General features: G+C 34.0%; 3 protein-coding genes and 1 long non-coding RNA gene across 4 annotated transcripts; 2 read left to right on the forward strand and 2 right to left on the reverse strand.

Annotated features, from left to right (window-relative positions):
- Positions 1 to 13,709: 13,709 nt before the first annotated feature.
- LOC123663841 (alpha-soluble NSF attachment protein) lies at positions 13,710 to 28,541 on the reverse strand. The gene is made up of 6 exons (XM_045598474.1): positions 28,335 to 28,541; positions 27,200 to 27,396; positions 17,792 to 17,871; positions 16,350 to 16,535; positions 14,483 to 14,656; positions 13,710 to 14,061 (listed from the first exon to the last, which is right to left on the reverse strand). The coding sequence occupies exons 1-6, from the start codon at positions 28,424 to 28,426 to the stop codon at positions 13,912 to 13,914; spliced, it is 879 nt and encodes a 292-aa protein (XP_045454430.1). The 5' UTR covers positions 28,427 to 28,541; the 3' UTR covers positions 13,710 to 13,911.
- Positions 28,542 to 50,910: 22,369 nt separating this feature from the next.
- LOC123663813 (phosphatidylinositol-binding clathrin assembly protein LAP) lies at positions 50,911 to 121,383 on the reverse strand. Its single transcript, XM_045598452.1, has 14 exons — positions 121,090 to 121,383; positions 93,087 to 93,229; positions 80,935 to 81,010; positions 71,161 to 71,263; positions 69,926 to 70,093; positions 68,125 to 68,263; positions 62,939 to 63,084; positions 60,891 to 61,059; positions 58,513 to 58,717; positions 56,446 to 56,595; positions 54,378 to 54,489; positions 52,591 to 52,690; positions 52,109 to 52,180; positions 50,911 to 51,566 (listed from the first exon to the last, which is right to left on the reverse strand). Exons 1-14 carry the CDS (start codon positions 121,238 to 121,240, stop codon positions 51,456 to 51,458), a joined length of 1,845 nt encoding a protein of 614 aa, XP_045454408.1. The 5' UTR covers positions 121,241 to 121,383; the 3' UTR covers positions 50,911 to 51,455.
- LOC123663814 lies at positions 54,408 to 59,366 on the forward strand. The gene is made up of 2 exons (XR_006744706.1): positions 54,408 to 54,511; positions 59,179 to 59,366. It is a non-coding gene; the product is annotated as an uncharacterized LOC123663814 (long non-coding RNA).
- A 4,349-nt stretch (positions 121,384 to 125,732) lies between the features above and the next one.
- On the forward strand, positions 125,733 to 130,089 carry LOC123664058. The gene is made up of 2 exons (XM_045598677.1): positions 125,733 to 126,137; positions 127,985 to 130,089. Exons 1-2 carry the CDS (start codon positions 125,901 to 125,903, stop codon positions 129,905 to 129,907), a joined length of 2,160 nt encoding a protein of 719 aa, XP_045454633.1. The 5' UTR covers positions 125,733 to 125,900; the 3' UTR covers positions 129,908 to 130,089.
- Positions 130,090 to 135,575: the final 5,486 nt, after the last annotated feature.

Raw genomic sequence — 135,575 nt, forward strand, 5'->3', positions numbered from 1 at the left:
CGATTTAACAACAACAAACCTCCTCCTCTTATACGCTCAAACCTAGTATGTTTTAAATAATAACACAAGATTTATTGTTTTGTTTCAGTCGGAAAACAGCAGTAACAACATCACGACAGCTACAGTTGATTGGGTGGTGAAAAAATATCTTCCCTTCTCATTTTTCGATGACGAAGCTACACAAGTATATTTTCGATGTATTTGCCCTAATATGGTGTTTCCTAAAAGGTCTACACTTAGAAGAAAAGTCAAAGAGTGATTTGAAGAGCTCCAATTGAATCTCAAGGAACGACTTCAACAATTATCATCTAAAATGTCTTTTACCATTGATGGGTGGACGTCAATTGCTGGTAGGAGTTACTACGGGGTTACTATTCATTATATAGACAACGAATGGAAGTATCAATCTGTAGTTCTTGATTTTATACCATCACGCGGTCGACATACTGGGGAAGATATTGCAACGATTTTCCATGAATGTTTATTGGAATATGGCATAATTGATAAAATACAAGGTATCACGGTCGACAACGCAACTGCAAATACCAAATTTATGTATGAACTGGGCAAACAGCTGCCGCCACACTTTGATTCAGACAATCAACATTTCCGGTGCTTTGCTCACATTTTAAACCTTGGTGTACAAGATTTATTAAAGACCTTAGCATTACACTGTGAGTCTGACACTAACGCGCAAGATCAGCAGTACGAAGACTATGCAGACGAAACTGAGGATGAGGAAGATGAAGAATCTGCACCAAATATTGCTGACTCGCGTACATCTGTAACAAAGTTACGCAGTATTTCCAGTAAAATAAAAAGAAGTGAGATAGTGAAGAAGAAGTTTCAGTCTACTTGTGAAGCAGCTGGCGTGCCATCAAATCTAAATGCCATTCTTGACTGTCCAACGAGATGGAATTCCACACATGATATGATTGGATTTGGTTTAAAAGTGAGAGCGGGCATTGACATATTGTGCAGTTCTGTCACCGAATTAAATGATTTTCAAATCACAGCTAATGAATGGCAGGTACTCGAAAAATTACATAAATTTCTAATAAACTTTAAACTTTTAAGTACAAAACTTGGTGGAGACAAATATGTTACATTACCGCTAGTCATTGTATCATTCAATCTCTTGCTAGATAAAATTGAATCCATGGTAAAACAGTTAGATGAGAAACCTAATCGATCTGAAGTGAATGAAAGGCTCATTCTAGCTTTCCAAGCAGCTCGAGACAAAATGCTTAAACATTACAAGAAGAGCAACTGGATTTATTGTACTTCTTTAATTTTAGACCCAAGGCATAAGGCTCAGACTTTTGACCTGACAATGTGGGGGAAGCAACTTAAAACAGAAAGTCTGCGCAAGTTCAATGAACTTTATGAAGAATATAAAAGTCTACACTCACTGAACAAATCTCTGGAATTACCAGAAAAAGAAAATAAAGTATGTGATGAAGATGAAGACGTAATAGACTTTGATAAACTCTATGAATGTCCCTCGACGTCATCTGGATCTTGTCTTCAAGGCTTAGTGATAGACGAGTTGGAGGAGTACCTGAGAAAACCAAGAACTGCCAGCTCGGAAGACATTTTAGATTGGTGGAGGACGCATGAGACAGAGTATCCGATTTTATCGAAAATGGCCCGTGATTTTCTCTCAATACCTGCAACTTCAGTACCTGCTGAGAGGTTATTTTCTAAAGCATCATTAGTAATTAGAAAACATAGAAATAGGTTAAGTGATGAGTCAGCCAGATGGTTACTTTGTATTAATTCTTGGTCAAAAAAATTGATATAAAGTATCATAACCTAATGATAAAGCTGTTGATTTGTGTTGTATTTTATTTTTTATTCAAATAAATGATAAATCGTAAAACTCTTTTATTAAATTTCTTATAAGTTGAGGGTTCAATCTCTTTCTAGACAGATAAGTATTGTTCTTTAAAATACAGTCGAGTTATTGTAATTAATTTGTTTTTTTACATGTTTTAGCAAATGTAAGCTTATAAATCATAAATGTTTATTAAGAAACAGTTACTTCCATGGAAAACGACATATAGGTCAGTTGATTTTTCGAATTTCTTATCAAATCTTCAGTTATTTATTAATCTGCTTGATCTTTACTATGGCTATGTTAATTCAAGCTCACAATGTTCCAATTCTAATACGTTTTTCTAAGATTTAAAGTAAACTTTAATAAATAGTAATAGACTAATAGGTAATTGCAAGACTTGCAAGACTCTTGCTGCAAGACCAAGACCAAGACCAAAACTGGGAGCGCAAGACCAAGACCAAGACCAAGACCAGGTGTATTGGCGCAAGACCAAGACCAAGACTGGCTAAGTCTCGTCTTGTTCTTGCATTTGGGCAACACTAACTAGGTATATAAATATTAACGTCGCGAAAGTGTAAAAGATAGGTATATGTTTTATATACCTATCTATACTAACATTATAGATCCGATAAGTTTGTTTGTGTGTGACGCCGCGTTGGCGCAACGGTCACAGCCATGGATTGTACCTGTTGCGCTGGCGGTTGCGGGTTCGATCCCCGCACATGACAAACATTTGTATTGGCCATACAGGTGTTTGCCGTGGTCTGGGTGTTTGTGCAGTCCTTGTGGGGTCTCCCCAACATGCCTCGGAGAGCACGTTACGCCGTCGGTCCTGGTTGTTATCATGTACACCTGATAGCGATCGTTACTCATAGTGGGGAATATATCCGCCAACCTGCATTGGAGCAGCTTGGTGGATTTAGCTCTGATCCTTCTCCTACATGGGGAAAGAGGCCTATGCCCAGTAGTGGGATATTACAGGCTGAAGGGAAGTTTGTTTGTTTAGACGCGCTAATCTCAGGAACTACTGGTTCGAATTGAAAAATTCCTCTGACTTGGATAGATCATTTACAGAGGTAGACTATGATTTAAGAAGAAAGGCTATTTTTCCCCTCAAATTAACGCGGGTAAAGCCGCGGGGCACAGCTGGTTTAAATAAAAAGCTATGCTAAAAACCTTTCGAATTAATAACTTTTATATTTACATGTTAATAAAATTATATCGTTTTTTTTTATGACACCAATCTAATAAGTATTTCTGTTTCATGCTAGCACGTTTTAATTAATTTTTATCGTCTGCTCATTAATAGCGAATGTGACACAATGTTGTGTTTTATATTGTTGTGTGAGTTTCCTTTTTTGCAATTATTTTATACTAGCTGCCCGGATAAACTTCGTTTTGTCAACAGTTTATTAATTGTCATTGTTTATTAATATTAAAACCCTCCGTGACCCTTAAGGAACATTAAAAAAAAATAGCCGAATTAGTCGAGCAATTCTCGAGTTATGCGCCTAGCAACATTCATTTTTATTTTATATAGGTAAAAACGTTTGTCTCTAGATATTTTTCAAAAAAAAAAAAAATTAAAATATGTCTGTATTGTGGTACTTTAACTGCGTGCTTTGCATATTTTTACGTTGAAATAAAATTTAAATTGGTAAAACAGTGATTTTATTAGTATACATTAAATTGAGGCCACAGTTTAAAATTTTGAATTACAGACAGATCAATGTTTGGTTATAAAATTTGTCAATGTTTGGTTAATTAAAAATACAGATAAGAAAGTGATATAGTCAAACATACAGAATTCTTTTTTAATATACAAGGTATACAACAAGGCGCAACGGTAACAGCCATGGATTGTGTCTATTGCGCTGGCGGTTGCTGGTTCGATCCCCGCACATGACAAACATTTGTATTGGCCATACAGATGTTTGCCGTAGCTGGGTGTTTGTGCAGTCCTTGTAGGGGTCCCCATCGTGCCTCAGAGCGCACGTTAAACCGTTTGTCCTGGTTGATATCATGTACACCTGATAGCGATCGTTACTCATATTAAAGAATATAATCTACCTGGAAAAGAGGCCTATGCCCAGCAGTGGGATTTTATAGGTTGAAGCATAGCATAGGGGGTAGAGCTAGTATTGTAAAAGTCGTTCAACCTCCAGGCATATATAGTTGTGTGCTAGTGTATTTGTTAACAAATAAATTAATTTGCATGCCATTGTCCTAACACCGAAAAAAAATTAAAAGGTCATTGAATTAAAACTATAGTGATAAGATGCAAACTTTATGAAAAACTAAATACCTAATTTTAATACACATTCTATATCTTTCATGATATTAACTAATAGCAATCTGACAGTGTTGCCAGGAATAACATTCCAATACAAGATAAGGATTAATGGAAAAGTTGAAATGGGTGAACAAGTTTCAAATTTCTTGAAGACGATTTACAGCAAAGTTTCGGGCAACACGTATACAAATCTGGAATTATCTGATATAGAACATAAGCTATCTAAAGACGTCTTAGAAGCGCCATTTATTCATGAAATAATGAGCAAGGACCAAATGACTCATATATACGGTACGCATGATGAAGAAAATGAAATACACGAAAAACACAATAATATTAAAGTATGATGTACCACAAATAGTAGAACGTGTTGGAAAATTCTGGAAGAAAATGTTATATACTGTGACGTAACATACAAACTTCGATAAGGTTCTCGTGATTTTATTAATTACCCCAAACACAATAAATACTTTAAATTATATTCGAATATCAAGCAAGTATAGTTCGAGCTGAATTCATATGTCGTAACAAATAAAATGCTATATTATTCAAAACAATCTTCACATAAAACAAAAAGAAACGAATTTTAGGTTCCTAAGTGAACGCTATATGCAAATAAATAATGAATGTAATGAATACAAAATAGTTCAATATCTTATATACTGGTAAAACTGTTGAATCATCACTGCAATACTTTATTTAAACACTAGTGTTTGACTATTATTTAAACACTAGTACTGACTCGTGCACGCTTCGGTGGATGTTGTTTTTTTTGTTTTTACTGTACATACATACATACATATAATCACGCCTCTTTCCCGTAGGGGTAGGCAGAGGCCAGAGACCACTTCTTTCCACTTGCTACGATCCTTACATACTTCTTTCGCTTCGTCCACTTTCATTATTTACTTCATACATGCTCTTCGGTTTAATGTACTCTTGACCTGGCCTTTTTTCAAGACGTCCCTTATTTGGTTTCGGAACGTCCGCCTAGGTCTACCCCTTCCAACCCTTCTATCCAAACTTGTTTTATTGTAGGTATACCTATTTTAAGTTAGCCATACTGTTTTTTCCGCCCAGTATAATCCAATATACGAGTATGTAGGCTTGCCGTCTATTGTTCATCTTCTTTTTAATACTACAAAACTAGCAAACAAGCATAGTTATGGGCCGCCTGGTCGTAAACAGATACCGTAACTTATGAATGCCTGCAACACCAGGAGGATCTTAAGATCCTAACCTTTAACCTCCCGCCCCCAGGAGCTCTGCCGGCCTAGCATGCATACAACGAGATATCTCTTGACGAGAGAGAGAGATAATGTCTACATCGAGTATTTTCTCGATTACCCTAACATGCGCACTACGAGAGACAAAATTCTCTTCCGAAGACTTCGCCTTGTCGAGTAGAGAAACATTATTAACCATAATCACAACTGAATATCATTCTTATTTCTTATGTCGTAAAGTTGAATTTACAAGGTTATTGACCAATCGTGCCGAACCGGGATGAGCCAACGTTTGTATAATTTCAAACGAGTGACACATGTTTTATTTAACAATGTTCTCGGCCTTTTGGCTAAGATAAAAAGTGTATATCTAATTTAAAAAATCTAATATGGAAAATAAAACGGCGTAAGTAAATGAATTTAATTATATATGTAAAACAATATGCTCGTGTTGTGCTTTATATCTTGTTGCACATTAGATAATTGTAATTCTATCACGCATTGTTTTTTTTTTTTTAATTTTGAAAATTTTTTGAATTTTTGAATTTTTTTTTTTTTTGATTATTGATTTTACTTTTATTCTATTTAATTTTATTTTTACTTATTGATTTTTTTAATATAATTTTGCTTTGTTTTTTATTCTGAATGTTGTCTTGTCTTGTTGTACTAACCCAATATGGACTTATACTTTGGTCTGAAATAAAGTATTATTATTATTATTATTTAGAATAAGAAGCAACAGACTTTTCGCATTTCCCGCTCTTCGTATACCGAAATTATATAATTACTAGCTGTACCCGCGGCTTCGCCCGCGTTGAAATTAGTGTGTCACAAAGTTTTCCCGGCAAACTTCCAGTGAAACTCTCATCAAAATCGGCTTAGCCGTTCCGTAAACCTTCCTCTTGCCAATGGTGGAGCCCTCTCTCCAATGGTGTAACCGCATGAAAATCCGTTCAGTAGATTTTGAGCGAATCGATCACATACACTTTTGGGGACTTTGTTTTATAATACACTAACTGTTGCCCGTGATTACGTCCGCGTGGTTATGAAGACATGCATTACTATTAAGATGTTTAACGCAAATTATTTTTTTATTTCAGTCACTTGAAATGCTTATCAAACTGAGTAACTTTTTAAAAGGCACAATTTAGTATAATTTAATAGTTATTTTTATAAAACCTCTGTATACACCACATTTTTAGTTTTATTTTCAGGCTGTATATGTTCCATACAAACTATCAAGCCCAATTAAACCCCCTTAGCGATGGAATATCGTAAAATCCGTTCTCAGTGGGCGTCTGCTAACTATAATCTACCTCCCTGCCAAATTTTATCTTTGTCCAACTTGGATGGATAGACCATCCAGCGGTTTTTGAGTTCTCGTGATGAGTGAGTTAGTGACCTTTCTCTTTTATATATATAGATTACAATGCATTATTTGAACACCTCCTCACCATCTATAGAGCATATATTTTAAATTTCAAGTCTCTTACTTCAAAAACATAAGACTTTCATACAAACTTCCAACCCCCGTTTTACCCCCTTAAGGGTCGAGTTTAGTAAAACTCGTTCTTAGCAAATGTCTACGCCCTATAAGGAGCCTATCTGCCTAATTTCAAGTTTGTAGCTGTTATAGTTTCGGAGATTTCGTGATGAGTGAGTCAATCTACCATCCCCCGTTTTTACCCCAAAAGGGAGTTGCTTTCTAAAGATATGTTATTTGGACACCTTCTCATCATCTATAGAGCATAAATTTTAAATTTCAAGTCTCTTACTTCAAAAACATAGGACTTTCATACAAACTTCCAACCCCCGTTTTACCCCCTTAAGGGTCGAGTTTCGTAAAATTCGTTCTTAGCAAATGTCTACGCTTTATAAGGAGCCTATCTGCCTAATTTCAAGTTTGTAGGTGTTATAGTTTCGGAGATTTTGTGATCTGTGAGTCAACCTACCATCCCCCGTTTTAACCCCAAAAGGGAGTTGATTTCTAAAGATACATTATTTGGACACCTTCTCACCATCTATAGACCATACATTTTAAATTTCAAGTCTCTTACTTCAAAAACATAAGACTTTCATACAAACTTCCAACCCCCGTTTTACCCCCTTAAGGGTAGAGTTTAGTAAAACTCGTTCTTAGCAAATGTCTACGCCCTATAAGGAGCCTATCTGCCTAATTTCAAGTTTGTAGCTGTTATAGTTTCGTAGATTTCGTGATGAGTGAGTCAATCTACCATCCCCCGTTTTAACCCCAAAAGGGAGTTGTTTTCTAAAGATACATTATTTGGACACCTTCTCACCATCTATAGAGCATAAATTTTAAATTTCAAGTCTCTTACTACAAAAACATGGAACTTTCACACAAACTTCCAACCCCCGTTTTACCCCCTTAGGGGTCGAATTTCCTAAAATTCGTTCTTAACGGATGTCTACGGCCTATAAGGAGCCTTTCTGCCAAATTTCAAGTTTGTAGGTGTTATAGTTTCGGAGATTTTGTGATCTGTGAGTCAACCTACCATCCCCCGTTTTAACCCCAAAAGGGAGTTGATTTCTAAAGATACATTATGTGGACATATCCTCATCATCTATAGAGCATACATTTTAAATTTCAAGTCTCTTACTTCAAAAACATAGGACTTTCATACAAACTTCCAACCCCCGTTTTACCCCCTTAGGGGTCGAGTTTCGTAAAATCCGTTCTTAGCGGATACCTACGTCTTATAAGGAACCTACCTGCCAAATTTCAAGTTTGTAGGTGTTATAGTTTCGGAGATTTCGTGATGAGTGAGTGACCTTTCGCTTTTATATATATTATATATTATAGATTATAGATAATAGGGAAACGCCATGGTATACAAAAAATAGGCACCCGGTTTTATTTATTTTTTTTTTTTATCGTCTTTCTCGTCGATAATATTGAAAACGAGAAGTTTCTCTTCCTAAAACGACAAAATTCGACAAAATTACGATGTCATGTTAGCTTCCGTAGAGATAAATATCACAGATCACTAAAATTTAATGATTATCTCTTCTATTGACGTAACGAGAAGAGTATCGCGTGCACGCATGTTAGCTACTGTAGACATAGAGAGATAATACGAGAAAAGGGGTAGACAAAATTTTGTCGTGGCGCGCATGCTAGGCCTGCTGGTCACCTTACTAACCACAGGAACACAATAATGCTTGAGAGCTGTATCATTTAGCTGTGATCTTCTGTAACATTAAGAGACTTCCCCAGTCGGCTGCTCCAAAAATCTTACTGTTGTTGAAGTGACTTTTAATCATTAGGATTAATGTCATGCTTATTATAATTCTCTTTAATCACTTTTCAAATTATATCAATTATTTTTCATAAAATGTCATATTGTCACCTTCCTACCAGAAATCGATATACGGTGTAAACTACATTTGTTTAAGCCTTAATGAAGTTGGTAAAGAATGGATTTTACTATAAAATAAACTCTTTTCAGTTAAGTTTAAGATTATAAACAAATTATTATTTACAAAGATGGATAAAAAACGTCGGGTTTATAAAAATCCATTTTACTTAGGTATAGAACGAATAAAAAAATCTTGATATTTTATCTTCCTGACTTCTAGAATTGCTCTCCTTCAGAGCCTTTTGTTAAAATGGGTATGTTTAAAATTATTTAATTTTCATTTACAGAGGTAAACCCAAAACAATCGAAGATTGAAACCGAAATTTGACAAGTTAAAATATTTATCAATTGTCGTACCTAAAATATTGTTACACAATGAATGTTCAATGTCAGTGACCGCAAACAAAGTTAATTTGATACAATATAAACAAAACTAATTTTTCCATTGGAAAAATAAATCATGAATATTTTCTACTTATTTCTGAAGTAGACTCGATTAAATACTTATTCAAACGCATATCAGGTACATAAAGTACTTGACATTTTTAAAAAATTGCAATTTACCTTTTGCTTTTACAAAAGCATGTAAAGTCCACAATTACGAGTTACCTTAGTTTGGTTGTAATACAAAATGATGTGATACAACTGAGCGTATCCAGAAAATAATGCATGTATTAATGGCTTTTAATTTAAAACTTAATGCAAGTAGGTATTGTGGTAGTAACAAAATAGCTACGACAATATATCCCTACATACTTGGTTTTTTTTTTTTCAAATAATGTTAACATACATTCGATTTATGTTTTGTATGTAGTTTGTAGACGAGATTTTTTCTAGAGAATTTCGTACTGCCATTGTTTTTTGTACTTACACAACCATTTTTATATAAACCTTTTCTTGACAATAAGTCAATAACAAACACCAAAAAAAAACGACCCAACTTCCGTTCGCCTCACCCGATCACACTTTTCGTGACGCTTTCGTCACGCACTCACCAGCTTACTCTCCACGTCAAGCGTGTGTCTTTACGCACAGCTTCTTTAAATTTTATTTCAAAAAGGAAACGAAAACATTAATAAGTTTATTAAACTATAAAGTGGAGGTAACTTTCCAGTCTGAATTATTCAAATTTTGAGTGGGATATTTCCTTCTATGCCTTATTTCATAAAATGTAGGTACTATTTGACAACCCACGCGGCGGACGGAGTGGGCGGGTTCGCTCGCCCGCTCTAAGGCGCGCAAGCGCATGCTTCCGGGTAGCGCTGGGCGCCCTGCAGTTTCTGCGGGGCTGCCAGGTGCGGCCTGGTGTCGGGGCAGTTCCTGGACCTCGTCTCCCACCTGCAGATGGCGGTGGAATTGACTTGGAACGGTTGAGCGTCCCTTCCGACGGGGCCGAAAGGCCATCACCGGGGGCGTGGTGGTAATATGCGCAAGCGGTCACACTGCGTCCCCACTAAGGTGCCGGCGGATAAAAGATGTGGGTTTTAGTGGATAGTCTGGCATTGCACCACACGCCGGGAGCTCCACACTCCCGTCACTCTCGGGTGGCGGGGTCAGTGCGTAAATAGCATTTCCCCATCTATAAAAAAAAAAAAAAAAAAAAAGGTACTATTTGACAAATCCGTTCTGATGTATTATCGGAACAGTTTGGTGAACGCCTACGTCGTCAGTTGTAAGTCCCGATTGGTTAATTTCTAGAAATTCGATCCCTTTGCAGAATCATATAAAATTTCCTGCAATCAATTGGATCTATTTCTACACATTTGTAATCCTAGAGCTCTACCTAAAAATTTGGTGTAAAGTTCATCTTGATACAAAGAGTAATTATTAACATTTATAGCACATTGTTACAAAATTCGTTTCGTACGTAACTTTTTATAATACTGACTAGGTATCTTACCGTCTTTATTATGTGCATTGAAAAATTCAATTCACAACTGTATAAAAATTTTGTCTATCTCTATGAATAGGGCAGAGCTGGAATACAATAGTTAACATGTGTCTCACAGAGGTAGGTAATAAATAGGGCAATATTGAAGTCAACCCGGGAGACACAAACGACTTGATGCGGCCCTGCGTAACAATTTTAAAAGGTAAACTAGGTGTCCCAGCGGTTTCACCCGCGTTATATTGACAAAAAAAAAGTACTTAAACATTCTATTGACCATAACCTTTCTTTGGGAAATGGGCTATCCAACACAAAAATACATTTTTTTTTTTAATTTAAACATTAGTTTCTGAGATAAGCGCGTTTAATAAAACAAACTTTTCAGTTTTATAATATTAGTACAGACTGGATAAAATTTAATAAAGTTAAAAATATAAGTAACCGCTGACACAAGACATAGTGTCATAAGGATTGTCAATTAATACGTGCTTTGAAATGTTAACGTTTTCTGAAAGGTTCTAATTTTCTGCGTCGTTTTTTAACCGACTTTAAAAAAAGACGTTCCTATTTTGTGTGTTACTTCAGATTTTTAATGAGTGTACCGGATTTCGATGATTTTTTTTAATCGAAAGCCGTACTTATATGGAAGTACTTATATGGTCCCATATTAATTTGATTAAGATTTGACGAGTAACTTGAGTTACTCTCATAATGCGTATATAATGGATTATTTTTTCGACTACCCGCGTAATACATTACGTATCGATGTGAATTGAAGCCGGTTTTACGTATGCGAACAAAAAATTATTTCATTTTTTTTTATTTGGCATTAACAGGACAATGTATACGTTTTTTTTTTAAAGTTCAGATGTAAAAAAATGAATTTATGACGCACATAAAGACCTTTGATGCGATAAGAATCTTGTCGAAGAATAAATAATTATTAACTTACAGATACGACGATAAAATCTCCACAGAGATATAATATAAATATATTTACTTTACTATTTTTATTTATTATAATAAAATTAAGAAAAATAAACAAAAAAATTATTAACGAAAAATCGTATTTAATAATATAATAATTAACAGATATTTACAACAACAAAATATAAATTGAATCATACAAAGACATACAAATGAGACTAGGCCACGTGTATTGAACATATCTTTGAGAGAAAATAAACGTTACAATTTAATAAATTTTAAGCCATAGGTTCTCAAACTTTTGAATATCATTTCCAGGGGAGTTTTCGACTTCTATAGGTTTAGCTAAATTAGTGCATAACCGTATTATTTCTATATTTGACAAGTTTCTGAACCTTTGTTTAACATTCTGTTAAAGAAACTAAGAACCTACTCCTAAGTCCAGTAAAATTTTTAAACTTTTATGAGAAAATTTGCATTTTAACATTGTCCTTTTAAGTGATATCAGGGTATGTTTTTTTTTGTCATTTGAATTAACTTTATTTCAAATTTGTTACACTTCAAAACTAAAGTAGACATTAGAGGTATATATTTAGTTACATTTGAAATACTATAAACAAACAGAATTAGTCTGGGTACAATAATGATTATCTTTATGAATTTAATATTTATAAACTGTCTATTTTATTTATTATTTAAACGAAATGCTTTATCATATAAAATTTTCCACTAAAAAGCGTCAAATTTAATTTTAGCGACACACGAGTAATCGATCTATTTTCACTGCGGTAAACTTTTTCGAATAAATACAAACTAGCATTGCGATATATCTAATGTACTTATTATATGGAATAGTTGGCGGTGCATCGCTTACAACACGAATCTTAGAAAAAACCCGACTTAAAATACTACTTAACTAAATAACCGACGCTAAAATCGATCTGAGAAACACATATTGATGAGATTTTATTATTTATTTTAAACTTAACTAATTTTCGTCGAAAACATTTAAGTAAATGATAAAAATTTAATACGATAAGTACTTTTTACGTTTCAATAATACAATGACACTTAATAATGCACGCATATTTTATGATGCATATATTATTTCTTATCGCCATTGAAGTTGAATAAAATATTTTATTCAACGGTGAATATAAAACTATGCTATCACGTTATTCATTTAAAAATAAATATTACTATGGTTTAACCAAACAACTAAATTACAGCCTTCTTTGAAATTATTTTTTCACATAATTTCATCAATTTGTGTGGAAATGAAATTATGATAACTAATACGTGACATACAATAACAATCATTTAATTTACATACAATTTAATTCTATCCGACTGATGTCAACTGTTTGTGTGAGATATATTGAAGAAGTAATAATACTATTTCTATAATTTAGTACAAAACAAATATTTTGATGATTGTTTACGAACTCCATATTGCAAATATTAATGAAGTATTAAAATTCAACTTAGTAAAAATAAATCTACGCAAATATATAATACACGTAAAAAAATGTAAGGAACCCTTAACATGTGGCGCCATCTTTTGACGGTTATCTGAACTACACATGTAGTTGTTAACGCATAATCTTAAAAAATACATTTTATAATATAACGTTTCTCAGACCGACAATTGAATGACCTAACCTATATCAAATATAATGGGATAGGTAATAAATATGCTATAAGATTTAAGAGAAATTAATAATCCACGCCGTCTCTACAATACTTTGAGCTTTTTAAATTTGTATTGTAATGCTCAATGCCTTATTTTCTAAACAAGTAACATCCAGTGAAATATCGACTTCATAACTATGACAAAATATTGATATATTTCCATATTAATTGATTAAATGCAGTTATAAATAAGTTTTTTTTTATGAATAAAAGGCATTGATTCACATTTTTTGGCTCAGAAAACATTCTTTATTTCATATTCAATCTACATATTAGAGTTTAAAAAAACCAACATGTAATAAATAGTATAAATTACACACGTATAACAAGTGGTGGCTATAATCAACACACATGAGTTCACGCCATTTTTAGCGCGAACTTGTGGAGGCCTATGTCCAGCAGTGGACTGCGGAAGGCTGAAGTGATGATGATGATGATACAAGTGGTCATAGTACTAAAACAATAATAATTTAAGATATCTTTTAACTTTTGAAATTTCAAATCGGGGCCTATAAACTACTTAGAATGAGGATGGCATTATATCGTTTCGACAGTTGAACATTTAAAATGATAGAATTTTTATTGGAAAATTTAAACTAATATGTAGATTTATATTACCATCAATAGATACATAACTCAGAGACGGGTGGCAGGGCGTGTTTAATTCAACGGAGGTCAGGATTGTCGTTGATTTGTTTCTTGATGCGAACAAGCATAGTTGTATACCACTGGTCGAGGCGAGATATACTGTCGTAGGTTTTCACCGCTTCGGTGAACGCGTCTATGTTCTGTTCTTCGAGATGTTCGATTAGCTCCTGAAAGAGATTTATATAGACTAATCAAATAATATAACGCAAATATTATTTAAAAAAAATACTTCTTGTATTTCTTTTTGTGATATACAATTTACAAGATGAAACTGGATGATAACTTTAAATCGATTTATATTGAAATATATTTAAAACAGTAATTATTGATGTGTTGCTAGAAAAATTTTAAAATCTTTGTGCATGGGGGTAAAAATTGATTTTTTTGGCAAGTGTAAATCAATAATTATAGCAGCCAGCAACACAGAAAAGGATCGAGTTTGAATAAATAAATATTTTGCTGCTTCGTCTTTGTCATTTCTAATGGAACCATATCTTTAACCATACCTATTATAAAATAAAATTTCTGTGCGAAAATTATCTTTGTGTGAAAAGAGCGTTATAGTACTAGTATAACTTTTTTTCTCACCTTGACGAGTTTACACTCCCTAGTATCAGCGAAGGCGGGATAAAGTCCACAGTATTTATCCAAGGCGTGTTGAGCGTTCAATATATCAACGCAGAGGTGACAAAGCGCGGCGCGGAACATATACTCCTTAGCACTGTATTTAAGCAGGCTGTTGTCGAGAGAAGACTTGGCAATCTGTAAATAATTATTAAAAATCAATTGCATATAAAAAAAGAAACTATGTAGAATCTTTAAAAAACTATATAAAGACATAAGGATGTAAAGGCGGCCCATTCCATTTCCAATCATCATAAAATTGAGAGGTATTATCCAAAACGTTTCTTAATAAATATTAATTTATAATAACTTGCACACCTATAGCCTACATTAGATTATTTTCTCTGCCCAAAGGTTGCCTCGAAGAAAACGCTTTTTGGCGATAAGGCCACCTTTTGTACCTTATAATACTTTACTATGTTCTTATATCTAATATTTTTTGTTTTGGTGTACAATAAAGTGTATTAGTATTAAGGGGATTGGGGTATTACAGTTTAAGAGGCAGTGTCCAACGTTTCTGTTGGAAATTCGCTACCACAAGCGTCGAAAACGTAGGGGATTGGGATTACACAATTTGAATTTTATTAGGTTTCGTGACAGTCTTTAGGCAGTGATACCTACCTACTCGTATAGCTTGAAATGAGAGCGTCATAAAACGTTTCCTAAGTGGTCTGGGGTACTAGCCTTAGGGCGGAGTTCACCGACTATCATTTAACCAATGTTTGAGTAATCAGCCGATGAAGTCCTAAATATCGGTTATGCACCCGGTCAAGTATTCCCTGTTCACCACGAATATTTTAAACCATGGTTACTAAATTAGGCAATCACCATACGCTCAGAGTGAATGAACCACTAATGAACGAATGCTATAAGTCTACTCATTAGGGAAGTCACGTAGTTTTATTTAGTCGACACGAGTTTTGGTGCCATCTATAGTTAGTAGCATAAAATAAAACGCTTTCAATTTGAGAAGTTCGAGAACGCATTGGAAACTGTTACGTTAGCATGTAATGTCCAATTTGGATGGGGAATAACGTCACGGCGCTGTCATTGTCAAATTTTTTTTTTATTATTTCTTTACACATGTTAACACTATCTGTGTTGATTATTATTTTGTTCTGTTGTGAGTGTTTAATTTTTAAATTACGGTTTACTTGAAAAATTGCAGCTTTAAAAAAGAGAACAAACAATTTTTCAAGCGATGAGAAGCGTATTTTGACAAACGGAAACTAGTTTTAAATCATTCCTCATTGTATTCTTCGTAATAATTACAACGTATTTGAAATACTCTAGGTCGCCTTGTTTTGGTCTCTATATTTTCTAGATTTTCAAGAAGGCCTAAAGTCTTATAGTTATCAATTAATACATTGAAATTGGACACTGACTGCGTGTTTATCTCCAAAAACTTTCAACTAATAACGTAATGTTGCAACTGTTGTAAAGTCACAGCGGAATCTGTTGAGAAGATGTCCGAATATGACATTAATGGACGGTTAAACAATGCTGTAGAGCTCTGTTATAGTAATCGGCTGTTTAAGGGCTGTAAACATTGGTTATCGTATGGTGAACATTAAAAATGATTTAATGAGTTGTTTGAACTCCGCCCTTAAACATTTTTTAAGATTATACCACTTGTTATTTGTATATGTATTACAATTTGAGATATAGTGCAAAAAAAAAAAAAAACGTTTTGAAGGGATTTGGATATCACAGTATAAGATGCAGTTTCTAAAACGTTTCTTTAGGAATTGGGATAACGAAGTTTGAGAAGCAATGTCCAACATTTTTATTGGAAATTGGGTACAACATATTATTATATTTATTGTATTACCTGCTCGTAGATCTGTATGGCCTTGTCATAGTGCTCGAGTTGCGCGGCATACTGCGCTAGTTTCAGCATACATTTGTTAGCTGAGGACGTGGACTCCTCGCCTCGGAAGTAGTCAGCCGCTTGTTCGTAGTGTTGCATGGCTCGCGCTAGGTCAACGCATTCCGTCTCGTATAGCTCTGCTATGTTCTGTTAAGACAAATATAACGATTAATTATATTATTTATACAACACTTAAAATGGGGATGGAAGTTTTGTCCAAAAAATTGTCTTCAAAAATTAAAATATAGGATTTATTATGACGAGGCGTCAGCGCAACGGTCACAGCACTGGCTAGTGACTGTTGCGCTGACGTTTGCGGGTTCGATCCCCGCACATGGAAAACATTTGCATATACCATAGACGTGTTTGTCGTGGTATGAACGTTCCTGCGTTTCTGGACACCACCACGAGAGTGAAATCCTAGTGGAGGCCGTTGAATGTAGTAGTTTATTTCATCCATTGAGGGAGGGCACAGCAAGAAATATCCTGCTCAAATTTGGGGCAGTCCGTTAGGTAAGTCCCTTAACCTTACAGAAGATTACAACCGATACTGCACTTAAGTAGTATTGTGTTACTGTGATAAGTAAGATAACCAGAGCTCCTGGGGAGTATTGGGTACGCAACGCGCTTGTTTTGATGTTGCACGTGTCCATACGCTGTAATGGTTTATCATCAGATGGGCCGTACGCTTGTTAGCCATCATAGTGGTATTAGAAGAGAATAAAAAAGTTATTGGAACTTAAGAAGCCGACCGATGGCGGGATAACCATCTAACCGCTGGCTTTGAAACACACAGGCCGAAGACGGGCAGCAGCGTCTTAGGTGCGACAAAGCCAGCCCTGCGGTCACCAACCCGCCTGCCCAGCGTGGTGACTATGGGCAACACACATGAGTTCACGCATTTTTGGCGCGAACTTGTGGAGGCCTATGTCGAGCAGTGGACTGCAATAGGCTAGAATGATGATGATGATGAAAAAAGTTCTTGATAGATCAAACTTGTAACTGTCAACGAAAAACCCAGTTGAGGTGATCACTGGACCGTTACCATACAAAATATATACATTTTCGTTACAGATATATTCACTGTAATATTAATGTGCATCATGCAAAAAACCGGTAAGCCTCGAAGTGCTGCCACAAATTCGAGATTTACCGGATTTTTTTGTGACTTTATTATTCCTAAATATCTGGCATTGTTCAGAACGGGTGTAGGTAAAAAACGTTTACTTTCGCGTTACAGGAAACCTAAATAAATAAACACAATTAAAATAAAGTTATTCGAAGCGTTATCTTTTCCTCGAAAACTTTAACTGAAAGATATAGTATATTATAGTCGTGGCTCAAATATTCCGCATTAGTACAGAATTACGATTAATATTATTTTTTAAAGTCACGCAACGTACCTGATGCTGTTTCGCGGCTACGGTGAACCGTCCCATGTCGGTGTAGATTTCGATCGCCTTCAGCAAACACGAGACCGCCTCTGTAATTAAAAATATCAAAATAATTCCAAATCGAAATCTACCTACAAACCAAACAGACTTCTTTGAAACGTTATTTTACATAAATATATTAATGTGAAGCTAGCTCTAGTGTTTTCTGAATGATGATTACGCTAAGAATCGGCAAGAAAATCTAAATCACGACCACAAACGCATCAATAAACAACATACGCACACAATTTAGTACTAATTAAAGTTAAACATTTATGATAACACTAGAATATTTTAACACTATTTATTTGGTAATCATATAACATTAACAACAACTATGAAAATAACAGGTCAAGGTTGTTACGTTAAACTCTGATATTTGCCTGTATATTTAATATTCAATTATTTTTAATCAATATCGTCCTCGATATTCCTATTTGAATTTTAAAAATTCGAATATAATAGTTGACCCGGCGAACTTCGTACCACTACGATTGTATTTATTTCATGAATATATAGTGCTTTTTCAAATATATATATATAAACATTTTTTAATATCATATCAAAAATTGACCGCTCCAGCGGGGTTCGAAGCCGCGTCTCCGACTGACCGTGTCGGCGCTCTAGCCAATTAAGCTATGGAACGATGTACCCGCTAGATCGAAATTTTTGACGGCGCCACGGTTCGCTTAAACCGAAAATAAAATCATCATATCAATATATATATATATATATATATATATATATATATATATATATATATATATATATATCTCTTAATATATATAAATCTCGTGTCACAATGTTTGTCCTCAATGGACTCCTAAACTACTTAACCGATTTTAGTCAAATTTGCACACCGTGTGCAGTTTGATCCAACTTAAAAGATAGGCTATATTTTATTTTGATATATTGTGTTATTATTATATTTCCGAAAAAAATAAGGTGATACGAAGTTCGCCAGGTAAGCTAGTATATATATATATATATATATATATATATATATATATATATATATATTAGATGACCCCGCAAACGTTGTTTTGCCGTATATGATATTAACCCCCTTAACACCCCCCACCCCCCATATAACTTAGCGGTATAAAAAAATAGATGTTGGTCGATTCTCAGAACCACCCGATATGCACGCAAAATTTCATAAAAATCGCCCCAGCCGTTTCGGGGGAGTATTGTAACTAACATTGTGACACGACAATTTTATATATAAGATATACTCATAGGGCAATTATGCGCGAACATATATTTCAGAAATTCATTTTTATATATAAGATTTAAATAAGATATACATTATTGTTTTCTAATTTTTACGCGAATTTCACTCATAATGAAACAACTTTTTCGGATTTTATCGCGGTTTAATTACCTTTTCATGGTATCAATACCAGCGTGAACAATACAACCATAAAGATTTTATTGCAACTTTTTACTAAATGATTGTGTTTGCTCGCAAACGAAAAAAAAAACCGACTTCAATTAGACGAAAAAAAATTTACAAATGCACTAGTTGTTACTACGATTTACGAGGTTGTTGCCCTCGATTTCTCTAGGATTCCATAATCAGATCCTGGTTTCCTTATCATGGTACGACCTGTGGGATATCTCCTTTCCAACGAAAAAAGAAATATCAAAATCGGTTCATAAAGTAATAAGACATAGTTCAAGTTAATAGTAATCATAAGACGAAGTTATCCCCGAACATACATACATACATATATGTATATACGGTCGAATTGAGTAACCTCTTCCTTTTTTGAAGTGGGTTATAAATACGAAAAGGCTTTTTCCCCGACCTATTACATCAATAATTCAGCTTACATTGCTACTTATACGAGTACATACACAATTTTTACATAATATTTGCTTTAGACTTCAAGACATAACTACTCATTACTTAAAGGCAAGATATTGCTATTAATTTTCACTTCAGCCTAATACAGTCCACTGCTGGACATAGGCTTCCACAAGTTCGCGCCAACAATGACGCGATTTCATGTGTTTTTCCCATAGTCACCACGCTGGGCAGACGGGTTGGTGACCGCAGGGCTGGCTTTGTCGCACCGAAGACGCTGCTGCCCGTCTTCGGCCTGTGTATTTAAAAGTCAGCAGGTGGATGGTTATCCCGCCATCGGTCGTCTTTTTAAGTTCCAAGGTTGTAGTGGAACTGTGTTATCCCTTAGTCGCCTCTTACGATACCCACGGGAAGATAGGGGGTGGCTATATTCTTTAATGCCGTAACCACACAGCAGAGAGAGAGCTATTAATTTTGTTAAAAAAAAAATGAACAACTTTATTTTAAACTTAAAAAAAAATTAGTCTATTTTTTTATAAACTTATCTTTTTCATAACTACCAGTATTACTTATTTTAGTGTTCCAAAATTTACTATAAACATACGTTATTACTTTATTTACTTTAAAACAAAAGAAATTATATTAAATAATACATAAACATTATGCCCATTATGTACAAAAATTATATTGACCACGATAAGATAAAAACACAAGTCCAAAGTGAGTCATTATCAAAGCGATAGATTAGATCATTTTATTGACCTTGGTTCATATTTCGCAAGTTTTTTTAGACTTATTATGTTGTACTGTTAATTAATTACTGGCAGGAAATCTACATCAAACTAACTTCTGGCCGTCACTTTGTCATTGGAAAATTTGACGTTATCCCATACTTTATGTTTATTGTTTTATCGTACGACCGCTCTGGTGTAGTGTCGGCGGCACCCAAATAGCGACGGTCGCGGGTTCGATCCCCGCTTTGGATAAATGTATTTAAAAAAATACTTATTTCCGGTCTGGTTGTTAAACCTCGTGGGCCTCCCCACCTTACCTCGGAGAGCACGTTTGACTTCTTCTATCAGTCTATCGTTATCGCCATGGAAATAAATTTATTAAACTTACAAAAGATATCAACTTATTATTATCTTATTATTTTTAAAAATAAACAAAAGGAATCAAATTTGTTTCAAAAAAAAAAGCAACAGATTTGATAATTTTTGTGTTATTTTCAGGAAGAGTTAATAGAGATTTTTATAAAATACAATTTAATAAAAAAGTTCATAAATTCCCAAAAACAAGTATGGCGTTACGAAGGTCGCCGGGTAATTTGTTTATAATATTAGTAGCTAGGTAGAATTAGCTTTAGTAAAGTCAGATAGTAGGAGATATCACTAGAGTTATTTGGAGTTAGGTAACAAGTTACATTATATGAGAGCGGAAACTTTTGAAATAAGCAGTGTTAACTTTGTATGTTGAATAACTTTCGTAACAATATTCCCAAATTGGTAGTTTGAAAATACATGTTTACAGTTTCAAAAAACTACGTATAATGATGAGAGAAATGGTAATAATACGTTTATGTAACATATTTCGTTGAACCTCTGTTCCTTTCTCTCTTTTTGCTGACCTTTTTTATGTCACTAGGTCGGCAAACAAGCGTACGGCTCACCTGATGGTAAGCGATTACCGTAGTTAATATAGACGTCTACAACACCAGAAGCATCGCGTTGCCGACCCTATACATAATCCCCCCAGGAGCTCCGGTCACCTTACTCACCAACAGGAACACAATTATAGTATTATTATTTAGCTGTGATCTTCTGTAAGGTCGAGGTACTAACCCAGAACTATCAAACTAAAAAAAAAAGACAATTACAACGAGTACACATAAAATTTATAAAATACGAAATAAAATATCGCAGTCCACAGCTGGACATAGACATTTAGTGTTTTTTTTTTTTATATATAGACTAGCGCTTGACTGCGATCTCACCTGATGGTAAGTGAAAGATGCAGCCTAAGATGGTGCGCGCTTGCCTAGAAGACGCTTATTCACTCTTGATTTCAAATAATATATTGAAATAGAATTTGCGAAATAAAATAGTATTTTAGAGTTCATTTGTATTTAATAAATAACATTCTAATAAAAAATATAAAAGGTTCAAGTATTACGATAAAAGTATGAAATAGTTCATTAAATAAATCAATCTCAGACTGACAGTTTTTATTGCTAGTTGAGTTGAGTGACCTCATACAAATTTTTTCAACCTAATGAGTTAAACACGCAACCTCCATATTATAATGGCATGACTGTCATCCTACTAATATTTTAAGCTAGCGACCCGCCCCGGCTTCGCACGGTTGCAAAAACTCAGTGTTCCTCTACTATATTATGCACGTATTATATCACACGAGAATCGCACTATTTATTACTATAAAGAAAACCGCATGAAAATCCGTTGCGCAGTTTTAAAGATCTAAGCATACAGACGGCGGGAAGCGACTTTGTTTTATACTATGTAATGATACGTAAATTTGAATTGATTTTTGTTACTCTTTTATGTATGAAATATTTAACTAATTTTAACGAAAATTAGTACATAGACAATTGAAGATACAGAATAACACACATGCTACTTTATATCCTTACAATAAATAAATATCTTTTAACATACACACACGGTCGTCTGTTCCTAAGGTAAGCAACTTAATGCTTGTATTATTGGTAACAGCAGACTGTTATAGGTAAATACTTGTTTGATAAATATACATAGAAATAATACATAATTATTCTATAATATAAAAATGAGTCGCTGAATGTGTTGCTAAGCGCAAAACACGAGAACGGTTGGACCGATTTCGCTAATTCTTGTTTTAACATATTCCTTGAAGTACGAGGATGGTTCTTACGGAGAGAAAAATTCTAAAAAAAAAAATTAAATTTCCTGAAAAAGTCTAAAAACAACACTTTTCTATACTCCCATACAAAAGATTTGTGATAATACTTAAAAGTCAATTTGAACTTTAATACCATACGATAAAGTTTGTGTTAGGCGATACGAAGTTCGCCGGGTCAGCTAGTATTAAATACAAATATTACAGACTCAGGCGGGAATCGAACCCGCAACCCGGGGAACGGGAACCCGGGGAAAGCCGGGTCACTACAAACTGCGCTAACGGGCGAGTCAATATTATACAATCGGAAGTTACGCAGTTCAAACTGCAAGGTACGACTAAGTTATAATAGAATAAATAAAGATATATACAAAGTATATAAATAAATATATATTCCATTTTTTGGAAGAGTCTTATTTGGTAAACAAACCCCTGTCAATCGTAATTCACGTTTTTTCCGCATTTATCACTCACTTTCACAACATATTAGCATACAGACATTTGTAAAACTCCATTTACTATTTATTTCACTAAAAACAAATATCAATTTATCATTTTAAACATATAAAAACTACTAAAATACGAATTCCGAGAGTACAGATAACTAATATTTTTGAATATGATATTTCAATATATTTTTTTAAAAGGTCAATATGGATGTGGTCATAATATTTTTAGAAGTGAATGAATAGCATGAGGGATAAAATAAGGCCATGTTCTTTACCTATATTTTAAATTTTCACGAATTATAATTTATTGAATAATGTTACCGTAAAGCGATTTGTTATTAATTTGTTTTTTGTTATTAATTGTTTTTTTTTTTTCTTTTTTTATGTTGAGCGCAAAAGAAATCCTTACAAAAAATTGCAAATGTCAATCTTTTATGGTAGTGTTCATTGTAAAAGGCAGCAATTATAGCAGTGTCAATAACGAGCCAGTTATTTTCTTAGCTTCCCTAATATCTATGCAATCATTTTAAAGTGAAAATTGAAATTTTCCATTGTCAAAGGTTTCTCATTGTATATATTATGTAAGCCTAAGTATTGTTACTTTGACCTACTCTGAGCGCTTTCTACAATGTTACTTTCTAATTTAAATGTAATTGAATGTAATCTCAGATGCCCTTACTTATTAATGTAAAATATAATATTTTTGTAATGTTTCGAATATATATATATACTAGTCCTCTCGTGAACATGGTTGCTGTAGAATATCCGAAACGTCGCGCATTCAAAAAACTTAAAAATTCCGAAAAAGGTTTTTCATTTTTATATATGTAACTAAGTCGACAAACAAGCGTACGACTCACCTGATGGTAAGCGATTACCGTAACCTATAGACGCCTGCAACACCAGATGCATCGCAAGCACGTTGCCGACCCTACCCTCACTTCCCTCCAGGAGCTCTGGTCACCTTACTCACCAACAGGAGCACAACACTGCTTGAAAGCACTATTATTTCGCTGTGATACAACATTTCGGTAATCGGTTCAGTATTCTGTAAGGTCGAAGTTCTACCCCAGTCGGGCTGCTCCATTTCTTGAGCAGGAAATTACCCGCTGTGCCTTACCTCGGTTTAATGATTAATGTTATAAATGAGTGAAATTCGCGTTAACATTGGAAAACAAATATACTTATGTATAACTATGTTTTATAATACATATTTAATATTTTTTTTTATATATTTTTAGAAAACATTATATTGTTATAGTTTCAATCTACATGGAAATAAAGTAAATCTTATGTTCCTTTATTTTATTAATCACTACATAGTATAAAACAAAGTCGCTTCCCGCTGTCTGTATGCTTAGATCTTCAAAACTACGCAACTGATTTTGATGCGGTTTTCTTTAGTAAATAGAGTGATTCCAGAGGAAGGTTTATATGTATAATACACGCATAATATAGTAGAGGAACACTGATAGTTTTAGATGTTTCTAACGTATCTTCTGTTGTTGATAGTATCAGCATTGCACCCGTGCGAAGCCGGGGCGGGTCTCTACTATGTAATAAATATATTTTGTATATTTACAACCTTAATTTTCTATTACATTAGTCATTTCAATATTTTGGAATATGACAACCTTTTTTAAGTTGCAAAATTCTAGCGACGCCCTAAGACGATAGGCTAAAACTTAAAACTACAACTTATAGCAGTGGTTATAAGTTGTACAATATTAGATTAAGAATTATTATACAAAAAATAGGCACAATAGCCTTCTCACTGTCCGCGGGTGACGTAGGCTACTATATATTCAAAAAAATTAGGGCTCCTTGCTAAAACTCCAACAATGCAATCCAAGGTGTAAAAAAAACAAGCTTACATTAGAATTTTTAATTTATAAAGTACTATTATATATATATATATATATATATATATATATATATATATATATATATATATATATATAATAATGACAGAAAAAAAAACAACAAATATAGAAAAATCCCAAACAAAGAAACTATAGTCAATTGAATTGGATATTGACGTGACCGTCGATAATACAGTGCAACGGTATTTCGTAAGAAATTTTTTTTTTCACAAGTATCCTATGTTACTTTTAATACCTCCAAGAATATGCGTACAAAGTTTTATGATGATCGGTTGAGTAGTTTTCTCGTGAAAGCGTAACAAACAAGCTTACATTCACATTTTATAATAGGGATAGGGATTTCAATTATTCAATTCAGACATTACATTTGAAAGATACCACGAGTTTAGAAATGTAAGGATTAGAAAAAAGTTGCGTGGTCGCCGCGCACCCTGCTCGGCTAGCTTTATGCGATGTGGGCGTCACTGGGTCGTTTCTTAATATTTCATTTTCTATTTTTAGTAACCTGACGCAAAAATAAGGGTTTATTTGTGTGTATTATAATTTTTAATTTTAAAATTTGTGTTAAATACCCGTGCGAATCCTCCTATCGGCCTCTTTCTCGAAGTTGTTGCGGCCTAGTTGGATAGTATGACCTAGGTAAATATAATCCTGAACAACTTCGAGAAGGGTACCATCGATAGGAGGATTCGGTTGGGCTGGGCGGCGTTTGGCAGACTTCGTCGAGTCTTCACTTCGAAGATTCCGCAATGCTTGAAAACAAAAGTCGTCGAACAATGCGTCCTGCCTGTGTTAACATACGGAGCCGAGACGTGGACACTGACGAAGGGACTGGTCCACAAGTTTAGGGTCGCTCAACGTGCAATGGAACGGGCTATGCTAGGGGTTTCTCTCAAAGATAGGATTAGAAATGAGACTATCCGCGAGAGAACGAAAGTAACCGACGTAGCCTACAGAATTAGCAAGTTGAAGTGGCAGTGGGCTGGTCATCTGTGTCGCAGGACCGATGGCCGTTGGAGTAGACGGGTCCTAGAGTGGAGACCGCGTCTTGGCAAACGCAGTGTGGACGACCTCCAGCCCGTTGGACCGACGATCTACGTAAGATTGCCGGTGTAGGCTGGATGAGGATTGCGAAAAACCGGGATGTCTGGCGCGAACTTGGGGATGTCCAGCAGTGGACTGCGATAGGCTGAAGTGAGTGAAGTGAGACCCTTGCGAAGCCAGGGCGGGGTGCTAGTTTTTAATTTATTTTTCCTAATAATTTAGTTGAAACAAAAAAAAAATTGTTTCCATAATGAATCATATGATTGTAAAAGCACACACTGCATCACTAAAACAAATACAACCTACTTTGTGTACTGTTTTAACTAATGATATGACTTAATATATAAGATATTTAATCCTATTTGTATATTATATGTAAACTAGGGACCCACCCCGGCTTTGCACGGTTGCAAAAATTATTAGTGTTCCTCCACTATATTATGCATGTATTATACATACAAATCTTCCTCTAGAATCACTCTATTTACTAAAGAAAACTGCATCAAAATCTGTTGCTTCGTTCTAAAGATCTAAGCATACAGACAGCAGGAAGCGATTCTGTTCATACTATGTAATGATATAGACAAAAAATTCCCTTCCTTTTTCTTGTGATTACTATTGTTTTGATAAAATATATAAAAGAAAACATAATTATGTTATATGTGTTGCTCTGTATTTCTATTCAAGATTGCAATCTTTTAATTATTTCGAGTATTTCCGAGGTTAGTAGTTTGTTTTTAATAACAACAAAGGAGAATTAACATAAAAAAATAATTTCTCAAATCTAGAATGTAGAATAGTATGTGGGAATATTGTAATTAGATTCAGTAGTTGATTGTAATCCCTATAACACACATTACGATTATTATTATTATTATTATTATTATTATTATTATTATTATTATTGTTTATTACTTCTTGCATTCATATAATCAAAAACTTTTACGTAGTAAGAAAACAACAGTGCAGAAATAAAATTAAACAAAAAGTAGTTACAATGACAGCATGCAAAGGCGGTCTTATTGCTTTAAGTAATCTCTTCCAGACAACCCCAGGTAAAAGGAGATCCTAAGTAAAAAAGTGCGGGATTGTGCAAAAGTAGATAAATATAAATAGAATTATAAATACATAAAAACATATATACATACACATATAGAAGAATAAGATAAACATACATATACAAAATCATGAGAATAAATAAATTTACGTAAACCATACGTAAGAATATAGGTACACATATTAAATACTTACAACAATGTTATATTTGTACATCTAAATATCACAAAGTACGACTCACCATTAGGATCAGCTTTCTTGTAACAATTGGAGGCATCGACAAAGTTAGTGGCAGCGTCGTGACGAACGCCAGCCTTCAAATGAAGTTGCGCGGCAGTGCAAAAGGCCTGACCTGCTTGAGGCCATTTCTTGGCCATTTTAAAAAGATTTGCTGCCCTCAGGTAGCAGTCCACTGCCTCTTCTAATTTCGACGATCCTCTATACAACAATTAGAGTATTTAGTTAATTTCAATTTATTTTAATTCTATACAATTTGTAAAAAATGGGTAATAATAACTAAGGATGCTATTTACTGGTTTAAGTAATTAAAATTTATAATTAACTACAAACATATAGTGACTAAAGAGTACAGATACATTAAACAAGGACAATTTACATAATATACAAATGTTTTGAATTAGATATTTTTTTATATTTAAAAGTTCGTATAAGTACAAATGATTTAAATAAAATTTGTCGAAGATTTTAATAAAAAAATTTTTTCGTAATAAACCACTCTGACAACCTCTCTGGTTAAATGGTGCGTTTGTCGTGTTGACGGTGCCTATACACCGACGGTTGCAGGTCTGATTCCCCCTTGGAGTGGATATTTGTGTTTATACGAATATTTATTTCCTGTCTGGTTGTTAGCCCTTGTGTTTAGAGCTCCCCACCGTGCCTCGGAGAGAATGTTAAGCTGTCGGTCCCAGTTGTTATCATGTACACTTGATAGCGATTCTTACTCATAGTAAAGAATATATCCGCCAACCCGCATTGGAAAAGCGTGTTGGATTATGCTCTGATCTTTCTCCTACATAGGGAAAGAGGCCAATGCCCAACAGTGGGATATAACAGACTGCAGCGTAATACAATAAAAAACTAGGAAGGTCTTGTGAAAATTATCTTATTATACATCTATAAAATATAGGTTGATATGTAGGTATTAATCATACTAATCTTTTTTATTATTGAAGTTTAACACAATACTGAATCATTTCCATTATAACATTTTGATGACTTTGCACATATCTTGAAACGCTATACCAAAAGTTAACGTAACTTACTATTACATTTAATTGATATATAATGGAAAATTTGCTTAACAAGGATCAATAGAGCTAATATCAACAAAATAATAAGACACTCATTGTCCTCACCCGAATAGTGAACCGAGGAAGGATTTCGACGAATTTAACTTTTTCTCCGCCTCTGCTATCAACTGCATCGCTTTCTGCTCATTGTCTGCCATTTTTATGGCTTTTTAACACTACTTACTACGAAAATTTGCCAATTGAATGGAGCTAAATTAACAATTTATTGACAAAATGTCGTCACTCCTCCCGACCGAAAATTCCGTCGCTGTCATCGATTTGTGCAAATTAGTGTTACCAACTTACCATGTGAAAAAACTCGGTGAAAAAATTGTTGACTTTTTTAAAGCTTACATGTACATTTATATAGGAGTTAATTTAATTTTTATTTATTTAAAATATATTAATTAATCTCCTATTTGAGATAAATGATATCTTGTAGTATTGTAATAAAATTGCTTTCATTTTACGTAGTATCCAAGGGTAGAACACTTTTTTTTCTAATTTGAGGTACTATTCATACGATTAGCAATTAGCACGTATATTCGCCACAAAGAGCAACACGGAAGGGAGTAACCATAGAGGTTTTTAGCGATACAAAACTGTCATTTTTACACAAAAATAATTGTCTGTAGCTACGAAACTCACACATACACACACCATAGACACATTGTATTATTACAATATAATGACATGCCGCAACTACACTCACAAGTTGTTTACAGCCGTGGTTGTAACAACTGTCGATACGCATTGTCGATAAATTCAAGTACTCGGTTAGGGAAACTAGGTTTTTAAAGTGATACAAAGGTAAGGTATTATTATAAAGATGGACTTATTTATTATGTACTACAATAATTATCATGTCAAAAATAAACTAAATGTTTATATCATTTTAAAAAGCAGTGATGATGAATACATTATTGTGGGTTTTCTTTTTTTATTAAGAAAAAAATGCTTGTGCCGGTATATTTTTCCATTATTAATCTTACCAGTTCCACACTTGAAAGTCAGAGGTATTGAAATGATCTGAGCAAATGACACTATTTCTTGTGGGCGTCCAGGTTAGTTTGTTATTAAAAAAAATCCATGTATGCCTTAAATTTGAATCTTTAGGAAACCTGCAAAAATTAACATAAAACATTATGGTCGAAGTTCACACTAAGTAATTCTAGTAAAAAATGTGTTAATATTCGTAAGTATTGTATTATATTTGATTTAATGTAATTTTATTATAAAACTATGTATATTAAAATAACGCTCGCAATATTATATAATAAATAAATCAGAATCTCTAATATGTCTCTCTCCTCCTTTGCCATTGCCGTTTTAATCGATAACTTTCTATAAACAAACCGGTAACAACACTATCACTCGACGACAGCAACTTTTTTTGCGCCATTTTTTTGTGAATTTGACGTGGCAAATCACTTTTTACAGCAAAAAAAAAATAGAACCAATCGGTATTTTTTGAAGGACGTTATCGCCTATGATTCGCCAACGTACATAACCACGTTAAAAAAACCGAAGTTAAGTAGGGTCGGGTGCGCTCAGTACTCGGATAGGTAACCGCCTTTTTTTAGCGTGGGGAAAATCCTCATGGGCACGACTCTCCGGCGCGGGGGCACCAGAGGGGTTCCAGACTCCTACTGAATAAAAACCGGCACGTGTTCCGTCGCTGCGCCTATGTGGCGGGGTCGCGGGGACGCTATAGCATGCTTCCGCAAACGATTGATGATTGTCCGTAATGGACAAATTCAAAACCTACAGAACTGATATAAACAATATCTTACTTTAATAGAACATTACGTTATCACTGATTATGTGATAACAAGTTATAATTTAATAACGTGTGCTTTAGACCACACAACTGAAGTAAAACTTCTGCACAATTGGCCTGCACTGATGTTGGATATACGAAACGTAACTAAAACGTAACCGACCTATAGATTCTCAAAGACGAAGACCCGGACCACAAACTACACTCGCGTGCAACTGAATCGACTCAAGCCGTATATTGGTATAAAAGTTCGATTTTTACAAAGAGCAACACGGAGGGGAGTAGCCATGTACAGGCGTTCCCCTCTGTCAAGGTATAAGGCCAAATTACCATATGCATACAATAAAACTAGTTGCAGCCGCACTGATCACTAGACTAAATCTAGTTGCGCAATTGAATCAACGTCCTTCAAAAAATGCCAAATTGTTCTGTTTTTTGCTGCAAAAAAAGATCTGCCACATCAAATTTACTAAAACATGACGTTATCTTTCATACGTAAGTATTTTTTTTATCACATTATTACTTGTATACTTCTTTTAAACCTTTTTTAAACTTAAAAATTACAAATATTATCGGTCGTGTTGACTCGATTTGTTTACCAACACAGGCCGCTCGCCCTCATACAATATGCGAATCGGTCGAGCGACTGATCAGAGTCTATTTCCGAGAAGTCACTGTCGCCGAGCGATAGTGTTGTTACCGGTTTGTTTGTAGATGGTTATCGATAAAAACGGCAAAGGCAAAAGAGGAGACAGACATTTTTGAGATTTTGATTTATTTAAAATATTATATTGCTAGCTTTTTTTAATAAACATAGTTATATAATAAAATTGCATTAAATTAAATATAATACACGTATTATGAGTATTAAAACATTTTACTAGAATTACTTAATGTAAACTTCGACCATAATGTTAATATAAAAATTTGGCAGGTTTTCTAAAAATCCAAATTTAAGGGATACATGGAAAAAAATTGTAATAACAGATTAACCTGGACGCCCACAAAAAATAGTGTAATTTGTTCAGATCATATCAATACCACTAACTTTCAAGTGTTGGCGAACAATAAAAGGATTAGTCGAGGGCACCAAACCAACACTAACGCCACACTGTTTTTGTCCCGTAAGATTTTTTTGGTCTCATGTACAAGGTAATCAAGATATGGTTCACCTTAGTCATAGTAGTGAAATGAAACTTAGATTTATCAACTTTGAAAATTAACAATGTCCATCCTTTCAGAGTCATCAACAAATCATTCAATCTAGCAGATGACAAGCTATCATCTTATGATGCCATTAGTGCTACGCTCCCTATTCCCGATTCGTTGACATCATCGTGTACATCATCAACTCCTCAAAACGTATGTTAACTTTAAATCGTTTATTGTAGACTGGCATTGTTTGGCACAACAACGTTGCACCAAGCGTACTGTGACATAATTATAATAGTTAGACATATGCTGTCGCGACACTTTTTAACCAACTTCCAAAAAGGGAGGAGGTTCTCAATTCGACTGTGTTTTTTTATGTATGTTACTTCAGAACTTTTGACTGGGTGGACCGATTTTGATGATTTTTAATTTAATAGAAAGCTGATGTTTATCATGTAGTCGTGTTCAAATTTCATCGAGATCTGATTACAACTTTTTGAGTAACCTTTGATAACGCGTATATATTACGTATATTGTATTACTTGTCGATGTAATTGAAGTCAGTTTTTTTTTCGTTTACAAGCAAATACAATAATTGTAGATAATGATGTGTTCTACAAAGTCTTACTACATTATATAATTCTATTATCATTAGTTTTTGCAGCGCACGCAATGTAAGGATTTTTTAAGTTATTTTTTTATCCCTTGGGTTACACTATTGGAGTTTTAGTAAGGATCTCTAATATTTTTGAAAATATAGTAGAATCTATGTCGTTAAAGGATAGTGTAGCTTCTTAATGGCGAAATAATTTTTTAAATCGGTCCAGTAGTTTCGGAGCCTATTCAATGCTAACAAACAAACAATCAAATCTTTACTCTTTATAATCGTTTATTTTACATGAAGATGTTTGATTTGTAGTATATAATAAATTAAGTCTATTTTTATAATAACATCTTACCTTTGTATCACTTTAAAAACTTTATTTCCCTAACCGAGTACTTGAATTTATTGATAATGCATATCGACAGTTGGTAAAACCACGGGTGTAAGCAACTTGCCAGTGTAGTTGCGACGTGTCATTATACTGTAATGACACAGAATGTATCTATGTGTGTGTGAAAAATTTAAATGTGATTTTAATTTAGTATGTGTGAGTTTCGTAGTGACAGACGATTATTTTTGTGTGGGAATTAGATAAAGTGTGCATGTGTGTAACTTCCCCCCGCAAAAAATGACCGACACTTTTGTATTGGTAACAAACGCAATGGCTACTCCCCTCGGGGTTGCTTTATGGATTTTTAGGTAAATTGCTTATCCGATTTTCTTATTATTATTTTTTTGTTTGAATGCCTAATCTTTTCTCTTAAAAAATGCTATCCTAATGAGAAAAATTGGTTGAGTATTTATTGATAAAATTAAATTTGACAGAAATGCATAAAAAATGAAGAAAAATGAAAACAACAACTTAATGAATAAAAAAATTATTTTTGATAAAAGTAAAGAAAATTTAATTTTTCAATACCTTGTATTGCCTCTGACCATAACACCCAATAACTTTTATAACGGCTTGTATGCGATTTTTCATTGATTTTATCAATTTTTTGATAAAATCTTGAGGTATCGTATTCCATTCTTCCTCAAGCGCAGTTTGAGCTCGACGATGCTTGATGGAGCCGTATCTTTAGCTCGCACCCTCCATTTGAGCTTCTCCCATAAATGCTCAATGCAATTCAGATCAGGACTGAGCCACATCATCGTCTCAATTTGCACCTCTTGAAGAAACTGGCGAGTAACACTTGCTGTATGGCACCGAGCATTATCATGCATGAATAGAAAATCTTCTCCTATGTACCCTGCATAAGGTATAACATGATCGAGGAGAATGTTTTTCACGTACTTTTGAGCTGTTAGACCACCACTCCGACCACCACCAGGCACGAAAACAAGCTCATCTTCCCTTCGTATGATATTCCAACCCACATCATGACGGAACCACCGCCATATGATACTGTTTCAGCGAAACAGCATTGCGAGAACCGTTCCCCTTGACGCCCTATACTCGGTCTCTTCTATCGTTGCCATGGAGACACATTCTGCTCTCGTCAGCGAACAGGATGGAGCTCTGTTGCTCAATAGTCCAATTGAGGTGTTCACGAGCAAATTGAAGTCGGGCTTGACGGTTAGCTGCGGTCAGTTTCGGGCCTCTGGCTGGCCGTTGAGGAGTTAATTGTTTTCTTCAGGCGTCTTCTAATTGTCCACTGACTGACAGTAACTCCTCGAACCCTTATGAGCTCCTGTTGCACATCAACACACGTGAGATGTCGATTTCTCAACGAAGTTGAGACAATGAAGCGGTCGTCCGTCTCAGTTGTGCCGGTGTCTATTGGTTTGTGGTCTTCGAACTGTTATAAACAAATATAATATGTATAAAATGCAACATATGCAGTATGTTAAGCCTGGAAATTTTACACAAAACTGTTTAGTCAGCGATAAACCCCGTCGCTTCCAATTTCATTATTTTATATTAAAAAGACCATTGTATTCAAGTTCAGTTCGAGTCCGACTTTGCTTTAGAACAGTTGTTGTCAATAATTAATTAAATAAATTAGCAGCAGTAATTAAAGTGTTTTTTTAAAAAGGACTAACGGAGAGCCATCCTAACAAATTTGGTGTCAGAAGTGGGATCCCAGGAAAATACCGAAGTACTGGGATTAATAGGTGTAGGCGTCGCGAATTCGTTCCACTCGTCTGCGCCATTATATTTGTTGGCTCCGTTGTCAAGAAGTCCTTGTGCAGTGGTCGACGATAAGCCTTGGGCACCTCAAAGCCTAAGCCCGCGCTGCTCGTGCTCGTGACCGACGGTAAGCCTCCGCTATTAAGCGTGAGCCCGCATCACCCCCGAACACCTCCTGCTGCCCTGTGGTCGACGGTAAGCCTCCACTTTTTAAGTGTGAGCCCGCATCACAAAACCACTCAACGGACCTTTCATCAAGGTCTCGCTGATAGTTACAACTGTTCATCACAAGCCACGTGCACCCCGATATAGAAGAACTCACTTGACGACAAGCATTCTGTCATACGACTCCCTGAGTCGCCAGCTGCCTGCCGTTTCTCACTGCATTACGTGTGACGCAACTTTCCCGGAATGTTCCCGAGTGCTGCCACCGTATCGCTGTGTGTAATGTGAGTTTCTTATTCAGTTAAAGTTTTTTAAAGCCAATTCTAGTGAAGTGAATTTATTAATTTTTCTAAAAACATATTTTTAACAAACTTTATTTTTACTCGAACTCATTTTAGATTAAGATTATTATTACTGTTTATAAATTTTGTTTTCAATTTATTGTGCATATTTTCTGTTTGGTTTCTGTATTCTACGTAGTTCGTTAATACGATTTATTAAATAAAAGTAAACTAATTAATGTCTCTAAAGAAAGAGAAATCCGAAGAAATCGCATATTCTTCCAGTAGTACTGTTTATAGTTCGGCACCAAAACAAAAAGTTAAAATGACTGACAAAGTTACCCTGTCTGTCCTTACAAAATTTATTAAGCCTTATAACGGGGATCGCGAATTGTTGCCTGCATTTTTAACTAATTGCGAAAATGCGATTTCCTTGGCAACTTCAGAACAACAAAACGTACTTTGTAAATATATTGTCTCACAATTAGAAGGCAAAGCGCAATTAGCGTGTTGTATAAAAAAATGTTTAGTAGCTGGGTAGAAATCAAACAATTTTTGAAAACCACTTTTGGAGAAAAAAAGCACTCCACACATTTATTAGTGGACTTACAACAATGCAAACAACAGCCTTCCGAAGATGTAATGCAATTTTCTATACGTGTTGAATCATGTTTAACAAGAATACAATCCGACATCCATTACAGCTGCGAAAATGATAAAGAACTTTTAGGTCGAATAGCCGCAATGGAAGATTTAGCTTTGAATACATTCTTATTAGGGTTAAGGACGCTATCACATTTTTCACTCGCTCAAGTTTAGGTATTTAAATCGCAACACAATAACATTACGCGTACGCACACATTGATACCGCTATCTGCTCGATTTTGTACCGACGTAACTAATTTTGGTACTTGAAAGTATTAATTTTTAATTTTACTGGTATTGATTAGTAAATTTAGTTGTAAGTTTAAAGTCGAACTTGGTAACTGTTACTAAGTACCTACTATTCACGGAACCTCTCTCCTACTCTGTTTATGACGATGGCTTAAGGCGTCAGGGTATCTACTACTCGTTCGTCGTACTATACAATAAAATATAATAGATAATAATACGCTTATTTTTATAATTCAAAATCACATACAACTTTAAGTTATATTATTATAGTTTTAACATTATAATAATATAAACATAACATATTTTACGTAAACAATCTATACAAATAAATAAAATTGGAGTGTCCTTTAGTTATATTAAAATACTGCTTTTTACTAAATGCATACAGATGTATACACGGTCCATATACCAAAAGAACATTTTTCCAATTTCCGTCTGTCTGTCTGTCGGTATGTTCCGGCTAATCTCTGAAACGGGTGGACCGATTTTGACGGTACTTTCACTGGGATATATCTTATGCAATAAGGAGTAACATAGGCTGCTTCTATTTTAGAAATTTATTCATTTTATAACTCTGCAAACGGAACAATGATGATGATGATGAATGTAAATTTAAAATAAAATAATTTTTAACAAAAAAAAACCGACTTCAAACAGGAAACTTCTTCAATATTATAAAATATTTATTAAATCATTTCTGATTAACTAAATCAAAATACGAATTACTTTGTACTAAGTAAGTTTATTTTTCACTTTTTAGTTTCCTGTTAGAAGTCGGTTTTTTTTTGTTAAAAATTATTTTATTTTACAATTTTTAGTGATGGGTAGACCTAACAAGGATGCTTTTTCTCTTGTGTCGGGGGTCCAGAAACATACACAATACACAAGCACAAACCCCCAGATCATGACAAACATCTTATATGGCCAATACAAATGTCTGTCCTGCGCGGAAATTGAACCCACTAACGCCAGCGCAACAGCCAGTGCTGTGACCGCTGCGCTAACGCGTCGACATACTATGAGTAAAGTTCGCTATCAGGTGTACGTAATAACAACCGGGACTGACAGCCTAGCGTGTTCTCTGAGGCTAGGTTGGGAGAACCACAAGGATTAACAACTAGACTGAAAATAAATATTTGTATAAACATAAATATACACTCCAAGCGGGAATTGAACCCGCGACCGTCAGTGTTTAGGCGCCGCCGACGCGGCACATGCACCATTATATCAAAGCGGTCGTCAAACAGCAAAAGGTAACTGCTGTAAATTGTTGAGAAATTCCCTCGAGTGTTTATGGGCTCCATCATGACCACACAGCAGGTAATTCCTCGAATATCTTTCGTCTCCATCATCAGACTGTAATGGCACTTGTAACTCATATAGGTGCAAAGTTCTCATCGATCGAAACGAATTAAGTTCAAACAGCAGGTAATTGCTATAAATCGTTAAAGAGTTCCCTCGACTATCTTTTGTCTCCATCATCAGACTGTAATGGCACTTATAACTAATACAGGTGCAAAGTTCTCATCAATAGAAACGAATTAAGATCAAAAAGCAGGTAATTGCTATAAATTGTTGAAGAGTTCCCTCGACTATCTTTCTTCTCCATCATCAGATCGACTCCAGACCTTTATTAAATAGTAGTGCTTTAAAGTACTTAATGAAAACATGATTAAATTTACTAGTCACCCATACGATTTTTGAAAGTTTCCCTCGATTTCTCTGGGATCCCATCATCAGATCCTAGTTTCCTTATCATAGTACCAAACTAGGGATATCTCCTTTCCAACAAAAAAAGAATTATCAAAATCGGTTCATAAACGAAAAAGTTATCTCCGAACATACCGATATATATATATATATATATATATATATATATAAACGGTCGAATTGAGTAACCTCCTCCTTTTTTTGAAGTCGGTTGAAAAGAAGACAAATTGCGAAGATTACTTATTATTATTGATTATTATATATAAACCAGATGCATAGCAAAGACAATCGATTGTGAAGTATCAATTTCGTCCAAGCACAGTACATACAAGGAACTCATTTTTTACGTAATTATTACTTGCGCTGAAGCGATACAGCCGTGCTTCCATGAGCGCGTTTCGGCGCGGAATAACGAACGACGATGGTTCACTTGTAAAAAATGTATGAAGAAATTTGAGAGCGTTTCTTATTTTTCTCATAAATGGAATTATTATTTATTTTTATATAAAATATCTAGCGCTACGCATAGAGGACTAAATAAGCAACAATTTCTTAGTGTAGTTATTTTTCTTAGTGCAGTTTATTTAGGCTATAATGGTTCCAATTCAGACCCGTCTTTTTTTAATTTTTTGCGATTTCTGTGATGGTTAAACTGTATTTGTGTGAAAAGTTTGTATGGGGCTATAGAATTTTTATGGTCTCACTCGGAGATGAATATATTATCTTTCATTTGAAACCAAGATACCCTCTCAGGGTGACTCCTAATTAATTAAAATGGTACGTGAAAAACACTGATATTTGTAGAAAAATGTGATAGCGTCCTTAAACTCAAAATTTTCTCACATAGTACGGTGTAGGAACCCTAAAACTCTTTCAGAAGCAATTACTCATGCAATCGAGGAAGAAAAATTATATAATTTATCTAAACTTTCAACTCGTTCTGATAATAAACAATGTATAATTTGTAAAAAGAGTAAAAAATAAAAATAAACACTCATCTCCAAATCTTCATCACGTTAACTCATCAAATAAAGCACAAAATAATTTTAATAGTAATCATGATAAATCAAATTCGAATTTTAATATAAATAAATTTTGTGCATATTGTAAAAAACGCGGTCATTTGATAGGCGAATGTCGCAAACTCAAAGCAAAAAATAATAATAGCTCTCGGACCGATCCACGTAACTCTACACTATCAAGTGCATCTGCACCGTATACAAATAACGAGTCGAGCAATTATCGCTCCAATGTGCATGTTGTTAACGATGATAGTTTAAACTAAATAGGGTTTCGGTTCCGTGTCTGTCGAAACCTCATTTCAATAATTTAAATGACACGAAAAATACTAACATTTCTAAATCCTGTGTTCCTAAATTCTCTTCAACACAGGTTAGCGCAAACAAAAATATTAAGATCCTTCAAACTGTGTTCCTAAATTATTTTCAACACAGGTTAGCGCAAATAAGGATATTAAGTCTCCTTCAAACTGTGTTCCTAAATTATTTTCAACACAGGTTAGCGCGAATAAGCAGACTCCTAAGTCTTATATTAAAAAGTCGAATCCAAACTTGAAGTTTAAAGATAGTCCCTCACCTCGCGAAAAATCGAGTTTTTCTTATAGGGATTGTTCACGTGAAAGAAAATTTTCTATTAATTATATTAATAATAAAGTTTCCTTACCTCACGTTTATTTAAAAACAAATTTTAACGAAAAGCCTTTATGTTTTTTGATCGACACTGGTTCTACAATTTCAATTGTTAAATATTCCAGTTTACACGATAAACCAGTGCTTGGCTCTGAAATTATAAAACTCAAAGGTTTAAGTGATAACGATTCTTATTGCGAATCTCTCGGGTCTAGTAAACTTAGTTTTGAGTATCGCGTTTCGTCGAAAAGAAAAATAATATTCGACTTTATGTTTCACGCGATTAACGATACGATTAATTTAAATTACGACGGTATTATTGGTAGTGATTTTATCGAACATTTTAAAATAGATATTCAATACTCTACCAACACTCTTAATTTAGAAGGATATGAATTACCTATTTGTTGTAGTAAGCCATCATATGTCATACCCCCGCGGTCAGAAACAGTCATTGAGTGTCCGGTTTCAAATTTATCAGAGATCACCATGAAAGAAGCATTAGTATTAGATCATAAAATTAGTGAAGGTGTGTTTTTAGCAAACTGTATAGTTAAGTTAAAGTCTAACAACAGAGTTAACGTTTCTGTTCTCAACACCACCGAATCTGAAGTCAAAATTGACAATTTTCAAGTTCATTTAACTCCACTTGAACTCCCTCTATCGAAATTAAATAACATTCAACAAGAGTTCATAGATAAATTAGATTGCTTAGACATTAATCGATCTCATAAAGTTCTTGAGCAGATAAGATGTTCTCATTTAAATCCGCAAGAAAAAAAAGCTTTAATGAATTGTCTTTCTAAATATACCGACATATTTTATCTTGATGGTGAATTTTTAACTTATACCGACGTGATTAAGCATTCAATTAATACTGGGGATGCAGCCCCTATTCACGTAAAATCGTATCGTTTCCCTGAAGTACATAAGGATGAAGTTGAAAAACAAATAAAGAAAATGCTTGACCAAAATATTATTCGCCCTTCAACTTCCCCTTGGAATGCACCTGTATGGGTAGTCCCAAAAAAGCTAGATGCCTCAGGTAAACAAAAGTGGCGAATCGTCATTGATTATCGGCGTTTGAATGATGTCACTGTTTCAGAAATTTACCCTCTTCCTCTCATTAATGACATCTTAGACCAATTAGGTCACTCAAAATATTTTAGCACGCTCGATTTAGCCTCAGGTTTTCACCAATTATTATTAGACTCGAAAGACACTGAAAAGACAGCATTCAGTGTTACCACTAATAGCATTTCAGGTCAGTTTGAATTTACTAGAATGCCATTTGGTCTAAAAAATGCCCCTTCTACCTTTCAGAGGATGATGAATCTGGTCCTCTCAGGATTACAAGGTCTTCACTGTTATATTTACCTTGACGATTGTATTGTATATTCCCATGACCTTGAATCTCATATACAGAAGCTTGAGTCTATATTCACCAAATTTAGAGAAGCAAATTTAAAATTACAGCCCGACAAATGCGAGTTCCTGCGACGAGAAGTCGCTTACCTAGGGCATGTTATTACAGATAACGGTGTTTCGCCTAATCCCGACAAGGTGAAGGCTATTTCTCAATTCCCAACACCGAAAACCCCCAAAGATATAAAGTCTTTTCTTGGATTAACGGGTTATTATCGGCGTTTCATCGAAAACTTTTCCCACATAACAAAGCCTCTTACATCTCTATTAAAAATAGACGTTAATTTTCATTGGTCTCATGAACAAGAGCATGCTTTCAATACACTTAAGCAAAAGCTCATCTCAGCTCCCTTGTTACAGTACCCTGATTTTACTCAGCCATTTGTAGTTACGACGGATTCTTCAAATTATGCCGTTGGCGCAGTTCTTTCTCAAGGCGATATTGGCAAGGATAAGCCCATTGCATATGCCTCTTGAACTTTAAATAAACAAGAAGGTAACTACTCAACGACTGAGAAGGAGCTTCTCGCTATTCTTTTCGCCGTTAACACATTCCGACCATATCTCTATGGTTATAAATTTAAAATCGTTACTGATCATCGACCTTTGACATGGCTATTTAACGCAAAAGATCCAGGCGGACGTTTATTAAGATGGCGATTAAAATTAGAGGAATATGAATATGAAATTATTTATAAACCCGGCAGAGTAAATAGCAATGCAGACGCATTATCTCGTTATCCAGTAAATGCTGTGACTACTCGAAGCTCTCAATTAAATTCAACTACTTATGAAGAATACTTTAAAAAGCAATTTACAAAAACTATCTCAAATTGTGATACAAAAATTGAAGAACTTAATCAAAGTTTACATACAGCAAAGCAAAAGTCTATTGCTTGTCCAGCATCTCTAGATTTAGATTACTCAATGCCTCATTGTGAGCAGTTATTATCGATGATTGATAATGTCGAAGAATATCGTGCAGGTGAACGCGAGCCTGACACTGTACAGACGGTGAATTGTAAAAATAATAAGACACTTTACTTTTTATTTACTAAAGTACATCATTTTGACGAAACAAGTTATAAAACTATTTACAATTTATTAGTAAAATTACGAGACGAAATTATTTCTAAAAGTGATTATGACAAAGAATTAGCTTTGCCCGATTTTTCTGAACCATTTACTAAATTAAATTACATTAAGATTTATAATATGTTATCATATATTTTCCATGGCACTAACATTAAAATCATTATTTATAAAAATCAAATACTTTATCCGACTCCTGCTGAAATTCCTAATATTCTCTAGGAGAATCACGGGTCGACTATAGCTGGTCACCCAGGTGTTAAACGCATGATGAGTAGAATTAAAGCCTCGTATTATTGGAAAAATTTGCGTTCAGATATTGAACAATTCGTTAAAAATTGTAGGATGTGTCAAATTAATAAACCCTTACGAGCTTCTAATAAAGCACCTATGGTTATAACCTCAACGAGTACAAAACCATTTGAAAGATTAGCCCTTGATATTGTTGGTACTTTACCCGAAGTTGGTCTTCAAAAACTCAAATATATTTTAACTCTTCAAGATGATTTAACTAAATTTTCATGTGCTTACCCTATGATAACATGCACAACTGATGAAGTTGCACGAAGTCTCATTCATTTCTTTTCGTTATTTGGTTTTCCTAAATTTATATTAACCGATCAAGGTACAACATTTACGTCTGAACTATTTAGACAATTAACTGAAATATTAAAAATTAAAAATTTATTTTCCACACCTTATCACCCTCAAACGAATGGCGCGCTAGAGCGTAGTCATGCTACCCTTAAAGAATATTTAAGGTCATTTGTTAACGAAAACCAAGACGACTGGCATTGTTACCTTGCTAAAGCGATCCTGTCATATAATACAACTCCGCATTGTACTACCGAATTTACGCCGTTTGAGCTTTTATACGGTTATAAGCCGTCAATTCCTAGTAGTGTTTACGAGTCGAATAATAACACTACTTATCAAGAATATATACGTGCTCTACAGAATAGAATGAAATACTCTCGCGAAAAAGCTATTGAAAATATGCAAAAAAGTCAAGAATGTTCGAAAAAATATTACGATTCAACAGCACGACAAAGAACCTATAAGACTGGTGACTTAGTTTACGTAAAGCATCATCATAGGCTCCGTAAAGCTTTATCCCCTGTGTGGAAAGGCCCTTACAAAATAATAAAAACGAATGGAAAACATAATATAACTCTGTGTATTAATAGAAAACATGTAAAATATCACGTTAATGAAATAAAACCAGCATAATATCTGTTCCAGATGCCTCGCGTGTCCGAGCATTTCCGAAACTATAGAAGTAATACAACATAGTCCAGGAATCTATTTTGATCCGACAGCTATCGCTTATTTTCAAAATGACTATTGGAATGTTATCACGCATGTAGACATAGTACCTATTCAACCTTATATGGATAAGATAGAAAAGTCTATCCAAAGCATATGTAACTTTTGCGATAAAGCTCGAAACCTAGTTATTTTTAACGTAGATTGTGAAGATATTATTAACCCTTTAGAAATACTAGTTAGTTCTAATAATCTTAAGATTGAATCTCTATCGCATCTGGTTTCGAATAAACGTCAAAAACGCGCCCTAGAATTTGGAAGCGAAATTTTAAAATTTTTCTTTGGCACACTAGATGCTGACGATGCTAGAAAATATGATGAAGCAACTAATACATGTCAACAAAATGAACATCATATTTATACTTTAATGAAAGATAATATTCACGTTGTTCGCTCTACGATTAATAATTTTAATGTGTCTATACAAAAATTGAATAATAACGAAATTAAACTTAATAATCAAATTGAAAAACTTAATTATATATTTTTAGCTAATTCTAAGACTAATAATAATTTAATTAATTTAGAAAAGTTTAACTCTTTGTTTAATGTTATTGAAGGATCATTATTGTCTATTTCTAATATTTTAGATACAATTTTAAATTCAATTTTATTCGCCAAGGCAAATATTTTACACCCATACGTTATAACTCCTACGAAATTATATAATGAGTTATCAAAAAACTTTCAGCTAAAAAGAACTTCCGAGTTCCCGGTTTCACTGACGTTGCAGAACATTCATACTATAATCGACTTATCTAAACTAATTGTATATTACTATAATAACAAACTAATATTTATCATACAAGTACCGTTAATAAACCCTATAAAGTTTAACCTGTATAAGAATTTACCGTTGCCTACTCCACGCGATATTAAGGATTATTCAACTTATGTTTTAATTCATCCTTCCAAGTTATATGTAGCTGTAACGGATGACAGATTAAATTATGTTTTGTTAGATAGTATAAGTGAATGTAAACAGGTTAATAACGATTATATTATATGTCCTTTGTCTTCGATTTTGTCAACAATTAATAATCCTTCATGTGAAACTAAGTTATTAACAAAAGGAACGTTGTCACTTCCTGAAATTTGTGATTCTAAGGTTATTTATGGCGATATAAATGTTTGGCAAAAATTGAATGGTAATAGATACATTTATGTACAATCTAAACCTAATAAACTAACAATGAAATGTAATAATAATATTACGGATTATATTTTACTAGGAACAGGAATTTTATCTTTAAAAAATAATTGTGTAGCATATTTTCAGACATTGCAATTTTATCCTTCAAATAAGTACAACACCATTGTACCGAGTCAAATAACTTTAAATTTTGATTTAACTATAGATGATTGTTGCAAATATAATTTTCTTAATGAAAGCTCTCACTCTATAAACCCAATTAGTTTATCTAATATAGATCTAGAATCTTTAAAGTTAGCTTCACACAATTTAGATGACTTAAAAAATGAAATTCGAAACAGCGAAAATCAGTCCCACATTGTAAAATATGGTAATTATTATTCAGGACTGACCTATACAATAATATCAATAATTTGTGTTTATATAATTTATAAAATTTATAAAAAATGTTATAGTGTTTCAAATACCTCATGTTGTATTCAAATTTATAATCAGTGCTATAATGTAAGAAAAAATAAAAGAAATAATAATGTTAACACATCTATAGAACTTACTGAAATTTCAGACGACTCGGAATATGATAAGAAATCTACAAAGAGTCTCCCAAATATAGAGATTACTAAACATAATACTGTTTTCAGAAATATAAATAAATCAAATAGAAATCTCAGCAATTTCTAATTAATATATCCTTTTCGTTATAAAAAATGTTTTAATGTATTTCTATTATTTAATCATTTTGTTTTTCTCTTATTTTATATTTTTTATTTGTGGTCTAAACTTTTAACATAATTAATGTTATGAATTTTATGAAACTAATGTCATAATTTTAAAAATGTATTTGATATAATTAAATTTTATTAATTAAGTCAATATTATTAATTTTATTGTTAAATGAGTTTTATTTTTTCAAATTTTTAAGATTTTATTCAACAAATTTAAACTTTTTATTATTTTTAATCCTTCACTTTATTTAAGAAAAAATAAAGCTCAGTCTAAAGGGGGGAGGTTGTTAAAAACAAATATAATATGTATAAAATGCAACATATGCAGTATGTTAAGCCTGGAAATTTTACACAAAACTGTTTAGTCAGCGATAAACCCCGTCGCTTCCAATTTCATTATTTTATATTAACCCTCTACCACCTACCCCTTATTTCAGTCCCTTAACCACCTACGTGCGGTCTCAGAGACTCTCCCATAGATTAGTATGTTTAATTTGATTTTTAAGGTAGCTACAGAAGATTTGTTTGAAATAAATATATGTTTGGACATTATAGCTTTATTTAAGACTCATTTAAAATTAAACTTACATAAGGATCTAATAGAAATATCAAAAAACATTTAGAAACATAACAATTCAGGCAGAAAAATAACTATTCTAAGTAAATCAGATCTTTAGCTTTAGGAACATAAAATATCAACTTCTTTGTATTTATTATTAAAAATTAATAGAACTATCTATAAAATAAAATAAAAAAATCAAAAATTAAACAATAAATTATACAAAATTGCAAAGCCTAAACATTCACAATTTTTCGCGGCAGTGACAGCACATTTTTTTAGAACATTCTAAACAAATTGGTACCTTACACATGAAACATAAGTAAGCTGTCTTGCGTTTCTTTTTTGGGTCACAAGTGAAACATGTTTTGCGAACTTGAAGTTTTTCTTCATCAGAAATGACCGGTAAATCTTCTCTGATCTGCAGAATACGACGGATAGAGGTTTTGATGTCCCTTTGAATAGAGACCAAATATCAAGTGGTGTCGTAGAATTATTGAGAATACTACGAAATGCTAGTTTTATACCTGGTGGTTTTGAAACGATTGGCTCCAAAATAATTCTCTTTTCGGGGCCTGCTTCTAGAGTGTAAGCGCGAAAGCTGAATATTGAACCGTCGTCAGTAGAGTCATGCTCGGTCGGTGGCCTGGAGGGGGATCTGGAGAGAGACTGGGATCTTAAAGAGACGGTCGGTCCTGGTCGAATCGAGCTATTTTCTGAGGCATCTTCACCACCCTCAATTTCAGAATTAGATTCACAATCTTGTACCTGCACATCCTCCTCAGTCACATCGGGTTCCACATCGCTACAGTCCTCGTCCGGCAAATTTTCTTCCTGTGACATCTCTTGTTCTAGCCATTTTACAATATTGTCGTCGTTTTTATTCATTTTATGACTAAAATAACAAAAATGATCAAATACTAAATAATCACGCAACCACCTACGTGCGGTCTTACAGACCGCTCGCAAAAATGTTTTACTTACCTAGGCTAAACGCGCGCACATGAACTCTCGCCGATCGCAAGCGCGGTACTGTTCGATGTGTAGAAAAGGTATGTGGACGCACTCCGCCGCGCGACACGCACACATCAAAATATTTGAATTTTAAAATTCGTTGCGGTATCTGAGACCGGAGGTAGGTGGTTAAGGGTTAAAAAGACCATTGTATTCAAGTTCAGTTCGAGTCCGACTTTGCTTTAGAACAGTTGTTGTCAATAATTAATTAAATAAATTAGCAGCAGTAATTAAAGTGTTTTTTTAAAAAGGACTAACGGAGAGCCATCCTAACAGAACGAAGCCACCAGTCTCTTGAAACCTCCTGTATACTCATGAAACAGCTGATTGGCTCATGTTAAGTTCACGAGCGACTTGCGGTTGATTATGGCCCACTTGCAACAAAGCTACAACTTGGGCCGCTGCTTCTAAGGTAGTGTTCATTGGATCGCGATTAAAATACTGGGAGTTTAATGAGACGTGTACTGTCAACGTCTGACGAGTGACTGATAAGAAATTTTTTTTTCGAATTGTAGAGTGCTGTTATCTGTATCGGCCTTTACAGCGTCACCGGTGAGAGGGGCCGGGTACTAAAGACACCGACCGCGAAGAAAGAAGGGGAGCCCTCTGGGAGGGCTCGGGGGAAAACGCACGTCCTAAGGGTGTCTCCAGCGAGATAGCACCTCGGCTTAGAGCGTCGTCGGGTTGAAGGAGGCGCTATGCGGAGCGCTGAGATGGCTTACGGACGGTCCGCTACGCGCCTAGGCGCGTGCGAGCCGTCAGAACGCGAGGACCTCGCCCTCGCCGGCGGGGGCGGTGTGTGTGTGTCCTTTGTGTGGTGGTGTATATGGCGTTAAGCGCCGTGATTATATCGTCAGGGTCGGTTAAGACGTGCATGGGATGTCTTTAAACGGTCACGAAATAAGAAATATGGGTCACGTGAGCTTTTATACATGATTTAGTCTCGCAACTCATGGGTACCGCAACGAGTAATTTCTGTAACGCTCATGTTTGACCGTATTTATTTAAAAGTTTTGTCATTGTTTATTTAAAAATTGCTATATTTATGAAAAAAAAAATATATGTCTTTCGAATAAAAAAACTTTTACAAAAATCGGATGCCATTTTCCGAAAAATCAAACTTATATACCAATTTACGGCTTGAGTCGATTTAGTTGCACGCAAGTGTAATATTTCTTACAATTATAGACATCTACTTCAAGCAAGAATCGCATTCGAAGAACTTTCAATAAACTGTACAAACTTGTTAGAGAGAATGGCGCCAAAAGCAGAAAAATAGTTTAATTCTTCTGACAATGAGAAAATATAGGTTAGGTAAGTATTTAACTTTGTTTTTTATATTAACACTAGCGGACCCGGTAGACGTTGTTCTGTCCGGAAATAGCTACCAAATTTGATTGCTTACAAAGTTACAACCGATAGCAGCGCTACAGGTATAAAAGGTATCACACAGGTGAGGCTAAGGTATCAAAAATTGGTTCTGATCCTATACAGACTATATAGATGGTTTTATTTAAGTCTCTAAGTCTTTTATTTGTGTGCATTATATAAAAGATATAAAATAATTACATTTTAATTTTTTTCACAGACATGTACCTATAGGCTCTAAATTAAAACAAGAAAACAAATAAACCGGATTGGGAGAATAAAAAGCCAATTATTGTATTATTTAGTGTATTATAATACATAATTAACCACTGCTATTACGATTCAACAACACACGTACATTTAAGCTTAAGATGGATCGTTTTCTATATAAAACAACAGATAATCGCGCAAGTACCTACGATGCATTTCAATCGAATTTTTAAACATATATAAATTGGAACTTTATTTTTGTGTACAATTCAGAGAAAAATATACAATCTAACACTCGTAACAGATTAAATATTTAATGGGAAAATATATACCTACTTTTTTCTTATTTTATTTTTTGTGATTTTTAAATATTACAATGAACTACAATACTAGAAGAAAACAATCCATTTTTAACAAAAATATATATTTTTCTATACGAGGTATACTTTGACTTAAAATACAGGATAATACATTGAATACTTATTGGGTATAATTTTATATTTCCGAAGATAATTTTGATATCCAAGTACCTTAGCCGAGATATGAAGTAGCTAAATAAATCGTGAACGCTAACCCTGGCTACGCTAGTCAGCTGATATTTTTATAATACTTATAAGATCTACTGTTGGTATACATATAAATCCAGCAATGTTTTGTTGTCCCGAGTGTAAATTTACTAGGTACTAAGTATGACCATTCGATATTTTAAAGAAATTATAGTGCTTCTAGTTAAGGATATAAAAGATTTTAATTTAGTTAAAAATGTGTTCCTTCATCTGTAAACTGACACTCGAGGATTTAGTCCATCTTATTACAATTATTATTTAAATTTTGTTAAATCTTTAATTGTCTTTAGATTATATTAAATTTTCATGCATATTACATAGTAGGTTTAAATAGTATTGTCATTGGAATTACAGGTAAATATAATTTGAGTAGAAACGCTAATATACAGACATCGATATAGGTAAAAAAATAAGGGGAGAACTCCACGTGAAGGCTTAACTGGACCCGAGATTGAAACGAACATAAATAAAAAACGTAAATGAAGGCTTAAAACATTTTATTTATTTTATAAATAAACTAAATTGGATATCTAAAGGCACGACAGCTAGCGATTAACAGCAGTAGGGTATTTACATATAAAAAAAAATCGTAACATACGAAATATTGAATAAAATGTACAACTTAGCAATTTTTTATGAGTAAAATGAAATAATAATAATAATTATAAATCAAATAAATCGTTCTTAAAACAATATAAAATCGAAACTCCCTATAAATCTATACAGCGAATCCCATCTAAAACATATCAGTCGACTCCACTATAAATCACAGTACAAATTAATTAATTATGGCTGAGCTGCAATTATAAAACGATTCATACGGCAAGTCTATTCGAACCTGAACATTTTCATAACAGCAGATACACAATTTTTAATAAAATATTGCACAATACTACCAAAAAAAATCTGTTCATGCATTCAATTGCAAAATGATATTATATATCATTAATTTTGTTATTTAATTATAAACCAATTACTATAATAATTATTCATAAGTAAGCTATAGGGAACGAGTACTTTGTTACATTTATTAGACATTTTAGCTGAAGATTAAAAATACTTATTTTTCTTAATATAATTTTCTGAAATGTCTAGTAAAGGCAGCAAAATAAAAATCTACTATGTAAAAAGGGGGTTACATATATCATCATTATTTACACGAACTACTGTGTATTGAGTTTTGAACGTTATTATATTTCTATATCTAATTTAATGATTATCTCAATAAACAGCTACACGTATTACATGATTAGTAAATATATCTAGACAACAATTTCATTAAGCAGTAACATCGAATTGCCATTTAAAAATCACATTTCTTATTTTTTTTTTTTAATAACTATTTAATGGGTAAATAAAATTTAAATGGCAGCATTTGATTTGAAAGCACGCAAAGGACAAGAAATCATAAGTGTTTAATACTTCGAAATATATGACAGTCTTATGGTAACAATAAATATCGCACCAATATCATAATTAACTTTTGAAAACCAATAGAAAATTACTGGGCTAATTTATTATGATTATTTTTGTAATTTTTAAAATTAATTAATTAATGACTGGGATCAACTAATTCATGTTTTAGGGTGTTAATGTTCTAATAGTTTTACAATAAAAAAAATCTTATCACATAGGGTGATTAAATAAACATTAGCAGATAAACACCTGGCAACACAATAAGCACCTATTCCACATGATCGATACACTGTAAAATGTACACCCGTAATATCTAATTTTATAACAATCTAATACAGTAACTATACATACGTTTAATTTACGTTTTAAGGATGCCACAGATATTTACTTTAAAATCAAAATTTTAGAGATTGCCATTTTTGATACTTCGGCGTTTATATTTGTGGCAACCTTAGTAATTTATTTTTACACGATTTAAGTGAGATATAAAGGATATAACATTATAATTATTTAAATTTGATGTTTCGACATCCTAAGTGCGATTTGGATCATAAGTTTTGTCAATACATTGATTTCTATATATGGTGATTTAAAAAAAACATCGTATTCGTTTTTCATTTGATATCTGTTATGCCAGAATATGCCAAGAAACAAATAATCCTACCTTTTATGAATATTTTAATGGTAAAAGACACAACTTTTTGCACATACACCTATTAATGGAACAATTCCACTATAACCAAAGCCCATCTAATAACCTGCTTAAATAGTTTGTACTCATTTGGCACAATATGAAAAACAATCGATGAAAAGTTATTTGTGTTTTAGTACTCCGTTAGACTTACAATGTTTTATATCGAATTAGTAATTTTAGGGCCAATTTCTAAGTCGCTGATAAAGTTAATCTCGCATATATGTTTATGGAAGTCTGGCATAGATGGTATTAGGCGAAGGTGAAAAAGGCCCTTAGGCCCTGTTTCACTCCAATAAATAAACTTGAACTGTTCGTACAAAAGGTTGCGAATAGGAATATCTGACAGATTAAAGTAGTTTTATGATGAAAAAGAACTAAGTATATCGTTATACATCAGATAATATAAATAATAAAAATTTTATTAGCAAGCTGCGTTCTAGCTTCCAAACAATTTGGCATAACAGATCAATATTAAATCACAAATACTATATCAAAAGATATAAATCAAAACTATATAAAAAAAAAGGATTGAAAATTATTTTGTAAGCATATGGAATGTGATGTAATTTTTTTCTTGATAAATAAAATTCATATTCGCTACGCACCATTTCATAAGATTTTAATCTTTTTTTAAAATATATTTAATAATAGAAATGAGATGTTTTGACTATAATTGTAAAATTTCCTATTAAAATTAAGGATATTAGATTTATTAAAAGCATTAGGGGTAACTTAAAATTAAAGCGAAACTTTATTGATTTCATAATTTCAATTTTTTACATTACTATTGTTTCTTTTGAATGACACAGTAATTTTAAAATTTCCAGTTATGATATGAACACCTCAAAATTATGAAAAACGAACATAATCTAGGTGACAATAATAAAACATATGTTACCTACCTGGTTCACAAGTCGACTATACGAAAACCGTTCGAGTAAACCGGAACTAAGCTTGTATGTACATTGAAGCTACGTCACAAATATGTATCTGTGACATTTATTATCCGTGACTATATTAAGTAAACGTATTTCAACTGAGCGTTACTAGTTTTCTTAAAAAAAAAAACTTATATGAACAGCCGGTCGAGATCGGATCGATTGTTAAAAAAAATATTATATGTTTGAGCGTAGAAAGCCAAATTTTTAAATGGCAATACAAACATACATTTGTGCCAATATTGATATTAAATCAAATAAAAAGCATTTCTTTAATCATCAACACAATCTCGATGGCAGTAGAACTCAAATTCCAATATACTGCTGGTTAGTGTTTAACTAAAGTGGTTGGCGGGTTGCGGGGGTATGGAGGGTCTCATGGGTGGAATGGCACCCATCGGCATCATGGGGGTCGAGTTCATTCCCATTACCATGGGCGGTTGTTGCTGGAATATACAAAAATGTAAGTTAAAAGACGTCTAAGAATCATCTTTGGGAGATGATAACGTATCTTATATTTATAAATTTAAAAATTGACGCTATCAAAGATATTTATTTACACGTAATTTTTCGGTACATGAATTTAATACAAATTAAAATAAAATTTATTAACAAACATCTTCACACTTTCTATATTAATTTTATAAAAAGAAAAGATCGAGAAAAAATACATTCAAGTGAAAATTTTCTTCATTAAATGCAAAGTACGAGTATCATTCAATGAATCAAATGAATGTAACATGATCGTAGCCATGCTGATTTCACACACGTGCAATCAACGCATTCATTCAAAAACCGTACTTTACCTGACGTGTAGATGCATCCTGTATAAAAAATGTTAAGTACATAAAAAGATTTGTAAAAAATTATTGTTATGTACACTTCAACAAACAAATATCAAAACATTTTAGTACTAACATTTATCCGAATACAATCAAAAGCAAAAACAAAAAAAAAAAAAAAAAAACAAAAAAAATTAGCAACTTACCAGAACAAAATGTGGGGGGTGGTACGTATGGGGTAATGTATGGGGCATTGGTGGCAGAGTCATGCCGGGACCCTGGAAAACGCAAAATAAAAGGATGCTGGCATGCTACGGGAACATTGCGAAATAAGAAAAAAAAAACATAATAAAAGAAATTGCAATGCAACGAAAAATAAAGCGAATAGGGATAGAACGGAATAACGAAAAATAGAATATTTATAAAGAAACAGAATAAGCTTTCTTATTCGAAACGAATGCCGAGAGAAGTTACACGTTGACAGTCTTAATAACTTAGACGATGGCAAAAACAATTTAGTTTCAAGCAATTTGCTTATATAATTTAAACATCAGTTAATATTGTTGTAATATTATTCTTTGTTATCTTCTGGCAGATATGTTAATCGTTTAGCAGTTTTTATAACAATAAAAGGAAACGATTAATTATATGTACATAACATACGTTGGTCTAGTTCAACTAATCTTACCATGGGTCGGTATCCGGCTCCGGTAGTGGCTTGTATTGGTTGAGGGCTCCAAGCGGCTCCCGGTTTCGACGCGTTCTTAGGGGAACTCCACTGCATCGGTCTAGCACGAGACAAGCATGCGTGCATTGGGTTTAAATTCTAACATTTAAGGCAGATTTCTCTCAAACGATTTTAGAATAACCTCGTCCGTAAAACTTTTTCTGGAGTATCGGATAATTTGCCAAACTTTGAGCAGTTGGTTTAAAAGTTTGCGTATTTCGAGATTTGTTGGAGAAATCGGTCCGAAAACCTTAGAATAAATTTAGCTAGTAAAAAACACACGTGAAAGCATCTACATGGGAGTATCCTGTCTCGTTTCAGCTACGTTCTTTTATGAAATAGTAGTTTAGCCGTGTCTACATTGTCGGTATTCAAACTTATTTGAATGATAATGATGCTATACTAAAATACCACTAAAAAAATCTACAAAAATTGAGCTAATGTAATACACAAAAAAATAATGCATGTCGATGCTTTCAATGATCCTGTTGGAATAAAACTTTTATTTTCGATTCAGACAACTTATATATAAAAAAAATAATTAAAAATAATAAATAAAAAAAATCTTGTCTTTTTTCTCAATGAGTTTTAAATTTTTAAAATGACTTCAAAATGACATCACTCGACAACGATTATAGAAACTCGATAAAACTCTAGCTACTAAATTCAAACTTTTGCAGTAACTTGGTACCTTCAATGAGACATTTATTGGATTTTTTTTTAATTGGCTAGGATTTCAAACAGCACTAAATTTAAACTAAGTTAAACGTCTCAAATCGGTATAAAACTTAACTCTGCCTGTAGAATGCATGTAAAAAGTACCAAAAACAACAAAATAGGCAACGAATTCTATTTCTCTAATTTAAAATATTACAAAATACTTTTTGCATACACATATTACAGGTAAAAAATGGGCCTTATTTGGAATAACTCTTAATAAAGTTTTAAATCACGCAAAATTTAAAATGCTACCAAAAAAAAGTTATATAAAAACACTATAGTATAATAAACATTGCTTTAAAAACCTTCACCTTATTTTTAAATCGGTTGAAAATTTAGCTCTATAAAGTACTTCGTTACAATAGCAAATTATATTTGTGTTTTCAACAACCCATATAAGAACACCGGGGTAGTAAAATCTACCTAGCGAGTGTAGACAGTTCAACTCATCTTGATACTCAACGCAGTGTGCGGGTTATAAAAACACATCTGAATATTGGTATTCTTACTGTAGTATGAATAGAGAATAAAAAACATGAAAAATTGATGCTGTGTGTGCATGCATGTGTATTATTTTAAATTTAGAAAAATAATAAATTGATATATTTAACATGCCTTATGTATATTTGTGTAATATATTTTTAACATGCAGTATGTGGGGTCACCCCGCCGTGCCTCGGATAGCACGCTAAGCAGTCAGTTCAGGTTGTTATCATAGACTATATAACTATCGTTACTCACAGTAGTAAATTATCCACCAACCCGCAGTGGAGTAGCGTAGTGAATTAAGCTCTGACTTTTCTTCTACATGGAGACAGGCCTATGCCCAGCAGTAGGACCTTAGAGGCTGAATCGTGTTCATGTATTCTATGTATGTAATCGATTATACCTTATGACATAAGCGTTTACTGTATTTGTATAAGACGCACAAAGCACCATAAACAAGATGATTTGACGATTATACCTCGATTCCAAAACCCAGCTAGTACTACTAAAAAGTTTTAAGGCTACCCTCAAAAAGTACTCACTTCTGAGCGGTTGCCGTTTTGTTGATAGTCAGGTTGTTCGCAAGCTGGGCGAGTGAGGAGTCAAGGTCACCGGTGAGAACTTTGCCGGGTGGCTGCTGTGGTTGCTGTTGCCCTGGAGAATTTACAACAACCAGGTAACCATAACATCTTTAAAAGACATCACTTTTCAAACTTTAGATCTAATGAAATGTGAGGATTGTAAAGCTAAAGTACTAACAAAATATTAAAATAAAAGATTATGAGAGGAATAACTTGCTTTACGATATCTTATTTACCAACAATTAAGGACTTGAAGCACTAAAATGAGAGGAAATTTAAATATAGTCTCAATGTACAATATTACATTTAACAAATATTTATGGTTTTGGAATATAAACGATCATGCTTAACTGGTACAAGTAACAATATAAACTATAGCTTAAAAAAATATTAACTATAGCTTAAAAAGTTTCCTATAAACAAAATCTGAAATACATTAAAAAAAAAAAACAATAATGCTATTATTAACAAACATAATGATCAAAATGGCTTAATAATTTACAAATATTTACAGAGTTATATAATGTTAATGGCGGTGATAAAAAACGCAGTGCGGCGGGTAGGCTACGTATAAAAATATTCAAGCGCGTGCCCTGGAAAAAAAAAATAAGCTAACACGCTTATTAGACAAGCCTGTACCGGTTTTATGTTATAAATCGTGTATTGGGACCCGCAATTATCTGAATTGCTGACAACGAGAAATATAATCCTAATAACTAATTTAAAATTTTAAAGAAATTTGAACATTAGTCAACTCGAAGCGAAGTAGCGCGACGCATTCAAGTTGCGAATTTTTTCTATATGGTAACGAAGGCGGGCCTATCCGGCAGTGAAGTGTTCACTCACTTTGGCTTGGCTTGAGTTCATCACAAACCAGTCAAATTAATATTTTTTTTTTTTTTTTAGTAATTTGAATCAAAACAAATAAGAGTTTCTATATTCAAATAGGCTTAAAATGCCTTTTTGAAACATATTTTTTTTAAACATTTTTACAAATTATTATTAAATGACTTGAATGAGTAGATTCTGTCGAGATGTATTCAACATATTCGGTGCTAAAACCAAGTATTTTTGTAAAATAAGTCAATACCCTAGCTTTCTTAATGATAGCAATTTTTACCAATAAAATCGAGTCTCCACTACAAAACATATAACCGGCACTCAAAACATTCCTTCTAAACACGTATCGAACCCATCGCTGCCATTGACATCATCGGCTGCCGAGCGGGCGAGCCGAACATCATCGGTTGAGACATGACGTCACCGAACGGCGCCCCCATCGGCTGAGGTTGCTGGGTTATCGGTTGCGGTTGACTCTGTTTAGCCGGCGACCCCCCGAGGGACATCCTCATGACGTCCTCGAGGTCATCGAAGGCGGATTTCGGCTGGGGGTTGGGGGGAGGGGGTCGGGCCGGGGACGCGGTCATCGGCTGTGTGGGATCCCCCATACCCATGAACGGGTTTGCGGCTTGCACAAGAATATTCCAGATCAGTATACATACTAGGGGACGCTTAAGATAATATAAATACAATTCGTACAATAATTCCATCACCATAGAGAAGAAACTACTTTTTAGTAAATATTAAGATGCTACGGAGGGTTACCGTGTGCTATATAAAACATTAATCGTATTACCATCTTACGATAGGCCGATATCAAAATTTCATTATTACAAAACATTAAAGACGAAACAAATCAAACATAAAATGATTTTAAATCTACTGACGGACCGTTTTTTTTTTTTTTTTTTTTTTTTAACTTGTCGAGAGACGTCGTCAAGAGTTGCAAGGGTGTGTGCGGCATAAAATGATTTTAAATCTACTGAAGAACGATATTTCGTTTTTTTTTTTTTTTTAATTTTTTTTTTAACTTGTCGAGAGACGTCGTCAAGAGTTGCAAGGGTGTGTGCGGCATAAAATGATTTTAAATCTACTGAAGAACGATTTTTCGTTTTTTTTTTTTTTAATTTTTTTTTTAACTTGTCGAGAGACGTCGTCAAGAGTTGCAAGGGTGTGTGCGGCGCCTCACCTGCGGCGTCGGCGCCACTGAACACGTCGGAGAAGCTGGCCTCGGACACGAAGGCGCCGGGCGCGGCGCCGCGCTCGTTGCCCGGGAAGGCCGCGAAGCCGTTGCTCGGCCACGCGGGCGGCTCGCGGCCGGCCGGCGCGGGCGCGGGCGCTGGCGGGCCGGTCGCTGCGTTTATTGTACGGAACGACTGGGCTCTTGTCGTTAGCGCCCTAAACGCCTCACTATACGCTACACCGTACTCGACGACGCCGCGTTGGCGCATGCGGGGCTGGCGGTTGCGGATTCGATCCCCGCACGTGACGAACGTTTGTATTGGCCATACAGGTGTTTGACGTGGTCTGGGTGTTTGTGCAGTCCTTGTAGTCTCCCCATCGTGCATCAAAGAGCACGTTAAGCCGTCGGTCCCGGTTGTTATCATGTACACCTGATAGCGATCGTTACTCCTAATAGGGAATATATCTGTGGTGTCTATCTATATGTAGTGGATTAAGCTCTGATCCTTCTCCTACATAGAAAAAGAGGCCTATATCTAGTAGTAGGATATTACAGACTGAAGCGAGACCGTACTGCCCGATTGTAGAGGGCGCTGCCTGACTAGTGATCGTGTCGATACTCAATTCTGATATGGTAGAGAGCGCTACCTGGTCAGTACCTATCCGGCTACATTGATACGTAACCGTTAATGTGGTCGACTATTCTATCCGATATGTGCACTCGACTTGTAATAGTGTGCTCTACTACCGGGTAATAGAGCACGCAACCTGACGAATGGCCATTCAACTGTGTTGGTACAGTTAATGTTGTGGTAGAGTAGCTTGATGTATTAAAAAATTACCTATTCCGGTATTTAAGTAATAACGACTAGTAAAGAAAAAAGAGTCTGCGTCAGATAGTGGATAGAAAGAAAAGTAGAGAAACTGAACAAAAATTATCCACTTTTATGTATATTTTATTTTACGCTTGTAATATCATCACAATTTAATGATTATAATTTGATGTCTAATATTAAATCCTTACATATAAAAAAGCCTTTTATCAAACTAGCCTTTATGACTTCAAAAATCTGACGTTTGAAAATACTTCAGAGAGAGAGATAGAAAACCTTTGTCTCTTTTCTTTCATTGGTGTCCTCGTTTGTGTCTAGTATTAAAAGTTCAGTGCTTACTAAAATCTAAATTATGTGCTCGTATTATACAGTGTTGGTGCTACATTTAATATACCAAAATTACCCCACTCAATTGTCAGTTTAGAACCTTCTAAAATTTTGCTAGTAAAATGTGTATTAATTTCACTTAATGCTACTGAATATACCAATCATAATTTTATTAGAAATTGTTAATTATTTAAATAATTACTGTTTTATCGACATATTATTTCATTATGTATAGGTATATACAGAAGTACCAATCACCATTTTTGAAATATATTTACAAAAAATTACTATTTCACAAACAATGTAAGATAGACGGTCAAGTAAAGTTTTCTTCTGACAACTATTAACAAACATTTCTCAAAATATTCATCAACTACAGTCTACTCGCGTTAAGAAAATAGTAATTCATGGCTGTCACTTAGCTTAACCACGCTTCTTGATCAAATAAATCGTAATAAACTAGAATGACGTGTTCAAATTGACTAGTTGTTCAAATAGTAGAAAGCGAGTTGTTCGGAGAGGCTAAGTGATAGCGATTAGGCACTATTTTCTTAACGCGAACAGACAATTAGACTATACTGTGCTTGGGTAAAAGGCAGTAGGGCTTCTTTTGGCTTTTACTGCTTTTGTGAAATTTTGATGCCATTACGTTGATTTTAAATTTAAATTGCAATGGGTAGCTATTTCAGTCAGCTGATTACCTATAACACAAGCATTAAGTTGCTTACCAGAAAACCAGACGACGTGACATGTCGAAAAAAAAAACTTTTTTATTGATCAAGCTACTTTCATAATACAATTAATTTAGCTCAATCCAAAACTTATACTTTCTTGCCTTTGACCTAAGCACGGCAGTATACATCATTTACCTAAGTCCTACAAACAATATAACTCGGGCATCCTCCAGACCTTACCTCCAAACATATCCGCGAAGGGGTTTCCGAGGGACAGGAGATCTTCAGAGGCCTTGCCGGCCGCAGTGGGCGTGGTCTCGGGGGCGGGGCCAAACAGGTCCACGATAGACTGGTTCTGGTTCTGGTTTTGGTTTTGATTCTGAGGCGCCGGGGCGGCTAGGAATGGGTTGTTGGCTGCTGAGTTGGTCGGTGACTGCACTTTGTTCTGTGATAAGATTATTTTTATTTAAAATAGACAGAATTATTTTTAATAGGACTAAATCGGCAACCAAGCATACGGCCCACCTGATGGTAAGCGGTTACCGTAGTTTATAGACGCCTGCAACACCAGAAGCATCGCAAACGCGTTACCGGCCCTAACCCTAACGGCCCGATGATGTTTAAAATTACTTTGTTATTGTAATGGCGGAGCCTCGAGTACTAGTATGCTAAAAATGCTTATTTGAGATCTTTTAAATTTTTTTGTAGCAGATACTACACATTTCTGTCTGCGGCAAATAAGTCATATAATGAGTAGCGCAATATGGTTCCTCCATTACAATAATAAAAAAAATCCGACTGTTCTTAGTATTCCAATATGCAGTGTGTTGCATATACGTAACAAAAGTTGTAAGCACGTTTTAGACAGCGCAAAAATATTATGATATAATTTTTGTGTTATTCGAGAAAAGAAGCCGATTTCCTGACCAGTTAAAATAACGTCATCGACGTATCAGTATACTTTTCGTCGAAAAAAACCTCGTAACTGGCCTGTATAGTGAATTAATCTTCAGAAAATACTGCACAAAAATCTAATAACATTTTATAATGTCATATACTATGTAAAACGCAAAGCAATTATCAAATCATGATTGATTTTTTTATTTTGCCCACAACAAATTTCCGCATCATCCCAATCTTTTATCCCCCTCTTATATAAAAATAATATGACATACCCTCAAATCAGTAATATAGCCTATGTACATAATATAAATGAGCACCATGTCCCGATGAATTAAATATCTCTTAAATCTAAGAGACGAGTGTACTGTAATTGTTGTTTGAGCTTATATACAAACAACAGCGCAGTCGGTTGAGAAAGATTTACGAGTTGTTTATTATATTTTATTATTAAAATCTAGATTATTTTCTGGGAATTTCGTGATTTATTCCGATGTAAACATGACAATTTTTTTCAACTATGCATGCCAACTATTCTTAATTTTACCAACAATAATCACTGGAAAGTAAAGTATATTTAGCAAAGTATATTTAACACGCACAAATTATAATAATACTAGTTATTTCGAAATTAATTTTATAGAAGATGACACGATACATGTCACAATATGTGTCTTAATTAGACGCATGAAAAAGATTATAAAATATTAACTTATCCATAAATTCAAAGAACAAACGTTACTTAGAAGACTCATAAATCCATCTCACCCCATCATCCTGCACATGACCAAAAGTGACAAAATCAAAACAAATTAAATACATTTAAAAACACCAAAATCCCAAACAAATCGATGGACGATACACATGTAAGCTCAATCCCCAGAACAATAAACGAGACCTCAGAACAAAGCAATACCCGATATTTGACTGAATCTTACAAAGTGTTCCGATAACTGAGATATGTCCTCTTCGCCGGTCAACTCTGTGCCTTGGAATAATTGAACCTGTGGAATTTTGTATTTTATACCTATAATATTTTTGGTATTGAGGCAAAATATGAATCACAACAACTGCATTTAACTGTAAAATTTTAGCCTCTTCGGACATTTTGGACATAAAGATTAAAATTAAAAAAAATAATAATAATCTTGTGGCAATACCGTTGTAGATAGTACAATTAATTCTATGCTTTGTAGCCTTGTTTGTTTTTCCTAGTTTTAAATTAATTTTTCATCTAATACACGTATATCTTAATTACTAGCTGACCCGTGCCCACTTCGTTGGGCGTTAATTATTATTATTATATTAACCAAGTAACATACTTTAAAGAACAAATTTTATAGCACTTAAATAAATAATATGTTGCTCCAACGCGTCGTCGTCGATAGACTAAAATAAGACAAAATTAATAACGTCGAAAGACTAATAAGTTGTGCCACTTAGAAAAAGTGGCGATAGATGGCGCTAGTTTATTTACCATTTTGATATTATATATTAATATTTTTCTTATTTAATGAATTTTTTGTTAAATTACAATAAAATATAGCCTACGTCACTCGTGAATAGTGTAGCTTTCTGTTAGTGGAAGAGTTTTCATGATCGGATCAGTACGTGCGAAGATCATCCCCTACGTATAAACGAAGTTGTAAACGTTACCTCTATATAATATTAGGATAGAGCAGTACTAGTTCTCGTTCTCGTAGTCTCGGCGCACGCACCTTGTACTGCGCCATGGCCGCCTCCTCGTCGGCCAGCGCCTGGCGCCGCAGCGCGTCGTCGGCCAGCAGCGGCGCGGCCAGCTCCAGGCGCGCGCTGGCGGCCGCGTGCCCGAACGACGACGACGTGGACGACAGCGCGCCCATCACGCTCGCCACGTTCTTCTGCGCGCTGCAAGGGACGGGGCGCGTTACTGGCGCGGCTCTGGTCACCTCACTCACCACGGCAACGCAGCACCGCTCGAAAACAGCATTATTTAGCTGTGATCTTCTGTAAGCTCGAGTCGCTTACTACCTCAGTCGGACTCCTCCATATTTTGAGCTGGAAACTTCCTGCTGTACCCTGCCTCGGTTACAAAAGTATCTTAATTTAAAAGCGTTTACTGAGATAGGGCACAGCAGGAAATATCTTGTTCAAAATCCGAACTAGCTCAACTAAAGAAATACCTCAACCTAACAAAAAATCACAGCAAAATAATACCGCGTTTAAGTAATGGTGTTCCTATAATGAGTGAAATAATCAGAGCTCCTGGGGAGGGTTGGGATAGTTTCGACGGCGCATTTGCCAGGCTCTTCTGAGCGCTGCAGCACAAGTCATGTACAACTTTAACTTTTAATTTTGGCAATCGAGCATATAATCCACCTGATAGTAAGTGAATACCGTAATATATGGTTACTATATCTTTTATAATATAGAAAATGGATTGGGGACTGCGTTTAAATCAACATGCCTTTATATGTTTCTTGCAAGTTGGCAGATAATTGTCTTGCCAAGTGTATGATAGATATACCAAAATCTATGGAGCATTGCAAGCACGTTGCCTAACCTACCCCCAACCACAGTAGCTCCATATCATATATCCTGCATATTAACGATCTGTTCGTCCCCCGGTACCTTTGGCTATGCTAACGACAGCACTGTGACGGACAGATACTTTTCGAGTGCAAGGGCTAGTAAGGATGTTATCCAGTCTTGTCGAGAGGATATGGTCAGCCGCTTGAACGTCGCCCTCCAAGCAGTCTCCGAATGGGGCGATGCCAATCTGGTCACATTCAACGCTACAAAAACACAGGCGTGTGTGTTCACCTCTAAACGGAGCCTTTTACACCTGGCTCCGACTTTCCGGGATGTTTCTGTAGAAATTACAGACTCCCTACAGCGCCTCGGTGTAGAGCTATCGTCCAATCTGAACTATGAGCAACAAATCGAGTCCAAAGCAAAAACTGCAGCAAAAAAACTAGGTATTCTCTTTAAGGTCAGGCGTTACTTCACTCCAGAACAGCTGCTTCAACTATATCAAGCATAAGTTCGGCCTTGTATGGAGTATTGCTGCCATCTTTGGGATGGATCCGCCAAATACCAACTGGCAACTTTGGACTCGGTGGAAAAACGAGCTAAGAGACTCATAGGTGACCCTGACAGACACCAAGTTGCAGAGTCTCGATCATCGGCGTAGGGTAGCTCGTCTGTCGGTGTTCTACAAAATGTATTTCGGTGAGTGTGCGAAGGAATTGCACGATCTAATTCCCCCAACAACCTTCCGCCATCGGGACACTAAGCGCGGTCGATCGTTCCATCCTTATATCATCGATATGCCACCTACGCGCAAAAAACGCTTCGGCACTACTTTCCTGATGCGCACAGCTAAGGAATGGAGCTCGTTGCCCGCGTCTGTGTTTCCCGAACGATACAATCTAGGTGCCTTCAAGGCCAGAGTGAATAGGCTGTTATTAGGCAGGCATGCTCCACCTTCGACCGCATCGTCACTTAACATCAGGTGAGATTGTGGTCAAATGCCTGTCTACTTGACATAAAAAAAGAAAAAAAAAGCTCGCCACCGTACTCACCACACAACACTATTTGAAATCAGTGTTATTTAGGTGTAATCTTCTGTAATATTGAGGTTCTCTCCCAGTCAAAATGCTCCAGATTTTAAAAAAAGTCATTCATGATCGAAAATCAAGTAGTTCACAATCCAAAAATTAACTCTATTTTAATCATTTTTTTTAACGCAAGGAAAATAGAATTCTACTTATTGATAACGTTTTACCTGGCGGTTTGTGTCGGCGTGTTGGCTGCAGAGCCCTTCTTTCCTTCCAGTGAGGCGAGATGACCTTCCAGGGCATCGAGTAAACTGCTCGGAGCTTTCGTAAGATCTGGTATATCGCCCTTGTCTATACCAATATTTTCTGCTACCTGGAATAACGGGAAAAATGTTTATCAGATTGATTCTTTAAGGACGCTATCACATTTTTCACTCGCTCAAGTTTAGGTATTTAAATCGCAACACAATAACATTACGCGTACGCACACATTGATACCGCTATCTGCTCGATTTTGTACCGACGTAACTAATCTTGGTACTTGAAAGTATTAATTTTTAATTTTACTGGTATTGATTAATAAATTTAGTTGTAAGTTTAAAGTCGAACTTGGTAACTGTTACTAAGTACCTACTATTCACGGAACCTCTCCCCTACTCTGTTTATGACGATGCTTAAGGCGTCAGGGTATCTACTACTCGTTCGTCGTACTATACAATAAAATATAATAGATAATAATACGCTTATTTTTATAATTCAAAATCACATACAACTTTAAGTTATATTATTATAGTTTTAACATTATAATAATATAAACATAACATATTTTACGTAAACAATCTATACAAATAAATAAAATTGGAGTGTACTTTAGTTATATTAAAATACTGCTTTTTACTAAATGCATACGGATGTATACACGGTCCATATACCAAAATAACATTTTTCCAATTTTTGTCTGTCTGTCTGTCGGTATGTTCCGGCTAATCTCTGAAACGGGTGGACCGATTTTGACGGTACTTTCACTGGGATATATCTTATGCAATAAGGAGTAACATAGGCTGCTTCTATTTTAGAAATTTATTTATTTTATAACCCTGCAAACGGAACAATGATGATAATGATGAATGTAAATTTAAAATAAAATAATTTTTAACAAAAAAAAAACCGACTTCAAACAGGAAACTTCTTCAATATTATAAAATATTTATTTAATCATTTCTGATTAACTAAATCAAAATACGAATTACTTTGTACTAAGTAAGTTTATTTTTCACTTTTTAGTTTACTGTTAGAAGTCGGTTTTTTTTTTTGTTAAAAATTATTTTATTTTACAATTTTTAGTGATGGGTAGACCTAACAAGGATGCTTTTTCTCTTGTGTCGGGGGTCCGGAAACATACACAATACACAAGCACAAACACCCAGATCATGACAAACATCTTATATGGCCAATACAAATGTCTGTCCTGCGCGGAGATTGAACCCACTAATGCCAGCGCAACAGCCAGTGCTGTGACCGCTGCGCTAACGCGTCGACATACTATGAGTAAAGTTCGCTATCAAGTGCACGTAATAACAACCGGGACTGACAGCCTAGCGTGTTCTCCGAGGCTAGGTTGGGAGAACCACAAGGATTAACAACTAGACTGAAAATAAATATTTGTATAAACATAAATATCCACTCCAAGCGGGAATTGAACCCACGACCGTCAGTGTTTAGGCGCCGCCGACGCGGCACATGCACCATTATATCAAAGCGGTCGTCAAACAGCAAAAGGTAACTGCTGTAAATTGTTGAGAAATTCCCTCGAGTGTTTATGGGCTCCATCATCAAACCTGGTCCTGTGACACAGATGACCACACAGCAGGTAATTCCTCGAATATCTTTCGTCTCCATCATCAGACTGTAATGGCACTTGTAACTCATATAGGTGCAAAGTTCTCATCGATAGAAACGAATTAAGTTCAAACAGCAGGTAATTGCTATAAATCGTTAAAGAGTTCCCTCGACTATCTTTTGTCTCCATCATCAGACTGTAATGGCACTTATAACTAGAGATGCCACGAATATTCGGCAATTATTCGGTATTCGGCTATTCGGCCTCTTTTTTTCGCTATTCGGTATTCGGCCGAATATGGTTAACTATTTGGCCGAATACCGAATAGCAATTTTTTTATTACTTACTAACTGTTTTTCCGCGACTTCGCGTAAATTATAGCCCGTGTCCTTTCTAAGGCTCTAGAGTATCTGTGTACCAAATTTCATTTAAATCGGTTCAGCAGTTTGGGCGTGAAATCATGATAAACAGATTCACTTCCTTATTTATGATAAAATACAGAAAGGATTACCAAATAAATTATGAAAAAACTCAAAATATTACTCACAAAGATATTTATTTAACCAAAAAAGAACAAACAAATTAATATTTAAAATCTACCAGTGGTAAGAAACAAACACAACAAACAAACTGCCAGTTTATTATCTTCACTATAAATTTTATAATAGTTCCAAATAGGAGATTTCTTATTAAATTGCTTCATTTTGCTTTTTTCGAACAAACGATGATATTTGTTATGGTAATCAATCACGTTAAATGTTATATTTTAGTACACACATGAAAATATGAAACAAAACCGCCCGCGCCTACCAAACGTATTAGGTACTTCAGCGATGCAAGTTTAAGCTCGTACGGTGACGAGTTGTGTCTTGTCGCCCGCGAAAAGTACTAAGTGTGGCCGAATATTCGGCTGCCGAATGTTCGGCGCTTCGGCCAAGAGCCTCGCCGAACATTCGGTATTCGGTATTCGGCAAAATTACTATTCGTGGCATCTCTACTTATAACTAATACAGGTGCAAAGTTCTCATCAATAGAAACGAATTAAGATCAAAAAGCAGGTAATTGCTATAAATTGTTGAAGAGTTCCCTCGACTATCTTTCTTCTCCATCATTAATCAGATCGACTCCAGACCTTTATTAAATAGTAGTGCTTTATAGTACTTAATGAAAACATGATTAAATTTACTAGTCACCCCTACGATTTTTGAAAGTTTCCTTTCGCCATTACTAGTACAACCTTAGCATACATACAGTCATATAAAAGAAATACTGTATATATATTTGCGGAACAGTCCATTTTTGCTTGTCCTGCCTCACTAGCTAAGAAATGACTCATGTTTAATTTTAATGTTGAAGTTATCTAGATTTTAACACGAGAGTTTTTTTTTTCTTTATATAAAGCGACGGATTCACGAATTTATATATTTTAACAAAACATAAATGATTAGATATTGCTATTTCCTTAATGATTTTTTTGAATAAGTACCTATCTATTATAATTGTGTTTGCTGGCAAACGAAAAAAAAAACCGACTTCAATTACATCGACAAGTAATATAACGTAAGTAGACTAAATAATTGTGTTTGCTCGCAAACTAAAAAAAAACCGACTTCAATTACATCGACGAGTAATACAACGTATATCGACGAAAAAATAGTCGCGCGTTATCAAAGATTATTCAAAAAGTAGTCATCAGATCTCAATAAAATTTATATGTGACCACATAAAAAACATCAGCTTTCGATTAAATTAAAAAATATTAAAATCGGTACACCCGGTAAAAAGTTATTGCGGATTTTCAAGATTTTCCCTCGATTTCTCTGGGATCCCATCATCAGATCCTAGTTTCCTTATCATAGTACCAAACTAGAAATATTTCCTTTCCAACAAAAAAAGAATTATCAAAATCGGTTCATAAACGAAAAAGTTATCTCCGAACATACATTAAAATATATATATAGGGTCGAATTGAGTAACCTCCTCCTTTTTTTGAAGTCGGTTGAAAGGAAGACAAATTGCAAAGATTACTTATTATTATTGATTATTATATATAAACCAGATGCATAGCAAAGACAATCGATTGTGAAGTATCAATTTCGTCCAAGCACAGTACACACAAAAAACTCATTTTTTACGTAATTATTACTTGCGCTGAAGCGATACAGCCGTGCTTCCATGAGCGCGTTTCGGCGCGGAATGACGAACGACGATGGTTCACTTGTAAAAAATGTATGAAGAAATTTGAGAGCGTTTCTTATTTTTCTCATAAATGGAAATATTATTTATTTTTATATAAAATATCTAGCGCTACGCATAGAGGACTAAATAAGCAACAATTTCTTAGTATATTTATTTTTCTTAGTGCAGTGTATTTAGGCTATAATGGTTCCAATTCAGACCCGTCTTTTTTTAATTTTTTGCGATTTCTGTGATGGTTAAACTGTATTTGTGTGAAAATTTTGTATGGGGCTATAGAATTTTTATGGTCTCACTCGGAGATGAATATATTATCTTTCATTTGAAACCAAGATATCCTCTCAGGGTGACTCCTAATTAATTAAAATGGTACGTGAAAAACACTGATATTTGTAGAAAAATGTGATAGCGTCCTTAAACTAATAATAGAAGAGACAGTTTCGTGAATTTTTTTTTTTGTGTACAACAACATTTATAGCATTGTATTTTCTTCTTTCTTACTTAGTTATAGTTATTTAATAACTTGTCTACTAATGCATCTTTAGATGTACTGTCATATTAGTTCTATTATATTCTAGAATTTATTTGATTTTAAAAACGATTTAACCTGAAGCTATTACCACTTAATAATGAGAAAGGTTACAAGACAGTGACAAAGAGAGAAAGAGAGAGCAAATACTTTCTTTCGAACATTCGTGTTATTTATTTCAATGACCACAAAGCTTATTATTCAACAACACATTTAAACGTTCACTTATTATTTTTTTATCTCGTATCTGCAATTAATTGCCGACCTGCTTTAATGTAATACAAAGTTCTTAAAGACGAATTTCTATCGTTTAATATAAACAATTATATACCTTATTACATAACTCAAAACTACATACAAATTTATTATATAAATAAGTTTAATAACATGATTAAAGGTATCTACCGATATAGGAAATTTTATTAATTAACATACAAATTGTATTCTTGTCATGGTACTTTGCATACTTGTATCTATTTATGGCATTGTTAGCTATTCGTATTACATAAAGACATGAGACAAATACGGGTTTGAGATATTGTTTTTGAAGACTTGAAGTCTCGTGCAGTTTTCATCTTGTTTGTGCTAAATTATGGTTTAGGTCTTGTACCATTACTCGATAAACAAAGACATTAAGAAGAAGAAGAAGAAACTATAAGAGATCTCGTGGCCGATTATGGATTTTTTATTTTATTTTAAGAGCCTATAGGATGAGGATGAAAAATGTTCAATATGTGAATAAGCTCTCTAAAAAAAAAATTCAATATAATAAGCATATAGGCTATATAACATCTCGCTATGGATCATAGAAACCAATCAAAAAATATGAAACAGAAGTTAAAACTGACCTTCAAAAACTCTCCGACCCTATCCATTCTGATGAGGAATTTCTTATAGAGGTCGAGAGCGTCACGACAGTTCTTTTTGTTCATATCGAAGTACTTTTCTAACAGGTTGATGATACCGTCGTTGTAGCACGCGAACAATCTGTAAAGATAAGACATTACAAGTGAGCTAACTGAAACAATATCTGGGCGTATAATATTTAACAGCTGGACAAAGAACTCTTCAAAAATACAAGTGAAGGTTGGCTTTTTTCACAAAGGTGGCAAACAAGCGTCTGGTACACATGATCGTAAGCGTATACTGTAGCTTATCATCATTTCAGCCCATTGCAGTCCACTGCTGGACATAGGCCTCCACAAGTTCGCGCCAAAAATGCGTGAACTTATGTGTGTTGCCCATAGTCACCACGCTGGGCAGGCGGGTTGGTGACCGCAGGGCTGGCTTCCTCGCACCGAAGACGCTGCTGCCCGTCTTCGGCCTGTGTATTTCAAAGCCAGCGGTTAGATGGTTATCCCGCCATTGGTCGGCTTCTTAAGTTCCAAGGTGGTAATGGAACCTTTTATCCCTTAGTCGCCTCTTACGACACCCACGAGAAGAGAGACTGTAGCTTATAGACACCAGCAAATATATACTCCGTAGTACTGCGCCCCCATCTTCTCCCCGAACCCTGGACCTCTAGCTACCTTACTCACCACAGAAACACTATTTACAGGAACTTGAGAGCGGTTTCATTTAGCAGTGATCTCATCTAAGATTACTTTCTTAAAAGAACTGCTCCAATTTATGAGCAACATATATCCTGCAACGGCTGAGCTTAAATCACGATGCTTCTGCTTGCTTCATAGCAATGGCACGTACAGTCGACGTCAATGTCCGTCAGTATGTACATTTACTGGCAGATAATTGTTAATATTTAAAGTAATGTCTTGTATTCAGTAGTGGAGTACGACAAACACGTATGGACGCAACAAAAACTCTAAATTTTGGAGAAGATTTTAAGACATGTATTTTTGACATTTACAACATAGTATTTTGGCAGATTAAGATACAAACCTTAATAGATGTTAAGGTATCATAATAACCTATGGTAATAAATAAGGACCAGTTATCGGAAAATTATAGAGACCTAGCAAACTTTTACCAGTTAATTATCTATATATCCAATAAGAGAGAGATAGGATAAAGCTGCCAGGTGCTCAACTGCAACCCATACCGTGTTATCTCACAGCTGTCGTGAACCTACATAATATGTAATAAGATTGTGAAATACTAAAGTGGAAACACCTTAGTCTATAGTCTGCCTTCAAACATAGATAGAGATTGTATTAATTACTCTTTCACACGAATTATCGCTTGTATTCTTCTCGCACTTCATCTCATGTCACTTCTTCTGGAATCCATCCTCTCACTTTTTCTTCTAGTTATTTTTTCTTAAAGTACGAGGAGAAGTGAGAACTTCAGTGGTTAGGGTTTTGTACCTGATGAGGCTGTAATCTATAATCAGCTTGTTTATAGTACGGACGCGGAGCACGAAGAATTTCGTACAATGACCTTTTTGCCTACAGCCAGTGGTTCTCAAATTTTTTATATAAAGTACAAAGCTTTAAAAAATCGGTAGAGTTTAGAATCGGTAGAGTTTAGTTAAAATATATATTTATCATTTGCAACGATAAAACAAAGTTCTTTTGTTGTAAGTGTTCTGTGCTCTTTTAAGTGACAAAATCGCCATAAAATAATTACTCTGTATTTGATTTGATTGTAATTAGTCAATAAGTCGTTGAACTTCAGCGTTTACAGTATTACCTGATGAGATCCCGGAACAGCAGCATGAAGCACATGTTGATGACGCCGTTAGTGAGGTCGTTGGCCGTGCAGTCGAACTCCAGAAGAGCGTCCAACTGCGCCTGCAGTACAGGCAGCGTCTTCAGAAGCTTCTCAGCGTTCATCATACGCAGCGAGCCCTCCTCCTTCCTGCCCCCCCACATATATCACCATTATATCCATTACTTTTTAAGAAACGATATCAGATACACGGTATGAAAAACGTCCGAGTGAAATTGTGTGCAACAGTAATGCTGAGCTGTTTTGGATGACGTTTACACCTGCCCAGGGAGTGACGTTTAGTTTTGTAAATGAGTTTCCTACTTCCCTACTTCTTATGATAAGCCAAAGCCTAGGCCACGTAAAATAGTACACTCTTCTCTATTCTTCTCTATTCTCTCTTATCTATAATTGATTTTTAAAGTTTTAATTTGTAAAATGACGATTCTAAAGTGCTCTCGGAGCCTATTTGAATAAAGCTGTTTTTGATTTTGATTCTTATTTATATCTAAAATAGATTTATTAAACAAAAAGCAAAATAAAATACAAGACAGAGTGTTATTAATGTAGAGGAGACTATTATATAGAGTTAAATTGACTAAAATATCCATAATAGGGTCATTTTTTAATTTATATTCCGTTACAAAGTGTTATACACAAAACTATTACTTCTAAACTAACTCTTCCATGCAAATAAATAGTAGTCATTATTTCTAATGAATAAATTACATAATAATATTCAGACATTTTTTTTTTCTACAATTGAATAATTTTACAGGAAACAGACGTACACTGTAGCGTAATCGTTTACAGTTAGATTAAAAAACGTTTTATAGAATTACTGATTACAAATCAAGTTACCATCCAATTACAGTTGCTAAATGTACGAACGATCATTATGCGCATGACTAAGAACACATTACCGCTATATATTTAACTAATTTTCTACCGCGGTTTCGCCCGATTGGTTTACACATCTGTACCGTTTTCTTTCGTTAAAACATAGCCTATGACAGTAATAAGGCCTATAAAACGATATTTGTAATGATAGCAAGCCTGTCAAATGTCCAATATTTTATTTTCAGCCTTAATTACATACCCGACGATAAAACTTTATTATTTTCTTTGCTCAGTAACAGAACATTTAATGTTGTGCAGCTAAATGGACATAATGTAAATTTTCATTTATTCAAAAAAAATAATAATTATAAACTCACCCTCTTTTAACCTTGCAAAAGTCGAAAGCAACGGTTCTGTAGGAAAGCGCTTTCTCGTTCAAGTACTTGGCATATCGCCGGATAAACGGAGACATATCATATCCTAGAGGCATTAAAAAAATATTTAGCATAATTATTGCATTTGAAATAAGGAATAATTATGTATATTGCATTTCAATAATAACATGACGCTAAGACGAATTAAATGAACACAGCTATCTGTACAAAAACTAAAAAAAGTTTTAATTTGTTTTAATCTTGAAAAGCTGATTAAATAAAAAAAGAATGGATAAACAAAAAAATATCACAGTTCTAAATTTAAATACTAAAAATGTAAACAAAAAAATAACATCATAAAAGCGTGTAGAAAACACATATAAACAAAAATAAAATCCGTGCAAAGTGTGCGTGCCTTTTTATCTATCTATGTGCATAGACCACCTAAGTGTGTACGACCTGTACGAGAACAACAAGGTTATTTCAACTATTATGAGTCAACGTACAACTATCTGCTGTTTACACTCAATTTATACAATGTATTTAATATATTACTCTATAATATAATTATGTGCGTGACCGTACAGTCACGAAGATATTGGCTAAAGTATAGCAACCGAAATAATTAATATATTTCAAAACTAAATTTATATAAAATTGATTTATATTTTCTAACCGAATTCGTCAATATCTGATTTTCTCATTAAGGCGGTTTCGATAAATGTAACGGCTAGCACATACATACCTAAAAATACCAAAATTATGTGCAATTTATTTTAAGAAAATTAACAGAATAATTTTAAAAGACGTAGTTAATCACTCAATATAACATAATCTAATTGACATGTTTTATTCAAATCTCTAGTACTAATAAAGACTTTCAAATCACTAATCAATCATGTCAATGCACACAATTAAAAAATTAGGTCTTAAAAACTATCAATTATTAAAAATTTCTAGCACATCGTTGGCAAACATAAAAAGGAAACAAACACAATATATTTAACACGAAGACAAATAACGAAAAATATATAAAAAAAAAACAACAAAAAGTGCAAGAATAATTAAATACATTTGCACCCACATCCAAAGCGTGTCTCATACATGTGCACATGACAAAAGCCGTTTCTATTGTTTCAAACTCACCGATCCTGGCTCCGGCAGCGCCTTCCGTTAAGAATGAATAAGAAATTCAAGTTAGAAAATTGGAAATATGAAATTTTCGACTTAGTACAGTAAACCAGGAAATATAGATTACTTAGACATGCAATTGTTATTACACAAGTGTTTTCTCGTCTTTTTTACTGTATCTTATATTTTTAATAAAGGGTTAGCGCTGTTGCGCTGGCGGTTGCGGGTTCGATCCACATGACATACATTTGTATTAGCCATACAAGTGTTTGCCGTGGTCTGGGCGTGTCAATTCTTATGGGGGTAGTTGAGTGTGAGCTATTTATTTCTTATTATATATATATATATATATATATATACTCTTAGCATTATAGTATTTTGTAAGAGAAAGGTTTAGCCCTTACTCCCACAGATTCATAAAGTTTTAACAATAATAAAAAATTCAGAATCTTTAAAAATTTCATGTGATAAGAAAATTTAATCACATTTTACTTACAAAAAAATAAAATAAAACAAAAAATTATTATTACAGAAATTTGTCTTTTCTGAAGAGATAATATATTCAACATCTAAACACACACAGTAGTACACATAGGTATTATGCAACCTTATTGTAATCATTTGATGAATAGAATAAATTATGTATGAAAAGTGTATATAAAACTGGCTGCAGTTCGAATATGCAATTATTTACATTGCAACTTGTTATATAATATTCTTGATTACGACTTATGTAGTTATTGGACATGCAGTGATTCAGTTATTATAGATATATACCGTTTCATCCTTTTTTCAAATAAAACATAGAAAATACTAATAAACATGAATTAAAACTGTTTCTATTAGTTCGTAATACAAAGTTATTTCTTCAAATAAAAAGAAAACATTATATAATATTATTAATTATAAAACGTCTCATTAAAAGATCTCTAAAAATAATTATAACAAAAATGTAAAATAATAAAAGTACTGGTTTCCAAACACATTAATATAAAAAAATAAAAAAAATAGTTCATTGATAACATACAATGTAATTTGTTATCGTTAAATGTTAGCTATGATTCATTATCCGCTCAGTAATATTATAATCAATTACGATTCATTCGCGTTTCATCCGATACAATAATTAATGCTGTAAATAAAATATTAATTAATATTTATTGTTGTAATTTAGAGGCGTTTGAATGTTTTTATATTATTACTGTTAATAGGGGCTATTCACATTCAAGTTATTATTCTATTGTTTATCGCTAAGGTTGCAAGCAAGCGTATGGTCCACTTGATAGTAAGAGGTTCTCGTAGCCCATAGCTGCTTGCAACACCAGAAGCGGGAGCTCTGGTCACCTTCCCCACCACAGGAACGCAACACTACTTGGAGATGTTTCATTTGGCTGTGGTTTTAAGGTTGTGGTATTTCCCCATTCGCGCTGTTGCAGGTTTTAAGGAAGAAATTTGTCAGTAAACAAATTGTCATGAACTAAGTAGCGTATTCAAAGATATCATATATCATATAGCGTATTCAAAGATATATCACTCGGAATCCTTTTAAAAACAACATCCATCATCACATCATTACAAGGCACTTGATTTGGTTTACCGTATTAATAATTAGTACCCGGGTGACCGAGCTAAGCTCGGTATTTTTAGTAAATCGTGTTTTTTGGAAATCATAAAGTATAAATACGAATTACATATTGATAAAATATGAATAATATTTTTCGATTTTACCGACATAATAATAAAAAATAAGAACAGTCTATTTAAATAAAAAATAACGAGTGCAATTAGAAAAAGAAAAAGAAAAAATAATTGATCAGGGACATGTGGATTTGAACGGCGATTGATTGAATCCCGAGCGGCCGATTTCCCACCGAGCTATTTCAACTACATTGACTTGTGCGAAATTTACCTTCGTATTCTAACGATATTTTTTTCAATTCCTAAAAACAGGGATAAAACGACATTTCCTGAAAATGAATCCTAGCTAGATAGATTTATCTCCCCCGAAACCCCCTAAATACTAAATTTTATGAAAATCGTTGGAGCCGTTTCCGAGATTCAGATTCTATATATACAGGGTGTCCCAGAAATCAACGTCAAGCCGGCAATGGGCGATAGGCCAATTGATGGTGGTTATCAAAAAAATAAGAAAAAAAATATTTATGAATAATTTAAAAAAATAATGGCTTTTTAAAAAAAATCGAGAAATTGACACCCTGTGACAGTCTTTCAAGCTTTGTGACTAGAAACCTTGACTATGCTTTGTTTTTTTTTGTGTAACGGGTCCCTGAATAACTGTTTTATTAATTGTAATCTAAAATTAATACTAAAATGCCTCAGCTTTAGAAAAACATCATTTTATTGCGCAACCATTACGCAAAAAAGATAACAACATCTATCTTTATGTGACTGTCTTGTAAAAAAAATGTACTACGCTCTTTTGGCAAGTGGCTTTAAAAGATGGCGCATTTAGTCTGGATTCTAAAATGGTACTACATTTAGTAGTTTAAACCTAAGATTCGGTAGAAAAAAAAATGTAAACCAAATGAAAGTTAATTATTTTTATCACTCAAATTGCTATGGACCGCGTTTGAGTACGAATGCTATAATATAGTGACCCTATTGTGCCATGTGTGAGCGAGACAGACAGTCATAGTATTGTGTCTTGTGTGAGCGAGACAGATAGTGACGCCACCATGATGCATCTGCCATTTTGTGTTATACTTTAGTACGTTACGCTTCTTCGTTTACTACGCATCTTTCTGTATTCGTGTTGATTTCGTACTTACAATTTTGGATTGTTTATTGGATTTGTTTGTGTTGTGATCTGGATTTGTTGTATAAACGTTTCGTTTGACAGTGAGTGTCCGTGATGCCGCATCTGTACACGACGGAGGAATATGCCAACATGCACCTCATTTATGGGGAATGCAGATGCAATGCTACTGCTGCAGCTAGACTCTATCGTGAGAGATATCCAAATCGTGAACGTTATCCGGATCATCGAGTTTTTATAAATGTGCACCGGTTACTCTCAGAGGGTCGATTCCCCAACCAAGTGACTAGTGAGGGAAGACCAAATACTTCTAATGAAGACATGGTCTTGCAAGAAGTCAGTTACGACCCGAGTACCTCAGTCCGTTTAATTGAAGCAAGGACGGGGGTGTCAAAAAGTACAGCACACCGAATTTTAAAGAGAAACGAGTTTCACCCGTACCATGTACAACGAGTACAAAGTCTCCTGCCCCAGGATTACCCTGCAAGGCTTGCATTTTGTCAAATGATGTTGCAAAAGTATAGGGAAGATCCGCAATTTTTAAACAAAATTCTATGGTCCGATGAATCTACCCTAAAAAGAGACGGATACATGAATCTGCATAATCTGCACGAGTGGCATTTGGAAAATCCACACTTAATGCGAGAAGATCGATCTCAGTATCGATTTAAAATAAATATGTGGACCGGCATTTTAAATGGAAAAATTATTGGGCCATTCGAGTTACCAGAAAATTTGACCGGCGAGGTTTATCTGGATTTTATAGAAAACCATTTACCAAATTTACTGGAAGACGTCTCACTTGACATTTACCGAAGCATTTGGTTTCAACAAGATGGCTGCCCAGCACATTATACTCGCTCAGTCAGAGAATTTCTCGATCTAGAATACCGAGGTAGATGGATAGGACGGTCTGGTCCAATTTCGTGGCCAGCCCGTTCACCGGACTTAAATCCAGTCGACTTCTTTTACTGGGGAACGTTAAAAGAAAAAGTATATTCTAAACCACTTCAAAATTTAAACGAATTACGAGAAAAAATTGCGGCAGCTGTTGAAGAGATCAACTCGAAAAGGTACGCTCGTCTTGTAAACCGCTCTTTTTTAAGAAGATGTAGGGCTTGCATTTCGGCCGAAGGCAAACAATTTGAAAATTTGTTATGAATGAATAAACTTTGATTCCAATAACTGAATTTTATTTCAACCGTATTTTTTTTTTGTCCAAATTTAAGTAACAGTCTTCTAAGTCTAGTGTCACTGTTTCGCTCACACACGGCACAATAGGGTCACTATATTATAGCATTCGTATTCAAACGCGGTCCATAGCAATTTGAGTGATATAAAAATAATTAACTTTCATTTGGTTTACATTTTTTTTCTACCGAATGTTAGGTGTAGTCTTCTAAGTGTACTACCATTTTAGAATCCAGACTAAATGCGCCATCTTTTTACAATACTATTACTGTCTGTCTCGCTCACACACGGCACAATAGGGTCACTATATTATAGCATTCGTACTCAAACGCGGTCCATAGCAATTTGAGTGATAAAAATAATTAACTTTCATTTGGTTTACATTTTTTTTTCTACCGAATCTTAGGTTTAAACTACTAAATGTAGTACCATTTTAGAATCCAGACTAAATGCGCCATCTTTTAAAGCCACTTGCCAAAAGAGCGTAGTACATTTTTTTTACAAGACAGTCACATAAAGATAGATGTTGTTATCTTTTTTGCGTAATGGTTGCGCAATAAAATGATGTTTTTCTAAAGCTGAGGCATTTTAGTATTAATTTTAGATTACAATTAATAAAAGAGTTATTCAGGGACCCGTTACACAAAAAAAAACAAAGCATAGTCAAGGTTTCTAGTCACAAAGCTTGAAAGACTGTCACAGGGTGTCAATTTCTCGATTTTTTTTAAAAAGCCATTATTTTTTTAAATTATTCATAAATATTTTTTTTCTTATTTTTCTGATAACCACCATCAATTGGCCTATCGCCCATTGCCGGCTTGACGTTGATTTCTGGGACACCCTGTATATACATACAAGAATTGCTCGTTTAATAGTATAAGATTAAGTTTGCAACCTCATCTATAAATAACGCTGAAGAATGATATTTGTTGAACACGCTAATGTAAGGAACGGAGAGGGGATCAATCAAGTTCTTCTAGCGGTAGTTACTCAGTTTAGTATGGACACAAAATACTGTTCCCGGGAAAGCAGAAACAAAAATGTATATCAATCAAAAGTATGAAGTGCTAGGCAACTGAAATCACAAAACTGTTACTGAAGGGGGTAATTTTGAAGCAAAGTGAATCAAATGCAATCGAACGCAAGTCAGCAGCCGCGGTCAACGCACCGTACTTTATGTACAGTGTCGATTACCCTTTAGGACGAACGACTCGTGTAGTATTGTTTGAAGCGACAAGTTATACTGTGACCTTGTTAACTGTAACCTTTAGCCTTGGCAGAATTTTTCAAACAAATGTTTTTAATAATTAATGATTACAATAGTGAATTACAGCTCAAAAATGTCGTCAAATTCGACATCTTTTTTTTTATGCCACTAGGGTCGTAAACAAGCGCACTGAGTACCTTTTGCCAAGAGGTTATATACTGCACTGGGGGCCTGTAGAATCAGGAACATCACACGGGCGTTGCTGATCCTACCCTCATTGTATTAACAGCGCATAATGACAGATTAACTGCTTTGCTAATTAATGGCATTTTTTCATCTTTGATTATTTATAAGTTTAGCAATTTTTTATTTTATTTTATTTATTTTTTTATTTCATTTTATTTTATTTTTTTATGGGCTAATACACGCTTTTAGAACATTTTTCCAGGCGTCTTTCCGGATCCAACGAGCTATCACACATATATTTTAAGAGCAGTATCTCTACTTTTGACCATTTACAACTTGTCGACTAGACTATCTGATGCTAATCTTGTTAGGCCCTACCTCAATGTTTTTTTAAAGAAACGTTAAGGATTGAGTTGCCACATAAAAAAATGACATAAATTTTTAGTAACTGAAATTGTCTATTTAATTTTCTGTTGAAAAAGCGTAAAATAAAAGTTACGTATTTTCACAAAGCTATCAGTAAATTTAAATTGGAAGCTGTAACCTTTCGCATCGAGGATTAAATGTCCGACATGTCCAGTGACCTTTAACGTGTAACATTTTAACGTCAATTTATTAAGACAATTATAATGTTCTAAATCATGTAGTTATCAAATAAGGTTAAGTATAAGATATGATATGGAATAGATTATTAATTGTATACAAATTTAACCTTCGTAACTCATTTGGGATTAATATTTCTATTTATACACTACTTGTGCTACTTATGTCTGAATTAGTTAGTAGAGTCATTGTTGGAATTTTCATTGTACTTCGGAGACATGGTAAGCTAAGCCAGTCTTTATTGCTCGAAAGGTTTGTTATTACTATTGATACAGCATCACACGTGGAAGGGACCAGGTACTAAAGATATATAAGAACGAGAGCCCTTTAGTAAGACTCATTTTAGACATTCGTTCCAAAGGGTCTTCTATTGAGATCGGACCTCAGCTTATAACGTTGCCGGAATGGACCAAGTCAGTTAATTCGTTTTGATTATGGGCCTTATTTTAAGAAAATATTATTTTTAGTCTGTAAGGGTTATTGACTTGTTTTCAATGGATGAAGTTTTAGATAGGAATCGCTCTGTGTATCCAAACTAGACAAATATTATGATCTTACTATTAAAATAAATGTCCAAAAATGTTTGTTAGAAGTTAAAATACTATATTTTTTCCTTAAGTTCATGATCAGAGGCCATATCTGACTTAACTCGAGCCTAATATGGCAATTTTTTTGAGGATTAGCATCCTAGTTTATTTAAGTTCTGATGTATAGCCCAAAAAAGAAAATAAAAAACTCTAGATACTAGAAGTTATACATCATCTTGAATCCTAAATAATTTTACTATAAGGCCGTTTTTTTACGTTTCAGTGTTTACTAATAAATTACAAAATTTGGGTTTACATGTTGCTAAATAAAATAATTCTAAAATAAATTACGGTTTGAAATTAATAAATTACAACAAAATTTTTATTTGTTTACTACCAGAAAATTTATCGGATACCGGTGCCACAGGCCTTGAGTCTTATTGATTTGTTAATTTAAAATAAAAATCCGAAATATAAACTGTACTATCTAGTTTAGACAGATTAAAAATATATACATAACGAAATTTAGAAAAAAAAGACTGCAAAAAAATTAATAATCAAAGCTCTATTTCAAGCGTACCGGTAATTACTTTATAACGGGGAAGGACGAAGTTACGCGGGGTCATATTGAGTCGACGAACTCAGATATCGGGTCAATATGTAAGCACATTGTATAATAGCCATGACTGGCGCCAAGGCATTTTGGCATAGGCTTTGTATGACGTATTCGTTACGTAAGGTTTTACGCGAAATGAGGTTTCGTACCAAGGTTGAGTTGTTTGTGTTGTATTGACGCGTTTTACCACTGTACCATTGTTTAAGCTTTGCTCCTTTATTTTAGATACAATTTGTTTCTAAAGAAATACTAGCTTTTTAAAGGTTTAACCGCTGTTTAAATTTATTGCATTTTATCAAGGAGTATAAGTTTCTTTTTAGCTCTTTTATCCTTTAAAACATAGTTTTTAATCGGTTTGAAAAAAGGAGGGAGATTCTCAATTCGACTGGACTGTATTTTTCTTTATCTTTTTTAATATAATTCAGAACTTTTTACTGGGTGGACCGATTTCTATAATTCTTTTTTTTTTAATTGAAAGCTAGTGCTTGCACATTGTCCCTATTTTAATTTGATTGAGATCTGATAAGTATGTTTTAAGTTATTGTTCATCATTCCATTCCAGCCTATTTCAGTCCACTGCTGGACATAGGCCTCCACAAGTTCGCGCCAAAAATGCGTAAACTCATGTGTGTTGCCCAAAGTCACCACGCTGGGCAGGCGGGTTGGTGACCGCAGGGCTGGCTTTGTCGCACCTAAGACGTTGCTGCCCGTCTTCGGCCTGTGTGTTTCAAAGCCAGCGGTTAAGTTATTGTTAATACTGCGTATTTACTTGACTATTTTTTTGTCGACCGCCTGTATTACTGGTCGACGTAATTAATGCCGGATTTTTTCTTCGTTTGCAAACAAAAACCATAATTAAACGTTTTTATTGATTAAAAGCCGTTAAGTATTAAATAGACCAAACACACTTACGTATATATTATCAGTACAAAAGTCTGAACCAAAAATGAATCCAGTTTAGTTAAAATAACCGAAGTCGAATTTATCACGATATACCTATATATATTATCACGACATCCCCACGGCGATGCAGCACTGCAAAATTTGCAGTGTTAAACATTTCAATTTGACCTCTTTACCTCGTTCGAAAGAGGGTCGATCGTACACAACATTACTGGACATTTCTTGGTATAAAGATAATAGTTTTTAATTTTTTTTTTTCTAAGAGCGACGTAAATAAGTACCCGTGTACAATATATATTTATATTTTCAGGGTCTTCTTTTCATTTCTTGTGGAGATGGATGTTACCGATTTTCAAATAAAAATGTTAGTGGACCACTTGTACAGTATAACAATTCATACTCGAAGTGACGTCACAGTGGGAATTAAATAATTTTAGTATGCGATGAGCTATTAGTAAGAACGTTAGTTTTTCATTAAATTCGACTAAATCTTATTTCCCTATTGAAATGTAAATCCTTATATTATAAAAAGTATATCCATACCAACGATAATTTTATTTGCAGCATTAATATTGATTAATAATAATAATATATCATAGGTCAGAATATTAATAACATAAAAAAATAGATAACGTACCTTGCACTCCACTTTTATCTAGGAAATTACTTAGTTGAAACGTTGAATTACTCGACGCTAAATATTGTGTGAACCGCTGGAATCAAAAAAACAAATATGTATTAGAAGTAATGAATAAATTATTTTAATACAGTCAATTTGTACTCTAAACGGCCGCTAGTGAGAAAGTTTTTAAACAGCCAATCACATTGGTATGGAAAATTTATATTGAAAAACATTCTAATGTTATTTGGTAAGAATTAATAACAATTACTGTACAATCGACGATCTTAGGACTCGTAGTCGGACAGGATAAGGATCTGGTAGGGTACGTATGGTGTCGGTTAAGATACTCAACACAAACAGGTCTAGACGACAACTATGTAATTGACAATTACTTTACTATCGACGATCTTAGGACTCGTATTCGGACAGGATAAGGATCTGGTGGGGTAAGTATGGTGTCGGTTAAGATACTCAACACAAACACAAAGTCTAGACGACAACTATGTACTTGACTAGACGAGACTATAGTCTGTACAAACATATGTCATGAGATGCAGTTTTTTTTGGCCACTTTGCCAACCCATTGTTAACGATTCAGCCTGTTACATCCCATTATCCACCATGCTGCTCCACTGCGGGTGAAGGTGCGAGTGCGGGTCCACTTCTATGAGTAATTATCGCTATCAGGTGTTTATGATATGACAAGCGGGACCGCCAGCATTATGTATTCTCCGAGGCACAATGAAGAGACTCACAAAGAGAAACAACCAGACCAGAAAAATATATTTGACAAATATTCACCCCGAACGGGAAACGAACCCGCAATCGCCAGTGTATGAACGCCTACGCGGTACACGCACCACTACACCAGAGCGAAGTCGTCCCATCCCAACCATTCAACCCATTCAGCCCATCGTCAAATGTAGAAATAAAAGTTTTTCAGAGAAATTTTGTAACATTCTGACTTCATAATGTAATAGGTACTAAGATAAATAAACTCAGGATTTATTTATCAAATGTTTGATAGATAATACGTAGGTAATATTGTAATAATACTGTGATGAATGAACTCTTTGTTTTGTTTTACATTAGCCTATTGTATTACAACCGGAAAAATTGTACGATTCACATTTCATGGACCAATTTTGGGCATTACATTACACTAACACTACTATTAAAACTAAACTCGATTTGCGTCCAAACTTCATCAAAAAAAAAAACATCCCATTGCTGGGCATGTCTCTTCTCCATATATGAGAAGCTTAGTCCAGCACGCTGCTTCACTGCGGTATGACGGATATTTTCTTTACTATGAGTAAAGATCGCTATCTGGTATTTATGGTAACCACCGGGACCGATAGCTTAACGTGCTCTCCGAGGCACGATGGGGAGACCCACAATAACAGATATCCAAACTGAATAGAAATAGTAGTACAAATTTTAAGCGCCTACTCGCGTCAGTACACCAGAGAGATTATTAAACCTTTAATATTTATCACTACATAATTCAGGACTTGGTTGGTTGGGCTTCAAGGTCGTATATCAATATTACCTACACTCACGGGAATATGTAGTTGCGAACGTTAGAGCAAACGTTGTTTAACGTTTTATAGAACTCTAGAGTTTAATATAATATAACTTATCTACTAGTTCATTGTCAATCAGGTACTGCTTTACTTATGAGTCGTCAGAAGACGTTTTATGTCATAAAATCATGATTATTTATGGTAAAGCTTATGCCAATTTTTACTTTTTTTTATTTAGAAAATACTTGATATAAATGTTTCAGGGTAAGATTAAAGTAGTTTTGTAAATAATATGTTTAGTAGTTGCTAAAAAACCTCTAGCCTCCCCATTTACTTGTGGTCTAAAAATTAAGATATAAATCGTATAAAAATCAATGTAATTATTTCTTCTCGATATAACAATAAAAAATCTGACAATTGTATTATATTATACTCATTATTATATTTACAGAACTATCAAATCATTAGTTTCAGCATTACCAAAAATCAATAAATTGTTGGAAGTTGTCCAATTGTGCGTAGAGAATAAATGTTTGCCGTTACAAAGCCGATTTGGAAAAATACTTCTACATTAGTGTAGATGGATAATCTGTTCCATAGTGTAGATGCACATAGGAAAGTATTAAGCTATTAAAAATCAAGCTACGACTGAAAAGAATGGCTCAAGAAATTAAATTTACGGGACAAGTTTTTAAAATTCAACTTTGGTTAAACCAAGCGTGCTGATACGATCTACATTATAAAACACTTATATTTTTTTTAAATATAATTACGTTCTTTGGTCTACTTAAACTGAAGTGCTACTGAAAAAAACCTTTAAAGCGAAGACCTGATTATTTATTTAGTCCACGGTCCTGCACTTGAGCCGGATTTGATGAAAGGAAGGGACGAAAACGTAATGGGAATGTGAAAGTAAAATCTTGTTTAGATAACGACGGACCGTGAATGAAGTCACAAGTGTCAGATCATTTTGACGATTGAAGAGAAATTGGGATGGATCCTGAAATTAGTTTAATATTCTTTGCATTTCTTTTGAACGGACTTCAAATAAGGAAGAGGTTCTCAATTCGACTGTATTTTTTTGTGTGTGACCTCAGAAATTAATACTGGATGAATCGATTTTGATGATTCTTTGATTCTATTCCATTTAATTTTGATCGAGATCTGATGAGTACTTTTGTGCTATCCCTAATAATGCGTATTTACTTGACTAATTTTTTGTTAACCTACGTTGTATTACTGGTCGGTGTAATTGAAGACGGTTTCTTTTTTCGTTTGCAAGTGAACACAAATATAGGATTGAGCTATCGAGGAAAAGAATGATTTAAATTTACCGTATTACTCCTTATTTTAAACCTGTTTTGATTTGTTTTGAATTAAAAAATGTAGATAAATTCTGATTCACAGTTTAATGGCACAATGTCGAGAGAATCAGTGTAATCGCGGCAATCGACTTTTGTTTTAGCGGATGCGGGATCCGTCATCACGCAAACATTTATACGGGCCTTGTAGGTATTTGTCTGAACGTTTGTGTAGTTCGTTTCTGGACATTTAGCACTCGCGTTATTTCTTCTTTACAAACAAAAAACCATCAATTGGTAAAGAGTTTAGTTAATTTCATAATCATCAGAGCGATTTGACTTTTATTTTGTAACGGATAAACTCGAAAAACTACTGAACCGATTTAAAAAATCCTTTTACCAGACCAAGAAGAATGCTACGTTATCACCGAGTTGCATTGTTTACATTTCGATGAGAGAAAAGGGAACAGCCAAATAGATAAAGAATTTCTATATATATTACATAATTTCACGTCGATTTAAAACCTTTAAACCCAAATTAGATAATTGTCGAGATAGTCTCAAGTTAGAGAGACTAAGCTTTATAGACAGTGATGAATAAAACCTTAGCCGACCTTCAAAAGATTTAAATATAGACAGCGCTCGAGACGAATCCCAAGTCGGTAGGTATATATTTTTATTTCACCCGTTTCAAGCCATTCCACATAGTCACGTAGAGACTTTATTGCTTAGGCAAATAACTTCGCAATGCTACGATTAATTATTCTAAGATGACACGATATTGTTATATATCGGCTTGAATATTATTTGAACTCGATTTTGATGTCATATTTAGAGGTCTTTGATCAGGTGTTTTATTTTTATTAAAATACTAGCAGCCCGCCCTGGTTTCGCACGGGTATTTAAGTTTACCCCATATTTTTTTTTTTTTGAAAATATAATATAGTCTCGCGGATAGTGTAGTAATAACAGTGAATACAGAATTTTTCAAATCAGTTCAGCAGTTCCGGAGCCTATTCAATGCAATCAAAAAAACAATCAAATCTTTCCTCTTTATGATATCAGTATAGATTATCTGTAACCGCTCTGGTGTATATTGTAAGCGCGTGTAGGTGCCTAAACAACGGCGGCTGCAGGTTTGATTCACGCTCGGGATAGATATTTGCATTAGTGCAGATATTTGTTACTAGTCTCTGTATATATCATTATGGGTCTTCCCACTATGTTCCGAACACGTTAAGCCGTTGATGCCGGTTGTTATCATACACACCTGATAGCGATCGTTACTCATAGACATGCAAACCCGCAGTGGAGCAGCGTGGTTTATTAAGGTCCGACCCCTCTCCGGAGAAAGGGGCCTATGCCTAGCAGTGGTATGTTCCAGACTCAATCAATCTTTATCTGTAATGCGAGCCATTTGGTATCTATGTAGCCTATACAGGCTGAAAGGTATGGTATATTTCTAACCTTGTTTCCTTGACAAGGCAATTGCTTGAATCAAATCGGATTAATATTACTTTTGTAATTTTCAATGGAATTTTTTTAATATATTGATTAGGACGTCTTTTTTTATTTTTACACATATTCTAACACTAGTTTTTGCACGACTTCAAGGGACAGAAGGATATAAATTAAATTTCAAATTATTAAATTAATAGTTGTACACCGCGGTTTCAATCGCGTTAATTGAAGAAAAATATAGCACCTTCTTCGGTAAATAGGCTATCCAAAACAAAAAGAATGATTTGATTTGAACCAGTAGTTCCTGAGATTAATGCATTTAAAAAAGAAACTTTTTAGCTTCATAATCTTTGTATATAAAATTCTCGTGTCACAATGTTAGTTATCATACTCTGCTGGCTGGACCGATTTTTATGAAATTTTGTGTGCATATCGTTTAGGTCTGAGAATCGGCCCACATCTACATTTCATGCCCCTAAATTATAAGGGGGGGGGGGGGGGAATAAGGTGCGTTAAGAAAATATATGGCAAAACAACGTCTGCGGGGTCAGCTAGTATTAGTATAGATTATAAGCTGTATTGAAATATGGCAGAAATAAATTAAAAATCAGTCACTTAAAGAGTAGGACTCTTATCGCAAACAATATGAATTGCAATGCATACGTCATTCCATGGCAATTAATTTCTCCATTCAACTCAATGCTAGATCGATTTCCGCAAATTCTTAGTACTTTAAAATTGTATATTTACTATAAGTAAAATATTTTATAACTACGTTTATAACAAAACGATAATTTTCAGCCTTCATATTCAATAGGCTTTTTAGTTAATAGGTTCCTGATATTATAAAAAGAATCAGCTTATTTCATCAAGTGGTTCTTGCGTTATTTTGCTATCATCCGTACATCCAAAAACTTGACGTCTAACATAATAATTATTTAATTGATTCTTTTTACTATAATGGTATTTAAAAAAGACTTCAAATGATATTCAAAATATGATTTGATGTGTGTTATGTTTAAAAGTCTGTATTATTTTACTAACCCGACCCGGCAAACGTAGTTATGTTTTTTTAGTTATGTAGTTATATTTTTGTAGTTATGTATTTTTTAGTAGTGTTAAGCGTAACGCTATTAAAAAATAGGGATTGGTGGTCCAAGGGTGAAAATGTAGTCGTATGTATTTTTCAACGCTAAGTCATAATAAAATAAAATAAAAACATTTTGTCAAAAATATGAAAATAAATTTTTTTTGGGGTGCCACACTCAGAATAGTTTATGATCGATTCTAAGACTTATGGTATATACACAAAAATTTCCATAAGGTTCCATAAGCCGTTTCGGAGGAGTTTGACCCCAAACACTGTGACACCAGAATTTTATATAGGTATTAGATTAATTCAATTCGCTTCAGCCTGTAATATCCCACTGCTGAGCATAGGTCTCTTTCCCCAAGAAGGATCGGAGCTTAATCCACCACGCTGCGGCAATGCAGGTTGGCGGATATATTCCCTACTAAGTACTATGAGTAACGATCGCTACCAGGTGTACATGATAACAACTGGGACCGACAGCTTAACGTACTCTCCGAGGCACGGTGCGGAATACAAATGTTTGTCATGTGCGGGGATCGAACCCGCAACGACAACAGCAGCCTCAAATCAATGCTGTAAGCGTCGTGCCAACGCGACATTGTTTTAAAAATATAGAGTGGGCGCTTCCCGTACTTTCATTTTTTGAGAATAAAACACAGCCTCGTCGGAGAGGCGTGCAATAGGTCTAACTCTATATTTTTGAATGTAACATCATACTTAAGTCAAAATTGTTCTTTTTTTTTCATTTCAGTCTGGCTTTCTATATCTCGGTCACTTGGATGATGGTGATTGATGGTTGGATGATGAAGAAAACATTTTAAAATATACGACGATCTTGGTATTGGATACCTACTTTTTATCCCGAAATTCAGTACGACTCTAGGAAAAAGAGATAAAAGTCACGTGTGGAATCTACCAATAATGTAGATACTTAGCTACAATTCATTAACCTATAGCGCGTTTTCTTTTTTATTCTAAGAAAGAAAATATTCTAAAAATGATTCATCTAAAGTCCTATTCCGATCACGTAAAATGTTCAAGGTCTTTAGTATGTCAGCTCAAAAATTCTAGTCATATAACTGTAAGTAATAACTACGACATAAAGAAATAAAGAAAGACAAAGCTTATTTGAAAAAAAAATTTAAATTCAACATATTTTTTTAATTAATTTGTAACGGCTATCATTCCTAACAACAGGATATATGTCGTAATAAACAAGGAAACAACTACATATTACAATGTAATATTCATATCATTATTATTCGAAGGATTTTTATAAAATCACTACACATTATAAAAATAAATATTATTTGTTCACTATTTTTTCACTCCCTAACTGCACTTTCTATTGCTTGTCCTATACCCAAAGGATGTCTGGAAGAAATCGCTCTTTCAGCGATAAGACCGCCTTTGTACATCTTTAATTTTATGTTACTAATTTCTTGTTTTTTTTTTAGTGTACAATAAAGAGTATTATTATAAATTACCCGCATTGCCTGCCTATGTGTCTATTATAACCCAAGTGCAGGTTTAACACCAATGATTGCTTAAAACGATTGATGAGAAAAGTACATATAACTCATGAAAAACAGGGAAGGGTCCAGCTAGTTCTTTAATAAAACTCAATTATATAATTTCCAAGCACTAGTGTTCGTGGTACCGATGAGAACTTGAGACCCCTTCCCAACAGTTAAGCCCTCGGAAAGGTTAAAATATTTCCGTTATGAGGCATTCAGATTAAATTAAAAAAATGCATGATAGAAATTAATTCCGCATAGCTACATTTTTAAATAATTTAAATATAATATAACGGTCGAATTGAGTAAGCTCCTCTTTTTTTGAAGTTGGTTAAATGAGGATAATACTAACATTATCGTAAAAAAATTTTGAAATAAAAGATAATACACAATTTTATTATATGTACTAGCAGTGCCCGCGGCTTCGCCCGCGTTGAAATTAGTGTGTCACAAAGTTTTGCCGGCAAACTTCCAGTGAAACTCTCATCAAAATCGGCTTAGCCGTTCCGTAAACCTTCCTCTTGCCAATGGTGGAGCCCTCTCTACAATGTTGAAACCGCATGAAACACGTTCAGTAAATTTTGAGCGAATCGATTACATAAACTTTTGGGGACTTATAATACACTAACTGTTGCCCGCGATTACGTCCTCGTGGTTATGAAGATATGTATTACTATTAAGATGTTTAACGCAAATTATTTTTTTATTTCAGTCACTTGAAATGCTTATCAAACTGAGTAACTTTTTAAAAGGCACAATTTAGTATAATTTAATAGTTATTTTTATAAAACCTCTCACCACATCTCACCTCATACACCACATTTCTGGTTTTATTTTCAGGCTGTATATGTTTCATACAAACTATCAACCCCAATTAAACCCCCTTAGCGATGGAATATCGTAAAATCCGTTCTTAGCGGACGTCTGCTAACTATAATCTACATCCCTGCCAAACTTTATCTTTGTCCAACCTGGATGGATAGACCATCCAGCGGTTTTTGAGTTCTCGTGATGAGTGAATCACTGACCTTTCTCTTTTATATATATAGATTACAATGCATTATTTGGACACCTCCTCACCATCTATAGAGCATATATTTTAAATTTCAAGTCTCTTACTTCAAAAACATAAGACTTTCATTCAAACTTCCGACCCCCGTTTTATCCCCTTAGGGGTCGATTTTCGTAAAATTAGTTCTTAGTGGATGTTTACACCCCATAAGGAAACTACCTGCCAAATTTCAAGTTTGTAGCTGTTATAGTTTCGGAGGTTTCGTGATGAGTGAGTCAACCTACCATCCCCCGTTTTAACTCCAAAAGAGAGTTGATTTCTATAGATACATTATTTGGTCACCTTTCTACCATCTATAGAGCATACATTTTAAATTTCAAGTCTCTTACTTCAAAAACATAGGACTTTCATACAAACTTCCAACCCCCGTTTTAGCCCTTTAAGGGTCGAGTTTCATAAAATCAACTCTTAGCGAATGTCTACAACCTATAAGGAGCCTACCTGCTAAATTTCAAGATTGTAGCTGTTATAGTTTCGAAGATTTTGTAATGAGGGAGTCAACCTACCATTCCCCGTTTTAACCCCAAATAGGAGTTGATTTCTAAAGATACATTATTTGGACACCTTCTCAATATCTAAAGAAAGTACATTTTAAATTTCAAGTCTCTTACTTCAATAACATAGGACTTTCATACAAACTTCCAACCCCCGTTTTACCCCCCTAGGGGTCGAATTTCGTAAAACCCATTCTTAGCGAATGTTTACGCCCTAAAAGGAGCCTATATGCCAAATTTCAAGTTTGTAGGTGTTATAGTTTCGGAGATTTCGTGATGAGTGAGTAAACCTACCATCCCCCGTTTTAACCCCAAAAGGGAGTTGATTTCTAAAGACACATTATTTGGACACCTTCTCATCATCTATAAGGCATACATTTTAAATTTCAAGTCTCTTACTTCAAAAACATGGGACTTTCACACAAACTTCCAACCCCCGTTTTACCCCCTTAGGGGTCGAGTTTCGTAAAATCCGTTCTTAGCGAATGTCTACAACCTATAAGGAGCCTACCTGCTAAATTTCAAGTTTGTAGCTATTATAGTTTCGGAGATTTCGCGATGAGTGAGTCAGCGTACCATCACCCGTTTTAACCCCAAAAGGGGGTTGATTTCTAAAGATATGTTATTTGAACACCTTTTCACCATCTATAGAGCTTACATTTTAAATTTCAAGTCTCTTACTTCAAAAACATAGGACTTTCATACAAACTTCCATCCCCCGTTTTACCCCCTTAGGGGGCGAGTTTCGTAAAATCCGTTCTTAGCGGATGTTTACGTCTTATAAGGAACCTACTTGCCAAATTTCAAGTTTGTAGGTGTTATAGTTTCGGAGATTTCGTGATGAGTGAGTGACCTTTCGCTTTTATATATATTATAGATTATAGATTATAGATAATTGTGTAAAAAACCGACTTCAATTACTTCGACTAGTAACTTGAGTAGTTAGACGAGTCAAATACGATTAGAGATCACTAATAATTGTGTTTGCTCGCTAACGAAAAAAAACCGACTTCAATTACATCGAAGAGTAATCGAACGTAACAACAACGTAGATCGACGAAAAATAGTCAAGTAACTACGGGTTATCAAAGATTACTCAAAAAGTAGTTATCAGATTTGATAAAATTTATATGTGACCACATGATAAACATCAGATTTCGATTAAATTGAAAATTATCAAAATCGGTACACCCAGTAAAAAGTTATTGCGGATTTTCGAGAATTTCCTCGATTTCTTTGGGATCCCATCATCAGATCCTGGTTTCCTTATCATGGTACTAAACTAGGGATATCTTCTTTCCAACAAAAAAAGAATTATCAAAATCGGTACATCCAGTAGAAAGTTATGCGGTATAATACAACGTAGGTCGACGAAAAAAGCGTCAAGTAAAAACGCATTATTAGATATAACTCGAAAAGTAGTTGTTAGATCTCAAATAAATTTAAATGGGACCAATTGACACACACCACCTTTCGATTAAAAAAAATATTGTCGAAATCGATCCACACGGTCAAAAGTTCTGATGTAACATACATTAAAAAAAAATAGTCGAATTGAGAACCTCCTCCTTTTTTGGAAGTCGGTTAAAAAGGACTAATCACATCACATCTCAATCAAATTTAAATGAAACTACATAACAAGCACAACCTTTCGATTTAAAAGTCATCGAAACGGTCCACCCAGTAAAAAATGTAAGAATACTCAGTGTAAGAATCTCATTCTTTTTTTTTTGTCGGTTAAAAACTATTTTATTGCTCGAAAATTTTCGCACTATTCGATCGTAATACCTACTAACGGAGAAGAATTCGAAAACTCATCAATACAAACAAATTCGTAGTTTCGAAATATTTGAGGGTACGACAGGGATCAATCGAAATGAGTCGATACGAATAATTCATGATTAAGAACTATTCGCATAGGCGAGTAAACTAACCAACAAAATACCGTTTAGCAAATATAACGTTCAAATTTCGACAAAACCAACTCCGATGCAATGTCGAAATTTAATTAAAAAAAAATTTCATTGCTTTTCAACTTCTTTTCCTAATCTACCCTCCTTATAAAACAAAGACTCCTATTAAAGAAAAAAAATTGGTCGTCTGTAAATTTGGTTTACGGACGATAGTTTAACGTGACAACGTCATAACAAAACATCTCCTCGGACGCACAGGCCAATCAAGTGGAAGAGATAGATGCGATGCAAGCGTACAATGAGCGTAACGCTACAATCAGTCATCCTCTTTCGTGCATGCAGCCGGCGTTCATCGATTTATTAGACGATGTCGCGTGAAAAAAAACTTTTACATGTCAGAAACTAGTGTGCTTTAGACCACACGAGCAAAACTTTCTATCTTCACTAACAACTTATATCCCCCTTTCAAGTTCCGTTCACCTCACCCGACCACACTTTTCGTAACGCTCTCGTCACGCATCCACAAGCTTACTCCCCAAGCATGCATAAAGAAGTTTTACTTCAATAAATTGACACAATTTATACACAAATACCTATCGTCTATGGAACATAAACGGCTGTGTCTCGTCAATACGATCACTTGTGTCAATAAATGTCTCGCTATTTTAGTACACGCTCGTACACGTACTGTGTTACGTGCACACGTCAACGCAATTATGGTTGCTATGTACATCACATAAAGGTGATATTCATATGAAACGAAACCGTAAATTGATAGATGGTAAGAGATAAATATTTTTAATTTTTACAAGTATAAAGATAGTATCTGCGTCTACCTACATCGTTTTAGGAAAGTCGGCACGATTTTGACGGAGAGAGGGAGTAATCTATTCAGTTTCTTGTCGATTCTTCTGAAAAGAATTTACATTCCGAATCTGTCTTGTAGCTTCACAACACAGATTATACAATAACGATTTCAAAGTGCTTTTGAAGCCTACTTGAATAAAGCATGTTTGAAATTAGAATTGATTGATTGATGATGACCAATTTCTTGTTACGAAAAAAAAAAACCGACTTTAATTCGAATGTGCCATTTGATATTTTTGTACAAGGTTTTTGGGATTCAATTGTTACAAAACTAGATTAACTTAAACGGAAGCGTGCTATTTATTTCAACTGTTGTTTGGTTGTCCAATAAAAGTTTTTATACGCCATAAATTATATATACACTCAAATATACTATGAGACAGTTTATCTAAAGACTGCAACAGCAATAGATTGGATTTCAGAATCAATACAAATAGTACTAATTTGGTGCATATATTCAAACTTAACGATAATTCTATTCTAACAATGCAAGCGCACTAATTTTCAACTATTTCAGACAAGAATCATAATTATAGTTTTCAACAACGCAGATTTCAATAAATCGGTCTCAGCATAAAGCAATGAATAAATGAAAGTTATTGTAGCAAGTTAGTGTTTTTAACTTATAATTAAATAACTATATGACGATATTTGCTTTGTAAAAAAAACACGGATCCACAAGGGACAAAAAAGGGGGAAGATACAAAAAATATTGAATTTTATTTGAAGAGTGCATTCACGGCAGTCGGTTCCTTAAGGTAAACAATTTTTGTGCCTGTATTTTAGGTAGGTAACTAATATCTAAAATGTAGTAGCAATTTTTTAATAGGTACTATGGATTGATATCGTTACCACTTTCACGAAGTATGATCAAACTCGAGGCAAATATTTGTCAAATGTTTTTGATGTGTGAGAACACTCACCTCGTTACCATACGCTAGTAGATGATGAACCGTTAGCAAAGCTTTGTAAACCACCACCCAGTTGGTGTTCTGTGTGCGCTCCACTAGCAGGTTGGCCAGCTGCGGTATTGACACGTTTGGTTCGTTTGTGCAGTGGACCAAATCTGCAAACAAAACAAAAAAAAAAACATTTAAAACAGTGCTGCAAAAATTTTGATCAAATTTGCTGAATCCCTTCGAGAAAGAATCAAAGATTATAAAATAATTTATTTTCGATTGTAATTATATTATGATGTATTCTTGTTAATTTCTTGATATGTTACTCATTATTTTGGATTATATTTATAACTTCAATGTTTGTATTTTTCTAATAATAAATTTTTAATTTTAGGAAGTTTGTAATATCTAACAATTAAACTTCTTGCATCTCATAGATCTATCATTTTTGACATTGGTAGTCACCTGTACTATAGATTAAAATCGATAAAACAAAAAATATTATATTAACTGTGCATTATATTAATAGTGTAAAATATTATATGTACCGTGTACATTTTGTTTTGTATTTTTTTTTTTTTGTTCTCTCACACTTCTGTACCCCGCGATAACACCATCATTCACTTCCATGGGTAAACTGGTAGATATCTCTTTTACGGCCGAACCCAATATTCAATCTAAAGATAGAGATAGGTAGTTATCATCGACTGCTAATAACTAACTATCTATCCTTTGTAGTTGTCCCAATAATTCGCATAGGGGACTACTATCTCCAGTTAGCTGTAGATAGACCGGCTACCTGAGCTCTCCCTTATATTCCAGTATACGCAGCGTCACAGACGGCCTCAGTTATGTTACACAGATGTTTTGTAGTATTTAAATTTGTCATACAAATTTTATTCATATTAAAGTAATCTTGTTTTATAAAAATATGGACAAATTAATTTTTACACAGACTTTTTAATTTATAATAAGTGATATTATTTTAATATGGAGTGCATGGTAAATCTAGTAACGGAACGTTTTAACACGACAAGAAAAGACGCTACGACGCCATTACGCTTTATTGAATCGTCGTTTCGTTAGAATTTGTATAATTTTTTTACAAATCAAAATTCAAATTATACAAATCATTGCAAATTATATAATGATTCACCAAATTGTTTGTTTTATTCACAAGATGAGTAAAGTAAGTATTATTTCACAAGAAACTTATTATTTTTATTCAATTAATTGTTGCAAAAGAGCAATATCACTTGAACTGCTACTTGAACTTGAGTCTGCCATTATTTTTCACTCGAAATTAATTTTATTTTAAACAAAGAAAATACTTTTGCAATTAATAAATCTTAGTTATCCCCCGAAAACTATAGATCGGATATTGTTGTTACTAAAGTTAACCAACGTTACTGACAGATAGAACTCTATTATTATTGGGACGCTTAAACTGTCATTTTCATACGAACTGTTATCCCTGGTAAGCTATCCTCCCTCTCATCGATAGATAGCTTTGAAGGATAAGATTGCCTATCGTCGACAAGTTTATTGGGTCAGTAAAATGAATGATAGATAGATGTTTCTATCTCTAGTAGGACATAACCAGAGATAGACTGAATATTGGGTTCGGCCGTTAGAGATCAGTTCGCGCTTGCCAACTGCCATTATACTAATATTTTTGTAAGTGCTTTGAAGTGCAATAAAAATATATAATAACATTATTATAAGCCGTTATAAGATGTTACAAGGTGTTAAACGTTGAATACAAGTATTATTTAGTCATAAAAATATGATTTTATATTGAATAATACAACGATGTTCGTTTTACGATCAGAAATGTTCTATAAGATTCGACAGATTTATATCGCAACTATAGCTGACCCAGCAAACGTTGTCCTGCCGCTAAACGCCATAAAAAAATAGGGTAGGTCGTAGAAGGGTGTAAATTTAGGGTTTATTTTTCAATGCCAAATCATAATAAAATAAAAATATAAAATTTGGTCCAAAACTATATACAATGTTTAGGGGGTGGACTGACTACCCTTAACATTTAGGGGGATGAAAATGTTGTTCGATTCTCAGACCTACCCAATGTGCACACAAAATTTCACGAGAATCGGTCAAGCCGTTTCGGAGGAGTTTAACTACAAACACCGCGACACGAGTATTTTATATATTAGATTGAATTATTGTTGTTGTATATGTTTTGTCGATAAAATAAATTATATAAATAAAACATAATGGTATATAGTAAGTATAATCATTACATTTAAGAAAAAAAAAAAAAAGAAATATGCCTAAAATACGCCTCGTTTAATATGACAAAACTGGGTCAAAGTGCGCCATATGTTTGAAGACTTAACGTTAAGTTACAATCCCTTTTTACTTTGGATGGGCCTTTAGAAATGTATTTAAATATGGCATCCGTTAACAAATATACATCTAAATTGTATTTAAAATATTATAATGTTTAAGATTTACTTCAATTTTAGGATTTTAACTTAGATTTCAGAATCTCAGGAACATAGAATTGGTTTTGAAAATCTAATATATAAAATTCTCGTGTCACAGTTTTTGTTGCCATACTCCTCCGAAACAGCTTGACCGATTTTGATGAAATTTTTTGTGCTTATCCGGTATCTATGAGAATCGGCCAACATCTATTTTTCATCCCCCTAAATGTTAGGGGTAGTCCACCCCTAATTTTTTTTTTTTAGACAAAATTTTTAATTTCTATTTTTTTATGATACAACATTAAAAAATACATACAACCCTAAATTTTCACCCTTCTACCACCAACCCCTATTTCTTAATAGCGTTTAGCGGCAAGACAACGTTTGCCGGGTCAGCTAGTTTGATATATTTTTATTTCATTTAGTTCGTTTATTTTGAAGATTCAAAAGCTTCGTTAACTAGCTAACTTCAGGTAGTCGGTTATTATTACTATAAATAAAAAGTGTGTGTAATAATATACGCACGTATGAAGTTATACTTCATTATCTAGCTAACTTCAGGTTGCTAACTTCTTCTTCGTTGACTAGCTAACTTCAGGGTGTCGGTTTTTTGCGACGTTGTGCGCGCGCATCGTAAAAATTTACTCTCATGACTATTCCCTAACACGCCAAAAGAAGTAACTTCAAAAATTTTACTCATTCATATTCCAAAACTATTACTGGTAATATGTAAAGCATTTACATATTTTTAATATTTCAATATCTTTCATGTGTTATGAAAAGCTATATCGAAACATGATATGATAAAATTATTTCAAGCTTAAGGTAAACTCGACTATACCTCACTCTTTGTGGCTTGAGCATTGACCTATAAATACGTCGCTACTCATAAGTCACATTGTTTAATGGGTGTTGATAAAATTGTAGAACGTGCCATACTACACTGAATAAATATTTCTAAGAACAGCAATTATATATTTAAATATGTATATGTATACAATTTTATCTGTTTTGATTTTACCATAAATTTAAAACGCTTTTTTCTAAATGGCAACTTCAATCATTTCAAGCTTCAGGTGTTTAATAATTCGGAATACAGGATGTCTGTCGGGTCAATTAACTATCAATAACAATTATGGAGAATGCATTGCATATTCTTCAGACAGGAGAGACCAGTAATATCGATAATAGACCAGTAAAATTAGGCCGAGTTAAAAATAAAAAGTAAATGAAACTCATTCTTAATGACAGACACTACGTGAACATTGTGTCAGGGGTTCAGAAACACACAATACAGAAGCACAAACACCTTTTTTTTAACGTGGGAAAAATCCATCATGGACACCCTCCGGCAAAGAGGGGCACCGGAGGGGAGTCAGACTCTTACTGAATAAAAACCATCCACGGGTGCCACTCCCTCGCCATTGCCGGAGTCGCAGGAATCCAAAATTCTTCTGCAAACTTTGGCGGCAGAAGCACAAACACCTAGACCACGACAAATGTCTGTATAGACTATAGGCTATATAAATATTATTCTGTGAGAGAATCAAAACTAGGGTTTCAGGGTTTGCCGTTTTAATTGTGCTAAATCGTCAAAAACAAAATACCTCTATTTTGAGACAATCAGTTAAGACTAAAAATTTGAACGATAGAGGAAAGTATTACAAAAAAAAAACAGAGAGTTTTAAAATTATTATTGTTTTAATTTTTCTGAGACAATTATAATGTTACGCCTATTGACTTTCGATAGAAATACGTTTGATTTTTGTAAATTAGCCATCGCTATACAAACATTGCGTGATGATTGCTACGATAATCGTGACAATAATATTTATCGTGCATTGATCCATCGCGCAGTCTATTTTACTTTTAACTGTAAAAGCAAAGTTTGGTTATTTTGTGAAACACCAATAACGTCCAGACTTTGTTCGCATGTACTTAACACTTTACAAACCATCAAAAGGTATTAAAAATTAACTTTAAGGTTTCAGTCTCTACTCTCTTTTTTTTTATTCTTTATTTTTTTTTTTTTGGGACTTTTATCTACACAGACATGCCAGCCCCATCATACCCTACGTCTAAGAAATGGAGAAAGAATCATTGATGATGTAAGATCATATTAACTAACAAATTTCCTGCATCAGACAAAGGTTCTGTTAAAACAGATAAAAAAGTGCCCATATCAAATTTATTTATACTAAAACGTTTACTACTCTTTCTCTCTTTCTAATACTCTATTCTCAAAAAATGTGTTTCCAGACTTCAGATCATTTAGATTTTTGTCGCTTCCTTGGGCGTCTGATACGTGCGATTCTGAAGGCACATTGTACATAACACTGCAATAAAATTTGTTAAATATAGTATTATATAGTAAAACATTGTTACTTTTAACTATATTTTTTCGTATTGTACGCAAACGAAGTCGGTTTTACATTTTTTTGTACTATCAGAAGGAATAAATTTTTTACTCAGTATTAAAATATTTCCGTAATATAATTACCTTTTTCGTATTTAGCTTTACAGGAAACTACATACAAGGATAAAATTATATATATGTAACTGTTTCACACAGTTATTGAAATATTTGGCTTCCATATTACCAAAATTGACATTAATATGTCTCCTTTATGTTCTCTAGGTGAATTGTACCCCTACCGTGCCTCGGAGAGCACGTAAAGCTGTAGGTCCCGGTTATTATCATACAATCCTGCTAGCGATCGTTACTCATAGTAGGTAAAGAATATATCCGCCAACCCGCAATGGAGCAGTGTGGTAGATTCACATATAACAGACGACCGTGTGTGTATAATAAATATATATTTATTTAAACATTTTATTAATTTACAACATATTTAATACATTAGTAAATCAACGCCGACCTTAATCCGTAAGAATACGGATGACCCGCTAACATGGTTCACAGCACAGTAAGCTTTACATTTTTTTGCTCAAACATTTTGTTTCGTTACTCAATAGATAATTTATTCCTTGATTATAAAACACAGATATCGCTCTTTGTCGGTGTAACATCAAATCTTATTTATAATTTACGCTCATTAGTAGAAATAGCAAGTTTATGTTAATTAATTGAATTAGACAAAGATGATAAATGTAAAATTGTTAACGCGATAAATTTATCTAAATTTCGAGGTTTTAAAAATAATAATATACGTCTCCACATTTAGCACAACTACTTTAAGTCTGAAGTTTTATCCATTTCATCACCTAAATATGAATGAGACAAATTTTGCTAAAAACACACGTTGAAAATAAACTAATATAAAATGTTATAAAAGTGACTAAACAGAAGGTAACTAACCCCCCCCCCCCCTACTCATAGAATTTACGCATGTGTCGAGAGTCTGGTAAGACACAACGCACAACAAGATCTTTATGATCTACATTCCATACAAATGTTTGTCATGACCGATGATTACGTATCTTGACTTTTTTTTATCACTAGGTAAGAGATTACCGTAGCTTATAGACGCCTGCAACACCAGAAGCATCGCAAGCGCGTTGTCGACCAAATCCCCAGTGCCCCCCAGGAGCTCTGGTCACCTTACTCACCAACAGGAACACAATACTGCTTGAAAACAGTATTATTTTGCTGTGATCTTCTGTAAGGTCGAGGTTACTATACCCCAGTCGGGCGGTTCCATATTTTGAGCAGGAAATTCCTGCTGTGCCCTACCTCAGTTGACTAAATAAACATTAAAAATACACGTTAAACACCGCCTTGATTTTTTAGTTTTTCTGTTTGGGCCATGGGGGACACCAAGCAGTCGAGACACAATTGTCCCGTTGATGCCGCGGAGAACAAAACATGACCGCGAGTCAGAGTCGACTTAAAAAATATGACAGAAAAATATATTAGATAGTGTAAGGAAATACATATAAGTTCTTTAAGAATTGGTATGGTACGAGTAGTTCAATAAAAACTTATCATTAAAATTTTGTAAATAACTTGTTTGTAACTTTAAGGCTGGATCTATCGACTCAATAAGTGAGGCCCAACTGGTGGACCATGGCGTACAACGTGTTAAGAACATTGCGTGATATTTCACGATAATTTCAATTTCACTCGTTTGACAGCAAGAAGTTTGCAAGAACATTCATAGGACGGGTTAGCATTTTTTAAATATAAATACACTAACATTCGACCAGAGGTTTTGTCCCGCGTCATTTCTAAGATTTATTGATTAAGAACAACCGCTCTGGTTTGTTAGTTGTTTTTTTTTTATATCACTAGGTCGGCAAACAAGCGTACGGCTCACCTGATGGTAAGCGATTATCGTAGCTTATAGACGCCAGCAACACCAGAAGCATCGCAAGCGCGTTGCCGACCCAATCCCCAATTCCCCCTAGGAGCTCTGGTCACCTTACTCACCAACAGGAACATAATACTGCTTGAAAACAGTGTTATTTAGCTGTGATCTTCTGTAAGGTCAAGGTACTACCCCAATCGGGCTGCTCCAGATTTTGAGCAGGAAATTCCTGCTGTGCCCTACCTCAGTTGAGTTGAAGTTGTGCGAGTAGTCGCCTTAAACACCGACGGTTTGCAGGTTCGATTCCCGCTCAGGATGGACATTGGTATTTGTACACAAAAATTTCTTTCCGGTTAGGATGTCTGTCCTTGTAGGTCTTCCTACCGTGCCTCGTAGTACCGATTGTTATCATAAATATCCCAAAGCGACCGTTAGCCATAGTAGGGAACATATCCGCCAACCCGCAGTAGCGCAGCATGGTGGATTAAGCTCCAATCCTACTCCTACGTGGAGATAGAGGCCTATGCCCAGCAGCGGGATGTTACAGGTTGAATGCGCAATTACAAGTTTTTAACTTTACCAATTTCACCGAAAACTATGAAGCCTACGTCACTCAGTGATAACGTAGCCTACACCTAGTTGATTAGTAAAATCAGTCCAGTCAGTCAGTCACGCCAAAACAACTGAACCGATTTAAATGAAATTTTGTACACAGGTAGTCTAGAGCCTGAGAAAGGACATAGGTTAATTTTTAATACGAAAAAGGTCTGTAAGATGGGGATGAAAAGTTTTATCGAAATATCGTAATTTTTAGAACTAGAAGCTTGAAACTTATTTTTAGGCTGTTGATTCGATATACTTAAATAAATACGAGTATGACATTCAAAGTTCGTAAAAGTTTTATCCTCAAGGGTGTAAAATAATAATAGGGAATAAAGAATGTTAGTATAGAAATATGTAGGGTACATGTAAATTTTTATAAGTTAGCGAAAAAATACAAAATATTAATGTTATTCTGATGTCCAAAATAAAAAAAAGTTATATCCAAAAAATGCTCTCCTAAGTCATTATTCCACGCGTCACAGCTTGTTAAATATAAATAACCTTTATAATATTCGGTATAAAAGAAAAGATGACATATGTAATTGTTCAGGTGTGTACCGGTATTATATTATAAAGGCTATGATACAGAAAAGTTTCACCAACAACGATGTTGACGCTTGTACAGTTATAACAACTAACGATAGGTAATAAAATTGGTATAAAATAAATCGTTCACCAAATACGCGAACTTGACCTTACCTTTAATGATGTACTTTATAAGCTTAATATAATTAAATTAGTTTTATTGCTTATTATAAGTTAACGAAGGCCTAGAGGTTTAGTTAATATTAGCAATGAAAATTAATTGCAATGTACTTGCGGTACTTCATATATCATAAACTTTTTTGTCTACCTTCCGATATCTCTTCGTTTCTAGTCGATTTCAGAAATTAAAAATATCAAGCATTCGTTTTTGTTGCCGGAACCATGCAAGTGTGCATATGTACTTGCATATGTGTGGTTATATTTGTGATTCGTATTTTTTTTTCGACTTATACGTAACATAAGTTAAAATCACTGCAGCGACAAATTGATATTGTAAGTATATACCTACTTTAGGACTAGTTTTCTTTAAGATTCTTCGAACTGGATCGATTTCTTAGTTACAGTATAACTTTACTTGTTTACAGGGTACGTGTGGACGATTCTTATACATTCTAATATACATGCCTAAACAAATTTAATATATCAAGGTTCATAATCATAAATATGCACACAAAATTTCATAAAAATTGGTCAAACCGTTTCGGAGGAGTATTGTACTTAAAATTGTGACACGAGAATTTTATATATAAGTCAATATAATATAATATAATTCATTTTTTTTTATAGTTTAACGGCAAAAGAACTATACAAACACTATACAGGTATACATAAAATAGGTGATTTTAATTGAAACTCCGCATATAACGAAGTTCATAAAACCATTAAGCGCGTGAGGTCAGCTAACAAATTATTATTGTACATTCGAACTTGACCTAATAATGCTTCAATTTACTGACTATCATAAATGAGAATTTAATTAGATATCAATGTCTTAATTTTCACCTCATTTAGTTTAATTTTTTTATCACTTCAAATCAAGCCATACGTGTTATGACATAGACTCTGAATATTACTGTTATTAAAAATTCTTTCAATTTGGGCACGGCTTTCAGACTGATCTGATCTATTTTGAGTACAAATTAACCATTTTTTATACGAAGTAGTTAAGACGACACGATACACGATTCAGCCTGTAATATCCTACAGCTGGGCATAGGCGTCTTTCTCCATGTACCAGGAAAGTAGTAATACTAAGGAGGTCGTTACTAATTTAAAATTGCTATTCCTTACAGATATAATCAAAACCTAGCAAATAAAGTATCAGTTACTTAGACATGAATTAGAACATGTTGTTGTAAATGTATTACTAGCTTCTACACGCGACATCATCCGCGTGAACTCCACTCCTTTTAGCGTGATGATATATAGCCTATAGTCTTCCTCGATAAATGGCTATCTAACACTGAAAGAATTTTTAAAATCGGACCAGCCGGCCTAGCATGCATACAACGAGATATCTCTTGACGAGAGAGAGAGATAATGTCTAACATCGAGTATTTTCTCGATTACCCTAACATGCGCACTACGAGAGACAAAATTCTCTTCCGAAGACTTCGCCTTGTCGAGTAGAGAAACATTATCAACCATAATCACAACTGAATATCATTCTTATTTCTTATGTCGTAAAGTTGAATTTACAAGGTTATTGACCAATTTCAAACGAGTGACACATGTTTTATTTAACAATGTTCTCGGCCTTTTGGCTAAGATAAAAAGTGTATATCTAATTTAAAAAATCTAATATGGAAAATAAAACGGCGTAAGTAAATGAATTTAATTATATATGTAAAACAATATGCTCGTGTTGTGCTTTATATCTTGTCGCACATTAGATAATTGTAATTCTATCACGCATTGTTTTTTTTTTTTTAATTTTTAAAATTTTTTGAATTTTTGAATTTTTTTTTTTTGATTATTGATTTTACTTTTATTCTATTTCATTTTATTTTTAGTTATTGATTTTTTTAATATAATTTTGTTTTGTTTTTTATTCTGAATGTTGTCTTGTCTTGTTGTACTAACCCAATATGGACTTATACTTTGGTCTGAAATAAAGTATTATTATTATTATTATTTAGAATAAGAAGCAACAGGGCGCAAATACGTCTTTTGTGTCATTATATGGCACACTTCACTCGACTTTTCGCATTTCCCGCTCTTCGTATACCGAAATTATATAATTATAATAGGGAAACGCCATGGTATACAAAAAATAGGCACCCGGTTTTATTTATTTTTTATTTATCGTCTTTCTCGTCGATAACATTGAAGACGAGAAGTTTCTCTACCTAAAACGACAAAATTCGACAAAATTACGATGTCATGTTAGCTTCCGTAGAGATAAATATCACAGATCACTAAAATTTAATGATTATCTCTTCTTGACGTAACGAGAAGAGTATCGCGTGCACGCATGTTAGCTACTGTAGACATAGAGAGATAATACGAGAAAAGGGGTAGACAAAATTTTGTCGTGGCGCGCATGCTAGGCCTGCTGGAGTTCCTGAGATTAGCGCGTACAAGCAAACAAACAAATAAACTCTTCAGCTTTATAATATTAGTACAGTCAATCGGGGTAACTTTGACAGATCATTACTATATTTTTTTACCTAACTTTGACAATGTTAAATATGAGACACAAGAGTTAATTTAATATGTGCTCTCTGGTTGGTTTTCATACTCTCAAGTTATTTAACGTCTATAAAAATCATAATATGTATTATAAAATGGCAATTTTGTTGTGTGTCAAAGTTACAACCTCTTTATGGGTAACTTTGACACAGATGAGATTTTAATCTTCTTCTTTAGGGTTAATGGCTTTCAGTAGTGCCAAATGAGTACAGATGATTTCGCCAATATCAGGTAGAAAATATAGCTTCTTTTTTGCAGAGAGTTCATTTAAGCAGTTTGTTAAGTAAATAAATTTTGTAAATATAATGTTACGCAATAAATGTGGACAACGTAAAAAATAAAAAATAATTTTGCGATTTGACTGTCAAAGTTACCTGGTCAATCAAAGTTACCCCGAGTGACTGTATAGATTACTTAATATAACCCAATAGCACATTTATAGAAATTTGAATCCAGTGTAAAACATTATTGACTATAGCGATAAACGAAGCTCAATACCTATACTCGTATATCTATTTACTTTAACCCCTCTGTTATAGAGACATAAAAAAATCATAAGCAAGTCTATAGCTGAGTTACTAAGGTATTATTGATTTGTCTCCAGAATAAAAGGGGGACGTCGAGCGATTTACCTGTTTTCGTATTCACCTTGTTTCGTTCCCTTTATTATTAGTTTCCCCTTCTGTTTTATTGAGTTTATATTAAATGGAAATCGTAATTGACAATTCTATATTAGCTCTTAGGTTAGTGGTTTATAAATTGATACGAATGTTATTTTTAGAAACGAAATTGGTTGGATGTGCGTTAGTTATATGTATCTATAGGACAATACAGAATTTTGTGTAATTATAATCATTTCACATCACCAGTAGTTGTTTGTAGTGGACGGAGTTACGACTTCTCCTACAAGGAGTAAGGAACCTATGCCCAGCGGTGAGATCTTACAGGCTGAATTAATCAATCAGTAACTGTAGTTTTAAGTTCTATATTTCTCATATTAGAGAGTTGAGAATAGGTTATGGCCCAGAAATACCGAAATAATATACTCCCACGAGTGGTGTGAAAACTAAGTCCCCAAATAATTTATTATTCAACATAAGTTCTGTTATATTTTTCTATTATATCATTTCATGTTATTTTTAAACATTTATCTAACATACTTATAATAATACCCTTTATATTGTGGTATTTACCTAATATAAAGTAGTGCGGTATCACCGTAATAATAATAAAAAAAAAACATATTATTTACTCTACAGTAACAGGTACTATTATTGGTCCGGTCAAATCTATACTAATATTATAAAGATGAAGAGTTTGTTTGTTTAAACGCGTTAATCTCAGGAACTAATAGTCCAATATAAAAAAATATTTCAGTGTTAGATAGCCCATTTATTGAGGTAGGCTACAGGCTATATATTATCACGCTAAGCACAATAGGAGCGGAGCACCAATGATGAATGTTTTAAAATCTAGGGATTTTTTTCAAGTAACTATTCCACGCAGACGAAGTCGCGGGGAAAAGCTAGTTAGACATAAAAATACTGATAAAATAAAAATAGGTAAAAAAACTTTTTAAGTTAAACGGTTTTATGTTAAACATACATTGCAATGTTTAAGATAAACGTACTAAAAACCAAAAAATAATAAAATAGATACAGTCGTGGGAATTATAAACATATGCATAGACTAGACTAAAATAAAACCGTGGGGCACGTCAATTGTCTACAATCGTTGATTAAAATGTTTGTTTTGTAATGTTACACTATAATTAGGCAGTTGTTCAACCGACAACGATGGACGTGTGATAAGTAGGCCTAGAATGTGGAAACAAGCTAGCAAGCTCGATTATAAGCGAGTTTTAGGGTTTCATAGTGGTGAGCGAGTAGTACTTTTATCATATGTTTTGTCGATTAAAGACCAACTACGAGCAGTGAAACGATTCCTCGCCAGCCAGCAGTGTGAATGTCCAACGATAAACTAGTTGAAACATCTCTTTTATTTACATGGAGTGTATAACTATTGGAATTTCCCATGAGCAAGAAAATAGTAAGTAATTTCCTCACCGTCTGCGGGCCAACTGCCTATTTTAACGACGAATTAAACGATTCTTCTATCGCACATTAAGTCGATAATTTGTAGACAATTGACGTGCCCCACGGTTTTATTTTAGTCTAGTCTATGCATATGTTTATAATTCCCACGACTGTATCTATTTTATTATTTTTTGGTTTTTAGTACGTTTATCTTAAACATTGCAATGTATGTTTAACATAAAACCGTTTAACTTAAAAAGTTTTTTTACCTATTTTTATTTTCTAGTTTTTAGTTTTTATTTCGCATTCTGTTTAATTCATTTAGTGCTTCATTATTGCAAGGCCTATCTTAAATATTGAGGTTGTATAGTGCACTGTATTCTTCTTGTCAAGCCCTTTTATTTGATACCCATATTGGTGGGATTGATAAAAAATTGTTATCAGACATTTGGTAGCGGCGGCCAGCTTAGATTTCAATTTTGCATAGTAAATTGTATTCTACTTGTTGAGACCTTTCATTTGATACCCATGTTGATGGGATTGATAAAACCTAAGTTATCCGCCATTTGTAGAGGCCGCCATCTTGGATTTTAATTTTATATAGTACATTGATTATACTGGTTGAGCACTTTCATTTGGTACCCATATTGATGGGATCGATAAAACCTACGTTATCCGCCATTTTGTAACGGCCGCCATCTTGTATTTCAATTTTTTATAGTATATTGTATTCTGCTTGTTGAGCCCTTTCATTTGATACCCATATTGATGGGATTGATAAAACCTACGTTATCCGCCATTTTGTAGCGGCCGCCATCTTGGATTTCAATTTTTTATAGTATATTGTATTCTGCTTGTTGAGCCCTTTCATTTGATACCCATATTGATGGGATTGATAAAACCTACGTTATCCGCCATTTTGTAGCGGCCGCCATCTTGGATTTCAATTTTTTATAGTATATTGTATTCTGCTTGTTGAGCCCTTTCATTTGATACCCATATTGATGGGATTAATAAAACATAAATTATCCGCCATTTTGTAGCGGCGGCCATCTTGAATTTATAATGATAATGAATAAACATAATTGTATTGTCACCAAAATCCAAAGTGTATACAAAATTTCAGATTAATCGGTTGACAGGAAGAGGGTGAAATTTGAATTACTAAATTTGACCCAAGAATAAAAAATAAAACAAACGGGGTGAGCTAAATAAAACCGTTTAATAACAAAAATTTCGACAGAACTGAATTTTGGTAGTGACCTTGGGTACACGAAAGAAATAAAGTGCCAAAGTCCCCATCGATTCTTTGTGCGCTAAAAAGTTCTTCAAGGTCAAAGGTCAAAATTTTCGACATTTTGGATTTCTCTTGTAAAACAGTAAGTTTAGGCGGTAAGTTGAGTAACAGGTTTAGTAATTTGAAATGATTGGACCATTTTTCACCACGGTTTCGTGATTAATGTTGATTGCTATTATATCCATCACATGAATCGTATATACTAATATATCTAACAAGAAACATTTCACCTAAAAATTACATTACAATCCAATGTCCACACAACTCACAGCAGTAATGGAATATCATATGAAGGAGCAGTGCAGTATGTCCAAGGCTTCAAATGCAGTCCGTAGCCGTGTTAAATATGAGAGTGCTTCGCAGTTCTATTTCGATTTATGACTCTTCTATAGTGAGTACTACCTAATCAAATTATATTATTTTTCAATAATAGGTACATATTTAATTTTTAACCGACTCCGAAAAAAGTTGAAGGTTATCAACTGAATTGTATTATCTTTATGTGCGTTTTCCCTCAACTAGGTAGTTACTGGATGTACATATTTATTATGTTTTTTTTTTTTTACTCGAAAGGTGGCGGCTTGTCGTTTTAGCCCAATTCGATTTGAGCGAAATTGGATAAATAATTTTCGAGTTATACTTACTTAAAAATGTGCATTTGGCATTAGGTATTGTCGATGTACACTTAAGTCGTTTTAGTTTTATTTGAAAAAAAAAGTCTATTTTATACGAAAATTATACAAATAACTCTAAAACGTAATTTTACCGCGTGTTCATTTTTCACGTGTGACTATGGTTGCTATAAAGTATCCGAAACGTCGGGCATTCCCGACAAAATCCGAAAAAGTTGTTTCATTATAATGAGCGATATTCGCGTAAACATCAGAAAACGTAATTGTCGTTAATTATTTTAAATATGTCGAGCAGACGCATTATCATATTTTTCACAACGAAACATTAATAAATCCTTCTCCGAAATATTGTAAACAAAGTCAACACATACATTTGTCAAGTATGTCATTACAAGCAAGGTATATTACTTAGCAAAACAATAAGAAATATAAAGCCTAAACGACTGTTCGGGCCGGTTGTTGCGAATTTAATTCCAGTTCGTGCAGTAAAGTCATTTAGATTCATTAAGGACGAAATACAAATTTATTTGGTCTATTTTCGTCGAAATTAGTTGCATTACTTACTAAGCTTTTACTTTTTTCATGCAACATTTGCAAGTATTATCGTGGGAATGGACATATATATACCTACTAATACTAGCTGACCCCACTAACGGGTACAACCACAACGGGTACAACAAACAAACTTATTGCTTAGGGGTATGAAAAATAGATGTTGGCTTATTCTAAGACCTGCCCGATATGCACACAAAATTTCATAAAAATCTGTCTAGCCGTTTCGAAGGAGTGTTAACTAATACTGTGACACGAGAATTTTATATGAGATTATAAATCTGAAGATTTTGTTTGTTTGCGCTAATCTCAGGAACTACTTGTCCGATTTGAAAAAATCTTTCAGTGTTAACGTGAAACTGCGGGGCACATCTAGTCATATATATAAAAGCTTATAAATTCGTGAAATTTCCAAGCGAAGTCGCGGACGAAATCTAGACGCTTACAATAAATGTTATTCAGTCCCATAATACATTTGTGTTATAAGATTGTCTCAAGCCTCTTTGGCAATTTCCAACCACACGGCGACATTGCGCTACAGCCAAATCTCCCCCTTTCCTCATAATTGCCTATTCAAATAGAGCCATCGCGACGTTTTATTGGTTTCGCTGCCAAGTTATTACGCTGTTTATACCTAAATAACAAAAGTCAACATAAAACAAAAATACTTAGAAAGTTAATTTTAATCAGCAAATGAATCTAAACATCGTGGCTTTAGACGAGGTTATGTAATTTATGAAGCAGTTTGCGAACAAAAACATCTTTCAAAAATTATAAATGTGAAAGTTTGTTTGTAACTCAATCAAGCATACTTAAATTGCAAAACGGTATTGCCAAAAATTTAGAACAAAATGTTCTAACATACAACGTGGCAATTTTAATCTCATTTTTTGATTTTATATGTTAAGCGTCAATTCATTTTTTTTAACATTCACGGTCACTATTTACGAGACTTATCGTGATTGACCCCGCTAACGTTGTTTTGCCATATATGTTATTATGCCCCGTAATCCCCCCCCCCCCCTATAGCTTTGAGGTTTAAAAAATAGATGTTGGCCGATTCTCAGGCCTACCCGATGTGCACAAGGAATTTTATAAAAATCGGTCCAGCCGTTTCGGAGATGTATTGTAACAAACATTGTGACACGAGAATATTAATAAAAGATACAACGTTACAATTTTTTCGTAAGTACAATTTAGCAGTATAATAAATTTTCATTGTATGTACATTTTGAAATTTCCGAAATTTCGGCAACGTTGTCCAGGGGCCCAGGAGCTCTGGTCACCTCACTCACCACAGGAACACAACACTGCTTGATAGCAGTATTACTTAGCTGTGATCTTCAGTAATGTCGAAGTACTTCCCAGGTCGGGCTGCTCCAGATTTTGAGCAGAATACTTCCTGCTGTGCCATACCTCAGTTAAACGTAGGTTACGGTCCCGAAACTACTTTTAATCCTTGCTTGGCTCATTATTATTATCTTTACAGAAAAAGTCGCGTCCAGAAGCTAACTCTAGCAACTAATTAGTGAAGTGCTTTTGTCTTTTCGATTTGTCTGTAACATTTGGCAATAACTTTTAAGTGTGTCTTAAATTCTAAGATTAACGGTTTTTAGGTTGTTATTCCTTGCCCTCTGATGGACAATATTTTCAATTATATATATACTTGTTATATAACACACTATACGCTATGGTTTTGGCAAGTATTGCTGTAGCTTCTACAGCTTGACGAATACTAATATTAGTGAAGTTTCGTTAAATTGGTCTTATTGTTGTGTTACAATGCACAATTAAAAGATCTAGTGGTCACCCAGTGGTCGCCCAGTGGTCGAAATTCGACCATAATTCATTTTAACATTATTAGGTTCTATTGTCAAAGACTATACTTCTAAAGGTGCGCTTCGCCAACGAACCCTTAACTTTCGATCACAAATTCAGAAGAATGGGGCTATATATAGTCTTCTTCGTGCACTTATATGAACTTTATATAATCATAAAAACTGCTGCACGACTTTAAAAAAAAGCTTAATAAAATTAAAATGGCACTTCCTATCATTTTGTTAGGATTTGCTTTCCACGCCTGGACTTTAACGGAAGAATTTGACTGAAATTTCTAACAAGATGATAACTTTTTCAAGATTAGTTTTATCGCATTACATACTAAGCGAATTTGGATTGCGCGAAGTTGAAAATATCATTGCCAACTTTCATAACGAGACGATTTACTTTAATCTTGATTTGTGTTTAGATGTGCGATAAAATGAAGGAAATATACTTTTCATCTCATTTGCTCCGATATTAAAAGGTAAACCTAGTTGTTTTCTTTGTAGAACTAGTGTGATTAACAAAAGTACACTCCACTCCGCCTGGTGGTAGGCGGATATTGCAACCTATAAACTCCAGCAACACCAAGAGCTTTGCCCTTCTTAGGATCTCTAGCTACCTTACCACTAAAAAACAACACTATTAGCAGAAGTATTATTAAGCTGTGGTCTTCTGTAACGTTAAGCTATTTCCCCAGATTTGAGCAAGATATTTCCTACTGTGTCCTCCATCAAAGTTTGTTAATCTCTTGATCAAAGCTCCGAGTGTCCAGTAAAGTGTAACAAATGCAATTTTCGTATTTCTACAAAGTTGTAACGACCAAACGAGAGAGGATTAAATGTGATGTTTCCGACGCAGTTTCGAAGGTTTTATATTGAGCTTCTGATTGTTGATGTAAGGTGCGAATAACACCCTAGTGTACTTAAAGTAGTAGATACGCCTATCTGAATTTGTTAATATGTATAAGTTCCATTTATCATATTTGTTGTGTACTTCCTGTACCCAAATACTTCATTAAGAATATATTTTATATAATTTATATATTAATATAATTTTTAGTCATCATCACTACAGCCTATTTCAGTCCACTGGACATAGGCCTCCACAAGTTCGGCAAAACAAAGAAATGAAATGGCGCAAAAAAAAAAAGAAATGGCGCAAAAAAAAGAAATGGCGCAAAAAAAAAGAAATGGCGCAAAAAAAAAGAAATGGCGCAAAAAAAAAGAAATGGCGCAAAAAAAATAGAAATGGCGCAAACTCATGTGTGTTGCCCATAGTCATACGCTGGGTAGGCGGGTTGGTGACCGCAGGGCTGGCTTTGTCGCACCGAAGACGCTGCTGCCCGTCTTCGGCCTGTGTATTTCAAAGCCAGCCGTTGGAATTTTTAGTATAAACGACAATTGCGTGACCATGTAAATTAGCATTATTTTTTTATTTACATTTACTTGAACTATTTTCATAGAGAGTAGATGATCCGGTGAACTTCGTATCAGCTACTATATTTGTAAAAAATATAGAAAAAGCACTTTATGAACACGCAAAAAATATTTGACAACCAATTTCACCGTTAGGAACATTTTGTATTGGAAAATTAAATTGTCATTTTAGTATTTTCCGTTACTTATTATTTATGTTTCTCACCGTTTAAACCTTCCCTGAACTTTCACAAATATTTTAAGATCAAAATCAGCCAAATCGGCCTAGCCATTTTTGAGTTTTAGCGAGACCAACGAACAGCAATTGATTTCGTTTGTTTGTTTGAAGACGACAATAGGTTTATTAAGTAGGCAGTACAAAAAAATCGACTTAAGAAACACAGTTAATAATAATTTAAATTAATAATTAATTAAATTAATATGTTTTTTAATTAATAATTTAAAGTTTAAAATATATTCGTAACAAATAGATATACCTATTTCAAACTTAAAATTAGCTTTAAATAAACTTAAAATTAAAAAAGTAATCTAACGAAACTTATCACATAATGTTTTTTTTTATTACTTATTTGACGTGTACATCCAAAACATTTAACTAAAACATTAGTTGGATTAAACACTTTTAATTCACGTCAGCTTGTCGGCGGACGAGTAATAAACTAAAGGAAAATGCTTTTCAAAGCGGCTACATGTTCAGAATTTATTGTAGTTGATTGGTTTTCAGATTTAGACTTTATTAAAACTTTTTCGAGGGATTCTATTAAAATGTTACCGTAAAAAAATATTTACAACTTAACCTTGAGGATTACATAATTTTAAGGTAGTGAAAATTTCTTTAAGAGTACTTATTATGAATACGTAATTACTTTATTTTGTAAAAAAATTATGGGAAAAACTCGTTGTTTGTTATTTTAACAATCAATACCAAATAAATTAATTTTACTTAACATGTATGTCATCTTTAAAAAATTAATATTTACTTAATTCGTAACAATCAAACAAATGGCAACACTAAAAAAGAGCAGAGAGAGAAGAAGCCATTAGAATCTGTTTCAAATAAGTAATCTGCCTCAATTAAGTGAATACAACTTTTACACAATTAGTTGCGAATAGTAACATGCCATAAATATAGTGGAATTCGATAGTGAAAGACAACAATATAACATAAAATTTTCATTGTATACCGTAATCTGCCAAATAGTGTTAACGGGGAAACAGGCCTTAATAATAACAAAACGAGTGTGCTTTCGACCACAAGACTTAAGTTAAACTTCTGTAGCTCCATCTAACTTATATTTCGCTCTCAACTTCCGTTCGCCTCACCCCATCACACTTTTCGTAACACTCTCGTCACGCATTCAACAGCTTACTCCCCAAGTCAAGCTTACGTAAAGGAGTTTTATGTCAAAAATAAATTAAGAAGAAAACAATTTGGTACCAGTAACTGTATCAATTGACAATATCATAAACAGAACGATAACACAGGAAGCGGCGCTGTCCGCCCGTTTATCGTATTTCACTCCAATCACAATTAATAACTAACATATGTCCCCACGAGAGATATGGTGACCGAAACACATGGCTATCTGTTACAATTCAAATAACTTTCGATTGTATTTTGAACATGAAGGTCGTAATATTTGGGAGAAGGGTTAAATAGATTTGAAAATAATTTCAATATTAGCTGACCCAGCAGAATTTGTATCAATATATATTTTACATGATATAGGTACCGCTTTTTTAAAAGCTTTTCTATTTTAATTTCCTTTTATACTAACATTCTCCTGATAATAACGAAAACAAACAAAATCACCTATATGGTTCGACTGTTATGCTCGTACATACATATTAATAACCATCAATACATGTTATAAAAATGTAACGGTTCGATATCTGTACATGGAAAATATATGAGAAAAAATATTGGGACCTTTATCATCGCAAATAGCACTCAAAACAATGACTGTTATAATTTTTGTCTGTTTGTCTGTGCGTTTGTGCATGCTATCTCAGAAACGGCTTACCCAATTTAAATGTGGTTTTCACTAATACATTGTGGTAAGCTTTACATTTAGTGTTTATTTAATGTGAATCGGTTCATAAATAATAAAGTTATGCCAATTCAATTAAAAGAATCTCATTGAACTTATAAATACCATATAATAATAAGATAGTGTTTATAATCCAAAATATATATCTAAAAAAACGCTGTTCAGTCACTATTTAATGTGGACGATTCGCGGGCACAGCTAGTTGATAAATAAGTTTGTAGAGTTGAGTTTGACACACAGCAATCTTAGAATTACAAGACAAATTAAAAAAAAGATATTTTGCCTCAGATATTATTTTTTGGGAAAGGTCAAAGATAAAATGAATATCACCATGACGTCATACAAATCACACGGTTAATTAAAAATTACATTTAATTATTATTTTATTACCTTATAAACTAAAAAATAAAATAATTGTTGTATTTGAATATAACTTCAGTTTTTTTATTATATTATTTGTGTAAACCTATCCTATGAATAAACTACCGCTTCTTTTTAAATGATTTGCTGTATATAGCTTAAATATAATTGTATGTACTATGTGTGGGTTAATTCAATGTCTCTCTCGTGTATACACCTGTATGTAATCATATATATTAATATGCCAAAGTTAAGATTTTTGCCTCCCTTTTTAGAAAAAAACCTCACAATTAATCCACATAAATTATATATTATTTTATAGATAATTGCTTCCTCTACCAACATCAACAACAAACATTTTTATTATTGCTTTTGTTTGTTTTTTTTTAAATTAATTAATCATTAATATTATATATATATATATATATATATATATATATATATATATATATATGACAGCTTAAATTTTGAAACAACATCAGCATAATTGACAGACAGTATTTTTTTAACTTATTTAGTGTGAATTATTCGCAAGGGTATTGCTAGTATTTATTATTGACTTACTACTATCCGTCATTCTACATATTGTATTTGAATCATACAAACCCAATAGCTGGGCAAAGGCAACCTCTCAATATAAGAAAATAAATTTAGTGTATAACATTTTATTTATAGAATTATTTTGTTACTCTGAACTGAATGGCTATATTCAGTATCCATGTCCCACGGGTGGGTAAAGAATCTTTCAACACCCTACAGCTGGGCATAAGCACTTTCTAAAGAGAAAGTTAAGCAAGAAGGAATTTTAGTCTGATTAAAGATAGTTTAAAGTTAAATTGGTTCTTTATGAAATTATTTGTTAATCTTAACTGAATCAGCCTACCCACATCCTAATAATAATAATAATATACTTTATTGTACACCAAAATATAAACAAACAGTAGTAATTACAACAAAAAGATGTACAAAGGCGATCTTATCGCTGAAGAGCGATTTCTTCCAGATAACCTTTGGGCACAGGACATGATATAGTAGTGACGGATAGGAAGTGTACAATATCCATAAGGATGAATAGAAAAAAAAAAATAGTGTATAATAGATTCCTTAATTCATAGACATACACATACAAGTACAAATATCCATACATAAATAATCAAAATAGTATTAATATACGTGTATAATTGTAAAATATATATTGATAATATAAAATATGCATGTTAAAATTCTGAATATTATTGTATGTTACGCGACATATAGTACTTCTTTAGACGTTGCTTAAAACAGGCTGGAGTAGAAGCACGTCTTATTGAAAGCGGAAGAGAATTCCAAAGGCGGACAGCTTTAGCAGTGAAGGAATTAGAATAGAAGGAGGATTTATGGGAAGGAACTTTTAGAAGTAAATTGGAATCAGATCTAAGGGAACGTTCATGGGAATTGCAAAGATACGTGAACCGTTCTTTAAGATATTGAGGGGCATCAGGATTGAAAAGTACACAGTAAAGTAGGGAAAGTACATGAGTATTCCTGCGAAAACGAATCGGGAGCCACTTGAGTTTCTTACGGAAATCGGAGACGTGGTCGTATTTGCGAAGGCCAAATACGAACCTTATACAAAGATTCTGGAGTCGCTCAAGCTTATTCAGTTGCTCCTCTGTAAGATCTAAGAAGCATGCATCTGCATAGTCAAGAATCGGCAAAAGGAGTGATTGGGCTAGTGCAATTTTAGTAGGCAAAGGAAGAAAGAACTGAAGACGACGAAGTGACCCGACGGCTGCAAATATCTTTCTACTAAGTTCAGTTAATTGAGGTGACCAGGAGAGAAACTGATCTAGCGTTACTCCCAAATTCTTAACATTCTTGCTGTAGTTCAGAGTTGTATTGTTAAATACTAAAGGTGGTATAAGTGACCAGTCTATACAACTCATCAGCTTTGGACTACCCACGATAATGACCTGGGACTTTGAAGGATTGACTTTTAACCCGAACGAGTTGCTCCATTTATAAATGTTATTTAAGTCATTATTGAGTTGATTGATACCTGAGGGTAAGTCAGCCAACTTAGAATGGGTATAAATTTGAAGATCGTCCGCATACAGGTGGTAGAGAGAAGAAATGTTTTTGCTGATTGAATTAATAAATAAAGAAAATAAGAGAGGAGACAACACGCCACCTTGCGGTACGCCGGCAACGACGTTAGCCCAGTCAGAGAAAGTATCTTGAACTCGCAACCGTTGCCGGCGCCCATACAAGTAACTGTGAAACCAATCAATAACCGGTGGAGATATATTAAAGGAACGCAAGACAGAAAGCAAAATATCGAAATCCACAGTGTTGAAGGCATTACTGAAGTCAAGTAATGCCAACACTGTAAGACTTCGGTTATCCATAGCATGTCTAATGTCATCAGTAATTTTGACAAGAGCAGTAACCGTGCTGTGACCCCTCCGAAAGCCGGATTGGAAAGGATTTAAGAGGTTGTTCGAGGAAAGGAATGATGTTAGCTGTTGATGTACAAGACGCTCTAAAACCTTGGACAAGAAAGGTAGGATGGAGATGGGGCGAAATTCGGAAAACTCAGATGGATTAGGTTTTTTGGGTAAAGGAATTACTAGAGCGTCTTTCCAGCAGGAAGGAAAAGTACTGGAAGAGAGGGATTCGTTAAATATGTGTGTTATGATAGGAATGATGTGATCAATGATAGGGATAATCATTTTACGACTAACGGAGTCACAGCCCACTGCGCTAGAACAAACTGCTAGTACGTTCTCTTTAACATCACACTCGGATAATTGATAGAAATTAAAGGGAGAAAATTCAAATGGAGTTTGTATGGCTGAAAGGTGTGCAATAGTGTTTGACTTGGTGGTACCATCGATAGTACACGAATTTGTGAAATGATTATTAAGACCATTGAGGTCGAAAGAATTAAAAGGTACAGTCTCTTTGATTTTGCCAACCCCAAGCGATTTTAAAAATTTCCATACCTTAGCAGGGTCTGTTTCTTCGAGTACAGATTTATGAATATGGCGTCGTTGTGCGTCTCTACATGCTCTATTGCAGCGATTACGAGCTATCTTATACTTTTCCCAATTAGATGAACTTGTATTGGACTTGTATTTCGCTTTGGCCCTGTTTTTCTGGTCTTGCAGAGCTTTAATATCAGCTGTAAGCCATGGAGCTGGAAGATGCCTAACACGCACGGGACGTACCGGGGCGTGAGTATCAAAAAGATGGGTAAGTAGGGAGTTAAAAATGGCAATTTTATCATCCACACTAGACGCACCAAGTACTGAAGACCAGTCAATTTTAGCAGCATCTTCGCATAGTCTGTTCATGTCCATACCACTAAAATTGCGTTGCAGGAGGATTCTCGACCTAGCTTTAGGGGGTTTTATTTTATAAGAAACAAAAATAAGATCATGGTATGAGAATGCATCCGCAGAACACTGGCCATGTTTTTCAACGTGGTCAGGTGAGGAGACAAGAATAAGGTCAAGAAGAGATGGAACACAGTTAGGAAAGGAGTGAGTGGCTTGAAGGGGGAGGATGTGCATATTGGCAGAATTAATGACGGAGCGTAGACGTGAAGATCTCCCGTCGAATTTTAGAAGGCACGTATTAAAATCCCCCATGATTACAGTATGACTATATAAAGGAGTAAACAACTCTAAAAGATTTTCAAAAGACGAGAAATAGTCAACAGTCAATGAGGGGTTGTAATACACACCCAGAAGAATCTTGGTACGTGATAACGAAATTTCGAGGAAGAGATGATCTGGCCCGCAACCATCATTAGAAAGAGATTTATGAATGACTGAATATGGGATGTGAGCACGGAGATAGATGGCAACGCCGCCACCTGCCCGTCCAACACGATCGCTGCGAATGAGATGGAATCCAGGGAGGGAATAGGACGTGGACATTAAGCAAGGTTTAAGCCAGGATTCTGATACCATGATTGCATGAATATTCCCTATTTGAAAATTGGATAGAAGATCAGGATAATGACCAGGAATACTCTGTGCGTTTATGTGTACGATATTAAGATTGTTAGGAACATCGAGAAATTGAGAAACAAGATTATCGGAAAGAGATGGAATACTTAGAAAACTACAGTCGAGACTGTGTACCTCAGAGGAGGAAGAGAAGGAATAGAAAGAGTTGTTGCTGTCGCTATCCATTAACGATAAATATAAATATAATAAATAAGAAAAATATGCTATATTTATCAAAATGAGACAAAATGTAAGATAAATTAATATATGTGATACTACAGAAAAAAATACTTATATATAAAATAAAAGTATATATATGAATTATATATATGTGTGTATATATATACACGTCCAATTTAACGACCCGCCCGCCAGCTATTGGAAAAAGAAAATTAAAAAAAAAGTGTAAAAATTGACATGATTTTGGTACCAGACAACAATAATATACAAAAAGTAATAAATAAAAAAAAAAAACAACACAATACAGTCATTATCAGGTAGGATAAAAAAAAAAAGACAATTAACAACAATATTGAATATTAACGACATTTGTGTCATTTCTAAACGACTGACAGTAATAGTTGAAATGTCATTGTCAGAAGTCACTCTTAGAAACAAATGACATAACAAAACAAAAACAACAGAATAATATAAATTTAGCTTACTGTTAAAAGAAATGTGTAAATATAAAGGAAATATAATGCAAAGTAGTCAGTGATAAAGTTTTTTTTGTGTACCGACAGAAGTTTAATGAATGAAAAATAAAAATAAAAATAAAAATAAACTTGCCAAAGGTTAAACAACGACAAAATAAAAATACTTGAAGGTATTACTTCTGTTTTACAGTCCTTCTCGTGCGTGAAGCTGCCCGTTGTTTTTGATCAGCTGGTTTAGAAGCTGGACTCTTCTCCTGCAATGAAGAGCTCTCAGCTGTTGAGTGGGGAATGCCTTCGAGATCCGAGAGACACTCAGCCCTGTAATGCTCACCGTCCACCGCCACGATGTGGATTATTCCGTCGCGTGTCCAGCAGTTAACCACACCAAAACGCTTTCTTGCCTCTAAAAACACTTGATGGCGAGTCTTCGTTAAGAACTCAGATTGAGTAAACCCTGACCCCTTTAGTTTAGTTTTAGCAAACCACACTTTATCGCGTACCGCAGCATCGGTAAACTTTATGACAATAGGTCTAGGCTTTTTGTCAGATGGTCGACCCAGTCGGTACGATGCCTTGATGCTGCTGCTCGAGAAGTTAAGAAGTTTCAAATGGTCTGCTACGAGGGTGGTAATTTTTAGTGACGTGTCTTCAGACTTATCCTCCGGGACACCATGCATCAGAAGCGTTTTGCGCCTCCTCCTCATTTCCAGGCGGTCAACCTCTCTGTCTAGTAATTCGACCTGACGTTGTAGTGATTTAAGTGCTATGAGAATGAAAGATTTGAATGACTCGAACTCAGCAGCCAAGGATGATGTTGAAACTGGAGAGTGAGAATTTCCCTTCTGGAGATCTTTTTGTTGTTTTTGCTGGAATTCGTCCATCCTTTTGTTGAACATCTCAGACATAGCAATGATGGTATCCTTCAAAGACTCCATGGTTATTGATAATTTAGTAGGTGTTGGTTTTTGCAGTTAAAGAAATTAATTACGTAGGATAATAATAGCTGGCGGGTAACAGGGTGCAATCCTAAAGAATATGCATTAAACGAGCAGGAAAACTTATTAAAATTAATTTAAATTCAAAAAATAACTAACACTATCCAAAATTGTGTGTTGACACTTTCAAATCTACCCGCCGAAAAAAAAAAAAAAAAAAAAAAAAAAAAAAAAAAAAAAAAAAAAAAAAAAAAAAAGCATCATCAGCAGCATCATCAGCAGCAGCATCCTACAGCTGGACAAAGGGATCCTCTTCATATACGACAAGATTAATTTAGTCAAGACTGAATATTACATACATATAATCACGCCTCTTTCCCGTAGGGGTAGGCAGAGACCACTTATTTCCACTTGCTACGATCCTTACACACTTCTTTTGCTTTGTCCACTTTCATTATTCCCTTCATACATGCTCTTCGGTTTAGGGTATTCTCGACCTGGCCTTTTGTCAAGACGTCCTTTATTTGGTCTCAGAACGTCCGCCTAGGTGTACCCCTTCCAACCCTTCCATATCATACTTCTCAACTGAATATTTGCTAATTTGTACTAAATAAGCCAGTAAGTAAGCATCTCACTGCCCGGGAAAGGCTCATTGACATCCAAGTGTATGTTAACTTTATTTTAATTATGCTGGTTTAATATATATATTTATCCTCTTATGGAAAATTGTATAATTATAGTTAATTATATGGTATTATGATTCATTAAGTTCCATTTATTGGTATTATATTTAAGCAAGTTCTTATCAAACCTATATATATATATATATATATATATATATATATATATATATATATATATATATATATATATGTTACACACAATACATTAGTAATATACCTAATATACAATATACCAAATAACCTTTCCTACACGGGGAAAGAGGCCTATGACTAGCAGTGGGATATTACAGGCTGCAGCGACAATATAGTAATTTACTTGGATGGTGTTCATTAAAAATCTGTTTTATTTTAACAGGGCTTCTTTGCCAGTGGGATGTTTTTAGCAGCTTGTACAATTTACTTACGTGTAATAGACATTTTTTTCTTCCTTTATTCATTCTTATAACATTTATAATATTCTTTTATGTCGGTCAGTAAATATACAAAAATTATATTTTTTTTTTTTTGATACCATGATCCTCATTTATTTTTTCTTGCAACTTTAAATTAAACAATCTGTTTAGTGGAAATCATATTTTTTTTTTTTGTTTTAATTGTATTGGAATATAAATTAAAAATTAGAACAACAAACGATTCGCAAATTTAATACTAGCAGGCGTGTAAACGGTTCTTACATAAAATCTTATAAGAGGGTAATCAATTTTATTTTTTATTTTGACACCGACTTGCTAGGCCGTAGTTACAGTCTATTGGATATGACATAATAGAGAACGTATGTCAGACAAGCAACATCGTGGGACAAAATTATGTAAACGCGATTATTAAATCTATAATCAGGTAAAGCAGTATTACTTTACACGATTCAGTAATTTGACATAGCCGCCGCTATTCGGGTGTAAGAGTTATCGACCAGAATGAATGTGCCAATGTCATGAACATCGCAAAAAGAAATTCACAATAACTGTGACGTAGTTGATAAGATCTTTATTGACTAATCAAATAATATACTTACAATCTAAATGTTTCTTTTTCGGTGCAATCATCTCTTCGGTTGTGGCTTTACATACAGATTTCGCTAAACCCTGCCCCGCGATACTGTGGCGAGCGGCAAGAAGCCTATCGTTTATTGTTTGGCCCGCCATCCTCACGTTCAGTCCAGACATAAACTGATTTTATACACTTCTAAACACTTATTTTCGCGTTTTATCAAATTCACAAAATTATTTAGGACGATGACGGGTAAAATATGTCACCGCCCCCCCGACTGGCACTATACTAATTTCAAGATGGCTGACTAGATTTTGAAGAAGTGTTGCTCGATTACAATAAACTTACTAAAAGCAAATTTTTTTAATAACCAGATTCCTAAAAGTATTTCATCGATTATTTCAATTTTATATGTAATGTGCATTACTATTACAGTAAGATAGATAGGTCCCCCAGACCTTACTTATTTTCTGATAGACAAAATATATACAAAAATTAGAGTGTACAGTGAACGTATATAATTATGTCTGCTACCTTAGGCTGTTTGTGTGGCTACGGCAATAAAGAATATAGCCATCCTCTCTTCCCGTAGGTGTCGTAAGAGGCGACTAAATGATAACACAATTCCACTACCACCTTGGAACTTATAAAACCGACTGATGGCGGGATATTCATCCAACTGCTGACTTCGAAATACTCAGGCCAAAGACAGTCAGCAGCGTCTTCGATGCAACAAATCCAGCCCTGCGGTCACCAATCCGCCCGCCAAGCGTGGTGACTATGAGCAACACCCGCGAGTTCACGCCATTTTTGGCGCGAACTTGTGGAGGCCTATGTCCAGCAGTAAACTCCGATTCGCTGAAGTGACTGACTGACTGACCTTAGGCTGACTTTCAATTTTCAGATATTGGTGAGGTGGTGCAGGCAAAGCACAGCAGGAAATTTCCTGCTCAAAATATGGAGCAGCCCGACTGAGGTAGTACCTCGACCTAACATAAGATCACAGCTAAATAATACTATTTTTAAGCAGTGTTGTGTTCCTGTTGGTGAGTAAGGCAACCAGAACTCCTGGATATAGGATATGATCAGCAACGCGCCAGCGATGTTTCTAGTATTTGCAGACGTCTATGAGCCACTGTAATAGCTTACTATCAGGTGAGTTATACGCTCGTTTGCGGACCTAGTCTTTATATATATATATTTCTTGTGTGCGTGTGTATGTCACTGAATTCCTCCTAGACGGCTGAACCGATTTTGATGAAATTTTTTGTGTGAGTGCAAGGGGATTCGAGGATGGCTATTAAATATTATTCTATTTTAATATTAGTTTGTCCCGACAGTTAGTGGTGAGATCAAACTGAGAAAAATATTTGAAATTTTGTGTTATGGCAAAACAACGTTTGCGGGGTCAGCTAGTTATATATAAAAAATAGCTGCTTAAGTTACGTAAAAATAGTATTAACTTTAGGTATTTTCTGATTCTTACGTATGTTGTAAGGAATATTGTAAAAAATTGACACTGCCAAACACGTTCTGTCGGTAGTATTTATTACCAGACAATAATTTGATTCTATTGCAAAAGTCTTACAAAATATTTTAGCAATTTCTTATACTAGTAAATTTTATACTTTATTTTAAATTTTATACTTTTAATCTACAGGTGCTAAAATTGATGAACTGATTTAAAACTTAATACAACATTTATGATTTTACAAAGTTCCCGATTTCCGGAAGAACCTGGTCTTAAAATAGTCCCTGAAATATTAAAGGAAAAAAATAGCTTTAAAATTATATTTTGACACTTTAAATTTTGTAAACATAAATTAACTGACAGTCGGAGACTTATTTTTTCTACGATATTAGGGGACTATTTTAAAAACTGGCTTTGTTCGTAAATCGACAACCAAATAGAAGCATCAAGCTTATCACTTCAGCATCAGCCTGTAATATCCCACTACTGGGCATAAGCCTCTTTCTCCATGTAGGAGAAGGTTCAGAGCTTAATCCACCACGCTGCTCCAATGCGGATATATTCCCTATTATGAATAACGATCGCTATAAACTGTACATGATAACAACCGGGACCGATGGCTTAACTGGCTCCGGTGGCACGGTGAAGAGATCTAAAAGGACTGCAAAAACACCCAGACCACAGCAAACATCTGTTTGGCCAATACTAATGTTTGTTCTGTGCGGGGATTGAGCCCGCGACCGCCAGCTCACCAGCCGCAAACCAGTGCTGTGACCGTTGTGCGAACGCGTCGTCATCAAGCTTACATTAAGTTTAAAGAAGTTCATTAAATTTAATGCCTGTAATTATAAAGAAATAACTTTACTCGTAAAAAAAGTTGCTTAAATATTTTGTAGGGATAATACTTATTACGTACAATTCTTACGTACTACTTTAGCAACTGCTATCTGAAAATTGGCCGTCGGTCTCAGCTAACGGGTAAGATGTTCGTTATATTACATAGCGGATGAAATAACTTAAATCAATATTTTGATACGTGAAGCGAAAACTTTGTACCCCTTTTTACGAAAATTGCGTAGACGGAGGAGTATGAAATTTTGGACACTTATAGCTTATATAGAGGAGTGCAGAATTCTAAGATATTTTAAAATTATGTATAAAAAATATATTAAATCAATAAAAAAACATTATACTCACTACAATACGTTTGACACACACATACGAAATACACGTAGAATAGGTACTCGTTCCGTAGCAGAAATCTTCGTTGAATCTGCGGCACGGTTCGGATTTAATTAGATAGGTGGTATTTTCTAAGGAAGAGGTGAAAGCAGCAGTAAAAAACACAAAATTGGAAAATCAGACTCTCTGACTCTTTCTGACTCTGACTGACTCTGAACATTGAGCATATAAAGTATGTGGGTGAGCATGTATCTAAGGGTGCTAGCGTTGTTTTATACTTCTTGAGTGTGTCACCCATACCTAACCGAGGAAAAGATAAGAACTCTGGTGGTACCTATTGTAAAACAAAACCATACAGGGGATGTTTTTGATAAACAAAATTATAGACCCATATCATTGGCTACCATAATTACGACGATATTGGAGGTGTACTCTATAGTCGCTTAGACAAACAGATAAAACTGCATAACGGATAGTTCAGATTTAGACCCGGACTGTCCACTAAAAGTACAGTGCTGTATCCCAATCATATTGTCCGATACTGTACAGACAGAAACATACCAGTTTATGCTTGTTTTCTGGACCTTTCAAAGGCCTTTGATTTGATGTCCCACGATAAATTAAAGATTAGAGACCACGCTACCTACAGAACTTATACGTCTCTTAATGTATTGTTACGGTAACTAGAACAATATAGTTGGTTGGGTGAGCTCGCTATCGAAACCGTGCCGACTGGAATATAGGTTGGGGGAAGGAAAAGCGACCTCGCCTAAGCTTTTAAGTCTGTATGTTTATCGTCTGATTGAGGAGCTGAGCAGCACCAAAGTTGGATGCTCTATAGATACTGATAATATGGTGCTGCTGAGACCCTCAATCAAATCCTTTAGAAAATTAGTAGGATCCCGGTGAGATATGCATGGGTCTCGGCGGCCTCCTCTCTCATCCGCTCGTCATTCTCCTTCTGGGACATAACTGTTTCGCAGAAGGAGACCATCGTTACGCGTGTGCCATACGGCTGCTCCGCCAGGTCCTCCCCCCACCTCCGCATTATTGCTTCTTGCCCCATCCGGCGCACCCGTAGCATCCCGTCCAATGCGAGGTTCTCACCGAGAACCCTCCTACCCGAGACGTATGAGTAGATGTAGGCAAGGAAACCCTCCATGAGAATAAATACCCTACAATACCATCGATAACAATAAGAGGCACTTCGCTTAAAATAGTAACAAAAAACAAATAAATGGGCAATTAGGTCACTGCTGACCAGTGTGACCAATTTGTATTCAAAAAGTGTACAAATGAGGTTAAAATAACTTTATTCCGGCGATACTGCCAGTCTTTTTACACTTGCAGCCTGTGAATTAATAATGTCACGAAGGCCTACACCATCCTGCGTATTAAATTTAATAATGCGTTTAGGGCGCTGTTGGGGCTCCCGTAACACTGTAGTTCATCATATTGATTAATTTGATTTTTATTTTATTTGTTTTGTATTTCGTTTTTTTTTTTGGCATAAATTATGTGTGGGACGTATTAACATTATTCAAAAATGCGATTTTTACCATGGTTTTAATTTCATTTGCGGAGCTCGATATTTCAACATTGGCTATGAACAAGAAGCTTATCTAGTACAAAACACTATAAGCTTCTTGGTTATGAACAAGACATTCGTCCCCCCGTTTCCGTTTTTTTGAATAATTTTAGCAATAAAAATAACCACGTTAATCTAAATTAGTTTATAGGTTTAATGTTTAACTGCTGCTCATACATATGAATACCAATTACCACATATTATAATTCGAATACTAAGTACGACGTGCACGCGTTCGGTAATATATTTTTTACTTGTATTTTTTTTATCTATAATACGCGGTCGCGTTTATAGAGAAATGTCAATTAATACCATAGATTCCTGTTTATACCACAGTACTCTGTGACCATAGATAACCTGTGTCGAAATTCATGAAAAAGTTTTTTGATTTCGATTATCATAAGTAATATTTAGATATTTTTTTTTACAAAAAGCTTGTATTTTTGAAATAAAAGTCTTTTTATGTAATGTTTACTATAAATTAAATACGATAATTACGTTTTTTTACGTAAAGTAGCCAATATGGCCGATTTCAAACAGTTTTAAATATCGTGGGTTTGTGTATATTGTAAAGAAAAATATAGAAACTTTCATAATGGCTAAGAAGAAGGGATTTAAAAAGAATACTACTAAGAAAGCTGCACCGGCCAAAGCATCATCAATAACAGATTCAATAAATTCTGAAGTGATAGCCGCTGCCCTTAGTTCTGTTAATCAACCAGTTTTCTTAAAAGTGTGCAGACTTTGCGAAGCGAAAGATGGCCCGTTTTTAAATATATTTGATCCTGACATGATAACCGCTAAGAAAATAGAGGTCGTGATGCCTTTTTGTGTAAGTAAAAAGTTTTTTAATAAGTCTAATTAAAAAATTAGAGTAAGTCCAATAGGTACGTTTATATTATATGTTTTTATCTGTCGCTTACCTCGTTCGTTGATCTTCACCTTATAACTATATCTGATCCTACTTACCACTTTCCTAACTTATTTATGTGGATCTAAGTGTGTATGTAGTTAAGTATGTATATGTATTTTATATTACTACATACATTCAAAATTAGTCACATAATCCGCCAACCCGCAATGGAGCAGTGTGGTGAATTAACCTCCAAACCTTCTTCTACATGGAGAAAAAGGCCTATGCCCAACAGTGGGATGTATAGGCTGAATGTGTATTACAGAATAAGCTTATAGCCTTAATATTATTATCAACCCTTTTTGTTTTATCACTTTATCACTCTTGCACTACTGTGCCCTGCAGTAAGATCGTTTCTATTGATAGAGTGGTAGAGATATCTAGATAATTTCGCCCTTGCCAACATTCTTTGTAAACATGACAAACAAATAAACGCTTCACACTCAACGGCCTTCAGTAAGATTTCTCCTTTGTCAGGGGTCTAGAAACACACACAATACAAAAACACAAACGCCCAGACCACGCTAAATATCTTTATGGCCAATACAAATTTGTGTTTGTCATGTGTGGGAATCGAACCCGCGACCTATAGAGCAACATACATACAGTGCTGTAAATGCTGTGCCAGTGTATTGTCATTTACATAATAGATTTATATGTATGTTTTTAAAGTGCAATAAAGAATACACTACTACATCCCGTATGATAGATTAAACTTGTTGAAAGAATGCGATTAGTAGATGTTTAAGTTATTGTATATGAAGGGTTAATTATTACAAAAAAAGTAAAAAAAAAAATGAAATTTTTTCTATACTCTATACCAGGGGTTCCCAAACTTGTTTTGTCTACTGCCCACTTTGAGAATAAATTATTTTATAATGCCCCCATTTTTTCACCAACTTAAAAACCACTATAATTTCAAATTAAATTAATTATTGCGAGCTATATTAGCAGGGATTAAACATTAATTCTAAACGAGACTTTTACTATAACCCGCAAGAGTTAACTTGAGACCTGAGCGCAGTAGGTAGTACACAGCGGCGCTCAGGTCTCAATTTAATTCTTACGGGCTACATCTGCCAATGAGAATGATTATTGAAATGCAGCTTTATAGTATTTAGACAGAGTATCTTTTACTCAAAATAAAACAAACATAATCTATTCTAATATAAAAACTAACATGAAAGATGATTATCGCTACCTAAGCCTCTACACAACGCCACCGTTTTTTTTCTAGGTCTTTTACCCCTTTAGGCCTGCAGCGCCCCCAAGAGGGCATTGTCGCCACTTTGGAAAAGGCTGCTCTATACAAATAAATAAAATTGGAGTGTCTGTTTGTAATATTAAAATAACCACTTTTTACTAAATGCATACAGATGTATACACGGCGCATATATCAAAATAACATTTTTACAATTTTTGTCCATCCGTCCGCCCGTCCGTCCGCCCGTCCGTCCGTCCGAGATTAGTAATAAAATAAGTGATCGCAAAAAAAAAAATTGCTATCAGTAATGAACTTATCAGTAATGAACTTAGCAGTAACGAAATAAATATAGCTTTTAATTTTTACTTGTATTACGTGTATTGTGTTTTTGATGAAATTTTTTAGTATTATTGTATTTTTTACAGTATTTAGGTATAATTATGTACCCTTAAGAATTAGCTTCAAGTTAAGCAATAGATTCTTTTATATAAAAAAACAGCTCTTTATTTACTAATTTTTTATTTATCTTCTTTATTTTCAATGGTACTTTAATTCTTTTCAGATTGCAGAAAATGACGATTTACCACATAAAATTTGCTTCCGGTGCTCAGCAAAGGTTGAAGAGTTATATGAGTTCATACAAAAATGTATTAACACACAGAAAAGCTTACGAAAAACAATCGGAGCCAAAGGGCCTTTGGTTAATAAACCAAGGCATCGAGAACTATGGGAAGAGAAACTAAATCAGTCAAATATATCAAATGATGATATCTGTGATGCATTAATTAAAAAAGCTATGGAAGGTATCAAGGATATACCCCTAAATCTAATACCTCTTGATGAAGATGACATTCCACGCAAAAATAAAGCAAGTAAAAATAATTTGGTTATAAAAGAGAATACACAAGTTAATCTTGATGAATCCCTAGACAAAAATGACACAAACGTTTCAAAAAGAGCTAAAGTAGAAACTAGTAAACTTGAGCAATTAATTTCAGAAACTTTAATAGCAAATCCTGCAAGTAAAGTTAATGAGAGTGAAAAGAAACATGTAACATCTGAAGAAATAGATATTTCTAATGTAAATAAGAAAGAAAAAGGTAGCAATAGTACACTTAATGAATCTTGTACTAAAAATGTCGACGATAAACAAACTTTACAGACAAATACTTTTAGTTTAGAAGACACGAAACCCCAACCAGCACCTGCATTCAATATAATGGACCATGTTAGTATGATTAAAGTAAATGGCGTTGGTGTATTATTTCAGTGCAAAATGTGTAACAGGAATTTTCTAAAAAAAGAAGTCGTTATGTCTCACGCATGTGCGAAAAACGGTCCCAATAAGATGGCTGGACCAAAAAATATTGTTCCGCACGAACCACCTAAAATTACGTCAGTGAAATATATCAATACAAAAGAAACTAAAAAACCTGAAGCAGTTAATAACAAACAATCAATCAGTCAATTTATCGACCTTGACGATGATGATGAGGATGACAAACCTTTAGTAGTAAAAAAACCAAAACCTAAAATAGGTCCTGCTAGTAAAGTTAAGCGTAACGATAATAAATCATCAGAGTCCTGTGCTTCTGTATCTAATAATCAACCTTTGAGTGATGTTAAAACAAACACAAGTTCACAGCAGCCTGTAGTACAATTTCCCACTTTACCCAGTCTTAATAGCCGATATAAGCTTGTTCCTGGCCCTAATAATACCTTTACACTTGTTGAAGAAAAAGGAACTGATAACTTAGCGCCATCTCCAGAAAAAACAGAAATTGTTTCAAATGCCACAGTACCAAGTAAAGACAAACCTAGTACTCGTCAAACTATAGGGTCTAGAAGGAGTATTAAAGCTGGAAAATCTCAAAATACCACAGTAGAGGAAACACCTTCCACATCACCCCAATCAGTATCAACCCAGCCATATCCGGTGGGTTTATTTAAGACATTACCAAATAATACTGGTGCTGATGTATCAATAACACCAGAGTCTGTCACTTTCACCACACCAGCAATGAAGAAACAATCATACACTGTCGTACAAACTGGCAATCCTAGTAAATTACTTATATCCTCAAAACCACAAGCAGTTGAGGAAGTGCCAAAAAAGAGACAAAGGAAAACGAGACAGGAGGTAAAAGTAGACGAATCTAATAAAGAACCTTTTTCTGTAACATTAGAAGACACAGCTCCACCAAGAGATCCCGGGTTCTTCACTTTTATCAATGTTGATCCCTTATTGCAACCATCTTATGTGCTACCAACGAATAACATAATCCAAGAATCGCAAATATCGACATCTACGAGTGTTTTAAAACAAAACGAGAAAGATAAGGATAACAACTACACTTGTAATATATGTAATGAGAGCTTTACTAGAGAAAAAAAGCTATTGGCGCACATACAATCTCACTACACTAAAATGGACGAGGAAGATCAATTAAGAGCAGAAAAAGTTCCCAGGAAACGAAGAAAATAGTTAAACTAAGGAATTAGTTGTAGAAATAGAATTTTATTGGTTTTTTATATAAGGACACTTTAATGTTTAATTTTAAGCATTTAATTTTATTCAAGTTTTGCAGACTTGGTGTGCTGTGTTAAAATATATGCTTTTTGGTAATTATGTACAATCGAGGAGTTTCGTTTAACAAAAAAAAAAAAAAAAAAATAACCCTAACCTATCTAACTTAAGAAGTACAACGTTTAACGACAGTTTCGTTTAACCATAAATTACACTCCTCGATTGTACATAATATCCTGCTTTTTTAGTTTTGGAGAAAGCATTCCAATTAACAGTTATTTACAGCATTACAAGATATTTATATGTCACTGAACTCTTCTTAATTGGATTGACTTGATTTTGATACATCTTTTAATATGTAAACATAACGTGTTTTGAGACTGATTGATTGCCTGGATTTTAACAATTGGACTCTGTAGACGTTATTGTGTTCGGTTCAAAGCATTCTCTCGTTTCTAGGTTTATTGATATATTTTTTTTATAAAATCGAATCTCAATTATATTAATACCGATTTTTAAAAAAGAAACAGTCTGCAGTGTATACACATACGTAGGAAGACGATTTTCACGTCAATTTGTTTCCACATTTAATGCTTCTACAAGAAGTAAGCCAGCTCTGCTGAAAATTCCAAATAAAAAACGATGATTTATATGGGAAGTTATAGTAAACTTTAAATTTTCTAACTATTGTAGTAGAAGATAGATCTATCTGGAACCAGATAGTCCATATGGAATCCCTGTTTCAAACCCAGAATAGTTTACAATAACTTAACATATAAATCATCGTTTTTTGTTTGGAATTTTCTAGCAGGGAGAAAAGATTTGGCAGTAAAACTACTCTAAAAAAAAAAAAAAAAACACTGGTAATCTATATTATAATTACCACCAGGTTTATACTGGTATAACCCTTATGGCTTTGAATTTAAGACCTTACTAAACTGCTATATTTAATTCCATACATATATGGAATGGTATGTATGGAATTAAATAAAGCTTTATTATTATTATTATTATAAACTGCTATATTGTCGGTCTAACTTGCACATGCGTAGCCGCGGGAGTGTAAATAAGTCAGTATTTTGATTTTTAAAAATAACACTTTTGTGCAAAGAAATAAAAGATATTTAAAGGCAGTACTGTCGTTATAAAGACGATCTTTGCTTACGAAGAAATCGCTCTTATTAGCAACATAAAAGCAAAATCAGTTATTCCAAATCGTTTATAAAATTATTGTATATTTTCTAGATGAAGCTTCATATCAAATAATTTTAATAATGAAAATAATAGCGAAGTTTTCTTGCAGTAAAAAAATCTTATTGTTCTGTTGACTGTCCAATCCATGGACAAATGCAGACCAAATTTGTCCATGTTACCCACCTAGAATTTTATGTGCGTGTGACCATGTTTTATGATCTTTAATTTTGTTTATCACTAGGCGGTAGTTGCTATTTGAGCCGATGATATGTTTTTTATTATCTGTGTAAAGAAACGAGGTGTGGTGACGATAAATATGTGTATTTTGATTTTTATATTAAACTAGCTGACCTGGCGAACTTCGTACCGCCCGTATTATATTTAATTATAGTCTTCTCTTTAAGCATTTTTGCACTTAATGTGGTGTTAGATTTTTAAGTGGAAAAATAAAGTCTGTCTGTATTCAATTAAATTTATTTAACAATTTTGTTACATGTAGTATTTGTGATGTTTTGTCTAAAATACGTTTAACTGATTATTGAAAATTGCAACATCAAATAAGAACAATGTCACTTGAGGACCGTTTAAATGATATAAGTATGATATATTATTCTTTATCACCATTAAATTATTATTAAATATATTAAAATGGCATATTTCTTTCGCAATTGTTAATCTAAAATTTGTTTCTTAATTGAGGCTGAACAGGTCCTGATGACTTTCGATTTCCTGCTGCTACACTAGTATTTGTAACTTGTGAGTCAAACTATCCACAGCCGGTGGAAAAGGCCCATAGTAAATAAAAAAATAATAAATTCTGTATTCGGATCAAATATTTTTACAATATCTTAATTCGCTAAACTGTGTGCCGTTTATCGTCGGTTTTAATGTTTGTCAACATAATTATATTGTAAAATATTATTTTTTTTTGTTTGCCATAGATATATAAAATTTTATCTAGCACGACTATCTTTTATTTAAAATAAATAATTTTTGAAAGGAAAAACTTAATTATATTTAAAAACATAGTAATAGTTACGTAGTCTAAAGTGGTGCATATATTTCTACTAATAGGAATTAATTTTATGTTTTATAATGCTAAGCTGTAGCTGTCTAAATATGGAAGGAAAACATGGACGAGAATTCGTTCTACTGTCATCGTGTTACTTGATTAAACGGTTAATTTAAAAATATATTTGCCTTTTTTATCTTGACCAGTATAATTTCAACTTCTCATAATTGTTATCAATATGAATGGTTTCTATTTTATTTTATAATTTCTTTTTTTTTCTTGTTATGTAATTGTAAATTTTTGTTTCGATTACATATAGTTTTTTTTTTATTTGTGTCTGAATATTATTGCCACTTAATATGTACATAAAATAGTTTGCTATTTTGTATTTTGCAATATTGATGTTCTGAAATGTGATGTCTGTAAAGATACATTAATTCAAAAGCTTTAAATAACATGTTCTGTCTACATTTTTGTATGATCCAACAAGAAAGAAGTACTGTCATTGTCAATTGTTTTTTTTTTTAAATACGATAAAATAATTATCTCAAGTTTAAAAAAAAGATCGTATCGTTTTTTCTTTTTGTTTTTTCTTTTAAGTATTATATGTTAAGATGTACATGTTATTAAGAATTTAAAAATATATAAATATAATTTTCAACTACTCTTTTTGTTTTATTTCGTTTCTAAATATTATATAGGTTAGGCTGACGAGCCCTGATGCAAAATAGTTAGTCTAGTGTGAAAATTTCTCCATAAGATTTTTTCTAACTTCATTATTTTTGTATATCTATACAGGATTACTTGTGATATGTCACGATCCCTTTAAGGGGTTGTTAGGAGGGGTATGGGTAATCACAAAAATATTTTAAAAAATCAATGTTCACCTATTTTAGATTTTTTTTTTTGATTTAATTATTATTGGTGAAAAAACCCCGAATCTATCACTTTAAAGGGCATTAAAAAGAAATTAATTGACGTATATTCGTAAAATCTTAATAGAATGATAAACAGTATTCTAAATAATAATAAATAACAACAAATATAACGATAACATATTGAATTTTCAACCCTTGACTCACCAAAGTTAAAAAGAGGAAAATAATTAATGTCTTTGTTTTGCAAACTTATGACGTACTGAAAAAAAAAATCTATGAACTTGTACCTGCGTTTTATTTTAAAAATATCTACACTTCCGAAGCTATCCAACGAGCTACAATAACCATATTCAAACTCAAAACTAAAGTCTCAAAATCAAATAAATAGCAAGCAAAGAAGAATAAATAAAAAATCAATATTATAATTTTTTAACTATCTTTATTTACATGACCGTGTTCAGTGGAAGATCATATGTGGTCATGATCCTCAGCAGTAAGGAAACGACGAAGAAGAAGACTTATATAATGTTATTTCGTTTCATTTTCAATGTGGAACCCTTTATTACGAATACAAAGGCTTATTCTCTTCCTTAAAGTGCTTTTTACGACACTTGTTCCTAAAGTTTGCGTGATTTGTTCAGCAGCATTAATAATGTGAGTTTTCAATATTTCAATGTTCAGAACAGGTGACAAATTATACACTATATTGGTTGAGAATCGCTATCGTTATATTTGTTATTATTTATTATTATTTAGAATACTGTTTATAATTCTGTGAAGATTTTACGAATATTCGTCAATTAATTTCTTTTTAATGCCCTAATTAAATTAAAAAAAAAAAAACATCTAAAATAGGTGAATATGGATTTTTTTATAATAATATTATTCTGTAATTGCCCATACCTCCTGACAACCCCTTAAAGGGATCGTGACATAGATATTACAAATAACCCTGTGATTAAGGGGCCCGGTAGCGTTGCACTGAATTCACTTATAAAATAAAACTACCGGGTTTGAACTGTGGTTCGGACGAGATTTATTGCACTAATTTAAACTAACGGTTAAGGCCTACTAGTCACCCTTGACCTCTCGCTTGGCCTGATCTCTCACAAAACAAATTTTCGTTTCTTCATATGGTATAATTTAAAACAAATGATAGCGCGATTTATTCTACTACTAACGCCATCTTGTAGTAAATAATAATATTATGTAAATTAACAATATATCAAACTTATAACTTAATTTACTTCACAAGTAACGCCCTCTTTTAATGAATAGAAAAAAATTATACAAAATTAGCTTTATAAAATGATCTTAAACACCCTGTATAAAATATTAAGCTGTTCTACTATCGCATGTCGCGTTACTTATGCCATTTTTTAATTATGAACCAATAAACTATTTTAGCTTTTTAAATTTATAGATATCCTTTTTTAAATTCGAAGAAGCTATAAGCAAAATAGTTCGTCTAATTGTTATTCGATGCAAAAAAGTTCATCTATCGGTGATAATTCCTTCTTTTTACAATTATGTTGCATAATTTAAAGTTGTAAAAGTAATTCTTATCATTTGTCAAGTGAGACAGTGTAAATTCTGCAAATTTCAGTTTTTTTCATTAGTTTTAAATAACAATGAGTCGTGGCAAACCCGTGTGTGAAGAGCTTCGAAAGCGAATAGTTTGTGGGGTCGATGCTGGCAAATCAAGTTACCAAATATCTAAAGACTTGATACGTCCCAGGTCTACAGTCCAATCTATCATTCAGCACTATAAAAAGAATAAAACTACCTCTTGTTTGAAGAAAACTGGTCGACCAAGCATCACAAGTACAGCAGAAAACAGAATCCTGAAGAAAATTATCAAAAATAATCGTCGTGCTCGAGCTGAAGAACTCACGGTGCAATGGAAGGACATGATTCACAAAGACGTCTCAGTTGATACTTCTTACTTATTTTACACCGCTAAGGAGAAACCACTGTTGACTGCTGTACAAAAGAAAAAGAGGTTGAAGTTTGCTCGTGATCACTTAAATTGGACTTCCGATCAGTGGCGTAGTATCATTTGGAGTGACGGAGTCCAAATTTGAAGTGACAGTCGGCGAAGAAAGAAAAAAAGTGATTCGGAACAAAAATGAGGCATTTCATACTGATTGTCTCAAACGCAATGTGAAGTTTCCGGCGCCTCTTATAATATGGGGCTGCATGTCTGCCCAAGGTGTTGGTGGTATGTAGTTTGTGGATGGCTCTATCAATTCTGCAAGGTATCAAAACCTTTTGAAGGAGAATTTACTACCCTCTATTCCGTCACTCAAGCATCAAGATTCCTTCATTTTTCAACAGGATGGTGCTTCCTGCCATACTGCAAGGACAACAAAGACGTGGCTACTGGCGATAAGCATCCCTACAATCGAATGGCCATCTAACAGCCCGGACTTGTTGCTGATCAAAACCCTATGGTGGAAAATGAAAAAAGTTCATCAAGATCGAAGAGCGACTTAAAGGCTAAACTCTTGGCTGTCTGAGAGTCAATTACGCCCGAGGAGTG

The sequence above is a fragment of the Melitaea cinxia genome, chromosome 21 (genome assembly GCF_905220565.1).
Source record: "Melitaea cinxia chromosome 21, ilMelCinx1.1, whole genome shotgun sequence".
NCBI lineage: Eukaryota > Metazoa > Arthropoda > Insecta > Lepidoptera > Nymphalidae > Melitaea > Melitaea cinxia.

Bases quoted from the DNA above. Each gene is read 5' to 3' on its own strand.
- LOC123663841 (XM_045598474.1), bottom strand. From the start codon at position 28,426: ATGGCAGACAATGAGCAGAAAGCGATGCAGTTGATAGCAGAGGCGGAG. The intron at 17,872-27,199 runs GTGAGTCGTACT...TTTTAATTACAG, and splicing joins CAAGAAAGCTGATCCTAATG to AGGCGGTCTCGTGTTTGCTG. The intron at 14,657-16,349 runs GTAATACAATAA...AATTATTTACAG, and splicing joins CCATACAGATCTACGAGCAG to ATTGCCAAGTCTTCTCTCGA.
- LOC123663813 (XM_045598452.1), bottom strand. From the start codon at position 121,240: ATGTCTGGACTGAACGTGAGGATGGCGGGCCAAACAATAAACGATAGG. The intron at 58,718-60,890 runs GTGCGTGCGCCG...ATCTTATCACAG, and splicing joins CGGCCATGGCGCAGTACAAG to AACAAAGTGCAGTCACCGAC. The intron at 56,596-58,512 runs GTAAGGTCTGGA...CCGGCCCGCCAG, and splicing joins CTTCGCGGATATGTTTGGAG to CGCCCGCGCCCGCGCCGGCC.
- LOC123664058 (XM_045598677.1), top strand. From the start codon at position 125,901: ATGGCTAAGAAGAAGGGATTTAAAAAGAATACTACTAAGAAAGCTGCA. The intron at 126,138-127,984 runs GTAAGTAAAAAG...AATTCTTTTCAG, and splicing joins AGGTCGTGATGCCTTTTTGT to ATTGCAGAAAATGACGATTT.